The sequence below is a fragment of the Carex rostrata genome, chromosome 11 (assembly GCF_964058835.1).
Source record: "Carex rostrata chromosome 11, lpCarRost1.2, whole genome shotgun sequence".
Classification (NCBI taxonomy): domain Eukaryota; kingdom Viridiplantae; phylum Streptophyta; class Magnoliopsida; order Poales; family Cyperaceae; genus Carex; species Carex rostrata.
Genome location: NC_135928.1, coordinates 11,723,057 through 11,866,791, shown reverse-complemented (window position 1 = coordinate 11,866,791; position 143,735 = coordinate 11,723,057). Strand labels below are relative to the sequence as shown.

Genomic DNA, 143,735 nt, shown 5'->3' with positions numbered 1-143,735 from the left:
TGAATCTTATTTAATTAAAGTTATATGTGTACCAATTTATTTGTCAAAAATGTGTTAGGTTGATGAACAAAAAATTTATTATTTTGTAGTACAATTTAAAAAATATTTTATTTAATTATTTTCTAAATTGCATATTTTGTTGATTTAGAAAGTTATGCCATTTAAAAAAATATTGATTGAATAATTGATAAAGTTATAAGTTTTCTTATAAATAAATAATAAAAAATTGCTTATTTTATATTCCTTAAAAAGTGATTAAAAATAATAAAAATAATGAAAAGTTAGGCCTCATACTCAATTAAAATTAAACCACCTAAAGAGGTGGGTTAGTTTAGACCAATTTAGTCCGGCCTAAAGATCGACTTATTTTGTTTTAATTCGGCTCAATTAAACCACGTTTGGTGGAATAAGTGAGACCTAAAGCCCTTATACCACTGTTTAGTCCATAATCAAACATGACTTAAGAGAATAGGGATTCTCTACCTACAACTATCCAAAATGAATAAATCAGAATCGTTCTTCACTTATCGAATGGCATAAAAGCTTGATATTTACTAACACATGTTGTAGGGGCAAATTATTATAAAATTTTACAAAATTAATAATTATAAATATGATTTGGTCACGAAAATTATAAAAAAATGAAAATCCTTTTTTCAATTTTCTTCATATGATTTGTTGTACATTTAATTTTATTTCGACTTTACAAATTTGACAACTTAACTTATTTTATCAAGTATCAAGAATTGTCTACTTTAATGTTAAAGATATCTAGATATCTATGATTTATATTTTAGTCTCTCCTAATAATAACTTGCATTTAGATTTAGAGCATCTACATCCCTGAAACTATTAGAGTTTCTAATCTGATGTGGCAGTTTCTAATCCAGTTTCAGTGATGTGAGAGAGTTTCTTATTTAAAAACTATGCATGAAAGTTTCTTATTAAGAAATTGTTTATAAACTCTATGTTGGTCAAATGATTGGCTCAAATTGTTTCTCCTTTTTTAATTTGTTGCTCACGTGGCTTAATAGAAACTCTAAAATGAGTTTCAGGGATGTGAGAGTTAGAAACTTTAAAGACCATAATTTCTAAAAAATAGTTAACAGTTATTTAGAAATCCTTTTGAGTTTTAGGGATGTAGATGCTCTAAGAAATATGCATCCATGTTCAATATAAAGAACCATAATTTTACTACTGTTTTAAAGAGAGAGAGAAAGATCCGGACAGGACCGTGTGAAATTGGATCGTGATTCTAATACAGATTTGGACTAACTTCTCCAACTTGGATCCACTGAACTCGGACCGTGCGAACCTGTTAGTGTTTGGTAAAAACTCCCACGGGCTCAACTCGGACCGGTCCGCCCGTGCCCGTGCCCGGACCGGACCGTGCCCGTGCCACGGGTACACGGGCACAGGTATTAAATGGGCTGGATCCGATTTTTTGGAAAAAAAACCCGTGCTTACCCGAACCCCCGTACCCGTGAGTCCGTGCCTGTGAACCTGTGCCCCTGCCCGTGAACCCGTGACAGTTTTTTTTTTTTTTTTTTTACCTTTGATTTAAAATTCAAATTTTAAACCAAAATTCCCCCCATTTCCCCCATCCCCTACCCCATTTATTGGTTTTCAAAGAGAAAAAAAAGAAAAGAAAAACAAACATAAAAAATAGGAAAAAAAAAAATCGGATCCGGACCGGACCGCCCGGCCCCCCCTACTCGGATTGTTCTGCTCCCGAACCCGTGACGGGCACGGGTATTAAACGAGCAGGGCAGGATTTTTGAAAAAAAAAACCAGTCATGCCCGACCCATTGTACCCATGTGCCCGTGACGCCCATAACCGTGTCTACCCGTGCCCGTGCTCGGGTTTTGCCCGGACTGCCCGGTCCGGACCGTTTACCAAACACTAGAACCTATAAACCCGTTGGAACATGGACCGGACCGGCCCGATTGCAATTCACTATTCCAACCTATTGTCTGTTTGCAGGACCGTACGAGGAGAAAATAAGTATACTAAAAATGGCAAAATGGCAAAGCCGTTTAATAATTAATTACATATAATAAATAAAAGGGACTGAATCTACTAATAGGTAGGGTGCAACTGCTTCGCGATAGGAGCAGTTGAAAACTTGAAATGCGCAAGAATCAAGTTATATCAGTACTCCTGCCACAAAAAATAAAGATATAAAAGCATGGTTAGATGATTTGGACAAGACACGACACCATAAAAGGACGAGGAGGTAGTTCACCAGTGCACGTGGAGTAGTTGTAGACTTGTAGTCTTACTCTTAGAACACCAATCAAGGACACGATAATGCACTGATTGGAAATTTGGAATAGTCGGATTATGCTCACGTCTTGGATTCAGTTCAAACTTACCGGGTTACCAATTCTCAACCTTATTTACCAATATATATATATATATATAGAGTTAGGCTGGGGTGCTATGAATAACATAGTGGCCTCCCGTGCTACGGCTCAATATTCAAGTTTTCAAAATCCAAATGGTCGATCCGAACCGTTCATCTTATTCTCCATATTAATATCTGCTTGGAGACCAAATTTTATAATTTTCTGAATTTTTTTACTATTTATTAAGCCACTTTGAAAATCGCTAATCCAACGGTTTTACTGTTTTGTGCAGCCACCGTTGGATCAACAATTTTGTAAAATACTTAATAAATAGTAAAAAAATTCAGAAAAATGTAAAATTTGGTCTCCAAGCAGATATTAATATGGAGAATAAGATGAACGGTTCGGATCGACCGTTTGGATTTTGAAAACTCGAATATTGAGCCGTAGCATATAGGCTTCTATGCTATCCATAGCACCCCAGCCTAACTCTATATATATATATATATATGGATTTGGCTAATATGCTATGGGTAGCTAAGAGGCCTCCCATGCTACGGCTCAATATTCGACTTTTCAAAATCCTAACGGTCGATCCGAACCGTTCATCTTGTTCTCCATATTAATATGTGCTTGGAGACCAAATTTTACATTTTTTGCAAATTTTTTACTATTTTTTTAGATTTATTGAATATCGCTGTTTTTTATGGTTCAGATTTGTCTGAAAAACAACGATTTTCAATAAATCTAAAAAAATAGTAAAAACTTTCCAAAAAATATAAAATTTGGTCTCCAAACACATATTAATATGGAGAACAAGATGAACGGTTCGAATCGACTGTTAGGATTTTGAAAAGTCGAATATTGAGCCGTAGCACGGGATGCCTCTTAGCTACCCATAGCACCGTAGCCAAGTCCTATATATATATATATATATATATATATATATATATATATATAGAGTGGCTAAGCTCAAATCGTTTTCGGTTCTCTGATTTCCAAAGTTCAAACGGCCAATCCAAACCGTTAGATGTTTAATCTATATTAAAATGTGCTTGGAGACAAAATTTTATATTTTTTGGAATTTTTTTACTATTTATTAAGATGGTTTGAAAGTTGCTGTTTTTTTATGGTGCAGAATTTTAATAAAAACAGCAATTTTCAAACTATCTTAATAAATAGTAAAAAAATTCCAAAAAATATAAAATTTTGTCTCCAAGCACATTTTAATATAGATTAAACATCTAACGGTTTGAATCGGCCGTTTGAACTTCAAAAATAGGAGAACCGAATCGTTTGTTCCTGAGCCCAGGAACAAACGATTTGAGCTTAGCCATTCTCTATATATATATAGGAATATGCTAGCATGCTATGCATAGCATAGAGCCCCTCCGTGCAACGGCTCGGATTTTGAGTTTTCAAAATTCTAACAGTCGATCCGAACCGTTCATCTTGTTGTCTATATTAATATGTGTTTGGAGACCAAATTTTACATTTTTTAGAATTTTTTTACTATTTCTTTAGATTTATTGAAAATCGCTGTTTTTTTATGGTCCAGATTTGCTGAAAACAGGGATTTTCAATAAATCTAAAGAAATAGTAAAAAAATTCTAAAAAATGTAAAATTTGGTTTCCAAAAACATATTAATATGAAGAACAAGATGAACGGTTCGGATCGACCGTTAGGATTTTGAAAACTCGAAATCCGAGCTGTTGCACGGAGGAGCTCTATGCTATGCATAGCATGCTAGCATATATATATATATATATATATATATATATATATAAGAGGGTTCAAATGTCTCTATTTTTTGTGCCTCCATCATGCCTCCATTTTTAAAAACTTAAACAACTCAAAGTTTAAAACTTAAACGTCGAAATAAAACCGTTAGATGTAATCTATGTTATTTTCTCTATGTGCCCATAAAAAATTATCACATTTTGATTTTGCTTTTATATGAATCAATAAGTTGAAAAATCAACGTCTAGAAATTATCCACATTTGTATACATTTTTACAAGCTCAAGATGACAATCAAAACAAAGTTGAAATGCCATAATTTTTTACATGTGCATAGATAAAATGATATAGTTCATATCCAATGATTTTATTTTGAATTTTAAGATTTAAATTTTGAGTTATTAAAGTTTTTAAAAATGGAGGCACAAAAAATGGAGGCATTTGAACCCTCCTCATATATATATATATATATATATAGAGAGAGAGAGTGACTAATGTGCATTCAAATGTATATGGGCCGAAATACATACGGTCCAAATTTGACTTTTCAAAATCCAAACGGTCGATCCGAACCGTTCATCTTGTTCTCCATATTAATATGTGCTTGGAGACCAAATTTTACATTTTTTTGAATTTTTTACTATTTATTAAGTATTTTACAAAATTGTTGATCCAACGGTGGCTTAACAAAACAGTAAAATCTGTTAGTGTTGGTGTCCTAGACCCAGATCATATCTATGATATGTTTAGTTTATTAGTGAATGATTTTATCATTTTGTACCTTGAGTATTCATATTAGTGGATCATTTGAGTTGATGACTTAAATTGTAGAACTTCACAATGAATAAATTTGTTTACTCTTAAATGTTCCTTATCTTGGCAATCAGCAAGGTACACTGGTTGACCATATAAGATAAGTGTGGTGATTAGATGATGGCCATGTTCTATAGGTTATACGATAAGGAGTTATCGATCTAATCACACATGTGCATACATGGAGATGTATGGCACTGGACAGACCCAATAATGAAATATCATATGGATTGTGTTCTGTGTCATTGATATTTCATTGTGTCTAGAATTCTTTGGTTGAGATATTTATTTTTCTTACATAAGGGATGTGTATTGTTGCTACTGTCCAACCCTCTCTTTAACCATGAGTTATAAAGGCAGTTACTGCAGTGCATATAACTTATGCGGAAGAACGATACGTATCAAGAAACCATTGTCCCTTATATGTTAATATAAGTGATGATATCTCTGGGCCCCTTGATAAAGTTTATATTATGTGCATGCAATATGATTACATGATAATCATATCATAATTAAACTTCAGGAAATCAAGAAAGAATAATTGGTAAGGATGACACATTCCTACCTTACGATTATTTGGATATCATGTGGCAAGGAATTGACACAACAACATTTTTAATGCTACAGGGATCGTGATTTTGCATTGTGCTTTTTCATCCACGTCATTTGGGTAATCAATATACCATGGCTAGTTGTATCATTGATTTATAGAATTAAAATGTTTAATTCTATTGCCATAATGATGGGATCCCATAGGGTCACACCATATGAAAGATTAAAAGAAAATATATTAATAAAGCATATGTGATATGTATATAATATGTGCTATGTTAATTATAAGAAGTTATAATTAATTTGTACAAATTATATGTTATTAATATATGAACAATTTTATGACATGGAGATGTTATAAAATAATTCTAGTAATATTTAAAGTATGTGTGACATATTTTAAATAGCTTTTGACACATGAGAGATACATATAAATTAACATGGAATATTAATTTATATGTTGGCCTCTTTTAATGTATGAGATTGTGGACTTAATTAAATATTAATATGATTAATATGTTTAAGCCCAAAGCCCAAATATATGCTGGGGAGAATTGATTAGTAATTGCATGATTTAAGGAATATTTAAATATGTCATTAAATCTAATCAATCTCATTAAAGAGCAAAGAAATTTCTGGACATATTTTTTAGGTAACTTTGAACTGGAATTTGAAAGGGAAAATACTAATCATTCTGGACGCATGACCTATGTAATCTGTAGCCCTTGGAGTCTAGAATCCAATGGTGAAGATTTCAAGTCGTTTGGAGTTACCTAGAAAAAGATATAAGGATTTTAGTACCGAAAGGTCAGAAATTCTGTGAAAAATATCTTGGCCGAAATTTGCTCTTTTCTCCTCTCTTCCAATTTTTCTCATGTGTTGAGATCTAGAAATCCTCTAATAAGTTTTTCAGAAATTAAGAAGAGGGTTAAACTATGATTAAGGTTCTACTTGTTAATCTCTTACTAGCCTTAGAGATACAAGTATTTTTTTAATCTCTCGGTGGATACCTAAGGAGGCTCGTCATTTGAGGGGCTAAAGCACAACCACCATTAAAGGAGGAAGGGAATAAGAAGTTGCTAAGCAAGACAACTCTTCTTGATTTGATTTGGAGATCAAATCCAAGGTATTATGTTATTCCATTATTGATTAGACTAATTAAGATTGTTTCTTACACTTACAATAACTAGATCGTTTGTTTTGAGTCGAATGAAATTTTTGTTTTATTCCTTGCTATCTAAGCATCAAAACTTTCAAAATCAGCAGCCACCGTTGGATCAACAATTTTGTAAACTACTTAATAAATAGTAAAAAAAATTCAGAAAATATAAAATTTGGTCTCCAAGCACATATTAATATGGAGAACAAGATGAACGGTTCGGATTGACCGTTTGGATTTTGAAAAGTCAAATTTGGACCGTATGTATTTCGGCTCATATACATTCGAATGCACATTAGTCACTCTCTCTCTCTCTCTATATATATATGCCAAATTGCCATATATAAGGCTTAGTGGCTTACCAATCGTTAAGTTAGTTTGGGCGGTGGTGGTAGGGGTGTAAATGGATCAGATATTATCCAATTTCGTTTGAATTCGAATTCGAAAAATTACTTAAATTATTCCTTTTGTATATGTGTTTTGTTTGAGATTATTTGTATCTGTATTTGTATTTAAAAAAATTATAACATATAAGGATAAAATTTAATTACTAGCTATCTGTAACTATCCGTATCTAATCTGTTTACACTCCACTCCACAACAAAAATACTTTCTCTTCTTAAATTGATTTATTGTTATTTATTATTTGAATTTTTGTTTTTTTTTATTAGTGTATTTTATTTTCATTTAAATATATTTTTTCTTAATTTTGTGTGAATGTCAAATAAAAAAGTATCTTTATATTCTATTCAATCTTCCGAAATTTTTTAAAAATACCATTTTTAAAAAAAAAACCATCATTTTTGTCCAATTCCAAATCTACCACGGCCGCATTTATGAGATGCGGCCCCCTTTTTTTCAGATGAGATTTTTTATTTGTTTGGATTTTTCTTATTTGTTATGTTTTAATTGTTTTGGTTTTTATTATGTTTCATTTGTTTTGGTTTTTGAAAATAAGAAGAAAGTGGGATTTATTTTTGTTTTAAATGTCGTTTTGTTGTAAAAAAAAAATGAAAAAGCCATAAATAAAAAAAATATCATGATAAAAGTATGTATAACGAACATAAAATAAACAATATTCTTGAAAATAACTCGTGAAAACAATCCAATACAGCTAACAAATGTAATTGGTTAAATATCATGTCAAATAACAAAAACCCAAACAAATAAATAACCTCATCTGAAAAAAAAAAGGGTCCCGCATCCCTTAGATAAGGCCCCTAGTAAAAGAGGTCGCATCCCCTATATGCGGCCATGGTAGAAATGGAATTTCTCAGGAACGATATTTTTTTGGTATATTTTTTTAGAAAATAATATATTTAAAAAAATTCGGTTCAATCTTATAATATATCTCCGTTGCTACGCACGGGTACGATACTAGTTAAACTATATATAAATATTAGTTATGTGTTACTTGTTTTTTTTTTGTTATATCAATGATTTATTACTTATATTTTTAGTATAAATATATAATTTTGTTCTATGTACTTTTAATTTGTCACGAATTTATTGTTGTTGTGGGACTAAGCATCCAGGACTTATATAGTACGCTGCTATTGTTAAGGGAGTAAGGGACTATTTGAGTTCCTGTTTTGGGCCGCTCAACTTTTATTGGGCCGATCCACAACTAGTGAAAAAGGAACATAGAACTATAGAAGTCTCATTACATCTACACCTAACTTTTAAATTTGGATGGTGCAACAAGTGTAAATCTCATACACATATTTTCTGAGCAAGGATCAGGCCCGGCCCTAGGGCTGTGCAGCCAGGGCGACCGCCCCGGGCCCCAAAATTCTAGGGGCCTCAAAAAAGAAAAATTAGTTTGTATATATATAAAAAAAATTGTATATATTAAAAATAAATAAAGTATTAGAGCTCAAATTTTGTATATATAAATGGTTCAAATTTTTCTATAAATAAATATGACTTATTGGCATATCAATAAAAAATCTGACCGGCTAATTGCTTCTAGGGGTGTTTATTGGGTCCGGTTTAGTCGGTTTTGAACCAAATCAAATTAGTTTGGACTAAACAGTTTGATTTATTCGGTTTAATGGTTTGGTTCAGTTTGCTTTTTAAAATTGAATTTATAACTTCGGTTCGGTTCGGTTTGGAAATTTTCAAAATCGAAAAAACCGAACCGGTCGAATTTTTATATATTATGAATTTGGTCCGGACTACCCCCAGTTTATTTCTTAATACCTCGTTTATTTCTTAATCAATTGCTCTAAATACTTTGGTTTATTTCTTAATATACTTCGGTTTATTATAAATCAAATGCTTTAAATAAAAAAATTAATATCTTTTGATTTGAACCGAAGAAACTGAAGAAACCGAAATAAAACTTTAGTTCGGTTCGGTTCAGTTCGGTTCTATTTTTAAAACCAAATTATAACTTTGGTTTGCCTAGTTCGGTTCAATTGAAACCGAACCGAACCGATGAACACCCCTAATTGCTTCCATAAGTACTTCAGCACCATATGTTTATAAGTAGTTTTTGCGTTTTAAAAGTCCAAATAGTTGATCCAAACCATTCAACCTAATATCCATATTAAAACGTGCTTGGAGACCTAATTTTACATTTTTTTTTATTTTTTTTTATTTTTTAAGGTAAGTAGAATTTTTTTTATTGTTCAGAATCTTCTAAATTAATAAATTTTCTACCTATCTCAAAAAAATAAAAAAGATACCAAAAAAATGTAAAATTTGGTCTCCAAGCACGTTTTAATATGGATATCATATTGAATGGTTCGGATCGACTATTTGGATTTTAAAAATACAAAAATGGCTTAAAGCATATAGTGTTGAAGTACTTATCGAAGTGTATTGGCCGGTCTCATAAATTTTTTGTATATATAAAGGGTTCCAAATTTTCTTCCGCCCCGGGCCCCAAAATCTTCAGGACCGGCCCTGGCAAGGATTCATACTGTGACAATATTTATTTGTCTGAACGGTCAATAGACTTGTATTACTGAGTTCGGTTAGTATGACATCAATGTTATAATATTGATTTTCAAAACCTATTGGATAGTCTTTAAATAATATATTTAAATTCAAACCGTTCAAACTAATCTACTTCATGTGTAATGCATTTACATGCAAAATTTATTAATTTTGGAATTATTTTATTGTTAAATCAAGCGGTCAAAAACTCATGAAAAATGAATGCATTAAAATTAACTTAAGAAACCCCATATTTGACCACTTGATTTGATATTAAATAAATTCAAAATGTTATAAATTTTGCATGTAAATATATTACTCATCAAGTAAATCGGTTTAAACGGTTTACATTCATATTTAAAGTCTATCTGATAGATTTTAAAGTTAGTGTCATATTTAATTAGCTATGCACGAAGTTTGCAACCTACTACAGTTCACACCCACAATAATGTTGTCAGAACGAAATAAGTCCCAATAAAATAATATATTCCACATAAATTATTAGGTGGTCAGACTTTTATTCATTTTCAATTTTACTTAAACTCATGAAAAATTGTTTAATTGTTGTGTTTTTAAATAACAAATGTTGCCGGTAGTTGCATATATATTTGTCCATATGTGAGTTAAAAATGGTTGAAATTGACGAATACAAAATTACAGTTTGAATTGTGTATATTATGTTGATTGTTTTTTTTTATCTAGTACTCGATTGGTTAACGGATTTAAATTTAATTAATTATTTGAACTTAATTAGTGTCATGTTCTAACGAAAATTCTGTAGGTCAATACCCACTATTAATTTCCATAGCTATGACAAGCCAACAAGATAATGCCCGGTATTATGAGTCACGACAATACCCAGTCTAGTAACAATACTAATAAAGTGTAAGTTCGCATATGCATCCGCATATTCAAATTTACATATATGTGACTGTATAAAATTTTGAATGCAGCGACAAACTGCATACGCATATACATATGTGACCGTATTTAAAAACATTATACGCACTTGCTACTAATCTAAAACCTAATCTAAAACCTAATATTGCAGGGTCGTTTTGATAAAATACGTGTAACAGTGATATGGAAATTTCCAAATTTGTAGAATATGATATATCTATACACGTGATGATTTAGTTTTATCAATTTTTAATTTTGCACGCCTCATATTGTTTTTTCCAACATACGAACGCACAATTCTTTGCATTTTTCAAAGTGTAGCATAACAAGCTAAGAAAATACAGAATGCATTTGGAACATTGGCGGGCATCTCCTAATATTTTTTAATCAATCAAATTTTATTTGAAATCGTAAATTACTAAATTTGGTAGTTAACTAATTTTGGAAATAATTTATTAATGTTAATTTTAATTTTGCAATATTTTGTAAATGAAATTATTTTGCATATAATGGCAATGGGAATTATGAGATTAATTGTAGAGTATGGCTAGTACGTCATTAGTGTTATCTTAGCTTATATAACACCAATTTCAAAACCTATCGAATTGATCCTTCATATGGTGAATCCAAACCGTTCAAACCGATCTATTTTACATGCAAAATTTATAATTTTTCAAATTTATTTAGTATCAAGTCAATAGGTCAAATGTGCGAGTTTTTAAGTTAATTTTAATGCATTCATTTTTCAATATATTTTTTACAGCTTGATTTGATAGTAAAATAACTAAAATATATAATTTCTTTTGCATGTAAACGCATCATTTATAAAATAAATCAGTTTGAACGGTTTGAATTAATCGTTTGAACTCTATCCAATCAATTTTGTAGTTGGTGTTATATGATACCAATACCATACTAGCTGGACTCTTGATTGTATCATTTACAGTTATTGTTCCAAAAGTATTGATAATATTCTATAAAAATAACTTTTAATTTTCTAAAAACATCATTACACACGTAATATATATACTGTTAATACTTATTACATTACTCCATCAAACAGTTGCAAATAGTTAATCAATCGGTTAAAATTAGCATAATTACATTACAATATTACTTGTAAGACGAAGCGACATGTTAAAAAGAATCCTGTGCTTGCAATTACTAACATTGATGAAAAATTCTGAACGGTACAGTGAAATATAAAATTCATATAATAAACTTCTGAAATCATCCAAATTGTAACATGTTGTGTACAAAGATAGCTCACGAAATAAACCGGACCATAACAACAGTAACAACTCTATCAAATTGCTAGTAAAACATTTGTAAAAAGGTTAAAAAATAACAAGCGACCAAAAGCGTGAAATATCAGAGTCAAAATGCACATGCACAATAAATTTGTATCTTCTGCATTAACTATCTGTTTTAAATTTTGTGTGAACTAGATCTGTACTAATATTAAAGGGCCCTCTATATTATAGGTAAGAATTAGATTGGCTCATTTTAAAATTAGACGGTTGAGATTCATTAACTCAAAAGATTCTCTTTTAAATTAATACAAAGGATACACATTCACATACTATGGGGGTAGATCTAATTGAACATAACTTGACACCGACACCTCGTAGACCCACAATGAGCACGGAGAAGTATGACAGCTCAACAAAAACTAAGCTGAGTGATCCGTTGAGCATCAAATCAAATTCGAGATCACATACCTCATTATTATTTTTTTTCAATTCGTTATTTGTGTGCTTTTGATTTCACACAAATCTTTAAGATGTTTGTGTGAATCTTGATGGGATTGAAGGGCTCCGACTAGTGTGTATCAGGTTGAACTGTCACGGCATGTCATGCGTATGGGTCACGTGATGTGAAGTATATGTTACATAACATGTCTTCTTTTGATGACACATGACACAAAATGACCCGGTCACGTTATATGACACGTTATGTGACTAATTTTTTCAACTTGTTTCTTTTTTTTTTAATTTATTTTGAAATAACTTTTTATTTTTCAATATTTTTTTAATTTTTTCAACGAATTATAACTTCTAAAAAAAAATGTGAAGAGTCAATCACATCATGTTAGTCATAACACATGTAATTTTGTTTTATAAAAAAAATACTTTAACATGACATGATCAAGTAATCTATTCTTATATATTAATTTTGGACAGATCGGACATTGTTCACCTATAGTGAAATCTACTGCTCATCTACAATTAGACTTACAACTTAAATTCAACTGACAACTGGGGGGTCCATTTTCCAGCCATACCCTTTTTCTCTCTTTTTGCCTCCTCCCCTTTTCTCTTCCTGACTCGAAAAACTTCTGTCTCTCCTTTTTTCGCAAATATCACCATCTTCTCCACCTTTTTTTCGCTTCCCTTGACGTATTAGTTACATCACGTCGCATTTTTTTCTTTCACTAGATCGAGTCGGAAATGGAGAGGCATACTTTTTAAACCAACCTGACATATACTTTAATGCAGTATCAAACTAATCCAACTTTTTTTGGAAATCATGGGTTGTTGGAGATTAAGCCGCTCAACACACTTTCAAACTCCTATATATATATATATATATACTATAGATGATTTTCTCACTTTATAAGTTTCGAACCCACAACCTCTCATATGAAAACCATGTGCCTTTTTTTTTTTTTTTTGGTTGTAAGCCCTTAGGCGATTTCATTTAACATCAGAGCAAATTACAAGCTTGTTCTAGCATAGGTATTCTTATTACACAAAGATAGTATCCTATACACTGAACTACTCGTAAAATCTCTCACTACTAAAAACTAAAGAGAAGAGGAAAAGTAAAACTAGTGGTTGCGAAATGTTCAGTTTGCTCCATATTAGCAAGTCAATTGGCCCGTTCATTCTCTTATCTTGATATGCAAACGTAGCAGTCGAGCGAGTGTGACTACACCATGTCAACACTGCTAGAAAAATGCGCACCTGAGAGGCGCTGAATCAGACTGGACTAGGATAGTCACCACTTCAGCCGAGGAGGCACTGGATCAAACCGGATAGGGAACTGAATCAACTAGACCAGGACAGTCACCACTCAGCCGAGGAGGCACTGAATCAAACCAGACTGGGAGTTGAGTCGACCAGACCAGAACAGTCACCTCACAGGAGGCCACCACAGTGGAAAGAGACAGAAGGAGAGGAGGAGGGAAGGAATGAGAAAGAAGAAAACACATCAGCATTATCACCATCGGTCACAACCACATCAACACGTACCTTATTCATATATAGTAATATTATATAATACGGCGGGCGGAGATAATTTACAGCACCCTCAGTCGAACCCGGAGAGTCGAATCGGATCGAAAAGCGATCACTGGATCCGTTAAACGGAAGCACCTGCTCAATTGGAGGAAGACAAGACGGACCGATGAGTGGTGGCTAGATCCGTTAGACGGAAGTATCTGCTCAAAACGTGAGACGGAGCATTGAGTCCCGACAGAATTATCCGCTCGAGTGGAGCAAGTCGAAATGAACCGGGCGGACGAGGGGAGGAGTAGAGGTGGCGGGGCGGGGCGGAGAAGCGAAGCGAAGCGGATGAATGAATCTCAAACCTTCATCTTCAAAATCTCTTTAATTATCTAATGGAGGTAGAGCGGAGTCGACAAGGTTGGAGCTGAGCTTACGAGGGCGCTACAAAATACTCGTGTAGTTACTAGGTGAGACACAATGTGCCTTTGTTACAACACCAAAGACAAAGACAGATCCACCTGAGCCACTGCTGGAAAGGCCTTTGTCTTTGTCTTTGTTGCTGCTGTGGTTCCTGTTCTTGGTACTAATCCAACTTAATGTTGCTGCTGGAAAGGCCTCTATCTCTATGATAATAATTCCCCAATACAGATCCAACATGTGCAAATCTAAAATTGAGGCCTTTACTGACTTGAGCCTAGATTGGTTCACCCTGAAATAAGCCCAAACCAGGCCTGTACCAAGGCCCCCTTCTTCATCGGAGAGATACAGCAAACTTAGCAAATCCGACCCAATCGCACCGCCCCTTTCCCTGGACAGTCAGACTAAACAACAACCAGAGACCAACCAAGACCTTTCCACCACCTCCCCTTTTTTTGTTCCCATCACAATCAATCAAAGCCTCAAAGCCCTAGCCTACTCCTTCCATTCCCTCCCCCAAAAGCACCCCAAATTCGATTCGTCGGCGGTAGATCTCGCCGCTCCGATCACTTTTTTCGATCATCCAACGCCAGTCCGTCTTCGTTCCCTCAGATGAGAACCGATCCATTGGTTTAATCTCGCTTTCAACCCCCCACCTCCGGGCGAGGGAGGCGAGCTTCCCTCTTCCTTGTATGGAAACGCGGAGCCGCAAGCGGGCGGAGGCGTCCTCTTCTCAAGAACCCACCACCCGCTCCACTAAACGCCCCCGCTCTTCTTCTTCTTCTTCCTCTGTACCTTCAGTCCAACCTAACCCTCCAATCACCCGTTCTCGCCGTGCTACCAACCCTTCCCTTCCCCCCCCTTCAGGCAACATGGATACACCGGCTGAGTCATCTGGCCGACGCCGTGGGTCGGGCTCTGGTTCTGGCTCTGGCAAGGGTAAAGAACAGGAACCACCTGAGCCACTGTCGTCCCGGGTCCGTGAACGAGAAAGAGAGGCTGAGAGATTACTTGGATTGAGTTTTGAAGCCGCTGCTGGTGGTGGCGGTGCCGGTGGGTCAGGTGATGAGGATAACGACAGTGAAGGTGGTTCTGGTTTACTGCACCAGAATTTCACCACGGCCAGCAGTGCTTTGCAAGGGCTGCTTCGTAAGCTTGGAGCTGGACTTGATGATCTCCTTCCCTCATCGGCTTTATCAGCAGGCGCAGCTTCATCATCCCAGCAGGTGTTGTGAAAAGATGATATTTATGGGAAATTGCAAACAGTGATTGTAGTAATTGTGTACCCCCAATCATAGCATAAGTATTACTTGGGTTTAGTGGATGAATCAAGTCTGTTTCAGTAAAAATTAGTGTGTTTGCATCATTTTCAAAAATTCGAGTTTGATGTACCATTTCATTTTGATGAACTCAGGCATCTTTAAAATACCTTCATGGAGACATTCTCTCTGTGTTAGAAGGGATAATTTTTTGTACAAACTACAAACATATACTTAAGTTTTCATTTTGACTTTAATTTGAATATAATTACACTACTTGGTTAATTATTTTATAATACTGAGCAGTCCAATTGGTCTTATATTTAAATCTTTCTATCTGGGCCATATCTTGTTGTTTATGAAGAACCATTCCTTACGATCATGGTGAATTGTGTCCCATCAAAACTCACATAACAGTTGAATAATAATGTTTTCTTTCTGCAGGGAGGAAGGCTGAAGAAAATATTATCAGGTCTCCGTGCTGAAGGCGAGGAAGGCAAACAAGTGGAGGCGCTGACGCAACTATGCGAGATGCTGTCAATAGGTACTGAGGATTCTCTGGGTTCGTTCTCGGTGGATTCATTTGTGCCCGTTTTGGTTGGGTTGCTCAATCACGAGAGCAATCCTGACATTATGCTGCTCGCCGCTAGGGCACTTTCACACTTGTGTGACGTACTTCCATCCTCTTGTGCTGCTGTGGTACATTATGGTGCTGTTCCTTGCTTCTGCGCCCGTCTCCTCACAATTGAATACATGGACCTTGCTGAACAGGTTCATAAATAGTTCTTTCGTTTTTCTGATATCAGATGTTGAGTTTATATGCCTGATTTTGGGAATGAAAAGTCTGCTGAAGCATGGATTGTTTATATTTTTATGAGTGAAGTTTATCGTAGTTGTTAGGATCTGCTTATCAACCTCTCTCTCTCTCTCTCAATTGTAGTCTCTGCAAGCTCTTAAGAAGATATCACAGGAGCACCCTACTGCTTGTTTGCGTGCTGGTGCTCTAATGGCTGTTCTCTCGTATCTTGATTTCTTCTCCACTGGTGTTCAGGTACCCCCACCCTTACAGTCCCCTGCATAAGCTACCTTTTTTCTTAACTAATATAGTGTCACCTAAAGTGGCTTACTTTGTTTTGCTTGTCAGAGAGTAGCATTGTCTACGGCAGCAAACATGTGCCGCAAGCTTCCTTCTGATGCAGCAGACTTTGTCATGGAAGCTGTCCCGCTGCTCACGAACCTTCTAAATTATCATGATTCGAAGGTATAGTGGTATCTTAGCTCTTTTTAATTAAGGGTGATTATATAAATAAGGTCCCTTTTCCTTATCTTTTAACCAAGTTAGTGTTTTGTAAGATGGTTGTCATCTTACCCTAAAAAAAAACCAAGTAGCGTCTTCTCTTGCTAGCTCAACACCAGATTGGATCTCTCAACATTGTAAAATGCTTTATGAATCCATTATCTCCCAAGTATATTTTCTTTGTAATGTCTTAATCATGAGAATATTACCTTTGAAGGTGCTCGAGCACGCATCGGTTTGTTTGACGCGAATAGCGGAAGCCTTTGCATCATCTCCTGAGAGATTGGACGAGCTTTGTAATCATGGATTGGTTGCACAAGCTGCTAGCCTGATTTCTGTTAGCAATTCGGGTGGACAGTCCTCTCTGAGCACTTCCACATACACAGTAAGGGAGCTATTTTCATCCACAAAATTAAATGTTCTGTTTTGCAACAATTATTATGCAACTTGAGTAGAATTCAGGAATCAGTCATTTATACAGGGATTCCATATTACTGAATTTTGGTAGCATGTTCAGAACAAGAAAGTAATCCGTGTTGAAGAGTTTGTTTTAAATGTTGGACTGGTTAGAAAAGAACAAAATGAGGCCCATATTAAATTCTATATGTAGTAATAGAAGTTAATTATAACACAAGACAATAATGCTGTCAATCAAGGTGATGATGATAGAAATGAATAATGATAGTTAATATCATAGCACTAACAGTGGTGGAGCCATGTTATAGAGTATTGGGTCCAGTGGCCCCATTCACCTTTTATTGGCCCTGTAAGTGTACATACCCAATCAATATATTCACAAAAAAAACCTTCAAAAAATACATGTATTGAGACCATTGAATATATTTTCTCCCTCGGCTACTGAGCAGTAGCTGTAACAAGAACAGAAGTAGGTTGTGGAGGAGTAGTACACAATTGTTTTCTAGTTTTTTTATCAAACTATTTTTTTTTTTATAAAGGCAGTTATATTATTCATGGCAATTGAAAGGGTTATCATACATATGCACTGTCTTTATCAAAATGTTTTTATTTTTTTTTGTACTTTAAATATCTAGAAGATGCACAAAAAAATTTTGCGTTGTTACTTTTCTGGTGCTATTGTTGGGATTTGATTGTCTAATTTTTGTATAGTAGGTGCTTAATGTTGTTCCTGCAATTTCTTTCAGGGTGTTATTCGACTTCTTTCAACCTGCGCAAGTGGATCTCCATTAGCAGCTAAAACCCTTCTTCTTCTAGGAATTAGTGGGACCTTAAAGGACATCCTCTCAGGCTCTGGCCTAGTTGCTGGTACAACTGTCTCACCTGCTCTAACGAGGCCACCAGAACAGGTACATTGACCACTTGACATTTGTAGTTACTTCAAGTGTGGTTACATATATGATGATACAGTCCAATACCTGTACAGATATCAGGTTGTCTGGTACTGTCCTGGTTAAGCATGTGGGTTGTGGCTAGAAAGAATGAGGCACAGATGATTTGATGTATTTTAAATGACCAGATGCAGATAACTTAAGTAATCCAAACAAATGTAGCACACATGGTGATAAAACTGTATTCCTTATTTTAAACTCTGGTTGTAAAAAAATAGTAATGTAATGGAAACTTGGTGGGTCATCTGATTTTTTGTGGTGGTCAGATGATGCTGCTATATATCTATTCATTCCTATATCAGAGCAAAATTTAATGCTTGCTTTCCTTACTCTGTTATGGTTTGCAAGTTTGGCTTTTTTGATACATTTGTTTCTTTTTTTATTTGTTAGGCAGTAGACATCTGATTTCTTTTCTAGTCTTAGTTTCTCATTATTATTTAGGAATAATTGTTCATCATTTAATGGGAATTTTGAAACATGCTAGAAAAACTGATGAAATATTTTATTTAATATAAATTTAAGTAGATCCAAATTATATTTTGTATCCAAGACATGTAGTGGTGGAACTTGTGTCTTTGGGAGTATAATATAATTAGCCGTCATCCTACATAAGTCCCCCCTACCCTACCCTCTACCCAGTAGGCTATTGACTTCCTTCTTTCCTCTGTAAACTAAAATACATAGGACTTTCTTGTTTGATAGAAAGTAGTAAGCTAATTTAATGCAAAGCCCAGATTTAGCCATATCTAATAATGTTACCATTTGTGTCCTCACAGATATTTGAGATTGTTAACCTTGCTGATGAGCTTCTCCCCTCACTACCTCAAGGGACCATCTCTCTCCCTGTTAGCTATAATGTTCTCATCAGGGGCATCTCCAGGAAACCTTCTGCTGCATCTTCTAGCAAGCAGGATGAGTCCAGTGTTACTAATGAAGCCTCTCCCCGTGAGAAGCTACTGGAGGAGCAGCCTGAGCTTCTTAAACAGTTTGGCATGGACCTTCTGCCTATTTTAACGCAGGTATGTGATTTTCTTAACTTCGGTGTGGGGTAGATGGCGAATTAAAGATGCAAAAAATATAAGGCTTAGCAAGAAGCTATTATAATAAGTAACCCAAATAGAAAGCTAAAGTGGCTGAGATGTTTTTTTGCACTATGACAAGAACATCCAATGGCTGGCTCCTGGCCAGCCATCAAGAAGAATGCATCTGTGGAAATATGTTGTGTAAAATGCTATGAAACACTGGCAATTCTGACTCTCTCTCTCTCTCTCTCTTATTTATTTATTTATTTTTTTGCTCAATAGGTGTACGGATCCAGCATAAATGGTCCCATTCGTCACAAATGTCTCTCAGTTATTGCGAAGTTAATGTACTACAGCCCTGCAGACATGATACAGACTTTGCTTGGCACAACAAACATATCCAGGTATGGAACTGTTTTTTGCATCCTAAGTCTTGTCTTTGTAATTTGCATTGTCAGTTTCAGTACTTGGACTTTTGCGAGGTGTGATTATAACCTTATCTATGCTCATTCTTACTTTTACAGCTTTTTAGCTGGTATTTTGGCCTGGAAAGACCCACAAGTGCTCATTCCTGCTCTTCAGATAGCTGAAACCTTAATGGAAAAGCTACCGGGGATATTTTCAAAAATGTTTGTAAGAGAAGGTGTGGTTCATGCCATTGAGAGTCTCATTTGCCCGGAGTCCTCTAGTGCAACTCCTAATCAAGTTCCAGCCACTGATAAAGATAGTGATGCCCTTACTGGCACATCGTCGTCACGCTCCCGGCGATATCGCAGGCGGACTAGTGGGCCCAGTATGGACACCACCAATTTGGACGAAGTTAAAACCCCAGCACCTGCTAGTGGTTCTACTGACACTCCAGGGTCGAGCTCATCCTTGCGTGTTGTAGTCAGTGGGTGTGCCAAATCCTTTAAGGAGAAATACTTTCCTGGTGACTCTGATTCAAGTGATGTTGGTGTCACTGATGATCTCCGCCTTCTCAGGACACTCTGTACAAAACTTAATGCCTGTGCTGAGAATTCCAGAGCTAAAGGGAAAGGTAAGTTGAAGGTTTCGGCTGTCAGTTCTTTTGACATATCGGCTGGTGTCGAAGAACAGCTGAATGAGGTTGTTGCTGAAATGCTCACTGAGCTCAGCAAGGGTGACGGTGTGTCCACATTCGAGTTCATTGGGAGCGGTGCTGTTATTGCTCTGCTGAACTACTTATCATGTGGGACTTTTGGCAAAGAGAAGATTCCTGATAATACCTATCACAAACTGCGTCAACAAGCGATCAGGCGGTACAAGTCATTCATCTCAATTGCTCTTTGTTTTGACAAGGATGGAAGTGGAACACCCATGACGACTCTTGTGCAGAAGCTTCAGAATGCCTTATCATCTCTGGAGCGATTTCCAGTGGTGCTCAGTCATTCAGGCAGGTCATCTAGCAGTGGCGGAGCCAGGCTTTCATCTGGCCTGAGTGCACTTTCCCAGCCATTCAAGTTACGCCTCTGTCGAGCCCAGGGCGAGAAGTCGTTGCGTGATTATTCATCAAATGTTGTGTTGATAGATCCCCTGGCAAGCCTAGCAGCCGTGGAGGATTTTCTCTGGCCGAGAATTCAGCGCACCGAATCATCATCTACACAGAAGCCCTCAACGAATTCAGAGTCTGGATCTGCCAGTGCAGGTCCTGCGGCGACAGCATCATCTGGTTCTGGCCCAGTAGCCCGCCGCTCCACAAGATACACTAGGTCGTCAGTAAAGATTGGTGGTGGCACATCAGGCAAGGATTCACAAGAGGCAAGTGGGAGTGCGAACACTAGTTCTTCGAAGGGGAAGGGGAAGGCAGTCTTGAAACCCTCTTCAGAGGAGCCAAAGGGACTGCAGACTAAAAATGCTGCACGCAGGAAGGCCGCCTCTGAGAAGGATACAGAAATGAAGCCTGCTCATGACAATTCTAGCTCTGAGGTTTGCTTTTGTTCTGCTTAGCATTCTTTATCATTGTCTTTTGCAAAACCTTGATCTGGGGTTTTAAATACTCCTTGAGGGGATTCTACTGAATCTATTCTTTTAGAAGTGAAAGTTTTTTTTTTTAACATTTCTTTTTGTTGATTATTCATTATTGTTGATGCTATTTTTTAGGAGGACGATGAGCTTGATGCTTCTCCAGTTGAGATAGATGATGCTCTAATGATTGACGAGGATGATATTTCAGAAGATGAAGATGATGACCATGATGATGTAATTCATTTTATTTAGTTACAAGTTTACTCTCCCCCTTCACTGGACTTTGTTACCAATGCATTACTGCCTATTGTTTTCTTTTATTTGATTTTAATTAATACTGTTCCAATGCATTACTGCCTATTGGTCTTTATGCTGACTCTTCTTTGATTGAAAACAATCATAACTCATCCTGACCATTGCTGAGCACATATGCTGAAATTTATTGCACATTGATACCCATTGTTGTCATCATCATCATTATTGTTATTACTTGTTTATTCATTATTTTCTTTATTTTCTTTCTCAGGTTCTGAGAGACAGTTCTCTTCCTATATGTGTCCCAGAGATGGTGCATGATGTGGAACTTGGCGACCCAGCTGAGGATTCCAATCCTGCATCTTCTTTAAATAACAGCCAGTCACAACCACCCCCTTCAGGCACTAGTGCCAGAAATACCAGCTCAAGGCCTGATCCTGCAGATTTACGTGCAATGAGCAGTGTGTTTGGCTCACGTGGAATGTCATTTGCCGCTGCTGCAATGGCTGGCCTGGCATCTGTTAGCGGACGTGGAATTCGTGGTAGCAGCCGGGACCGCCGTGGTCTGGGACTGGGTGGAAGCAGCAGTGAACATAACAACAGGCTTACATTCACTGCTGGGGGGCGACAACTCAGCAAGAACTTGACTATATACCAGGCAATCCAACGGCAATTGGTGCATGACGAAGAGGACGATGAGAGGTTCGGTGGTTCTGATTTGCCAAATGATGGAAGCAGGTTTTGGAGTGACATATTTACTATAACTTATCAGAAAGCAGATGGAAGTGCTGCTCAGGGTGGGTCTGGTTCTGCTTCATCAGCAATGAAGTCAAAATCTGGTTCTTTCAGAACTGGGACTGATGGAAGAGGCCAGCAGGTTTCCCTTCTTGACAGCTTACTGTTAGGGGAGTTGCCTTGTGACATGGAGAGATCAAACCCAACTTACAACATCCTGGCCTTGTTACGTGTGCTTGAGGGTCTGAACCAGCTTGCACCACGTCTAAGAGTTCAGGCTGTGTCTGATGACTTTGCTGAGGGGCGGATTGTTACTCTTGATGAACTTTACAATACTGGTGGGAGAGTTTCACATGAGGATTTTGTTAATAATAAGCTGACGCCTAAGCTCTCAAGGCAGATTCAAGACGTGCTTGCATTGTGTAGCGGAAGCCTCCCCTCATGGTGTTACCAATTGACCAAGTCATGCCCCTTCTTGTTCCCCTTTGAAACCAGGCGTCAGTATTTCTATTCGACAGCCTTCGGTTTGTCTCGTGCATTGCACCGCCTTCAGCAGCAGCAGGGTGCTGATAATACTAACTCTTCTAGTGTGAGAGAGGTTCGGGTCGGCCGGCTGCAGAGACAAAAGGTGCGTGTGTCGAGAAATAGGATATTAGATTCGGCTGCCAAGGTAATGGAGATGTTTTCTAGTCAGAAGGCAGTCCTTGAGGTAGAGTACTTTGGCGAGGTTGGTACTGGGTTGGGCCCCACACTAGAGTTCTACACCCTTCTGAGCCATGACTTGCAGAAGGCGAGTCTCGGTTTGTGGCGATCCTCTTCAAATTTTGAAGATAGCTCTGTGTTGGAAGCTGATCTTGGTTCAGATGGGAAGAAACCGGGTGTTGATTTGACTGGCAGGAGGAATGATCTGGTGCGTGCCCCGCTTGGATTGTTCCCATGCCCCTGGTCAGTAAATGCTGACATGTCAGAAGGGAGCCAGTTTTACAAGGTGATGGAGTATTTCCGATTGACTGGTCGGGTAATGGCAAAAGCCCTGCAGGATGGTCGGCTCTTGGATTTGCCCTTGTCTAATGCATTTTACAAGCTTGTGCTGGGTCAGGTTAGTGTAGTACTGCTTCTTGGTCTGTTTGCTTTTTGTTAAATAGTGAAAATTGAAATGACAGAAACCTTTGTTGTTTATAGCACATGGTTCTGTTTGCCTCAAAAATGTTGGACCTTTATTGTGTTGCAGCCATTCTTGTCTTGAAAATTATAATTGTTATACTGAACATGATTTGTGTGAGGGATTGAAACATTTTGAGATTTTTTAAGTTTGCACATTATTTCTTGAGCACGCTGGTTAGATAGAAGCTCACTTTAGAAAACTATCCAAGATTAGCATGAAGCAAGCAAAAAGTATGCCCCGTTTGTTTACTTTTAAGGGTAATCTTGTCCTAGAATAAAACTATAATTGAATTAGAACTCTCTAGGACTCTAGGTGGGACGAGTTGTCCCACCATTTCTATACTTATCTATGTATGCAGCATAAGTAGTGGGGAATAAGATACTATTCCACACTTGCGCCTCAACCAAACCTGGGCTAACTTCGAAATGTAGCAATGTTTTGGTACAATTATGCAAGTGGGCAAAACTTATACCATATCAATAAGTAAATTTGGTGGCTCTTGAGTGGGGAGGTTTCATACAGTGACTTGTGGTGTGAAATTTGTATGACTTGTTTTTGCAGGAACTGGACTTGCATGATATCCTCTCATTCGATTCTGAATTTGGAAAGATTTTGCAAGAGTTGCAGATCCTTGTGCATCGCAAGAAGTACCTGGAGTCATCTGGTGACAGTACCCAAGCCATTGATGATTTACGCTTCCGTGGGGCCCCAATTGAAGACCTGTGCCTCGATTTCACCCTTCCTGGCTATCCTGATTACGTGCTTAAAGAAGGTGAAGAGAGCACAACTGTAAGTGTTAAATTGCCTTGATTCTTGTACAATTGCATATGAAAACTCCATTGCTTTTGGTTTAATGAATGACCTTCTGTGAAAGAGGGGATCTTCATTGTGGCTAAGGTGTGCCACAGCCATTCTCTTAATTTTGCAATCTGTTATGCATGAATAAGGGTCTGAGGATTTGTACAATTATTTGGTTCAAAATCTACTGTTGGCCCCCCACAAAATTATTTTGTTTGATATTTAAGTTGTATTCTGCAAAGTGAATATTGATTGTACTTGATTTGGTAGCTTCTATAATATTCTGTGTTTGGATCATGTTGAGCGTCTAACTTCTGTTTTTAGGTCAATATTGACAACTTGGAGGAGTACATCTCCTTGGTAGTTGATGCAACAGTTAAGACGGGAATATCACGGCAAATGGAGGCATTTAGGGCTGGGTTTAACCAGGTAATCTTGCTTAACTGGATTTGATGGAACATTTCATTGTAAATTCTTCTTTTGTATTCTAAGGGGTCATGGGATAGGTTTGATGAAATGATAGTTGAGATGTGACTTTTTGTTGGAAGAGTGTCTGGTGCATTAATTGCATGTTAATCTGAACCAATTATTCCTATAAAGTGAAGACACGGGACCCTTTTTTGACCAAATCACCTGACTGGGACCAAAATAAAATAGGAGAAACTATTCAATTTATGCAATTTGTGGGCGATGTTTGCCTGGCTGGAATCTGGGTTTTGGAGTCAGATTTGCAAAGATTCTGTCATATTACCATTTTATACTTCTATTGCCTCCTTTTATATGGTGGAGTAAACAGTGAGACTGTCAGGGTCTAGATAGGATATATTAAAAGAAAGTAAGATAGTGAAAATGGAGAAAGTAACTGACGGGCTTGGCGGATAGAGGTGGTGAGAAAAGCAACGGAGATTGAGCTGGTAGTGAAGAGGTGGAGTGGGGAAAAGAATGTCATTCTATTTATAGATTTGCCCATCTATTTCATTTCACCTGGAAATGATTCCTGTGGAATCCTTTTTCTATTGTAATAAATGTAGTCTCAATCTAGCCTTAACATAGTTTTATGTTTTCTTAAATACTGTCTTGACTTTTTTTCTTTGAAGTTAAATTTTTAGTTTTCTGTTTCTACAGGTCTTTGATGTCACTTCGCTTCAAATATTCTCGCCTCATGAGCTTGACTACTTAATTTGTGGCCGCAGAGAGTTGTGGGAGGTAATATACATTTGAATTTAGTGTTCTCTACTTGCACTAACAGAGATTTAATATTATTTATCTGACAATGAAAATGCTATATTTTTCAGGCTGAGACCCTCGTTGATCATATTAAATTTGATCATGGCTATACTGCTAAGAGCCCTGTTATTGTCAATGTAAGAATGTTTTATTCTTTTCCTGATTGCAAACAACTTTGCAAATGCATTCAAACATTCTGAAAAAAAACTCAGTACTACAGTTAATAGCAATTACGTTAAGATATTCTAGAACATAATTTATGGCAAATATTGGACTTCAATAAGAGTAAAGCATCTGAATTGTTCCTTCAGAAATAATTAACCAAGTGACATATCCAAAATAAACAATCTTTGATCACTTTGGCTGGTAATGCACAGAAACCATATGATCTTTTATAAGACCTTTGAAGATTTATTATATTGTTTTACCTTTCTTTCAGCTCCTAGAGATCATGGTGGAATTTTCACCAGAGCAGCAGCATGCATTCTGCCAATTTGTCACTGGTGCACCCCGGCTTCCACCTGGTGGCCTTGCTGCTCTCAGCCCAAAGTTGACTATAGTCAGAAAGGTATTACATTTTTTGAATCATATAGCAATTCTGATTCACTGTCCTTTTTGCCCGTTCGTTAACTGAATGTCAATTCTGATGTGTCAGCATCCTTCTCATGTGACAAGTACACCTACTGGAACTGGAGCTACTGAATCTGCGGATGAGGACTTGCCCAGTGTCATGACGTGTGCCAATTACCTCAAGCTTCCTCCGTACTCAACCAAGGTCTCTCTCTCTCTCAGTGTGTGTGTGTGTGTTGAGGGGGTTGGGTAGTTGCTGATGGGAGCATTTTTATACATTCGCAGGAAGTGATGTACAAGAAATTGCTCTACGCCATCAATGAAGGGCAGGGGTCATTTGATCTTTCTTAGCTTTGCCGAGCTCAGACAATATGTAATTTTCCAAGACCCCGGTCTTTCATTATGTAGCTCTGCAACCATTGATCAGGTCTGTTCTTATAATCTCTTTTTTATCTTTATTTTGATCTTAAGGATTGTTTTAATTGATCGAGTTTGTTGTGCAGTTGGAATCTGTCTTTAATAAGGCATTCAGGCAGGAAGCGAGAACCTTTGGACTTGTCTGTATATAAGAAAGCTTTTGATTTTTGTTATGATATTTATATGAATTTTCATAGCCTATGAAATTGGTATTTTATTAAAAACAAAACTAGATAAACAGTGGCAATGAGTAGGGTCGAATGTGGATGTCTTCATCAATGTTTGTTAAAGCTATAATATACTTTCAATAATTTTTAGTGGTTTGACACCCATTAGATAGTGAAATTGTTTCTCCAGAATTGAAATTCTTGAATGAACAAGCTGGGTGGTTGACTTGTATGGTAAGTACCTTTCTTGTGTATAATTCAAGGCTTGCTATTTTATTAACAAGCTTCAAAGCATATTTGATTGAGGAACCAAGACCCCAAACAGGAAAGTATTCTGCATTATTAGCCCATGACTTAGCCACTAACCTTGAAAAAAAAAAAAAAAATCTATCCCATGACTCAAGTAATGTTTTAAGTTAGATAACATGATGAAATAGGCTCAAATACTGGTTTGTGCTTTGGATGAGGGATTTTGACACGTTGGTTTCTAAAATTTCTCCCCCACTTGTATATAGAATTAGTGATTACGTGAGATTAAGATTGACATACACTATGCTCCTGCGTAGAAGGTCAGTTGATGGTGGTTAATTGACCCTCAATTTTCTTATCAGAAAACAATGGGTTGTTACTTTTAGATTGTAGTATTAAAAGGACATTCATTTGATCTCTATACTTGTAATTTCTGAAGGTCGACTTCCGTATCTTTTCAAAAAGTAGGAATCAGCAACTTGTGTATGCAGTGACTCTAATAATAAAATCATGTCGTCCTGCTTGATGAAATTGTAAAATTGTCGTCATGCTGTTCTCTTTTTACTATATGTGAACTCGCCATCCATCGGTCCACCTCGTGGGAGGCCCCACCGCGCAGCGTATTAACGAATTTTTTTGGATAAAAGGCTATTTGTCAATTTCATTAGAGAAACTTGGTAACTGGTTACATCAAAAGGGAGTTTGTGTTATTATCACAATCCTTCAGAGTTTACAAAAGTTCACTGATGAGAATAACAACCTACTATTGTCTGGCAGCAAAAGGAAACAGTTTACTAAAACTATTAACTATTACAAAGCATAATCAGTACATCAATCATAAATTTCTTTTAGAGAAATGTTATGGTCTCCCAAGCCATCATACCCGAATGCGTCTCCCAATTAGTTTAACAGAAAAAGTATTTTAATTTTGTCTAACTTCCATTTTCAGCGCCCATATTTAAAATTTTAAAGTTTTATTTATAACATTTTAAAATGTTACTCGCAAGTATTTAAACCTCTATCTACAAGTAACTAATTTCTCAATCTGTGTAATTTTAACTCCTAACTATTTTTGTCTTTAGCCAAAAAAAAAAAAAGATTCTTTTTACCCACTTTTTTTTTTAATTTTTCTCTGGTCATTCTCGTATATTTTTTCTGACGATTTGTGATGAATTTTACAAATATAAAAATACGAGCGTTTTCTCGTACATTTTGAAATTTTTTTTTTTAAAGTAAATCTCATGAGAACTTTAAATTTTCCAACTTTTAAATCTAAGTTTAGCTACAACTATTTAAATCTCTGATTTCATCATTTAAACTACTACGTTCAAGTGTTTAAACCTCTGATTTCGATCATATAGTATCACACATTTAAACCTTTGTATACAAATCGTCAAAAGTAGTTGTGTCAAACATTTAAATAGTGCTCATTGACTTTACTTTACAAAAAAAATAAAAACAACGACTTGAAAAAAATCTCAAAAGTATTCTTTATGGATCTCATTTGAAAGAGAAAATAAAATAATAAACGTTTATATTTTTTAGATTTACTAAATTCATCACGGATCATCAGAAAAAATAGACAATAATGATCAAAGGAAAAAAAATATTAGGTGAAAGAAATGTTTTTTGTTTTTGTTTTTTTTGTCTCTAGAAGCATTTCAACATGAAGAACATGTTGAGAAGTTCAGATTGACTATTTGAACTATAAAACTAAAGATATGAGTGCAAATTAAAACACACTTTAATTTACAAAGCATGGTAGCCTATCTCGTAGTTATATTACAAACTACATTACAATTACATAGTTAAATAAATTATTAAATAATAAGTTGGTAACCATATCAGAAATTATTAATTAATATCAAAAGGCTCAATAAATTTTATTAATATCATACAAAAATATAATTAAAATTTGAGAATGGCTATAAAGAGAAAAGAGATCCATGATATTTTGTTGTTGTTTAAGTTGCCACAATTATCAAAGACAAAGGCGACAGCAAGAAACATGAGATAAGTTAAACCAATTTAAAGACTAATATTAAACATACTTTTAGCAATGGCCGACAGCAGAAATAAAAATATAACTGGGACCTCTATACAAATATAACAATAGGAATTACAATTAGAATAATAGTTTTATATACATAACGAGCAATGAGCTTTTATCCAAAAATCATTGAATCAATATGCAAAGACAAACGACTTAAGATAAATTATAGTGAAAAGCAATCCATTAAGAATCTCCTAACAAACTTATAAATATAATTGATGAAAAAAAATTATTCCATTACCCCTAAAGGCACTAACCACTGGTCTAATTGTATTATGAAATTAATGATTTGTTAATTTTACAAAATTGTTTTGAGCAAAAATCCGAAAGCTAGATACTTAATTTTTTTATTAGAATATTAAATTCATCTGTTTGAATATGTGATTCTTTGAAATCATTATGCAGGAAAAATTCAACCTTTTGTCATTCTCTGTCTGGGTTTGAGAATTTTTTATTTTTATTTTGTCGATGAGATCGGACTTTGGACCAAATTAATTCAGATTTTGATTGAACAGTCTGAATTCAAATTCAATTCAAAATTGAAAGAGCGTTTGAGACCAAAATATTTGCAATTTTCCAAAAAGAAATAAAAAAATATTTACAATATAAGCATTATCAATTTATCATCCTCGAATGGTGACCACACATTATCATAATTACATAAATAAAATCTAAAAAGTTAATTTGACAATATAAAAACACTAAAACGCCGAATCATTTGAGTGCAACTTTTTTTCCAACATTCTTTTTTATTAAAAAACAAATATTGTCAAGAGAAAAAAAGTTTGTTTTTATGTTAACCTAGTTTGGCTGAATTAGATTGATCTGATCTGTAAGGGACCAGCACAATGATTAGATAGGTCAGATTACATATCTAGATTTTATGCTCTATGACAGGTGGGGTCATATTTATCTGATTTGGATTGTCTAATCTTAAATATATGGGCTGAATCAATCTATTTTTGATGCAAATATAATTCATGTCTTTTAGATCAGACGATAAAAATAGTAAAAAAAAAAAAAAAAAACTTTTCTGAAGCATAATAGTAGCGGAAAGGAATCTCAATGCTAGATATTGCTCATCATAAATTCATAATAGTAACTGATTGATTGGCTCTACTAAAATCAGTTCGAATCGCTACATTCTTAAAGTTTTGAGTTCAAATTTTACCTGGTTCGACTTAACTCGGCTCGTTTGCGTCTCTATGCCACTAATTTTAATCGACAAAAGAGAATGGATTTTAAAATCGCACCTGACCTGAATGGCGCTAAAACATACATAACAAAATAACAAAACGAGGACTTAATCGGTACAGATTCGGTACGAGTTTGGTACGGCTCCTGCCAAAATAAATATCTAAGCTAATGGAAAATCCAAAAAAGCAGATTACCCAGCAGATTTTTACTTTATTGACTGGAACTAAATTCATGGCTGTCGCCTGTCATACACAAAATGTGAATCAATGAAATTATGACTTTATCAACTTTGATATGAGCACCCCCAACGATAAAAGCAAAAGAGCAGGGACGGAAGGTATTAGTAACCAAAGTTAAGCTGAGTAAATCTCAAGATTTTTATTTTTTTCTAAAAGGTACTTAGAAAATTTATTAAAATATTTATTTTATATATCTCAGCCTCATGTAATAATGCAAAAAAATTAGAGTGTATATGTATAAGAGTAACGTCAACTTCACTTGTTTTGGTAGTTTGGTTCCCCAACTTACTAGATCACGTGATCGAGTAAATTAAAACATCTCACTTGAAAACGTACGTTTGGATCGAGCAAGGATTAGTGCAAGAATCAAGATTTTTGGGTTAGTGGTTGAGAATAGTGCTAATCCGAATGGTTTGAGAATAGCACTAACTTTGGACTATTCAGGTTAGTAAAAATGTTGTTTGAATTGTATGTTTGGAATAGCGATGGAGAGAATAAATAAAATAGTGATTAATCTAATCTAATATTTAAACTAATATTATATTACATTTAATATCTAAACTAATATTTTATTTCATTTAATATTTAGACTAATATTATATTACATTTAAACTAATATTTTTTAATACTAATCGAATATTTTATTTAATACTAATCTATTTAAATATTATATTATATTTATTTATTGCTAATTTAATATTTTATTTAATACTAATCTAATATTTGAACTAATATAATATTACATTTATCATTTAAATTGATATTATATTATATTTAATATAATATTTTATTTAATAATAAACTAAAATTTAAAGTAATATTATATTACATTTAATATTTAAATTAATATTATATTAAATTAAAATTTAAAGTAATATGTTATTTTATATTTTATTTATATTAATATTTAAAGTAAAATTATATTACATTTAATATTTAAACTAATATTATATTATATTTTATAATATTTTATTTAATAATAATCTAATCTTGTAAGATATTATATTTATTTAATACTAATCTAATATTTAAACTAATATTATATTACATTAAATATTTAAATTAATATTATATTATATTTAATATAATATTTTATTTAATATTAATCTAATTTTATATTATATTTATTTAATACTATATTTATTTAATATTTAAATTAATATTATATTACATTTAACATTTAAACTAATATTATATTACATTTAATCTAACATTTTATTTAATATTATATTTATTTAATACTAATCTATATTTTAAAATAATATTACATTTAATTTAATATTTAAACTAATAGTTTATTTAATACTAATCTAATATAATATTATATTATATTTAATGCTAATCAGATGTTTTATTTAATACTAATTTAATATTTAAACTAATTCTAATTGAGATGAATCAAATATTTTATTAATATCACTAACCCCACAAGCTCTATTCTTGCTAACCCAACATTTTTATGGGTTAGTAGAATAGAGCTATTCTTAAGCTAACCCAAATTGCTAATTTATGTTTGGATCAACAAGAATTGAGAATAGTGGAGCTAACCCAAGATTAGTGAAGGGTGTGTGTTTTGAAAGTTATCTTTTAATAATAATTTATGTGTTGTTCATGATTTTATTACGAATATTATTATTCTTGTCCCTTGAGATTTATATGTTATATCTTTGAAAGTATTCAAGAAGATGCTTTTGGTCTTGAATCATAGAACTCCTAAGATGAGAAACATTTAATCACTAAATAAGTTCACAATCGTGGTAATTAAAGAGAAACCTTAATTACCGAGAAAGATTGTCATGTAGATTAAAGTACATTGAAGTTCTATAAATGTTGATAAAGGATTATCATTTAATTACATGAATATATAAAATGTGTATTTTATATATTGAACATGACCTAAATGAATGGAACATTATATGGATTGTGTTTTGTGTCATTAATGTTTCCATTGTGTCTTTAGAATCTTAGATATGAGATGTGTAGGTTTTTCACATGAGAAACATAAAATGTGATTGCTATTTAAATACTATCTTATGATAGGAATAAAATAGCAGTTCGTTGTGTACAACTTGTGCGGGAGAAATCTATATGTTAATATTATCATTGTCCCTCAATTTGAGTTATGATATTACTGGGCCCCTTGGTAAAGTGAAATTATATTGCATGCAATATAACTGATGTAGTTATAATTATAATTCACTTGAGAGACCAAGAAAACGAATATAATGCAAAAATGACACGATTCTATTTTGCATATTATTCATAATATCATGTGACAATGATAGACACAAAATTAGTGGATTGAGTAAATGATTACTATGTCGTTTGGATAACTATAATGTAATGATAGAACATCTTATAGTCAATAATATAAAGTTTTATATTATTGCCAAGATGACATAAATCATCTATATGGTCACATCAACTAAAGAGAAACAACGAGTATTTTACATTTCATAATGATGTATAAGATAAAATATATGAGATGAAATGCTAAAATAAATGTCATAATATGACATGCTTAGATCATAAATAAATTTGTGAAATTGTGCAAATATTATTTGGTATAATGTTTGAATACATTATAAGAATAATATAAATATTGTATAATAGAATAATATGAATAATATTATTCGTTCATAAATTAATTTATTCAATCAACCATAAGATGAGATTAAAGAGAACATGAGATGGCTAAACAAGGCTAGTGGCATTTGTATAATTGATTCAAACCTTACACAAAAGGTTGCCCTAACCCTTTTCTATTTAAGGGGGCTCATTTGAGAGAAAAATAAGCTAATTTTCTGTCTATAACACTTGCCAAAATCAGCCCCTTTGAGCAGCCACGTTTTTTCTTTCCTTTTGGCCGAAACTTTGAAGGGAGGCTCTCAGCTCTCATCTTTTCTTGCTAGGTGGTTGGATCTAAGCTCTAAACTTCACATCCATCTATCTAAGAGGTGTGCTAATTTGTTGTTTAGGTTCAAGGTGAACCAAGAGGTGGAGAGGCGCTTCAATCGAAGAGATTGTTTCCAAGAGATCTAGAAGGGAAATCGACTTCCCTCTAATCAAGAGATTTGACAATCCCTTTAGGTATAAATTATTATCTCCTCTTGTATAAGAAATGAATAAATTTATTTATTTTTATTCAGTACATATTAGGTGCTTAATGAAACTATTAAGAAGTTTCTTGTTTGCTATTGTCATATAAATAACGTCCTTTGTGTATTGAGCCAAGTGGTGATATAAAAAATTTTAAATTCTCACCACATAGTCATACACATGAAATCCTTACAATTAGCTCTATTCTTGGTTGATCCAAACACAACCTTAGAAAGTTGTTTAATACAGTATTGTAAAAAACATCTGTTTAGGCCAATTATCGTCTGATTAATCGTTGGCGGTGATCAAACCATTAAGGAATTTTCCAATTAATCGGCCGATTTTTTCCTATTATGATCGATTATTCCCGATTAATCGCTTAGCGATATCATGTCCGTCTGACGAGCGCATACTGTTATTTACAACATTGGTTTAATATAGAGAGGTACAAACTAAAATAGGAAAAGGACAACATGCACAAAACAGTTACCGGAAAAAAAAATTATTGTAATTTTATAAGAACTAAAAAAGAAGTTATAAGAATAGAAAGCGAAGGAAAAGACAATGACGGATTAAAAAGTCAAAAATTCAAAATAAGAAAGATAAAATTTACTGCTACTCTTTCCGTTTCAACTACTACTATAGAACAAGTTTTTTTTATATCGAGATTACATGCTTGTTTATATTCAAAATGAAATAACTAATAAGATTAACTTAGATGAGATTATTATATTCAAAATGAAATAACTAATAAGATTAACTTAGATGAGATTATTGCAGAATTTGATCTTTTAAGAAAGTACAAGTCTAAATTTAAATAATATAAAAAAATATATAATTGATGAATATGCTATGTTTTATTTTATTAAACATTTTATTTATTGGCATTAATTTATTAATTATTGTAACTTTTATAAAATTAAATAGTGAAAAATCATATTATTTATAGATTTTAATTTTGATTTTGATATATATTTTTTAAGTATATAATATTTAGTAAGTTGGCCCTTCTATACTAATTGAGTTCCGCCCCTACAAAAGAGGGGTCCTATTTGTGAACAGCAACCGAAGTTCAAAATATCTCGCACAACAATACCACACCAAAAGAATAAAAGTGGGCTTTCAATTTCATAGCTACTTATGGAATCATCATGACTGTTGCGTATATCGCAACCGCACCTTCACAGAATATTAGAACACGTACAAAAAGAAAGGAATAATCAAACATCATTGTTGCATGTAAAGTTTTCCCAAGTTAAATAATTAAATGGGCTATTATGATTATCATCTAAACAAGTACTAAATAAAGTTGGTCTCATAATTCCATCGGATCGGGTAAATATTCAGCACTCAATTAATTTTTTTAGTAATGTTTCTAAGAAATCTTATAGAGACTCGTCATATATAAGGTAAAAATAAGATCCATCAATTCAAAAGAAGCAAAAAAGAATTTAAAAAGAATTTAGAACAGGCTTCTGAACTGAACTCCAAAATCCCAAACCCTAATTCTCCTCCTTAGCTTAGACCCACCATTACCAATACCAACCGGTATTCCAACATTCCCCACACCGGTACAGTAGTAAGTACATTGTAATCACTAATCATCATTATGTATACCAACTTCTCTTCACTTGTTTATTTAACCCCTGAGATATAACCATCTCTAACCCAGTAAAATCACATGGTTTACAGTATCTGAGGCCTACTTATGAGGCCTAATAGATCCACCACCAGCTGTTCATGATTCCTGCATCACCACTTAATTACCGATCTAATGCATTTGGTCCAGAACAATAATTCAGGTACGGATTCCAGATCCACTGTACCAGAAATTTCCTCCCGCCTACGCCATTTAGATTGTAAGCAGCGCCGCTTTGCCCGTCAACCAACAACTGCCCGGTGTACGCGCCTCCACCACCAGTTCCGTAAATTCCTTCGCAGAGATCGGCAATTTCCGTTGGGAAAGACGGATCACCACCCGCATACCATGCATTTACCAACGGGTTCGATGCCATTTCAGCTAGTTCGTGCGCCACCACGCTCACCATTCCATCAACCCCTATATCCCCGTTTGGTGGCATCTCGGCCTTTGCACTGGGGATGTAGCTGGGTACCGCAAACGGGTACGCACACACCTCCGGGCACCTACCATGTGAGTTACCTACCCATGCATAAGGGAGAGTGTAACCGACAATGGAAGGATATGTGAAGTAATGGAAACCACACACTTGGCCACAGAAGTTCTCCACAGCCACCTCAGGTGAGGTGAGAACAAGGTAGAGGCCACCTCTGGTGTTTATAGGAAGCGGCTTAGTTGACGCAGTAATGGCATCTTTTATTACTGACTGGATCGAGAGGCGAGTCAGGGAGGTGCCATGGGAGAAACCCCTGTCATTTTTCTCTTCGCCGAGGATCACATTGGCTGAGATATTGGACCCGGTCTGGTCGGTGTAGAGCCGAACCGTTTTCCACCACGAAGCAACGGATGGGGGCCGAACAGAGGAATCGGAGATGGATCGGAGAAAGGTGCGCAAGATGCGCTTTTGCTCCGGGGGCCATTGGCCATACCAGATCGGGTGCACGGTTATGTTAGAGGTGAGAACTGGGCCCATATGGTATAGCAACTTGACAAACTCCGAAGAGCCTTCGAATTTCTTCGACGCTCCGAGCTCAGCCGGTGATAACCCGGAGATTCCGGTAGTGTTCAAGGCGGTGCTAGGCCATGGTCTCCATGCTTCAGCGATTGGCCCATTGAAGAGAAAAATGGATAAAGAGAGGAAGAGAACAAGAGTGGCCATGAGGTCAGGGAAAAGAGAGAGAGAGGGTCTGGAGAGAATGGGGGAGAAGAAGGGTTTTGGGTTTTTAAAGGCAGTGGAGTAACTGAGAGTAAAAATTTATTTCACATGGGAAAGGGACAATGGGGTGGTAAACGGGAGTGGGAAAGGGAAGGGAGGTAATGGTAATGGATGACAGAGAGGCGCGTTAATTTGAGCTGTCAGTAAGGGGCCCACATGCCATAAGAGCATGTCTCTCCGGAGCGCTTTTCAACGACAGCCCTCAAAAGCGGCGGAGAGCGGGGGAGGGAGGAACACTAGGCCCCACTCCCCAGGGTACGCTTAGATCTAAAACGACCATTAGATTGGAATCAGATCCTGTGGTTTTCCCTTCATTTTCTTGGGTTAACTTAAGTTCAATGAACCACTGTTGTAAAAAATGTCTGTTTAAACTGAGTAATTGTTGACAGTAATCAGACTGTCAAGGATTTTTTTTGATTAATCAGTAGATTATTTTCAATTATTTTTGATGAATTACTTGGCAGTATCTTGTCCGTCCAATAACCGCAAACCGTTATTTACAACACTGATTCAGTCATTAGTTGTTCAATTCATATTTTATATTATATGTATTAACACACTGTTTGGATTTAAATCCGAGTCGTTCGTTGCATATTAGCACAAATTGTAAAGAGACTCTGTGGTGCATTACAAGTGTGGACCGAATTTGTTGGGTTTTGTTACTACCCTTGTACTGGCTTGAGTGCGGAAAAAGACCGAAAAACAAAAATGTTTACGTCTAAATTAAGCCAAGGATCTATCTCCATGATTGATTTCTAAAACTAAATTTATTTAAAAATTAAATAAATTAATATAAAATTATACTTTGGTTCCAAATTCGAATTGGAATTGCCGTTGCGCTTGCCTCGCTGCTGCTGCTACTCCTCGGACAACAGCACCAGATATTTAGTACCTCTATTAGTAGTACACCAGGAATGATCAGAGAGCAAGTATTTCTCTTGCCAGAAATACTATACTCGCACCACTCAGTTAAACAAGTTGTCTTGCAGATATCCTGATTCATAACTTATGTGTAAAAGCAGAGTTACTGCTGACTACGCAAGATTACAAATGCTTACCACTCAAATATTTACGTCTATACGTATATATTTATAACCTCACACAATCACTATTTGAGAGGGATTCCGAGAATGTGAGGAACCTGGCTTTTGCAGACGTTCAGTCAGGTTTCCACTCAAACTTGAAAATGGAAATGGTATGCCTTCTTCTCACCCCTCCATCCCTTTATATAGCCTTGTATGGCGGCTAACAAAGCCGGTTTTGGGATAGGTGAAATGACCAAAATGCCCCTGGCCCAATAAGCTAATTATAAAGGTCCAAAATGAATAGTTCTGAGCCCAGAAAGGCCCAGAATAAATTGTTATTGGGCTTGGATATTTTGGGCTTTGATTTGGGCCCAATATGAATGGTACAAGGGCCCATAATGACCCAGACTGAATAGTATAAGGCCCAAAAAAATCCCATAATGAATAGTATCAGACCTGGGCTTTCTTAATTATATTCTAAATATAATTAAGGCCCAAATATTTTATTATATATATATATAATTGTTTTGAACAATTATATTTCATTTGCGGTTGTAACAATAATTACACAACATGTTATACACGCTTGTAATTTTAATCTGTTTAAGCCTATCATCTTTATGATATTTCTATATTAATTATAACATTTATAATTAATGTTTTGCAATCTTATTTATTAATTATAACTATTTATAATTAATAATAAGATTCTCTGATCTGGTTCCTATATGATGTGACCTGATAGAATCTGTGTTATGCTGGCAATAGAATTAAAAGTTGTTTTAATTTCTACATATCATAGTTGGCACCTGGCAGTGCACTGTGACCCCCAATTACACAGATGATGTTGTCCAGTACAATATCACGATCCTGCAGTAAACTTATTAATTTACTTGTGTTAATTCTTTCGTCTCATAGCAACAGATCAGGTTCACGGTAGGTATGTGTCATCCCTGCAAACCTAATCTTTTCTTGATCTTTGAGTAGATTTTTTTATATGATTAATCTCTATTAATCATACCGTATACGTATAATCCTACTCCTATCAAGGGGCCTAGTGTTACTATTACTCGTATAATAATACGAGGGACGATAGTACTTTTGGTGAGCATCTCTTCCTCCGCACAAGTCATGTGTACTGAAATGTCACCTTTATAACTACCTTTTACAGACAACGTTTGATAACACTTACGAATACACATTTCTCATGTAGGAAAGACCACACCTCATACTATAAAACTTAACACTGAAATGAAACCGTTAATGACAGAAACACATTACCATTTAACGTCTCATTTAAGGTCAGTCAAATACCATGTTCTTAACATGTATCTATGTGATTAAATAACAACTCTTTGTCTATGGTCTGTGAAACTTAACCATCATTTAATTCACATACTAACATTATAATGGCTAATTAGTGTTCTTGTTAATTACCACGGTTAGTGACTATTTAGAGTATTTATTATCTATATTATGAAGTTTCACAATTTCAATCATGAACTTAAAATGATTCGCAAAGGCAATAAAACTCATGGAACAAAATGATATATATTAATCATCCAATTCATGAACAAAGTACAATTATGATTGACTGCTAGATTACTACCTAACAAGATTAATCTGGATCTGATCAAATAGTTTGAAATTAAACTCAAATGATGTTTTTATGCATAGGATGTCAACTCTTAATCATTAGATTATACATAATTTGAGAAAGGAGAGGTAGCACAGTTGGCCGAGAAAAAAAAATCATATGACTGTTAGTTATCCAAGATTGAGAGTTTGATTTTCCCTTATAATTTCGCAACCTCTTCAAATATTTACAAAAAAAATAATTTTAAGAAATTCACAGGTGACCTAAGCTACCGGATAATTCATAATAATATTATTTAATTAAATTTAATATTTCATTTAATAATACAGTATGTCGTTGCTGAATCGATTATTATTATTATTATTATTATTATTATTATTATTATTATTATTATTTATTTTTTGCAAATATAACAACATATTTAACATATACTTGAAAGAACTTTTTGTGTGTAATTTACCATTTAAATTCATATGATCTTTCTATTTTTAAAACAATTGGTAAAATACTCAATATTTCATATAACCAGAATAAAATATTTTCATTATCAGGCAAATATAAAAGCGCACACATTTGTAACTAAACGAAATATATTTGTTCTGCATATGACTTACATTAAACATGCTTTTGTTTAAAATAAATCACGAGAATGAAAAATCTAATAAAAAATATTTGCATAAATTTTGTATTGTTATGTTCCTATTGAAGTAATATGACTTGAAAAGTGAAAAAAAATAATTGATTCAATTGAAATCAAAAGTGCACAAAAACAAGAACAAATATTTATTCACTCAGTATTAAGTATTAACAAATAACAAATGCCTTAATAATTGGAATGTGACACGGTAGACTTTATAGTAATCTGCCGCATAAGATCACTGAGCTGCTGATGGTCCTTTAGGTGGGCTCCACTGTGAAGACTCCAGCGTACGTGGCAGCCGATCCTTTTCTGATATCGTGGATGCTTCCGGATTGGATCCTCTCTCACTCTCTCAGGAAATTTGATCTGGACCGTCTAGTCTGAAATTAACGGTTAATATCTTCCTCAGAGGTTCAATGAGATATGTAAAGTTGGAGAGGACGAGAACGGAATAGACGCACAAGGTCACAAACAGTCAAGGACAAGATATTTTCTCTGCCACGTCAGTCACGCAGGACTGATCTCAACCGTCCGTGCACTCCTGGTTCTAACGGCTCTGATTTATTTGATTAGTGACCCTGTGATACCGCCTTCTGCTTTTAGTGACCACCAGATTCACTAATAAAACGTTTTTTTTATTTATTTATTTAAGTTTTCGAACTGAACAACGAATAAAATGTGAAAAAATGTATTGTATGAATTATTCGTGAATAAAACGTGAATAAAACGTTTTTATGAATTATTCACGAATAAAATACAAAAAAATATTTAAAACTTTTCTTTATTTTTCTAAATTACTTTTTTATTTTCTTTTCTTATGAAATCGAATTATTATTTAATTTTTAATCAATTACAAACTTTTAACCCGTCAAACCGAACTCAAATAATTCATTTATCGGCTCAGCTGCAACTGCAGGCCACTTGCTTCTCTTTGATTGGATGGTTCGAATTTCAGCGTCTAATTAAAAAAGCAACGCGTGTGTATTAAAGGGCTTGCGGGCCTTAATAAAACAAAAATTATTTAAAAATCAAACGAAACCTATGATTGATTCGATGATTCTATATGCGAGAATACAATTACGATAATGAGGTCCTGGTGGGTGTGTTACTATTCACGTGGGGGAGAGAGAATTTACTTAAACTAATTTTTTTTCTTAAGTGAACAGTAATTTTCAGTTCCTATTTCTATTTTTATTTTCAACAGGAACGCCGAACAGACCCTTATTGATTGGATGTAATCATGTAAATATGAGTTATTCATGAAAATAAACTGAGGTAAAAACCTAATGACTCACTTATCGAGTAGAACTAGGATGTTTCTAAATTCAAATAAGAAATCTAAACCGTTAAATTTTTTTACCTTACGATGCATCTACATGTATATTTTTCTAAATTTTAAATTAATTTTGTATAGAATCAAGTGGTCAAAAGACGTCTAAAAATTGAATGCATTAAAATTAATTTATAATTTTTTTTTTATTTTGACCACTTAACTTTATGCTAAATTAATTCGAAATTATAAATTTTTCACACATAGATACATCACTCGTAAAGTAGAAAGATTTCAACAGTTTGAATTTGTCGTTTGAAGTCAATTTGATAGATTTTAGAGTTTGTAAATGAGTTCAGTTTACAAAGAAATTGATAAACTTAGGAGTTCTACCCCTCTCCAAAAGAATTTATTCCGAAAAGAATATATTATTAACTAAATATTAAATATTTCAACTTGAATTTATTGAGCTAATAAACTCAAAGTCTCAAACTATTCAGGGTAGACAGCACCGGTTCCTAGTGGCACATATGAGCAATGACAAATTAAAGCACAACTTTGAATAATTTTCTGAATAAATTTTTCATATTTTATTTTTCTGTACAAATTTATACGCGAACGCATTCTACTGGCGCATCTTTTTAAAATTTTCAATTTCAAACTCAGATTTATACGAGTTGACATACAAAATTAGTCATTATTATTTATGATTCAGACTATGTATTTTTAATTAGAGGAGGGATCAAGTTACAACAATTTTTGAGTTACAACAAGTTACAACAATTTTTGAGTTACAACAAGTTACAACAAGCATTATCTACATTTTTGAAGTCTAAATCGTCGATCCAAATCGTTAGATGTTATCTCTACAATAAAATGTGCTTGGAGACCAAATTTTACAGTTTTTTAGAATTCTTTTACTATTTATTAAGATGGGTACAAAAACTAGTCAAATTCAGACCATTGAATTTTGTACCCATCTTAATAAATAGTAAAAAAATTCCAAAAAATATAAAATTTGGTCTCCAAGCACATTTTATTGTAGAGATCACATTTAACGGTTTGAATCGACGATTTGGACTTTGAAAATGTAGAAAATCCTTGTTGTAACTTGATCCCTCCTCTTTTAATTATTATGCAATATTTGTTTAATCAAAAGTCGATTATTTGAAAAATATTAATAACTTATTATATAAAACCCCTTCCCCGTAAAGTACATGTAACGATATGATACAGCCTCAAAATCTAACTGTTGAACTGATGCAATTTAAAAGAACGAACGGTCCAGATTAATTCTATTCAAATCAAATTTAATTCGGTAGCTGCTGTGACTGTAGGGGCTGCTTTAAGATTCGTGTCAAGTGAAATGAACGGACTGGATTTTCATCTTGCACCTCAGGTACCTGGGGTGATACGGATTCATTATTCAGTGGATACGGAGGGCGTGATTGTGCAAAATATGACAGTTTTGGTGTAAGTACATTTACTTGCTTTCACCATCATGTCAAATACAAAAAAAATTTAAGTAAAAGATGGAAATCAATATTCATAAACAGGGGCGGATCCAGGATTTTCGCCAGGGAGGGGCAAAAAAATATCGAATCGGATTTAAATAACTTATCGGATTTAAACCCATTAACTAATTGAGTACTCGATAAAAAAATAATGTTTTGACTTATTTTTTCAATACCTTGACTTATAATTTCTAATCATATAACTTATAATTAATATTACCAATCATAATTCAAGAAATTTATTTTGATTTTAACGCTAAATTTAACCCGAATTACAACTCAAACACCCAAAAGGGGGCAAAAAAATTTCCAAGGAGGGGTAGAGTCGATCGGTACCAATAAATCACCACTAAAACTCGAAATCCAGGAGGGGGCGACTGACCCCCCCCCCTGTGCTACAGTAGATCCGCCCCTGTTCATAAAACAATTGACTGAGATACTTTTACAAAAAATAGCATGTCTTGCATGGTCAATTCCTTCATTTTACTTTAGATAATACTCTGGAGAACAATTTTTTTTTTTATAGAGATGGTTTTATAAACAAGTCTTTAGTCTTCACTCACAAATAGCTTGAATGTGGATGAATTCTTAATAAAGAATATACCACTATTTGGCAGTCCAAATAATAAAATATTTATTTCATTAGTTAGGAAAAATAAGATTTTAACTAGAGTTAACTTGACAAAAAAGATTGGCAGGGGACCACTGATTGTCTGTTTTGTGGTTAACCACTGATTGTCTATTTGGTAGTTAAAAATAAGATTTTAATTAGAGTTAACTTGGCAAAAAAAAAGTTGGCAGGAGACACTTGTTTATTGAATGCCCCTATATTAAGGTTTCTTTGGGATTTGATAGCTTCTTTCAATGAGTTTTCTTTTAATTTCATTCCATTAATAATCTTTGGATATTCAACAACAGATTATTAGTTGAATTATTAAGAGGGGTTGTTAGTTAGAATATTTAGTTTGACGTAATAAAGTTTGCTTTAATGAGATTAATCCTACTACAGCACAATCTTTGGGTCTACAAATTATTTCTTTAATTACTTTTTGTGTTTATCTCGAGATGATGATTCCTTTTTTATACTTGAGTCTCATTCTTCCCTCTAATGTCAAGGACATACCAGATCACCTACAGGAAGCGAAACAAACGGCCGTGGAGATTATGGTGTCTATAGTGAAGGAGGCTCCAGTTCAAGAGTTGTCTTTGACTCCTACCAGGGAGGTTTATAGGCTTGGCAGCCAGCCAAATCCAATGTCTGGTGCCGCCTTGAATAAGGATGACGTAGATTGGGATTTGCTTGATTATTGATGTTTATTTTGAGTTTATGTTTTCCTATGATTTTTGCATATTTTGGTGAATTGTTGTGTAGCTATCTGTTAAGTTGTTTATGGCTTTTGTCTTTCTGATCATCATGTTTTGTAACTATTGGACATGATGATCAAGTTATAGGTTCCTACTTTAGGATCTTATACTTGGTTGATATGTTGATATGGTTTCTATTGAAATCGAGGATTTAATTCCACTATTTAAAAAAAAATATATTCACAAGGAATTTTTTCATTCGGATTTTGAACCTGCGACATTTTACATGAAAAGAATTACATTTACTACTAGTCTACTATATCAAATACTAGTTCAGGTCAAATACAATCCACCTCATTATTCACATATCTAGTTCCTTTTAAGTGCAATACGTGACATTATGAGATGTTTGCTAGGGTAGTAATCTAGAAGTCAATCATATTTGTTCATGAATTGGATGATTAATATATCATTTGTTCCATGAGTTTTATTGTATTTATGAATCATTTTAAGTTCATGACTGAAATTATGAAACTTAATAATATGGATGATAAATACTCTAAATAGTCACTAACCATGGTAATTAGCAGGAATACTAATTAGCCATTATAAGGTTAGTATGTGGTTTAAATGATGGTTAAGTTTCACAGATTATAGACAAAGAGTTGTCATTTAATCACATAGATACACGTTAAGAACATGGTATTTGACTGACCCTGAATCAGACGTTATATGGTAATGTGTTTGTATCATTAACAATTTCATTCATGTTAAGTTCTACAATATGAGGTGTGGTCTTTCCTACATGAGAAATGTGTATTCGCAAGTGTTATCAAACGCTATCTGTAAAATGTAGTTATAAAGGTGACATTTCAGTACACATGACTTGTGAGGAGGAAGAGATGCTCACCAAAAGTACTATTGTCCCTCGTATTATTATACGAGTGATAGTAACACTGGGCCCCTTGATAGGAGTAGGGTTATACGTATACAATATGATTAATAGAGATTAATCATATAAAACAATCTACTCAAAGATCAATAAAAGATTAGGATTGCAGGGATGACACATACCTACCATGAACCTGATCTGTTGCTATGAGACGAAATAATTAACACAAGTAAATTAATAAGTTTACTACAGGATCGTGATATTGTATTGGACAACATCATCTGTGTAATTGGGGGTCACAGTGCACTGCCAGGTGCCAACTATGATCTATAGAAATTAAAACAACTTTTAATTCTATTGCCAACATAACACATATCCTATCGGGTCACACCATATAGGAACCGAATCAAAGAATCTTATTATTAATTATAAATAGTTATAATTAATAAATAAGATGGCAAAATATTAATTATAAATGTTATAATTAATATAGAAATATCATAACGATGATAGGCTTAAACAGATTAAAATTACAAGCATGTATGACACGTTGTGTAATTATTGTTATGTTGGTTGTAGCAATAATCTTTTTCGTCTATTTGACTAATTTTCAAAATATACAATTATTTGAATTATACAATTTCTTTTATTTTAAGAACAATGCAGGTTCAAGTCAATTGGAATTGCAAAGTAGATGGCTTGAACTGATGAAATCATGAAGACATTTATCAAGAATTTAATTTGTAATATTTTAAACTTGGTAAAGTGTGTTTGATGTTATTTCAACATGATACAAATGTTGGTAACGTTTGTAAAACGTTATAACAATTTAGCCTGTAAAGAAACACTAAGGAACGACTTGATCATACTCAGAAAATATAGTAAAACGTTGTAACGTTTTAATTAAATTCCAAGTATCAAAAATCATGTTTTTGAGCAAGTTTTTATAGGACCAAATCATTGGTAACGTTTTGATCGATCTCATAGGAAAAGCAAATCTAAATTCAAATTGAGCTAAAACATTGTAACATTTTAGGTCAGAAAGCTCTTTTTGGAGCTGTCTCTACAAATAGGACTTGGGGCTTCTTTCCCAAGACATCACAGCCGACCCTAACTTTCTAAAAAGTAATTTTCTGTGAGCTAAAGTTCCTTCATTGTTGATTAAGCTTTTGTTACATTCCGAAATTTTAAAACATGATTAAATTGATAAATCGATCATTTGGCTTAAATAAAAATTTTAATTAACTTAACGATCGTTCAGAAATTTTCTGACCGACTAAAATGAAACTAAAATTTCGAAATATAAATAATGTATGAAATTATGTATAATAAAATTTAGGGATTTAGAAATAAAATAAAATATAGCACTAGGAATAAAATTATAATTATTCGGTGAATTAGAAACTTAGAAAATCCGTTACAATCCCTTTTAATTTTCAGGAAAGAAGAAATTGATTTAATTAGATTCGTGTAAATAAATCAATAAATTGAATTCCAAATAAGAGCATAAATATACGAATTTATTCGTACAATTGGATTTTAGAATTTATAAAACTAGTTCATTTAGGAATTTTAGAGATTTAATGGAATATATAAAAATTATATAAATTGAGAACGAATTATTTGAATCTTAAATTGAGAAATAAATACACAAATTATATGTACAAATATAGTTACAAAATTTTATGAACTTTCGATTTGAATTTATGAAAGAAACAGGAATTTAAACCAATTAAAATGAGACCATAATGAAATGTTGAATTATTGGGACCATCCGATTAAATCTAACACAGATCTTAAATGTTGTAATTTAAAGTTTGGAATTATATCAACCACTCATCACAACCCAGCACGAATCTTGAAGCAACCCTTTTTAAACCCCTCTCCCTTCTCTCTTTCTCTCCTCTCCCTCTACCCGTGACAGACCCCATCCCCACCCGTCCCCCCTTTCCTCTCTTCTACGCCAAAGAAAAAAAAACAGAGGGGCTCCGCCCCCTCTTCCCTCCTCCGTCGGCAGCGAGCTGCGCCGCGCCCCAGCCCCATCTATCTCTTCTTTCCTTCTCGGTCCGACCCACCAGACCCGCCAGAACCCGCCCCCTCTTTCTCTTTTCCCGCCTCCCCTCCCATCCCATGAAACCCTAGAAATTAGGGTTCGGCTTGGTGTTGTCCCGGTGCTCGCTTGGTGCTGTGCTGGTGTTGGTTTGGTGCTGTCTTGGTGTTGGCGTGGTGCTGCCTTGGTGCTTGCTTGGTGCCGTGCTGGTGTTGGCGTGGTGCTACCTCGGTGTTTGCTTGGTGCTGTGCTGGTGATGGCTTGGTGCTGCCTCGGTGCTTGATTGGTGCTGTTCTGGTGCTTGGTTGGTGCTGAGCCGTGTTAATTGCGGGTTGTTGTTGCTCCGGTGTCGATTTTCCCTTTCTCTCTTTATATCTCTCCATACCGGGCTATCTCTAATTGGGTAAATTATCGAGCCTCTTGTTCGATTAGTTGGATTTTGTAAAGAGAATTGTAGTTAATTTCACCTTTGCTCGGGTTGTTGATTTTCCCGGTAAATGGTGCTGACTTGAGGCTTGGGCCGTGTTATTGATTTCTGGTGTGCCTATTCTGATCTGACCTGTGGCTGGTTTCTGTTTTGCTGGTTCTGTTGTTGCTTGGCCTGGTCTGTTCTGTTTTGCTGGTTTGTGTTGAGAATGTGGTACTTGTGGTGCTTGTTGTTGTGTATGTGCTGCTGGTACCAGTCGGTACTAGCCCAGTGATACCACTGGTATTGTGCTGAATTTTTGTGTGTATACCAGTCTTTGAACTGGCAGGGACCATATTGCAAATTAATTATATTTAGGGGTCTGAATTGTAAAATATAAGGCCTTATGTAGAGTAGTATAAATTAAGAGCCTAGATGTGAAAATGTGAGGTTTTGAATTAATGGCCGGCCTATGCATTAGAAATGTTATAAATGGACTTGGAGTAAATTGTGAATTGTTAATTAGAGGCTTAAACCTTTGCTAAATTATGAGCCTTTAATTAAATTGAATTGGAATAAAATAATTGATACGTCAAATGGGACAAAGTGTAAATTGGTGAAATTTATATACATGGTCGGCCATATGTGAATTGAAATAATTGTAAAGAGGTCTTAAATTGAAATGTTGGTAGATAGGCTTTGAAATAGCTTGTTATGACCATATGTATGAATTTATGTGAGATTGTATAAATGTTAAGTAATAAAGAGGAATAAAAAGGATTGACACCAAAAATATATGAATTTCGTTGAGGAAAGTATAAAAAAAATAATATCACTCAAGGAAGCAGATAAATCGTCGAACAATGATTTAAATTAAGTATACATGTAATATAGGCGTAGACTTGGTCGAACAAGACCTTGCGGGACACTTCGAGACGTCTGATCCTTAATTAAGCGATACGCTCGTCATAACCAGGTGCGGGATTCTTGGACTTGTTTGATACTTTACTTTCAGGAATTAAACTGTGTTTTCGTTTGTCATGTTGAATATCATTGATTGCATCATTGAATTGTGTAAAACATTTGCATAGCCCAATCAAATTAAACTCGAATTGATATGACTTGAGTGATTTGCATGCTGTATGGTTGTAGGTTGTGTCGATCGATTATGATCTGATTTGATTGAAAGTCACCACGGTTTGATTTGGATATGTATGTGAATGGATTTACGAAGTTAAGCACTTGGATCCAATGAATTTGCAAAGTCGGGCAGTATGCTGGCTTTATTCCCAGGATCCTAAATGGCCTTAGGTGAACGGCCCTCGATGTTTCCCAGTACCGGTTGGGACGAGGGAGGGTGATTATGTTATGATGTGTGATTTGGAATCGTGGGTGACTAGTGTGTAACGTCTGTGGCTCGGTGGCATTCTCCTACATGTTAATGCATTTGGACGGTCAATTGACTATTACGAACATTGGAATGATTCCAAAGAGGATTTTCTTTATATGATTTGAACCAGACCTTAATAAACGGTTAAGCCAAGCGATTACAGATGGGTGTCAGATAAAGGGTCCAGCTCAGTTGGCCATCTGTAGGTGTCAGTAACCCTACAGATGTGGGTTTGATAAAGGGTCCAGCTCGAAAGAACATCTGTAATTGCTACAAGCCCTAATGAATTGAGTTAAGCCAAAATATCTGTTGTGTTTGAAATTCATCTTGGAAATTCCGTGAACTGTGATTCATTTGATTAATTGTTGTCGAGCATTGGCATACTGTTATTTATGATTATATATATCTGTTTGGGTTTCATTTTTGAATATGGAGTTTGATTGCAAGTCCAATAATCTAAACTGTGGCAAATTTCGCATTGAGAATTTATTCTCACCCCCACCCTTTGGGTTATTTTCAGGTGTATTACACGGATGCAACAAATGAGGATATTGGTAATGCATATAAAAGATCCACTGCCTTGCGTGTATATGTGACACTTAATAAATATACGCGGCAGGCTGTCAGACCCGGGATTTGGGGTGTGACAGCTTTAAACTTCAATATCTCTCAAACAACCTCAAACCCACTTCACGAATCTTAAGTTAGATTAGATTAGAGTGAGATTTAAAGTGTTTCTCTTGAGGATCTAAACTTTGAGACTTCGTTCTCTACTCTAGTCGGTCGTGTGACTTTTCGTTGCTTTGTAAGGGCTCACCGGTTCACAAGTTGTAATCCTTTCTCGTTGGGTATAGAAAGGCACACCTAGAAGAGGTTGCCACGCCCCGGAGACTTAGGCCTTTGTTTTGTCGAACTCCGTTATCACCTCGCGTATCAAATTTCTCTAAACTCATCCATTTACTTTTAATCGCATTTATTTTCAGTTTTTTGAGTTATTAACGTTGCATTTAGTATAACAATTATTACAACCGCAAATGAAATATAATTATTCATAACAATTAAATATATGGAATAGTATATTTGGGCCTTAATTATATTTAGAATATAATTAAGAAAGCCCAAGAGTTAAAGCCCAAAAGCCTAGGTCTAATACTATTCAGTCCGGGCCTTATACTATTCAGTCTGGGCCATTCTAGGCCCTTATACTATTCATATTGGGCCCAAATCAAAGCCCAATAACCATTTATTCTGGGCCTTTCTGGGCCCAGCACTATTCATTTTGGACCTTTGTAATTAGTTTATTGGGCCAGGGGCATTTTGGTCATTTCACCCATGCCAAAACTGACTTTACCCCTTCAAAACCGACCTACTACACCTATATAAAGGGGTGGAGGGTTGGAGAGAAGGCATACCATTTCCATTTCCAAGTTTGAGTGGAAACCTGACTGAACGTCTGAGGAAGCCAGGTTCCTCACATTCTCGGAATGCCTCTCAAATAGTGATTGTGTAAGGTTATAAATATATATGTATAGACGTATATATTTGAGTGGTAAGTGGTTGTAATCTTACGTAGTCAGCGGTAACTCTGCTTTTACACATAAGTTGTGAATCAGGGTATCTGCAAAGCGCGAGACAACTTGTTTAGCTGAGTGTTGCGAGTATAGTATTTCTGGCAGAAGAAATACTTTCTATCTGATCATTCCTAGTGTACTACTGATAGAGGCACTAGACATCTGGTGCTATTGTCCGAGGAGCAGCAGCAGCAGCGAGGCAAGACCAACGGCAGTTCCAATTTGAATTTGGAACCAAGGTATAATGTTATATTAATTTATTTAATTGTTAAATAAATTTAGTTTTATAAATCAATCATGAAGATAGATCCTCGGCTTAAGTTAGACGTAAAAATTTTTGTTTTACGGTCTTTTTTCGCACTTAAGCCAATACAAGGGTAGCACCAAAACCCAACAATGTTAACATGTTAATGTGACTAGAGGCAGATGTAGAATTTCTATCAGGGTAGAGCACTAATTGGGTTCAAACCCATTAACTTATGGGATACACAATTGCAACTCAATTCCTGTAATTATGTTTATTAAAAAATATGTTATAATCATAAAATTGATTGATACAGTATTGTAATATTTTTCCTAAGCTAATTAAAAGTTCACTTGGCATAGTTGAAAGTGTGACTGTTCTTAGCAAATTAGCAAATTGAAGTCAAAGTTCAGATAAAAATTTAATCGAAATATATGTATTGAATAATAAAAGGTCCAAAAAGTTCGGCCGGACCATTTTTTTAGAATTGTAATGTTAGATCCTACTGTCAGATCTTTCTTGTTATCTTTTTCTTCTTCATTTTATTTACGAAATAGAGCATTATAGATCCCAAAAAAAAAAAAAATGCAAAATCGACCAAAACTCGAAATTAGATCAGCCCTAAAGTAAGCACTACATCAGATCAGAACTAGGTACACTAAACAATTAGTACTGAGTCAAAAATAAAAATTCAAATCTAAACACTTGTCTACTCCAATTTTTTTTCTTGGATCCGCCATTAAATGTGACATTCTCCGTCTACATTAAAAGATTGTATATTTTATGCAAAATTAGACAAAATATTGACAAAGTTAATTTGACTTCATATAGTACACATATATATTTTTTTGTCTCTACGATCTGTCTACCGTATAAAAATCAAATTATTTTTGTCATATCTTTATCCACAAAATCATTATCATTTCCGGATTAGCTCAGTTATGAAAGTATGTAGGTATGTAGGTATTGCATAATTGAGCATTGAATCGGAGACAGTTGGATGCTCAAAGAGCATAGTGCAATGATTTGAGTCGCTTTGGTCTTATACATGGTCATAATTACAAAACTATATAACGCTCAAATAAAGAAAAAGAAAATTATAATCGAGACAAAAGTTGCCATGCTCAAGAAACCTACATTAATGTTTCTGATTAATGGCGCGAAGCCTCCAAGTCGAAGTGGTAAACATACCGCGAGGGATTACACCGCTAAACGCGAACAAAACGTGGTCCTTACTCTCGGAGTTTTAGGGTTGCTAATTCTGCAATCCAACTTCAATTGCACAAGTTTGGAATTCTCAGCATCAAACTTCGTCCCAAGGAAAGTGCAACTCTAAGAAATTCTAATAAAATTTATTTTATAAATATATAATCAGGAGCGGAGCCAGAAATTTATCGTTAGGGGTCAATATTAGCAAACTTTTAAATTAGAGAAAAAAAAATAGAATATGGGAGTCAACAGTGAATACAATTAGTAAATTATATGGGTCCAATCATAGTTGAAACTTGAAACTATGATATTTTTTTAAAAGTTTATAAAATAGCATGTTAAAACACAACTATTTGAAATATAAATGAGGTCAATTGACCTCCATTCATCTCAACTAAATCCGCCTCTGTATATAATAACATTAATTTTAAATTGCAGCTGTTTTGTAGTCAGAAAGTTTCATCTAATGAGGTGAATCCAGTTTGAAATTTCTCTGCATTTGATTGAGAGAACTAGGGTTGCAAACGAATCGAACCGAATCAAATTTATCTCAGTTTGAGTTTGATTTGAATTAATTTTGAATCGAATTTTTTACAAACTTAATTTTGAATCTTTTACAAACTTTTTTACGATAAGAAAGAGTGATCAAAGTCACCGAAAGCGAGAGATGAAAGTCGTCTAGGGTTTTAGAACTGAGAGCGAGAGTTACGACTTACAAGTTATGACTTATGGCTAGGCGGCCTTATGTTTTAACTTATAAGTCATCAGCAAAAATCAATAGTTCACGTTACTTTGAGATTCGAACTAGAGTAGTTTGCTAACCTATTTCGAACGAACCATGTCCAGTTTGAATTTGATTTGAATTAATTTCAAACTATTTCGAATTGAATTTTTTACGAACTTTTTCGAATCAAACTCGAATCGAATCACGAACTACGAATTTTTTGTGCAGCCCTAGAGAGAACCATCACGTTTATCAAGATATAAATCGTTAAAATGTGATAAGTATTATATTTGATGTAATATGTTACTTGTCTTTTCATCATCTTAAATTCTTAATTCAATCGAAAATGTCATTATTATAAATCTAGCTGTCTTTTAACACCCTCGAAGAAAATCTAGCTGAAAATTTCAACAAAATCTTAAAAGAAAAGAAAAGATGTATACGAACAAAACAACATATAGTGAGACATAATAAAATTATGCAGTATGAAAATTAGAGAAACAAATAATAATGTACTGAGACACATGTAATGCTTCTATAACATTATTTTAAAATTTTGAATCGTGATAATTAATAATAACAAAATATATTTTTGATAATTAACTCTCGACAATTTACTTTTGTTGAGCTTTAGGAAGCGACTACATAATTATCAGCAAATAACGTTGACTTATTGCTGATGTGGCAAACTAAATGACGCATCGTCGTTGATTAGAAAGAACTGCTTGATCAATTTTCTTGATTCTTGTTAGTGGCTTTTAAGTGCCAACTAATAATTTTATTGATAAAAAAAAAAACAAACTTACAACGAGTCAAATGACTCTAAACTTAAATTCACTTTAAATATAATTTGTGTGTTTTTACCCATCAGTTTGGGCTTTCACTATTTTCTAACATCTTCTTCAATTTATTTGAAATTGATTTGATTTTTCCATTTGTTGTTCAATTATCGTACTTTTGAACTTTGTCAGGTTAGAAATCCATTTAAATTTGAGTTATTTTGGATGTGCTCTAGAAACAACTTGTGTAATAGAAAGAGATGATATACAAATTCACCTCCTCTACATCCCGATTTGAAGGTATACAAATTCATCACTTTTCTATATACCATCGTTCCCCTTCATTCCTTCTCATATTAACCTCTTTTCTGAAGCAAGTAATCGACTCTGATCAAATTTTTATCTAATAATATTTTCATGCTGTTATATCTAAAAAAAAATATTTTCATGTTATCGGTACCAACAAAAAATAATCTTTTATTTTTCTTTCGGCTATAAGCTTATAACTGACAACATATATTAATTTACCAAAAAGATAAAAAGTAAATATTTTTCTCTTAAAAAAAAAGATTGGAAATGATATCCATCTCCAACGTACGCCTTGTCGCGTAAAATTTATTAGTATAGAATTGTTACCTCACAATGCGAATCCTTTACAAAAAAAAAAATACATATTCCTTTATATATAATTTATCGACGAATTTGAAAGAACAAGAATGGAATACCAGAACAGATGAGTTTATAGTTTATTCTCGGTTGATAGTGGGACCAGAGAATAGTAGAAGTCTCAATCACGGAGCTAATTGATGAGTGCACGGGGCTGGCTGCATGTACACAAACTGGGTAGCACTTAGCAGAGCAGGTAGAGACGATGACAAACCCAGAGCTGTGCTGTGCAACGCTTTATCCCCTCAACATAATTCAATTCTACCACCGCACTGTTACCGAACATTTTTTGCTTTGGCTAAAAGTTCCATTTCACGTGTTAGTGTATCCCTCCTAAATCCTGTCAACCCTACAGTAATAGTAATAGTAATAGTAATAGTTAATAGTAATAGTTATATATATACATCGTTCCCTGCGAAATAGAATATGTGTGCACTGTTGTATGGTATAAAAATATTCGGTTTGGGTGGCTACATGTCTGCTGTTGAAAGAAAGAAATAAATAAATAGCCGAATATATCAGAAACAATGAAACATACATTTTGTCTCTGACTACTCGACAATTTTTTTATTCTTAGAAATTCAATTATCGAAATAGGATTGATTTTTTTTTCTTTTTTTCTGGATAAATGGATGAGATAAAATCAATGATTCGGTTGGGAATGGTTCCCCAATTCACATTATAGCGTGTGGGAAACTAATGAGACCAACCAATAGGGATTTAGGAAAGAGAGAAAAATAATAAATAGAGGACTCGCGAATTTCACAGTTTTTACTGGAATTAAATCAAATATAATTTTCGAACTTTTTGTGATAAAAACACGCATAATCGAACTATTGATTCGGTATGTAGATAATAGGACCGAATTATGACGTTTGGATGAAATAAGGAGTAGAGCAAGAATAAAGCTAATTCCAATATTGAGAATAATAGCTAATCGAAACACACAAACAAAGAATTGTAGCTCAGAATAGTGTTAACTCGAGTTAATGACTATTCTTTATATAATATGAGAACAAAAAAAAAATCAACATGTTTTCGATAATTTTTATTTTTAATTTCTAAAATATAATAATTGTGCCTGGATGTATCATGTATGTAGCCTGTAACAATACCAGTAACTTTAGGTTTCACCCAAAGCTAAATTTGAATGCAGTAACCAGGGTTGGATAGCATAGGTCACTAGGTCAGCATTCAGCATTAACATTTATTTCGGTGACATTTAATGCGAACAGCAGAGAATAGACAAAAGATATGAAAAAGGTTCCTTCGATCTTAGTAAAGAAAACTCTCATGTGCATGCATTCTCCACAATCTTAAACTACTCAATTATGCGCCGTATGGTCATGTTTGGTTGTAGGGTACTCCGCTTTTAATGAGTCAAACGAGGAATAAATATAAATTTAAAAGAATAAAATGGAATAATATCTGAGTTACTTGAGAATAAGTTATTTTACATCTTACACCTGTGAAATTCACGATTAAAGTAATATTATGTTATAATTTTATTTTTCTTTATAAGTTTACTTTATCAAATTTTAACCAAACATTATTATTTTAAACTACCTTGGTTCGGAGTAAGAAATTTAATTCATACTAACTTGACTCTACAACCAAACATAACCTGTAGGCGTATACTGCAACAGTAAAGATATATAGTAACACCTTTGCTTAGTTTTATAAAAACTAGTATTTATTTATTTTTTCGATACTCGTCACTCTTTTTTTAGTTGAAAACTCACGGACAATATATGCATTAATAAAAAAAATTATAAAATAGCTATTACATAATATTAGACGAGTGTCTGATAGAACTAAAAATACACCGGGGTATGTGTATTATGTGGACGAAATTTAATCATTTTTGCTTGATTGGAATGATAGAAGTCTAGTGATGGTTTCCTCTGTATGCATATCATAACTGAGAAGACACTGAATCCAATCAGATCGGAAACCAAATTGACCGGACCATGACAGTCATTCATTAGCTGAGAAGGCACTTAATAATGTTAAAAAAATATATATAAGATCAAAGTTTTAATCTGCTGCAATAGTTACGATGTCACGGTAACTACGCTGCAATTTTTTTGAAAGTTTTAAATATATGAGATGAGACAACTTGGAATGGAATGAAGTGCCATAGCTATAACACCGATGCAACTGCAACAACGATTGTGAAACTCCAAAAGATTCAATATTCAAGAAATCACACTTTCTTAGAAAAAAATAAACTAAGTTGCTAGATAGCTAGCGTTCTTTGTTATCCCCAAAATATGCTCCTTGATATCAACTAGAAAATGCACGAAAACCAATTTGATTTTGCTGATACACGTACTGGTAGATCTCTGTACAACTACAAAATCAACCACAATATATATATATATATATATACTCTTTTAAGTCTTCTACTACGCATGCATGCATGACTAACTATTTTGCTGTTGCAACTGCAGTAATTGAGAATAAGCACTACCTTGCCTCCTAATCAACACCTCATGCCTCCCAGCCTCTTGCACTCTTCCTTCACTAATCACCGCAATCATATCAGCTTCACGAATCGTTGATAACCTATGCGCTACCATGATAGTTGTTCTTCCTTCCATCAGTACATTCAAACTTTCTTGCACAAGCTTCTCAGAGGCCGTGTCAAGTGCACTTGTTGCCTCATCCAAAAGGAGAATGGCAGGGTCTTTCAAAATTGCACGTGCAATTGCCACTCGTTGTTTCTGACCACCTGAAAGCTGGGCCCCACAGTCACCTACATGCGCATTGTATCCATCGGCTAACCGGCTTATGAAGCCATGTGCATTGGCAGCCTTGGCTGCTTTCATGACCTCTATTTCTGACACGCCTTCCTTACCATATGCAATGTTTTCATAAATGGTGTTAGAAAATAATGCTGGTTCTTGCTGAACTAGTCCAATCCTTTGCCTTAACGATTTCAACCTCAGGTACTTTATATCCATGCCATCAATTAATATGTCTCCTGAGGTTCGATCATAGAATCTCATTATAAGAGCTATTACAGAGCTCTTTCCTGACCCGCTTTTCCCGACTAAAGCAAAGCTGCTTCCAGCCGGGACCCAAAAGCTCAGGCCCTGCAGAACAAAAGCATCTGGCCTTGTAGGGTATCTAAAACTCACATCTCGGAACTCTATATCTCCTTCGATGGCTTCTACATGCATCGTTCCTGGTTCATCTGGGTCTAGTTCAGTTTTTCTTTCCAGGATAGAAAAAACCGAGCTAAGTGCTTCTGACCCCTTTGCAATGTCAGGAGCTACTGCAATTGTCTCAGCCACACTGATTGCGGTAATTATCAATACCATAAAAGATTTCATGATGCTACCAAAATCTGACTGTTTGTGTGTTATCAAGCTAGAAGCGTACCACAGGCCGAGTGCGTAAGAACAGTATGCAAAAAACTGGGAGAACCCGTAGCCCATGCCAGCTATGTGTCCCCTGAGAAATGCTGCCTTATTTGCCTTGTCTAATGTTTCACAGAAATGTGATGTTATCTGTTCTTGAGCATTTAATGCTTGCACTGTTCTTATGCTGTTTATGGCTTCTCTTGCTATTGCAGTTGCCTGAGCATAACTGGATGTGTAATTCCCTCCAAAACCTTTGAGAAATAAGTGCTGCATATAAAAAAGAAAAATAGTTATACAATTAATTTCCTTGGTTATGTGCTCTTGGAAATAAATTTATCATCAGGTAAGTTCATGCGCATTGACAAAAGAAGAAAAAAAGAAGAAGGAAACATGCACGTTTCTCAGGTCATGCACGTGTTTTGAAGATAGAGGTAGAAAGAATTTTTGTCAACTTGAATTTAACTTCTACAGTTTTACCTCAGCTATAGAAGCACCAATGAGTACAGGGAAGGTTGATATAACAACTAATGCCAGACGCCAACTAAAGAAGAAAGATATCACAAATGCCGTCACAGCTAGTGCCATGTTTTGAATAACTGTTGATATTCTCTCAGCAAATATGCTCCGCACTAATGTTGCATCTACTGCAAGATTTGTTGTAAGTGACCCGGGGTTGTTCTGGTCTTGATCAAACCATCCAATCTCGTTCCTCAACATAGCTAAGGGGACAGAGATTTTTATCAGAAATTTTAAGATAAAGGCAGTTAAAGAATCACAGGTTTGCTATTTTTGCATTGCTACAACTACTGGTTTGCATTTCTGGTCTTCTTTGCAGAAGCATACCAAATGCTGTTTCTGCATTTGCTGATAGTACCCAATTACCAACATTCATGTATTTGCAACAGTGCACAAAGAATTTTTTAGTTTTCACAAATTGGAACCCACAAATTAGAGTGGCGTTGACAGAAAAGGTATATCTTGCATAAACCAGTCATGGAGTAATTCTTTTTGAAGGTTATTTGGCGAAGAGTCATGAATTACATTGAGCTAATTAGAAGAGGGACAATTTAGTAATTTTTGCTCGATGCACAAATATTAAGAATCTTCAAATAAATTGGGTCTTAGTACTAACATCAGAAATGCAAGGTATCATTAGCAATTATGTAAAGTATTAAATGCTATTGCAAAAAATAGCCTTCTATTAAGATAGATGCAAAAACTGAGGCTGTAAATGAATTCTATGGTAAAAGTCTGCACTGAAGTAAAGTAGGCTAGTGACCTGAAAACATCAGCAGTCTGACCCTGTTGGTGAGTTTCTCTCCCATCAAGGTGTAGTAATAATGTTGCAACACATAAACTGGTACTGTAATTAAAGCGGCTCCAATAAAAATAAGAGAAATTGTTCTTAACTCAATCTTGATATGATGTGCATTGTGAGTATAAAATACTGAGAGGACACGTGTTATTCCTAGAGCAAATAAAGGGCCTTCTGCTCCAGCTATTATTGCACCAATTGAACCCAACACAGCACATGGCCATTCTGGTCTGTTTAGTTGGATCAGTTTTTGAATTGTAGTTAGTGACTCTTTTCGGGGAGCATGGTTTTCTTGCTTGATCTTTCTTGATCCCACAGGTACAATCTCTTCAATTTTCTCTTGTCTTGCATGTGGGAGAGGTGATATTGTGGAAATGCCCCTGAAAAAAAGGAAAATATCATAATATCAAAGGTATAATACCAGCATTGTGTAAACATGTCTACAGATGACCAAATACTGACACACATTAATTACAAGAATTACTGGCCACATTTTCTTGTATTGGGATCTCTATTTCTTCGATAGTTGTATTTATTAACTAATCTTTCATTTTACCATTGTAACTTGAAGGGTAATCCACATGTCAAACACTTAGAGGAGTCACAGACTTCTCTTTTGGTGGACACATCTATTGCAATTCACTGGCAATAGTATTTCAGTGCAAGTTAACTTGAAACTTCAAATGCAACCTCACTTACAGGATTTTCTTGATACAACTGGAGCTTTTGTTGCTGTTTCTCACAGACACCTGGAGGTGCACCAGCATTGCATATTCTCCCTCTTCTCCCTTTGATATCAACTCACTATGAGTGCCACTTTCTACAACTTTACCATTCTTCAAGACCACTATTTTCTCAGCCTTGCTGATGGTTGATAACCTATGTGCAACTATAATAGTGGTCCTGTTTGCCATAACATGCTCTAAAGCATGCTGAATTAGGAATTCAGATTCTGCATCTAAGGCACTTGTGGCTTCATCTAGAAGGAGAATTGCTGGGTTTCTAAGTATTGCTCTGGCAATGGCAATTCTTTGTTTCTGGCCTCCTGAAAGTTGTTTACCTCCATCTCCAACCTTCCATTAGATGAAGCAACCAATGATTGTTTATAGAAAAATTTTAAATAGCATGTACACTCTGAAAAATGATAACATCTCACAGAATCTATCAAATTCAGAACAGACAGATTATACTTGCTCATTGGGTTAGAAAAGAAAACAAGAACAAACTAACAGCTACTAAGGTGCTCTTACTTCTGTATTGCAGAGGTTTATGAGGAGCGTATAACTTTGGCATCTCTTGAATAAGATTAGAAACATCGGGAGTAGTGGATATTGCTTGGTTTTTTTTCTTTTTTTCTTTTTGGGACATCCATGACATTCCTAGTTTTGTTGAGTACGCTGGTCCCTCTTTTGGGTGAATTTTCCTAAAGACCCCCATGTTACACAGATTCTGGAAAGCCCTTCCTATCCAGTATTTGAAAAAAAAAATATTTTGAATTCTCCCCTTAATTATGTTGGATTTCTTGCAATTTCATCTAAAAGCAATTTATACACCAAGCAAATGAATCAACCATGCTGCTTACCTCAGTCAAGTAACCATCTGGTAACTCTTCAATAAAAGAATGAGCATTTGCAACTCTGCAAGCTTCCATTACATCTCCCATACTAGCATCTTCTCTTCCATACATGATATTTTTGGCAATAGATGTAGAGAATAGAACCGGTTCTTGACTGACCAGTCCCATTTGGTTTCTCAACCACTTCAATTGGAGGTTCCTTATATCATGCCCATCCAAGAGAATTCTACCTATTTACGTAGACATTACAAAATTAATGGCAATACTTATATCAGCAGAAGAGAACAAAATAAAATGAATAAGAGCATTCTCTTGATATAGTTTTTGTTATGACCGACAAGCTGGGATTCCTGAACCAAGAATTGCAATTTGGATTGATACATCTTTGTACTGGACAATAGGAGACAGAGTGCCCCAAATGTGGCATTTGAGACTAAATTAACACAAGTTCATGTCAATTGAGCTGCAATTATTTTTCTTTACCATTGCAGAGCTTTGTAATTACCTGATTTTGGTTCATAAAGCCTTTCAATCAATGAAATAATGGTGCTTTTTCCACATCCACTTTGACCGACAATTGCAGTTGTTATCCCAGCACCTATTGTGAAATCTAAGTCCTCAAAAAGGATGCTTTTCCTTGATTCATATGCAAAATAGACATTACAAAATTTAATTTCTCCAATTAATTTTGTCCTGACAATTTCTTCTCCTTCTGTCAGCGAAGAGCTCTTATCCTTTTCTATCACAGTGACAATGTTTCTTGCAGCAGCGCATGCTTTTACCAAAGAACTTAAATTAGGTGCTGCTTGCCCAAGAGCACTGCACAGAAAATTATTAATATTACAAATATTTTTAATTAGGACTAAAAACAGTAATTATAGAAATACAGAGAATTACTAAAAGCATTTGTAAATAAAGAAACTTCATGAAGTAATAATAATTAATTATAAACTTTTTGGTACAATTAGTCTGAAAGGGGCATTTAGGAAGTTCTGGAAATACATGATTAAGCCACCACGAACAAAATTTAGCCAGTAAATATGTACCAAATCAGTAGCAAAACCTTCTGGAAAGCAGCCATGGAATAAAAGCATATAAAAACAAAAAGATGATACAAAATAATAAAAAAAGGGGTCCGAGATCAGAAAAGTAAACTGTATTTGGATAAAAGGTATACTGTTGCAGATGGATCAGCTAAAAGTTATCAAAAAGAAACTATCCTAAATTGAAAAACATCACTAACTAGCAATTTTACGAAAATGTTGCCCAAGTGATGCCTTTACTCTTTTCTTTGTTAATTAGAGTGAATGAAAACTCACAATCCACTGAAGATGACATTTAATATGGTGCTAAATGCCTTTCCACCATTGGTAACTCTGCCTGTGACAAGAACTCCAGCATACCATAGAAGTAGGGCCCACACACAGAATAGTAGTCCATACGTGGAACCCACACCCAGACCTTTCACAAGACCACCCTTCTTCCCTAGTTTTAAAGCCTTTTTCAGTGATCTAGAGTATGCTTCAATGGCCTTGCTTTCTCCCACATTTGAATAAACTGTCCGTACCTGTGATATTACCTGACATATGGAGGAGGAGGAACAATTAGAATAACTATCAGCAAAGTGTTCTTTAAAGTAAACTTTATGATTATGACATAGCACTTGTATTCAGATGATTACGGTTGGTCAGAGCTCCATGCTGGTGATCCTGACTAGTATAATAGTATTATACACGGTGGAAGTTTTCATGGTTACATGAGTGAGGAAAAATTTACCACTCAATCCTGCAATTAACCCTATATTTGACCATCAACTGTGAAATTAATTCGGGTTGTCTTCTTTATTGTTATCCACATTATGCTAAATTTACCATCAACGAAGTGAACTGTTTTACCAGTGCAATTAATAATGGTCAAGGTGCATCACTATGATAATTTTCACCTAAATGTAGACCTAATAAACTGAAATAGACCCCATTGTTATATACTCAACTTAAAATTTCACTGCACCAATTCATTTATAATTCTGAATTATGTCTGTAAACTGTTTCTACTATGATAGGGGCTCATATGCAGGAGGAATGAGGGAACCGATTTGGATAACTATCACAATTATTATGATCAAGGTGTAGAACTTTCATTTCATTTTTTCTTCTGGCAAATATGGAAATGTAGCCCCCGTCAAACCAAATGGGCACCAATTACAAATTAAGACTTGATTAAACCGTCCATAGTCCATATCCTCAACGCAAAACAAAAAAAAAGCATCAATTTAACCGTTAACTACAAAAATATGCCTCATCCACCCACAATTTGGCTTAACTTGTACTAATTAACGACCAAAGAACTTGTATAGTATACAAAAAATCACGAAGGTAACATACTGATACTAGTACTAATTGAAACAAATGTTCAGAAAAACTTAGTAAAAAGTTCAGAAAACCTCTTCTGCAATTTTTCCAGCTTCGGCATATGCAGCTTCTCCTTTTCTTGACAAATTTGAAATTACAACAGCATAGGTTCCTCCAGCAATTGCCATTAACGGAACAACCGCCAAGGTAACAAGTGTAAGCTGCCACACTGATAAAAATCCAACAATAAAACCAACCAAGAACTGGGAGATGTATCTGAAGCAGTGACCTATCTGCATGAGTTTTACAACTAGTTATCAGATTTGCACACAAGGTGTTCGAGATAATGTGTCTAAACAAGTAACAATTTCTTTACCCAACAATCAATGCATAATTATAATTTCTGTACCTTGTCACCGATCACATCTTGCACAAGTATGGCATCGTTTGAAAGGTGTTGAAGTACATTCTGTTTTGTTGAATCTGTATCGAAAAAGCTCATATGTTGGTTTAGAACAGATTGAATGTACTTGATCCTGAGTCGAGCTGTTTGTCTCTCTCCAGTGTGCATCCAAAAAGCTACTCCTGTAAAATCATGAATAAGTAGCTAGGTGTCATATATAAAGGAAAATTGCTCATTTTAGAGATAGAACTAGCTAGTACTGCAATAGAAAACAAGGAAAACCAGAAAATAGTTGAGTACATACCGATCCATGCCGAAATTAGAACGAGTAATCCTAGATAGACCAAATGCAGCGCGTTCTGCACCAAAAAGAAAAGGAAAGAGCTTTTAAAGCTATGAAATGAGAGAGATTTCGGTTTTAGCACCATTTGGGATCCGAAAGTCGGAGTAATGTAACGTTAGAGTTTCTAGGACTGTCGGATTAGAATTCGGATCGATCCGACTCTATTGCACGACCTCTTTGAGATTCGTGCTTATATATAACGAACGGACCGGATAATTCTGAAAGCCGTGAAGAGACTACGACGGCTTAGCTTAGACCATTGCGACAGAAAAAAAAAATTCTTAAACGAAATTGAAGTAGGGTTAAGGATTTGGCTAATATGCTATGGGTTGCATAGAGGCCTTCCGTGTTACGGCTCAATATTCGAGTTTTTAAAATTTTAATGGTTGATCCGAACTGTTCATCTTGTTTTCCATATTAATATGTGCTTGGAGACCAAATTTTACATTTTTTGGAAATTTTTTATTATTATTTTAGATTTATTGAATATCGCTGTTTTTTATGATCCAGATTTGTCTGAAAAATTTAAAAATTAGAAAGTTAATAAATTAATTTTAGTGGATTCATTTTTTGAACGTTTTTGACCGCTTGTCTTTATAATAAATTAATTCGAATGTTTAAAAATTTCACATGTAGATGTATCACATGTAAGGTAGACGGGTTTCAACGGTTCGAATTCGCCATTTGAAATCGATTTGATGAGTTTTAGAGTTAAGCTCACCAAAATTTTGGTGAGCTTAAGAGCACCCTAGTTCTACTCCTCTAGTTGTACCCAAAGTAGTTATAAAATACATCTGATTTTTAATGTACATTCAGTTTAAATATAAAAAAATATTTTTAAATTAAAATTAAAATTATAGCTGCATGTTATTTGTTTCTAAATAGAACATGTATCAAATTCGCGAATGAAATGTATTATATGTTTTATTCGGAATTTGGTTCGAAAACATAAAAAAAAAAAACGAATAAAACGCAAATTCTAACCAAATTTATTGTGTATATTGTTACTATGCTCTGCTCATGCATAACAGTTTTTAGTAACTAAATTTGCAGAAATGAATAGAATTACCTCTGATACATCTGATGCAAGCCTGTGTGGATGTTTAGAGAGCGAACCTAACGAGTCGATAAGTCGACCAAACAGCAACAAGAATATTGGAAGAGAAGCACCATGAATGCAAGAACCAATGGCACCAAACAACATCAATACATAATCCAATCTATCAGCAAAGAAGAAGAGGCCATGTCTACATAACGCTTCTCTCTCATTGCCAGAGACATTGCTCTCTTCTTTGCTAGAATTTGAGGTAGAGATATGGTCAGTGTCTTCTTCCATGAAAAAAAGAAAAAAAGTGATGAGAAATGGAAATTGATTTGATTCAATTGAAATTGTGAAAGGTAGAGAGTAGAGACAAAGGTGGCAGAGATACAGGTATACCGTGAGACATTATGAGGCAATTAATAAATAAATATAGGAAAAGGGCTAAAATGGGAAAATCCCGTGAAAGACCGAAAAGGTTATTTTCCATTCATTGCCCTGGCTTCACCGCTAGTGTTCTATCAGTAAATGCTCCAGGCTATTCTCTTATACATTTTTGGCTGAAATTTTTATTTATACCCTTTAAAAAAAAAAATCAAAACACCTCAAAATATGAGGAATTCCATATCTACTTGGGCTGCTAAGCTAATCTGCGGGGGAGGGGAGTGGCATATTGGCTTGTAGGCTCCTCAAAAACTAAATATGTTTAATATAACAGTGCAATTTTAGGCTTTTTGGGGGGCCGCCAAGCCAATCTGTGGCTCCAAAAATGGAGCTGCAGATTGACTTAGCGGTCCATATAAATATGGAATTCTTTCAAAATGAGAGTGTTTTGTTTTTTTTGAAAGTGTATAAATAAAAATTTCGATATTTTTGGGACTTGGGAAACATTTTTAAGACAATAGAAATTGTACAGCAATTAATTTCAAAAATCAAAACGCAATGAAACAAGAAAACAAGGCTAATTATGTGCACATCTAAGTGAAGAATTTTAGTCAAGGTTAATTATCATTAAAATTAAATTATTATTATTATTATTATTATTATTATTATTATTATTATTATTATTATTATTATTATTATTATTATTATTATTATTATTATTATTATTATTATCATCACCATCATCTTTTTTACCTATCTAAAAACATGGTAAAATAGTAAAAAAATATATATATTTTTTTTAATCTTCAAATATATATTAATATGAAGATCATATTAATTGGTTCAGATCAACTATTTAAACTTACAAAGTTAGAAATAAAAAATGTGAGACAAAATAAAACGTGAAAAACATAAGACATTTCAACCCTCTTCTATAAAAATATTGAAGTGCATGCGCGCTCTTTGAAAGTAGTTAGTCCAAACACTTTTACATGGTTTAGAAATTTAAATTTGAGCAATGTCTAGTTAGGAAAATGTCAAATGGCTGGGACCGTTCACTTAAATGTACACAACTAAAAGCTTTGTCAGGGGATTCAAGTAATAAAGGCCACCATCGACTCAATCTATTGAGTAGTTGTTCTTTCTGTATTTGTATAACTGTCGGTTGGTGCCATTAACACAAATTACTTGTGATCAATTTTTTGTAGTTGGAGAGCTAATGACAATATTAGAGAATTTGCTGATTTTGATTCTGGACCGTCTGATCAAAATCTGTAGAGGCTCTGTAAATTCTAATTTGGACCAAGTTGGTTCGAATTCTTATCGGACTATCCTGATTTAAACTCAAATTTTGAGTTGCCTAGATGATTCGAATCGGGTATGTATGGGTCCAAATTTGCTCATTTTTTTCTGAGAAAATGAGCACTTTTTTTTTCTTTTCTTTAGATGCTTATATAGATGAACCATGTGCTTATATATCGATCAACCAGGTACTTATATAGAAGACTTAAGCTGTTGCTTATCAATGATTCTAGTAGACTCCACTTTTTAGTATAGCGGATCTCATTCTCTGTTGTTTTTGAAGAGAGAGAGAGAGAGAAAAGAGAAAGAGGAAGATCTATTATCTTATTCTTGAAAATAGAAGCAGATTTGAATCTGGTAAGATAATAATTCTTTCAATTTTTAAAAGTTAAAAGTTAACGAAGGTCAAACAAGTAGATTTACCATCTAATATATTATAAATTCTTAAAATGAGGAAAGGAGCTGCATATGTAAACTCTGTATAAAAAATTTAGATAAATAAAAACTCTTTATCTAAATACTCTTCACACCAATATCAAACTTTTTAAACATAATTTGTTAGTTTTATTTTATTATATGGCCTATGTTATTACTGTGCACCAATTCATTTAAATAAATTAACGAAAAGGCATCTGAATTTTTGATAGAAAAATTCAGATTGCTATTAATAATTATACTAGTCCCAAAGGTTGTCTCAGAATATATAAAAAGATCAATTCTCTATTTGGACGGATGCCATTCCAAAAAAAAAAACGTTTTTCTGCTCATTTATTTTAAGGGATCATTTTTGGAAACGTCTCTCTCTATTGATTTTGAGAGATATTATTCTGAAAAACTTATCATCCATTTTGAAAGAGAGAAGTAAAGAAAACGCTGAAGGTCTCCAACATCAGATCTGAGGAAAACCATCGAAGATCAATATTAACGCTTCCGTCTAAAGATATTTTCAATTCAGAACTGTAAAATTTAAATTCTTTTGCCATTTTATTTTGAATTTACGAATTCTGGACTACGTGTTTTTAATTGCAAAACACTTCATGATTTTATTATGTCTATCATAATTCACACATTGTATCATGTTAATGATGGGATGAAACTACTGGCGATTGTTAACAAGCTCTATATACTACAAAATGGGGAGGAGATAAGAAGAAGCCATGGAGGTCAAATTGTTCCCATTTATTTATTTTTTGTTTTTTTTGTGTGATCTTCTATATAATTTAGTGTAAAATATTATATTATTGTTAAATTGACTTTCATTGTCTGTAAGAAATTTTTATATGATTGACCTCTATTTGTGTTTGACCCTTATAATTTGAAAGTTTGACTCTGCCCTTGACGACAAAAATATGGTTAAGGATAAAATTATTTAATAGTGTCAGTATTCTCAGTAATATTTCCGTTAGTTAAGGTTCTAAATAGCGATTATCATGTCATTGTGGAAATGCTAAAAAAAAAAAGCTATCGCGAATAACATAGCTATAGCGGAAGCTATCGTACATAGCTACTATTGAAGATATTAACTAATGTGTTGAACAAGTAAAAAAATTGTAATCCCCTAGCTGTACCAGTCTACTTTGTGCCAACCCTGATTTTGTACAAAACTAGCGTAGCTTTCTGTTGGCATTTCTAGCAAGTAAAAGTCTTATCCTACTATTGAAGGGATTGTTAGAGATAAGTGATGTTCATATCTTGGATAAATACTTGCTTGTAGATTTTTAGAAGAACAGAAAATGAAAAACACTGATGACAATCTATGTTGCATAGATACGATACGGATACGGCAATACAGCAATTTTCAAAAATGAAGGATACGATACGGCTATTAATATATATATATATATATTTATTATTTTATATATTATATTTATATAATTTTAATTTTAATCAAATTTGTAGAGAAAACTAGTTAAATACTATATTTATCTAAATGATAACACATGTGAACTCTAGTGTAGTGGCAAGAATTTTGGCACCAACAAAACCCAACTGGGTTCGAATCCCGCCTTCAGCAGAAAAAAAAGTGCGCGGTCCACGGGGGCGGCGCGCGGTCTACAGGCACTGGGATCATGTGCAGCCGTATCTGCGAGTGTCTAGCCGTATCTGGAAGTGTCAACGGAGTATCAACTGAGTAAAGATACGCCAGCTGGCGTATCGGAGCCGTATCGGGTGCGTATCCATATCCGATACACGTGTGAGACACCATCAATAAGAATGGTTCGTTGAAGAAGGGGGAGGGTCATATTACTATTACGTGATTGATTATATTTTATAAAATATTTAACATAATTAATCTAAGTTTTTGCTTAATTGGATAAATATGTGAGTGGTTGTAATTTAGAGAGTAAATACATTATTATAAAATTTTGAAGGAAAAATAAACAATCTTACAGTTTTTGAAGGATATACATGAAATTCCTTCTAAAAAATTAAGACGCATTTTTCAAAATATAGATAAACGTGTAAAATATAGCATAATTATTAAACCAATTGATAAAATATTTGAAAAATGAAAATTAATAATTTAGTTATCTTAATATCAATAAGTGATCAAATTATTACCGATGTAATATACAGTCCAACAAAAATATAACATTTTCGTTCTGATAAATTTTGAATCAGTATTGCGAGAAAGTAAAAAGTTGGTTGTCAAATATATCCTTTGTTTCAATTTATTCAGTTGACATATTCTCTCTGGGAAGAATCGAGTTATGTTTGTGGTGATTGATTGTAGAGTATTTGGAGCCAAATTGCAGCTCCAATGCCTGATTCCATTCTACTGAACGAAGTGGTTCGCATGGTTTGAACAGACAATATGTAATACACAAATGCTTGATTAATAACATAACTTACCGAATTGGACATTCTTAGCCTTCACTATATATTATTTACATGAAACATGGATATAAAGCGTTGTGATATCTAAAGCAATAGAAGCCCTCTTCACCTGAGCACAGAATTTATGCAAAAAAATGGTCAAGCAGTATACCAACTCATATATTATTTTCCCTAATAGACCTTGTAAGAAGTTGAACGAGTGACATGCTTCCCTCTGATCTAGTCTTTTCCTCACCAGTTGTCTTTCCTCTGCCCTCCTGGTTTTGGTAAACAATTTGCATGTTAGCAATCTAGGAAATGAGGTATTGATAATCATAACTCATTTTGCAATTAAATGAACAAACCAACTCTCATGGAAATTAAAAAAAAAAAAATTACAATTGGCTGTCACTGCCAAGTTTTTGAAAAACAAGGGTTTCCAAAAAATAGACAGAGAGAGGAAGAAGACCTTGGGTATATCAGGGTCCATATCAGTGCCAGTGAATTCTTTAAGTAGCATAGAAGAGGCTGGTCGCAATCTCCTGGTTACAATTCTTAGGAAATTCAATTAGTAACATAAAAAATTTACATAAAAGGTACATATTGCATTAACAAAGAAGCTACATAATTGAAAGCATTTAAAATGTACTCATACACTAACCTCCTGGGTTTTCTTGCAATGAAGGGCTTAGAAGGGGAAGCACGGTTCTCCTTTCCAATAACTTCAATTAAGCTTTTAATTGGTTGGTTCTCCTAAGAAAAAAATGGTAAGTGATTTAGGATAATTTGTTTAAGCAAAATGTATTCTCATTAGATGGCACAGAAATGAAATTGATCATAAGCACTTCAAAGACAAACCTTGCGCCGCTCAACACTTGACTTCCCGTCATGGTCTGAAGAAGTTAAAACAAGTTCCTCCAGATCTAATGAATTAGAAATAGCTGTGAGAAAAGAATTTGGTCTTGTCTGCTCAGAATAAGTTTTGGCAGTATTGCCACTGTATTAGGGAAGGTACTTGCCAGTACCAGAGATGACATGCATGGTACCTCTACAATACTGTGCATCTAAAAGGTGGATCCTTGACCATTACATATTTACATACCAATAATGGCCTCAGTCAGTCTATATCCTCAAACATCAAATAGTAAACCGGGACTATAATTTTTGGCAATACAAAGTAAAAATTCCAAGCATGCCAGATTAAATATCAAATCATACCACTGCCAAATACGAAGCACCTCATACAGACCTCTAGAACACGAAAAATATCAAAGTAACTCTCGTTTCTTTATATCTTATGTTTTATATATTTTCTTCGTTCTTTTTTTCTTTTCAAGGTTTTGCAAGGGTATCAATGAAATTGTCCAAGAGCATTATACAAGGACGTGCTGTAGGAGTAACCCATTACCTTCTGGGTGGAATTGCCACAACATGGGCATTCTTCTTAGCAAGAATTATTGCAGTAGGATAATGGCTAGGAGGATTTGAAAAGCATTATGGCATTAAGATTTCCGAGGTTTAGCCAAGGTTTAGCTCAGGACCCCACTACTCGTCGTATTTGGTTTGGTATATTTAACAGATGAAAAAATAAAAAAAAGTGATGCCAGCCAATAATTCACCTTTCTTAGGTTCAACATTTACTGGCAGGCCATGAGTTCCTCCAACAGGATCATGCCTTGTTTCCTCTCTTGATTCCTCAGAGTTTGGACTCTGTTTATTTTCTAATTCCAGATTCAATTCTTCAGAGCTACTGCTGCTGTCCTGCTTCAATTGTTGAAGACTTCCAAGCGTCTGATCCAACTGCTTAAATATTGTATTAGTCTATAAAAAGAAAAAAGTTAGTGATGAATCACTAGTACTAAATATTTTGTTTAATGGTGTTCCAGTTCCCCATATATTCAAATAATCCAAAAGTTACCTGAGATTCTTGGAAGATCTCTTCTGGCCTAGAAGAGGCTGTGCTGCTTGCAGCATCTTCTCCAACACCTGTTAGCTCCAAGGTCTTGTCACTTCCTTCATCTGTTAAGAGAATTTCAATCAAAGTATTTCCACAAAGCAACAAGTAATACCAAAATTGAGAAGCATCCTTAAATTACCTGTCGAACCCTCAAAGCTTAAAATTTTTGTTGTTTCAGATCCATAGGCAAAATGACTTCCAGAAGAACTGTTTCTTTGCCTAACAAACTGTAAAATGTATTTTTCTATTAAGTTTATCCAGATAGGTATTGCAGAAGAAGCAAAGATCAATGGAGACAGGAGTTAATTACCTCACTGCTTTGCCTTTTAGCTTCAGCTGCTAAGGGACTAAAGTCGGCAATGTCAGAATCTTTTGCCTGACAAATGAAAGAAGAATATATATTTGCTCCCTTTACATATCCAAAACCAGAAAATTTAATAAATTAAATTTCAAACTCAAAAGAAAGATTGGCTAAACATCTGAACCATTTATGTGAAGTTTCATTTAAAACATAAAGTTACCTCAATATGTTGAACATAGAACTGAGTTGTCTTCTCTGTACAGAGCATTTCTTCTTCATCAGCATCTCCATCTGGACATACCTTTTGCAGCAGATCATCTTTGGAAAAATGCTTTTCTATTCAAAACAACATCCAGTAACAAAAGGTACTTACATACCAGAAAATAATAGACCATAATGAATATCCTAACTTGATATCATAGAAACTCCTAGGATTTACCATACATTTTAAGAGGTAATAGGATAATAAGCACATATTAGAATACCTTGCGAACATGATAAACAGCAATTCATATTGACAAGTTTGCAATAGATATCTTAGGATCCATTTATTTGCACAAAATTTAGCAGCGGAAAGTTGTTTTCATAGAAATCAATTTCTTGTCTGTTTGTTTGATTGGAAAAATAAATATGAGAAAATGATATCCAAATATTACGGAAAATTAGCATTTTCGTTTTCTGCATTTTTTGGGAGAATGCAAAAATTGTTTGAACATCTCTTTTTGTTTCTGTAGATCTTCAGTGTCTATAATAAAATACCAAAAGCTTTACTTCTTTGTAACCTCCATTGATCCCACGATAGTCAATTTCAGTTGTTTCTTGCTTGCCTCACAAAATTGTTTCTGCTCTTTCTCAATTTTAACATCAAAGTCCTACCTTTCTCTCTTTTTGAATTGTTGTCAACCAGTGTTAGGTGAGGTTATTTTGCAAAGTTCATCATCCAAGCACAGTAACAGAGGTATCTAGCTCTGACTGTTAAAAAATTGGTATGCGCCATTCACAAAGGTTCTCTTTGTGTGGATTGAGTCTTAATTTTGATCTAAATTTCATTTTATTCCTTTCAATATCAGCAACAAAAATGAGACTATAATGTACTAGTTGAAGGCCCACTCGAATTTTGTCAATTTCTTTTACTATTGGTTTGCTGAATTGATTTCTGAATATGGGTGCATTTCTTTTGTACAATATACCCACTCAGAATTGGTACAAGAAGGATTATTTTGAAGGTAAGTTTCTTACATTCAAAAAGTTATTGTTGTTCTGATGAGAAGAACATAAAAAGATGCTCATATCAGATGTCCCTGATTTGATTTAATTTTCCATCAAAATGAACGAGCAGAAAAGAAAATTTGCTTTCTTTTCCTTACAAATGAACATGATAAATTATTTTTTATTTTCCTTCATATAATCATTTTCCACGGAAATTACTTTTCTAGAACTATCACTTGCAAATGAACAGAACCTAAAATAATTAGCAATAGCAAGTTCACCTCTTAAAATCTGATCAGGCAAGAACTCATGAAGCTCAAGGTTTGATGATTTATCCTCATCATAAATCTCATTGTTCTTCAGCACAACAACCTACAAGAAGAGAGAAATTACTCCAAATCATAGTTTTTATGTCTCATATATTTCTTGGCTGAAACTGCAGAGGAGATGCTAATAACAATGCCTGGAAATCTGACTAGCTTCAGAGTTACTATCTAGTTCCTGTATGCATCTCAATTTGTACTATTTACTCTTAACCATCATATTTCAGTTAATGCTGGGTAGAAACTCCAGTTATTGTTACTCATTGAATAAAAGACATCCTCACCATATGTGCTGTTTCAAGTCGGTACCAAATAGGGTTCTTTTTCCAACTTTGGCCTAGAAACCAAAATGCGTACTCTGATAATTTAGCATTCAGTGAGGAACAGTACATAGGACAATTTGTATATTATACTCTGTAGGGAAAAACCTAAACAATTACCTCAGCTTTTTGTATGGTCTGACACAAGTTCAAAGAGCTACTGCTGTTTGCAGGTGCAGCTTCAGATACTGCTTGCTCCAGGATATCATTTATTGGTTCTCCTGTGAAAATAACCTCAACAAGGGACTTCTCAACATGTGAACTAAATTTCTATACAAAAATGTTGAATGTTAAATAGGTACAAATGCTACATACCTATTGGACACTCAGAGCTTAAATCTCCTTCTGCACCAGATTCTTTTGCAAAATCTTCCCCAGAATAACATGCCGATATGAACTGTAAGAATCATTTTGTATTAAATTGCATAAAATAAGCAAGGACAAGTGAGTAATCCATCAAAGGAGATTACAATACCTCAATGCCTTTTCTTCTAGCTTCAGTTGTCGAGGATGGACTATGATCTGCAATCTCCAAACTTGTCTGATAATAAAATAGAACTTTGCTTTGTCAATAATGTACAAAATCAGTACGATATATCTCAATAATCCAAAAAAAAAAAAAATGAGAACTCCGCAACTTATGTGCATGTGCATGTATTAAATGCGCAAAAGTTAACAACCAACCTCAATATTGGTGCAGGGTTTAGTTTCATTTTCTCGACCTAGCATCTCATCATCATCAATATCACTGTCTGGACATACCATTAGCAGAGGATCGACATAACCAAAGTGCTCCTCTGTCCAAAACAATAAATTCAGTCAGAAAATAGATCGAATACTAGATTGTCGAAGGAGCTCCTGACACTTCAAAATTTCAATCAATTACACTATGATCAGAAACAGTCATGTTCTAGGAAAAATATGAGAAGGGGCTTTCTCAGAAATTACGTGATTGGAAGAACAAAAGAGCCAGAAATAATTTTAGTTTTCAAAAGGTAGAACTTCTCCTAGTTGAGAATTTTGGTGAATTTTAGTCAATTTGGTGAAAAATAAAAGGATTACAGTTAAGGATCTATCTGTCAAGAACAATCTTGTGGCCTTTGAACACGTGAAACAAAAGAGGCTCATCCAATGTACTTGTAACTATAGTGCAACCCATCCAGTAATAAAAGTAATTTTCTATTGCAGTTGTGGTTTTTCCACCACAGTGGGAAACCCACATAAAAACTTGACTTTTCTCTGGTTAATTGGTTTCTTGTTATTCTGTGGTGATCATACAGGCCATTTTCCTTTACAGCAAGATATTTACAACAACAACCACCACCACGCCTTTAGTCCAACAAGTTGGGGTAGCGAAATGTTTAATACAAAATAAATTAACAGTTAAAGATTACCTGTTGAACCCTGAACGCTTATAACCTTCTCTCCAGATACTTCAGCAAAACCACCTCCAGAAAGACCAGCACCTTGACAAGTGAACTGTAATACGTACTTTAAGTTAGGGAAAAGTAACATTGGTAATATAGAGATAAATGATAAGCATGTTGATTACGTCAATGATTTGCCTTCTAACCTCAGTTACTATTGAAGGGCTTGGATCTGCATCTTTGAAGATTTTTGCCTTAAGATGGAATATAAGTTGCTCCTCAATATATGTAAATATTGAAACCCATGGTATTGTTGTTATGATTGTTATGTCTAGCCACTTTCAAAAATTATATACTGTTGAGATTTATATATGTTTATTGCATTAATAGTAACTATAGGGTTATATTGGTAAGAAAGCAATTATAAAGAACCGTAGGGTTACGAATATAATTTGTGATGCCTATATAGGCCCAAAAGAACAAAGGAATGAATACAATTCACTTTTCAACCATTTTCTATTTATACCAGATAGATTAAAAGTTAGAAATGGTGATTGTTATGTGCAACTAGAAATGAACCTAGTATTCTTGGATCAGAAGGTTAGAAATGAACTCTTACATGAGCAAAAGGCTGTTCATTATGTGCAACTAGAGAACTTACTTTGATGAGTTGAACAGAGGACTCTTTCTCATTTTCTGTCGATGGCATATGTCCTTCATCAGTATTGCTGTCCGGACATACCATCTCCAGAGGATCACCTTCAGCATAATGCTTCTCTGTTCAAAACAATATCGAATCCAAAAGGAATTTTGTTTAATAGACATGTAAAGCACCTGCCTGTTTGCTGAAGCAAGAATAGAAATAAATATACATCCAGCTAAATAGCAAAAACATCAAACTACAGGAGAATCTAACCTGTTGAGTTTCCATTGAGAAAGTTCTCTGGCTCTGTAGAGTCAAATGAGAGACAATCTTTCTCTGATACCTCATCTATTAGGTTTTCAGTATGTTTATCCCCATTTTCTTCCTTGATCATAACAGTTGCCTATAAGAAGTGGTGATTGTTAAACTCTAGGATTATCTCTACTATTTCCATTGACAAAAAAAAGGAAACAAGTGCTGATGGGCTGTACTAACCTGCTCACAATCTGACAGCAGACTGTTTTCCAGTAGATGAATAGACGAGGAAGCAGTTGCTGAGTTGCTGGAACTTGGAGTTCCTGTTTATGAATATTTGCCACAGTTGCAGTCCTCAGTGGGTAATATGTGCCAGCTTAAGCAGTAACAAGAGAATATACTCTAACCTCTTTTCCTTGAGCCAGCAGAAGAATTTTTACAATCCGAGCTCTTGAAATGCTTGAAATCATCTGTGGATTCAGTCAGCTGCAGGACCTAGAAAAGCATGCATCATATGTTAGCTAGAATAAATTTGCACGAAATTAGATAATCGATCACATAAATATGCTATCTGATATACTGACCTCAGAAACAGAATCAGTGTTTGCCACTTCATTTTCATCAAGAAAAGAGACTGCTTGCTCAGATTGCTTTTGGCATGATTTTAGTTTAGCTAGCTCCTCTTCTAGCTCCATAATTTGTCTGTCTTTCTCTATAATGATTCCTCTCATACTAAGAACCTCATTTTCAAATTTCTGTTGTGTATCAAGACAAACAAAAGAAGAGGTTTAAAAATACTTAATATTAGATTGAAAATCCAAAATGAAAATTATCAAATTATCATATTTTATACTACAGATATGTCAACCGAAGCCTGATAATGAATATACCGAATGCTTATCCTTGTAAAGCTTCAGTGTTTTCCAAAAGGCTCTTGCAAACTGGGTCATAATAACTTCATTCCGTTTTGCTTTGTCCAACTCAGCATGAAAGCTACCATTGCAGGCACTTGTATCAACTGTTGCAGCAGTATTTGGAATGATTGAATCTCCTGTTGCTTGAACCACTTCAGGCTTCTCTGAGTTGACTAGAGGAATATGACATACTATCAGTAAAGCACAGCATATAAATCAAGTGGCAAATTAAGTATAGAGCATTCATCTATTTACAACTAGCAAACCTTTTTCAGATATTACAACAGCTTCAGGCAAATCAACATGGGTCTCTCCAACAACCTAGAGAATGGAAAAGTAAAAGCGGAAAGATACATCCAAGCTATCCATGAGCTTAATTATTAAAATTAAAGTTCATAATAAACCCAAATGAAAACTAGTATTCAATTGAAGCTCGCAAGCACAGCTGTAATTTGCTTCTTATTTGCCCATTTGTTAAAACATTTCTTAAAGATCAAAAACAGTAAAACTTGTCTGATCACCAAAAGCTTGAGATAGTTCCCAAGGAAGAACAGGTGGAGTTTACCTTTCTTCTTTTCCTGTTTCCTTGCTGGACCACAGCTATGACATCTCTTTTTCGCACAGGCGGAGCTTTAACCTCCTCAATATTAGTATATCTGGTGAAGAATGGCCAAAATCACACCAACAAAATATAAGCATCTCCACGAGTTAAAACAAAGATAACAGGTATAAAGATGCTACCAGTGGGATGAAAGACAGAAGTCTAAAAAATAGCATTAATATCGAATGTGTATCGTACTTAATTTTCATGTAAGGGGCTGCTTGTCTCAGCACAAATGATGTGTCAACATAATCATCTTCCCCTGGTTTTACAGTTATAATCTGCAGAAAATGCACCAATAGTAGATTCCTTCTGAGTTAAAAGCCAACCCTAAGTATAGCAGATACAGATGTAAATAGTATTGTACCAGAGTCATTCTCTTCTTGCCTTCAAGATATTCCTTCAAGTATCTAGTCAACTGAGAGAGAAGATAAAAATAAGCAAAATGAAACTCATTACATGAAATATATTGCAGATTAAAGCATTCTTATTATACAATGATAGTAATTACCAGAGAATTCTTATAATGCATTTCCAAAGGTCTTTTGGGGTTCCTCTGATGCTCAAGTAAGGACTGCAACATCAAGAGAAATAAAAATTTAACCATATAAATCACGAAACATATAATTATAATAATCAATAAGTGTTTCAAAAACACAGCTAAAATTTCTTACTCTCAAGCAAAGGCCAAAAACCATTGAGGTGTTATTTATGAAATGGCTCTCCCCTAGTCGTGAACCCTGCATTTGGAAAATTTTAATTAGAAGCATAAATTAGTTTAAGAAAATTATCAGAATCAAAGCTGGATAAAAAGGAAAAAAATAAACAAGAATTGTGTATGTAAAGGATCAATTTGGGAGACAAATTCACCATGTTGCCGGTCTTTTTATCCCTTTCTGCTCCAGCAAGATCAGCTATCACAAGTACACCATTACCAAATGGCATGTCGTTGCTAGTGTCAATAACATCATTGGCTCTCCGGATTGTAATTATACATTGAGAACGACTGTAAAAAAAAAATTTTAAACGATGAAAATTAATCTATTTACTTAACAAATTTAGAAATCAACAACAGGAGGTGCAAATGGCTAAATTGATCGGGGTCAAGTCAGATTCATTATATTGGGTTATATCAGATTGAGGTTGTCCAAATTTCAAGCAGCTTCATTGGATTTTGGGACTTGACCTTTTAAATCTTGAGATTAGCTTCAGATTGCTTTGAGTATTGGGTTGATTGGATTTTTGCTAGCTCAGGTCCTCCAGGTCAGTTTACAATTAGCTTGCTTGAGCTTTTCAAAGACTTTTAGTAGGGTTGAATTCAGATTGGATGAACAGCGCAACTTCTTAGATCAAATTTTCAATTAAGCACCTAATACCAAGAACCAAATACCAACTATTACATCACTTGATAGATATTATAAATTGTTGCTACATATAAGTAAGACTTGCCTTGATTGGCTGTTTGCATCAGTAGCTGCAGTGCTACGTTTCAACATGCCACGTGCAATCAGACGTTCAGCCCCTTCTAGATCTGAGACAGGCACCTAAAAGACCACTTAATGAAATAAGGTATTCTTGATAGTGATAAAAACAGTCATATATTGATCAGTTCTGCCCCACCTACTCATAAACAGTATATTCAGAACAAATATCTGAATGGTACCTCTTCAAGCCCTTTAATAGTTGACTGCACCAAAGTCAATTCTGTGCCATCAGACAAGAGATCGATCATTTTCTCTCCTCTTCCACTGACAGAGTATATTTCAAGCATTGCCAAGTAAAATGATCTGCAAACACCAAATAGTAAGTTTCACTATTTTAAGATTTACTAAATATTGAAGAGGCTTTACAGAACAAACTACCACAGAATACTAACATACCATACTAAAGAATTGTATTGATTCCTTTGTTCTCTTGGGCCTATATAGACATCACAAATTACATTCGTAACCCTACGATTCTCTATAACCCTATAGTTACTCTTAATGCAATAAACATACATAAATCTCAACAATACTAATATAGGCACAGTGTGATGGGACAGTTAATCAGCACCAGCTGCAGAAGCTAGAAGTAAAAGATTATGAACAAGCATTTTACCTGTGCTGGCTAGACTTTTTTTCTCCGCTGGAGAAGATCTTCTTCAAAGCTAGAGGTACCAAACCTGGCTCTCTATTGCTTCCAAACATGGTGTATGTTTTGCCAGATCCAGTAGGACCCATTGCTACAAGCAGAGCACTTTTTCCTCCCATGAAGTCTTTTACTAATGGATTCATTACCTTATCATACACATCAGTCTACAAAGCAGGTAAAAGAGGATAAGTAAATATTAGCAGCTTCCATAGAGTGACAAAGGATATTAGTAAATAAGAGAACGGTATACCTCAGTAAATACAAAAAAGCGAAGTTTTAAATATAATTTAAGATAATCAGGTAGATGTTAAAAACCACAAATTACACAAGTATTCCTTATAAGTAGTTCCAAATTTTGCTTTCGTTACTAGACAGAGTACATTAAGAAACTCTTATTAGATTTGGTTCCAAAGGCAAGCTCCTTCCATTTTTCTATCGCCAACCAACATTTGCCCACCAGTTCAAGCTTATATGAAATAGCAACTTAGTCTAAATGGAATTCTGACCTCAACCAAACTAACAATATTCATTGAACTGTTTACCTAGCAAATATTGAGTATCATGAGATCATTCTTAATACTTGCAAAGAATGAGTGATCACCAAGAACAACAAAAATTAGTAAATTACAACTAGTGTATGGACACAAAATAAAACCTGAAGAGACTCGGGAGGAAATACAAATGAGAACCCATCATAGACTTCATTCTTGCTGCCTCTTTTTGTATCCACCAATTTCGATTTGGGAATTGTTAGAGTGACCGATTCAGGACCATTCACAGCCAAGCACACCTCAGTTTTCTTATTTTTCTTCGTCTTCGGAGGAGATTCCTTGGCTCTAGCTCGAAGGTTAGGGTTTTTTGCTCTGGAGTGGAGCCGCGGATGGGGTTTGATTTCTGCAGGGCGAATCCGAAGAAACACCTTTAAATTGGTAGAAGTGGTGGATTCAGACGGTTTGGCTGGAGTAAACGAGGGAGAGGGAAGAGGAGGTAGGGTTTCGGGGGCCTCATCGAGGGAGAAAGGCTGGAGAGTAGTGGCTACGGCCGCTGCATCGAAACGGGAAAGAGACGAAGGTACGAAGGGGGTGTTACGCGCTCTCCGGTGAGGGTTCCGGCGAATGGTGGTCGGAGGCGGCGGAGGTGAGCTCTCGTCCATTGAGAAGTGCAGAAGTCACTGACTCACTGTCGACTGTTGAGTAGTACCATAGAGGATTCGATCAGCGACACAAAAAGCAGATAGATCATAGATGAATTCAGATCCTCTACAGTACCCTAATAGGTAATCTTTTAGAATTATTGGATCTGGACCGTTCTTTTTAACTTGGCACGATCACAAAGCACCATAATACTGCCCCCGGCTCTAGCACGAATCTCAAAGCCAATGATAGTTAATCTCAAACCGTATAGTAAAAGAAATCTTTTAAAATATTGGAGAGAGGATACTTCTCCGGTCATAGATCTGCTTATGTAGGGATTCGGATCATTTGTCGTTTTGTGATTTGAGCGGGAGATGGTTTCGAGTTTAAGAGACTTCGACTGTTCTCGAATAACTCAGCATGATTTAAATTGGGCCTTCTACGGCCCACATATTTAGCCCATGGGTTCACAATGGCTAAAAGGATTGATTTATAGTTGAGTAATGCTTAGGTCATATAAATAGCACAAGGCTTTCCGTGCTACGGTCTTAAAAATATATTATATAAATTTCAAATTTTGATTTAAGTAGTTTATTAAATTAGTTATATAATGAATTTATAGAAATATCAATATTTACTATTTTTTATAATTTATAAAAGATGACAAAAAATAACCTAAAACATTAGCAATTTTATTTTATTTTTAAGTCATTTTTTGTCATTTTCGTAAATCATACAAAAAATAGTAAAATTTAGTATTCTAGTTCATTATGGAACCAATGTACTGACCTACTTATATCGAAGTTTGAAATTTATACGATAGATTTTTTAGACTGTAGCACAAAAACCTTATGTTATCTATAACACCTAAGCCTTACACTTTATAGTTTGTTTGTTTATTTTATAATTTTTTTCCCAAGAACTAGTTGCTACGAAACGAAGTACAATTAGTACCGATTTTTAAATCATATCATAATAGTTTTTCCAAATTAGAACCGACAGGAACAGGATTACGTACTCCTTGTAATTCAGTTAACATGAAAAAAGTACCAAATTCCGTACACAGTAGACCACAGTTTAGCAATGTGGCCTTCACATAGTACCCTTATAGCTAAATAGTTATATATTTAACTTCTAAGTAGCAGTGACTTTGAAGGGTTTATAACTTTTAAGATCCAACACCATCTCTGCAACCGATCCAAATGCAGCAGCTACGGAAACCACAAGGCACATAAAACTGAGCAACTGCATGGCTATCCATCGGGTTGACCACTTCTTTATCTTCTTATGCACAATGTACATTTCAACAGGGAAGTAAACTGTCAGAGGCCAAAAACCAAAGGCACCGAGGATGCCCACCACATCGCTGAAAAATGGCATCAGCATGGAAATGACGGTGGTTGTGATGACAAAAACAGTGCGCCAGATCATGCGAAAGAAGTTTAACTTGATGCTGCCTAGTAGAGGGATGCGAACCTCGTACTCATGGGTCAGGAACTCGCTATTTGGCCATTTATCGGTTGTCCATTTCTCCACAAAGGCAAACAAAGGCTGGCAGTATACCTGGTTTTTATGACAAATTAAATTAGTTAAAAAAGTTGTAGACTATGCAATACCTGAAATGGCTGAATTGTTTGGTTGCTTCAACCCTCAATACATAATCACATATAACTTGCATTTACACTAGTACCGAGGATGTTCATTCCTAATTATATTTTCAACATTAGTTTGTTTCGATGATTGGCTTGGGGAAAAAGGAGGAGGGTTCATAATAGGCTTGACAAGCCAGCGGTAAAAAATAAAGCCTCTTTATGGAAATGAAACCCTCATGAATTGAGCAGGATTTAGTACTAGAATGAGTGACCTCCTGGGAAGTCCCTGTGTTGCTGATTCCGGTTGGGTTTCATTTCTAGTCTACCTCAACTTGTTTAGAAATAAAGGCTTTGAAGAAGAAGAAGTTTGTTTCGATGGCAATACATTTTAGTACCAAAGCAAATGTGTTCAATGAGAAGGAAGTGAATGAGCGTTGGTGACAGAACATGGAGCATACAACATTTTAATAATAAAGAAAAGGTAACAATTGATTGGATTACCTGGTAGGCACCAACTAGATGCACAACTATAGCAAGATTGGCTATGTCGAGGAGCCAATACGGGTTATAGAATCCAAAACCAGTAAGCAGATTACCAGGCACATTATCACCGAATGCTGCATAGCCCATGCAGCCACAGAGGAGGTAGAATACAGTTGTCACTATAATGCTCAATAATGTCGCCTTCTTCATGGTTTTATTTTCAGCAGGTGGGGATTTCAGTGTGTCCTGAGACATTGACAAAAAAATTGCCTGAATGTCAGAAAAAAAAACATAGAAGCCAGAATGCTGAGTTCTGCTTGGAATAGGTTTCTTTGATAATTTTTTTTTTTTTTTTTATCTTTTAATTTTGATGTCACTTAGTGCCTCCTATATAGATCTATAGATCGGTTCATATATAAACAATACTAACTTAAATCAGAATTAGTCGTCCCAACTGAAAGCCAAAATACTGATACTAATTGGTACAGTACCTGGATTTCAATGAGGATGATTGAGTAGGAATAGGCAAAGGCAATGTCACCGAGAGCTGAAAGGTTTCTCCAAATTTTTTGTGTGGGGGTCACAATTCCTGATTTGGTCATTGCTCCTATGCTTATACCCATAAGACTACCACCGAATTTCTTGTTCTCTGCAATATACACATTGTACTGTAACTGATAACTAGAACTTGTTTGTTGTTTACCACGTTAGTACGAATAGGAAAAGATTGGCAAAACATACACAGCATATGCTCAATTAGACAATTACGGTCAACTGTTGCTACCCTCTTTTCCTCACTATTTTTTTTGTAAAAAAAATTAAGATTTTAATTTTTTTTCAAATAATATTCTTTTTGCATCACTTTTGATGCCCTAATATATTAATAATGACAATAATAATAATAATAATATTATTAACGTACGTTGCTGTTGATTATTTTCAATTATGATAACTTGCAGCCAATACGGCGAGACCTTTTTTGTTTATTTTTTTATTGCGGCGTAATAGCCGAAACTGATAATATTATTTTTAATTAATCAAATGTATGCATGCACTGTGGTGATAGGTCTTATCCCAAATTGTACTTCGTAGATTATTTGCGCTTCTAGAGTAAACACGTATTACTCTATAAATTTTCAGTTAAGGATGCATTATCCAGTTATAGCATTATTTTGAATTTGAGAATACCTGCAGTCTTTGCTACACCCAAACCAAGGCCCACGGAAGAGTAGGTGAACGACATCACAGCCGCAACAATAGAGAGCCATGATACCTGACTGAAATCTGGTATCTGAGAAAATAGAATCTGTGCAACACCAAACATGATCATATAAATATTGCCTTGCACAGGACACAGCCCCTCGTCATTATTGGCACGGAAGCAATTCGACCTCTGTATTGCCCTGAAAAATAAGAAAAAGCTTTTATATGGTTGCATTTTGAATCAGTATAGGCTCCTAGAATTGAAATCATGCTTTATTTTGGGTGACAAGATGCATTGTTTCATGCAGTCTTCTGTTGTACCCAATTTGATGCGTATTATAGCGAACTCACATCATGCTGGTGGAAGCTGCAATCGTGTATCCAATGGCCACCCCAAAGAGGTTTATGTACTGAATTGTTCCGCAAATTTTTACCTTTGCACCTCCTGCAATAAAAGTTTTTTTTTTTTCTTGTAAAGAAAGTTGATTTTGTTGCAAACAGAATAGTGCCAGTATAAAGTTTTTGTGACCAATTATAGTTGGCGTCAACATATTATAGCTAGTGCATTTCTTATGGTGATGTATATTACTTTACTGTTGGTTAATTCTTATATCATATACAATGAATGAGTTGACGCGTAATTCCGAACCAATATCTCACCAAGATTTGACCTAACAGCATCCATGTAAGTGTAGTTTCTCCTGCCAGTTACTGAATCGCCAGTCCGGTAGCACTCGGAAAGAAGGCATGAGGTATAAAAAATCACAAAAGCAAAGAGAATCATGACAGTGGGACCAGCAATCCAGCCAAGCTGCCCAATAGCCCATGAAAGCGACAGCACGCCCGAGCCTATTACAGCTGTGATTATATGTGAACTAGCAGTCCACATAGTTCCTGTAAAAAATTTCAAATATAAACTTAGACTCACCTTTATGTATGAGTACACAAATCACTATGTGTTGTATCCTCTCATTAACACTATGACTAATTAAATGGAACCACCATATTCGAAACCGAATTTTGAAGAAATAAATGCATCTAGTCTTTAATATATACTGACAACTCTTAACAGAATAGGTTGTTCAACGAAGGTGTTTATACTTTATGTTTCTATCTAATTAAGTACCTGTTCGTTTAAGACGTCCATCGTCATCGAAGCACTTGGAGTATCCTGGCGGAATGCCCGCCTCTATCTCTTCTTGGGATTTTGGTCGGGTTTCTACTTGCAAATATTTCCTCATGTCTCGGTTCTCATCTGTCTACATATGTGTCAAATCCAAATCAAGTTTACATTACTTGGTATAACTAAGAGCATGTACAAGCCGTTAATAGCAAAAGTAGTAAGTCTAGTGACAGATGCAAACAATCTTTTATGCATGTGTTAATATTATTTGGTAACAAATAAATAGCTTTTTTTGTCTTCTTTAATTAATGACAAAACTTACCACACTTTCATGTATCCTAGGTGGAAGAGTACGGCTTCTGGGTAACATGTTTGATATTTCTCTTTTGATACCTGGCAGGTTTTTCCAACAAAAGCAAATATGTTGTATGGAAAAGCTTAATTTGTGTTTGTAAAATGAGAATGAGACCTTCGCTTTATAAAGAGTTGGAGGGAATGATGGATTGATTGTGTGGGCCTCAAACGCCTTAAAATGGTGGGGGTACAATTGGATAGTGGTAAGCGTGTTTTCTTCTGCTTCCTTAGCAACTTCACTAGTGAACAGATAGAAAGCAATTTTAATGGGCTTCCTTTAAGCTGCCCAATAGCTTTATTTTCATTTTGCAATTATAACATGGTTCCTAAAACATATCTGTTAGCTGTTTACTCACAATGTTTTTTATGTAGTTGGTCAATTGTCATGTACTTGATTTTTTCAGAACGCGAGCTGTTTTCCTTTGGATTTTGAGTTTTAGTAGAGATCAAGACATTTCGATCGACTTTGTCTTCCTTGAAAATCTTTTTGCTTCTCTTTGAATGTTTGATTTGTAATTCGGGTTAAATTTAGAATTAAAATTAAAATATATTTTTTTAATTATGATTGATAATTACATTATAATTTAGAGAATCAGAAATTACAAGTCAGAGTATTGGAAAGTATAAGTTAAAGCATTGTTTTTTATCAAGTACCTAATTAGCTATTTAATCGGTTTAAATCCAATTAGCTATTTAAATCCGATTCAATATTTTTTTAACCCCTAACAAAAATCCTAGATCTGCTCCGGATAGTTCAGCATCCATGCATCCCAATTCTTAATCCAACTTTTAAAGAACCTATATGCATTGCTTGTGAAAAATAAAAGGGTAAGGCTAAGGTGCTACGGGTTGCATAGAGATCTACGGTGCTATGACTCAATATTTGAGTTTTCAAAATTCAAACGGTCGATCCGAACCGTTCATCTTGTTCTCCATATTAATATGTGTATGGAGACCAAATTTTACATTTTTTGAAAAAAATTTACTATTTTTTTAGATAGGTAGAAAATCAGTTGATCTAAAAAATTATGCACCATTCATATATTTAATTTTCTACCTATCTAAAAAAATAGTAAATAGTTTCCAAAAAATGTAAAATTTGGTCTCCAAACACATATTAATATGGAAAACAAGATAAACAGTTCGAATAGACCGTTTGAATTTTAAAAACTCGAATATTAAGCCGTATAGGTCTCTATGCAACCCATAGCACCTTAGCCATACCCAAAATAAAATACTCCTGTAAAAAGTCTTTAGATGTCCATCAATGTTACTACTTCAGGGAAGAACCATGCATATAAAATTATAAACAACTTTGGTACTGAGAATAGATAATTGAATTGCTAATTATTCTGCTTGACACGTGGTAAAGTGTAATGGTGTCTTTTCTAGGCACAAGGGTGGGCACTTTTGTCTTTTTAGGCAAAAACGTGTGACGCCTAAAGGCATATAACATAGCGATGGTAACGTCTCTATCTTGTACCTCCCCACTAATCCGAATGCATATCCTCTGCATTAACTTAAAAAGGGAATATTTTCCGAATGCATATCCTCTGCGTTAACTTAAAAAGGAAATATTTTGAGTTAATGAATATCAACCGTCTGATTTTAAACAAAGTGAATCCAGCACCAACTTACAATATAGGGGATTTTTTAATATTAATGCATATTTAATCCGCATGAATCTTAAAACAAATCGAATGGTTGAAATTCATCAACTCAAAAGATTCCCTTTTGAGTTAATGCAGAGGTACGAATTCCACTAATCCACTATCGTATGATATTTTCTCATGCCAGTTGCGATCAGTCTCAATCTTATAATAAACCTCACTTGAAATATAAAGTTCTCCTAATTTAACCAAATTATTTTGATGAACAAATGTTTCCATTACCTAAAATAGTACTGTCACAATTTGCACAGCATATCTTACCTAAAATGATTTCTCCCTCGTTCTTCTGAACTGTGTTCTACCATATTTGCCAATGAAATTTCATTTCTTTCAGTTTATCAGACAATTTTAGTTCTGAAAATCATTGAACCCAATGAGATAACAAGTGATTGTTGAAATAAACATAGATTGACAAAATTGTGGACAGAATGTTACATTTCTTTAATACATCATAACTTAAATTTCAAAGAAAAGATTGAACATTGTTTGAGCTAAAAAATACAATACTTAGAAAATAAAGGCAATCTTCTATTTCCTGCGCTTGTATCTGAGAAAAAGAAACACGAGAACAAAAATAAGCATAAATTTCACTATATTACCTACTGTGTAAGAATTATGATACTTAACAATCATCCTTCCAAAAAAGTGAAAATGGCTATCTTAGCCAAGTAAGTTCGCTTTGTGTTTCAAAAGATAAGTATTACTTTTGTAATAACTTCAAGCTCTAAATTTTCTTTTCTTTTAGACATTTCTACTTTTCAAACTCTTGTATGATTTCTAGGGGATCATTACAGAAGCAGTCCCTGAAAATATTAACCCATTTACTGTTATGTTATCGGAAAATTCTCAGTTTGATCTGTGAACATATCAAGTTGACATCATTTTGGCCCAACAACACCTTTCAGTCTGAAAATGGATGCAGACCCCAATAGGAGTTGATGCGCAATAAAATGAATTCTTTTAGTGGCTATATCTTAATCAGTCAAAAAGAGGACCCATTTATGTCGCTGTGACTAGAATGAATATCTATTTTCTTGACAAAAGAAATATACTACACAGCAAACTACAATGTACTGTTTAGCCGATGAGTTGGAAACTTCAATACTATTAAAAAAAAAAATGGGGATTGAATGACGCTTCAAGGACCATCTGAGTAATTTACTCTATCTATTAGGTCGCAATATAGCAGTACTTAATTCATTCATAAAACTCAACTCAACAAAAGAAGGATCAATATCCAAGGGAAAAGATACAAAAACTACAGTTTGATCTGTGAACATATCAAGTTCACATCATTTTGGCCCAACAACACCTTTCAGTCTGAAAATGGATGCAGACCCCAGTAGTTGACACGGAATAAAATGATTTCTTTTAGTGGCTATATCTTAATCAGTCAAAAAGAGGACCCATTTATGTCACTGTGACTAGAATGAATATCTATTTTCTTGACAAAAAGAAAAATACTATATAGTAAACTACAATGTACTGTTTAGCCGATGAGTTGGAAACTTCAATACTATAAAAAAAAAATTGGGATTGAATGAAGCTTCAAGGACCATTTGTGTAATTTACTCTATCTATTAGGTCGTAATATAGCGGTACTTAATTCATTCATAAAATTCAACTTAACAAAAGAAGGATCAGTACCCAAGGGAAAAGATACAAAAACTACAGCATACCTCGATTGGCTCTTAAAAGAACTCTTGTGCTTCTTTTTCAGAGAATTGCCAGTGCCCTTTGTAAAGCCTCGTGCTTGTTTTCTGTCGCTCATGTCACTCTGAAAAAGTTCATGCATCTCCTCTCTCCTTGAAGACTGCTTGACAGGTTTCTTTAAAGACTTCTTCAGATTTCCAGCTCCACCCCCCTTCTTCATGGCTTTTACTGATTTTGCGCGTCTATAAGCGACATCAACAACTGATTGTCCCATCTTCTTTCCTCTCTCCTTCTAATTCAACAGAAAGACATAAAAGACAGCTCATTAAGAAGATTAATTTTGTATTTTGAAGAGAATTTTTTGAAGTTTAAACAACTTCCATACATCCTTGAATTAGACATAAAACTAAACAAGAGAAACAAAAGTTCAATAATTACAGTCAGCATTGCACACATTTGCAAATAACACCCGGCATATCTCACTATGCAGCAACCAACCAGCATTTTCAGCTCATTCACCGGCAAGTACCAAAACAAATGGTATAATGACGATGTTGGCCTGACTATAGTGACATCTTTATTCATAGACAGTAGTGAAATCAAATCAAGTCTAACTTTATTAGATTTCAATTCTGAAATTCTGCTCATTTAGATTTTAGCCTTCATCAATAGGTTATGGCATGATTCAATCAGGTTGAATGAAAAGGTCTCATCTAGATTTTAGACTTGCATGAACAGGTTATGTCGTGATTCAGTCAAGTTAAATGAAAAATGTCCAGGGTAATTTAGTCATTGTTGCTTGCCAAGCTACCCAAATCATGGCATACTCAGTTATGTTGACGATGCTAACATTCCTCTAATGGTATCTTTATTCAAAATCAGTAGTGAAATAAAATCAAGACAACGTTATTAGAAACTAGTCCTGAAATTTTACTCATTCAGATTTAGCCTTCCATTAATAGGTTATGGAATGTTTTAATCAAGTAACCGAAAAAGGTCCAGGGTAATTAAGTCAGTGCAGCTTGACATAATTTTAAATATTGTTATTTCCAGTTCATAAGAACCATGATGGGAAGATTGCAGATTTCAGAAACTTCTGGTGTTATTTGCACCACACGAGGTGTTATTGCAATTTGCAAAATACCACTAAATGCATGTTTGTATGGATATGGAAGGGAAAAACCCAGCAAACAAAAATTATCACTGTAAAAAAATTTAAAGAATTTAGAATATTTATGGAAACCTGATTATCATCATCTTCTCTCTCATTATCCACCATTTCTCTTCGTGCCTCCAATTTTCGGCGCATTTTGCGAGGAAGATTTTTCTGCACAAATATAAAATGTGCAAGGCGATATATATGTATCAAGCACTAAAATAAAGGTACACTAACAATTAGCAAAAGAGAAATTCAACAAATAAAAACCACATACTTCCCGCTCCCTTTTCCTCTTCTCTTTATGTCGCAACTCCTCTGCTTGCTCTGCACTCATCACCTTGTTTGGAGTACCTTCATTCAGTGATACCTACACCGATATAAAAAATAATAATAAGGGAAATAATAGAATAAACTGCCATTAGAATTTTGGCACAGCTAAATTTTACATAACAGTAATACATGATTTATATAACAAATATTGACATATAAAAACAACACATTTATTCTGTAGAAGGAAAAAGAAAGAGTTCAAATGTTTCCATATCCATGCGTTCGCTTTTTTATATCCATAATAACAAAATTTTCTGAAATAAAAAAAAAAAAACACTAGATGAAACTAGATTACTCTGCATTTCAACTTTGTTTTAATGGGAACCAAAAACTTGGAAAATCAACATCCATAAAGTGCCCATCGGTTGAAATTTTTTACAAGCCCTTGATGCCAATCAAAACAAGGTCAAAATATGGCTATTTCCCATCAGTTGAAGTGACATCACATCTAATGGTTTTATTTTGAAAGTTCAGTTTTAGATTCTCAGTTATTGAGAAGGCACAAAACAAAACAACAACAAAGGTAGTCAAGAGAGTGAACAAATAAACTACATCTGGTGCTTTTGTTGCATTTGCCAAAGCCTTCTTTTCCTTTTCAGTTGCAAACCAGGTTCTCTTAGGTCGCGAGTATATTTCGTCCTTATGAGCGATCAGATTTTCTGCCTATCATATCAATTCAAATTAGAATAAGAAAATCTTACAAATAACTTCCTGCCTGAACTTGATGTCAGGGCACACACATGCAAGAGTAAGGAATCTAAATTTGAAATTAACCTACCAGTTCACACTAAAAACAGAAATAGCATAACATTTATACCAAGGATCTAGTTCTTCAGATGAAAATTATTCTTTTCTGAATAGTATATAGGATAGCAAATGCTGTTTTGAAATTTATGATCAGAAATCGTCCATAAAGTTTCCTATGAGTAAAAGTAATCACCTTTGCAGCTTCCATTTCAGCTTTCCGAAAAATCATTTCTTCCCTGGAATCAAAAGAAATAAAAAATATATTAGGCAATAACTACATATTATCATTTATTAATACTCTGGAGAATTAAAAATATGGACCTCTCTTCTTGAAAGATATTGGAAATCTGATCCTCCATTTCGTCAATTAATTTACACCATTCAGATACTGGTTTCTCAGCAACAAGTCGATTTTTCAGTTGAGATCCAGCCTTTTTTGCCTACACCAGAGTATGTGTCATGTAAGCCCATAACAAGATTAAAAAACAGGGAAGTACATAAAAGTCCCTCTTATGATGTTTCATAAACTCAGCCTACTTGTGTGTTGCCTCACATAACATGAGAAGAAAATAATATTCATGGCAATGAACCAGGTTTGTTTAGGCCAGCAACATGAGAATATTATAAAAGTCTCAAATCTAACTTAACCCACCCGCAGGTACAAAGCACCAAAATCAACTATTATACTAGTGCATCCATGAAATCTGGAATTAGCCCATAATAAGCAAAATTATAAGTTTGTAAAATTATGAGCAAAAAAATTAATTATTTATTTTTTCATATATTTTGAATGCAAAGATAGGAAAAAAATGAGCCCAAGCCTTCACTTTAAGAAAGTACCAATTATAATTCTTCACAAATCAAGTAATATAACAACTGCTATCTTAACTCAATTAGACCTGCCAGCAGATAAATATCCTAACCAAAATCCCAGCCATTCATTTTTAATTAAAAAAGAAAAGAGAAGGAAAAATAATAAAATTAAATGCTATTTGGGTCAAGCCTGGATCAGTATTAGCCAGGTCAAGAACTTACAATGGCCCTCAAGAGAGATCGATCATCATCTGTGACAAATGTAACAGCGTATCCTTCCCTACCAGCTCGAGCCGTCCTTCCAACACGATGCAGATACCTGCACAGATCAACAGAAGAATAGCATAATATAGCTAGATATGCACAGGGATACTAGTGTCATACCATATTGCATGGTCAACAATTCATAATATAGCTAGATATGCACAGGGATACTAATGTCATACCATATTGCATGGTCAACAATTCTTTATTCTCTCTCTCTCTCTCTCTCTCTTTTTAATTTTCTTTTGTTCAGTTTTGATTTTTGAGTGTATTCAGGCTTGTAGTGTTGTCTATACATCTTTCGCAGTTAACAAAGACAATTAGGAAGCATCCAAGTTTTATAATAGAATATAAAAAATTCTCTCTTACTAACATTTTGACATCTCGAGGGCAGGAGAAATTGATGACTGTTTGAACTCCAACTATATCAAGCCCCTATAAACACATTGTTTGAGTATAATTAAAGGCTAGAAAATAAATAGAAGTTATATTTTTAAATCAAGGTACCTGGTATAATTTCTACAGTGCAAGGTCAAAACCTCCGATAAGAAATGTAGAAAAACAGCAAGAAGTTCTAACTTACGCGGGCTGCAACATCAGTAGCAATTAGGAAATCCGCTTCTTGCCTTCTAAAAAGCTCCAATGCCTACATTGGAAATACAATAAAGAAATTAAAAATGACCTTGGTAAATTCTTAAATTATTATACACAGTCCAGTATTTTCAATATTACAAAACCGCTAGAAACGAGTAAACATAGGTATATAATAGCCAAATTATACTTACTTCAAGGCGCTGTGTCTGTGTAAGATTGCCGTGGAGCTCAGCAGCCTTCATCCCCGCTAAGCCGAATAATATTTTCAGCCTATGTGCAGCTTTCTTTGTTCCACTGTACAAGTATTCAACAAATAAATGAATAAACAGAAACAAAGTGGAATACCAAAGTTTGGTCAATCCCTCGATGCGAAGCAGAACCAAAAGGGTGAAACTTGAACACAGTGCATAGAAAGCATATGGATGCACGGTAAAATAAATAACAAAAAGGGAATCACAACCTGAAGATAATCACTTTTTGCTTAAAGGTCTTGGAACATAGCGCAAGTAGAACAGCCTCTCGATTTACTTCACGTGCCCTTCTTATTCTAACAACCCTATTTAGGACAAAAACAAGACATCAAATCAAACAACTTTACACTGATTCAATGTATGACACTGCTTACAACAGTAGTTATTTTAGAAACATTCTGGTGGCGCTGAACTTTTCTAAAAAGTGGAATCAAAGACAATCTGAGTAGCCATTGTACAGATTACAAACCAACTTGGAAACCAAGAGTATCATAAAAGATGGTAGATTGAAAACGTGCCGAGCTTACTCTTCAGTCAAAGATTTTGGACGTCTCAGGGATGGATCAGCCTCAAGCCGCACCGGTTTATTCAAAGAGAGCTGGACGAGTGAATCCACTTCTTCAGTCATGGTGGCAGAGAAAAGCATAGTCTGTCTCCTTTTTGGACAAAACTTAATCTACATATTAAGAATATTAATGCAAGATCCAAATCACCAAAAGCTAATAAATGACAAGGTAAATAGACAGATATTGGTCCAATAAATACAAAAATAGATATCACATATAAAACCAGATAGAAAGTCATACCAATTCTTGAATTTCAGCACTGAAACCCAACTCGAGAAGCCGATCTGCCTCATCAAGAATCAAAATGGCAAGATCTTCCAGCCCAACTGACAATGAATTTCGCAAATGATCGATTATTCGACCTGGGGTGGCTACTACAATATCTGGCATCGATCTCAAGGCAGCCTCTTGCATCTGGAAAAGGACAATAAAACTTAAACAAGGGTAGGATGGGCTTCTACTTTTTAATTTTAGTATCTAGTTGAGCCTGTATTCGAACAGCATATATAACAACTGCTTCTGGATTTAAAAAATAAGACCCCATACCAGAAATCCACAAACAAGGCCCTTTCAGTTTATCACATTTGAAACCTATGTCAGTGATATGTTCTACAATTAAAAAAACCTAGCAAATGAATAATCAACTAACATATACCAAAGAAAGATCACAATCAATTGGAGACGAAAAAGTTAAATGATATAAAGACATCAACTGCATACCTTCGTTGAAAGCCCGCCAACAACAAGGCAACATCTAATATCAGTAAATTGTGCAAGTTTCTCTATCATGCTATGGATCCTACACAATGGTGGTTAAAAAAAAAGATGAGAACCACAAAAATTCAAGGACAGAGAAAAAGAGAGAGAGAGAGTGTCTGTTAGGAACAAAACGCACTGTACAGCTAACTCCCTTGCTGGAGTAAGGATAAGAACTCTTATTGCAGGCATGCGCTTTGGACGATAAAGAAGGCGCTCCAATGCTGGCAGACTGAAAGCTGCTGTCTGAACCAAACATATTAAGAAGTCAAAAAAATAATTCTATATTGACTTGGATATAAAACTAATTTCAGTTAAGGTTTTTGGGGCTTCTGCAGGTCAGGACTTGTAGCATAGCCATGCTGCCACCAGTAGGAATATATTCACAGTTATGCTTCTGTAGGTCAACCTGATCTGGCTGGGTCCAAACCAACCTGTTTAAGCTTCATTTCACTTTTTTCCCAAATAAATAGATAGACCAAACCCAAATTGGCACATATGAAAGATTAATAAAAGAAAGATCAAAACCTAATGTGAACCATAACCAGTGAAATTTTGCTTGCATTTCTGAGCTAACTTTCTTTGAAAAATATTTTTGAAGGCATGGAACCTCGTCAATGTGCTTTTCTTTATTAAAGGGCACATATATAGAAAAAAAAAAAACCCATTGGCACCCACAGGTCCAGTCAGGTCTACTTATGGAAAATGTACTCCTACTTTTACAAACAGAAGGAAAAAGCAGGGAGAAAGGAAGTTGTGTATGAGTTCACCTTTCCTGAGCCAGTTATCGCGCTGCCACATATATCTCGACCAGATAATGCTAAAGGTATGCAAGCAGCCTGCATACATTGATAAAACAGCAATACCAATAAGAAAGACTATCAGTAGAGTTTCTCTCATATTAAAATATTCTGTCAGATCCTTTTGTTATTTTCGCTGCAGTTTGAGTTTCTACACAAGAGATGCATAAAAAAACTATGACATCAACATCTCTAATTCATTTATCAAAAATAGGATAAACAAATAGTAACCTTTAGGGTTGTATCTACAAACCTATTAAATTGATACAAAACATGACAATCTTAATCAATCCTAGCACATAAACAAAATAACCTGAATTGGAGTTGGTTTCTGGTATCCAAGTGATTCACAAGCTCGAAGCAAGGGACGAGACAGGTTCAGATCAAGAAAAGAATTTGCGTGAAAGGATGCTCCTTCCGAAGATGCAAAGAAAGTCGATGGGTCCAGTGCTTCAGCTTTCTGAGATCCCTGCATAGAATTGACACAAGAAAGCCTTCCTAATGGTACGGAACGGTAAAAAGCAACAATAATATAATTGATGAAGACATAACCTTAGCGTCTCACAAGAAAACCATCTAACTCACAGTGTTTGAATAATAAAAGTTAGAATCAATCAGGCTCAACAGAATATTAGCACATTGAAGTGGAATCACAAGATTAAAGGATGCACCAACTGGGATAATTACTTTTACCTTGGGACACTTATAAAGTGAATTGTTTTTCAAGAACTTAGAAACGGTCAAATCATTAACAATTAACGTTTAGATAAAAGGAAATGAGGATCTCATACCAGACCTTATTTCGACTCACATTTGCACATAGTGTGATGTTTGTGATTGCTTTCAATCTAATTCATGTATAGATATAGTATAAGTCCAAATAATCCAACTTAGTCTGACTCAGCATGTCTTATCATTTTCTGGGGTGTGCTTGATCTAAATACACCAACAAAAGACCTGACTGATTGTTTGGACAAAAAGGGAATACAGAGGATCAGTAAATCCCTATTGACTGGAACAGTTTATAACACTCTCAAGTCCAACTGCCAATTAGGAGGGAGCCTCAAAATTTCTGAAGATATTTAAGCCAATATTGAAGAAATCCAGTACATATATACTGGATTAAACTGAGAATCTTACCTTTTTAACAGATTCATCATCAGACGTGGTAACATCTCCATCCTCGTTTTCAGTGTCATCTTCTTCTTTCTCTCCCTCCTCCATCTCCTTTTCTCTATCTACTTCTTTTTCCTCTACCTCATCTTCTTCCTCTTCTTCTTCCTGCCCCTCCTCCTCCTCCTCTGCCTCACTACTGTCATCTTCATCTTCGTCATCGTCTTCCTCTTCCTCTTCATGCTCGCCAATTTCCTCGTGGTCGGGATGAGAGACAGGGGGACGCTCCTGGAGGGCACGAGAGATCTTGGAATCAACCGAGGTGGTTATTTCTTGCATGGGATCATCCACAGCCGAGCCCAAGTAAGCTGAGAACTCCCAAGGTGACTGCGGAAGCGGCCTTCCTACAGCTATCTCCTCCTCATCGGAGGAGCTGTCCGGGTCGAACCGGAAGTTGGGATCCATTTTCGGCGGTTCAGAAATTGCTTTCTGCTGAGACGGGAGGTAAGAGCGCAGAGAGAGAGAGAGAGAGGCCGAGGGTTTTTCGCTAGGGTTTTAGCGCCGGCGATTGAAAAAAATGGACGCCTCAGATTAATTCCATCCAGGCCAATCTCAATCCGGTGGCTGTTGAGGTTGTAGGAGGTATGCGTTGAGATTCGTGCAAGTGAAATGAACGGTATAGATTCACCACTTGCAACTCAGGTACTGGGGTGATACGGATTCCGACTTAAGTGTCGATTTGGGCTTCTAACAGATATGGTGATGGGCTTCATAACCTCTCTGCTTTTCGTGGGCCTCCATTTGAATACCATTCCAGGACGAAGTTGGGCTCTCTCAACCAATGTTAACATAATTCATTCCACTATAATATATCAGTTTAGATCCACACCATTCGAGATTTATACAGATTAGATATGCACGAATCTTGATACATAATAAAGGTTCCAATCAAACATCAGATCAAACTAATCGCTTAATTTATTTTCGAGTAAAGTGAGAACTAATCCCACTTCTCTCACATTTATTAGTGCTAACTCTATATCTTTAATAAAAAAAAAAAGATAGTTGTGTGGCTTTGCCTAGCATATTGAAAATGGTAGATGTGAGTCAATTGACCTTCATTTTTTTTATTTTTTATATAATTTTATTTATAATTTAGAATAAAATAATTGACCACTCCCATTTTTCACAAATTTTTTTTATATAATTGACTCCTATATAATTTTTTTGAAACGATTGACATAAGTATGATTTGCCTCTATATATGTTTGATTCTTATAGTTAGAAAGTTTGACTCCATCCTTACTTAGTATGTTCTTAATTCATCTCTTTTCTTTTTAGCAAGAAAATAATAGGAGAGAAAAGTTGTATGAATTTTCACGAAGCAGTCATTTTACTATATATAATACATTCAACAAAATTATTTTAAAATATTCTAATTAAAATGTAACATTTGAATACAAAATAGTCTATGCAAAAAAAAAAAAAAAACATACTTACACACAACATGGATGCAATTTAAAAAAAATTAAACATGATAATTAGTGTAGTGTTTTTGCTACCATTAATTGATTCGGCAATTTTAAATTACGAAGAAGCTTCTTTGCCTTATGGAACTAGGCCATTATTTTTTTGGCTTAGATAATTTATTCATAAATTGAACCAAATTCTTTGTTTGTAGTTTGATTTTGTTATAATATTGAAACAGTGGTGAAGTCCTTGTTATATATGGATAGCAATAAATAATTATGGAAATATATCGATGCTTACGTAGTTATTATAATTATGGACAGCAAACAAATATTAGATCAGTTGTTCCAAATTTATGATAAAGGCGGTGCAAACATAATTCAGTTGTTCCAAATTTAGAGCCGTTGGATATATCTTTTTATAAGCTTTGATCTCTGTGTATATATATATACACGTGGAAAGAATCAAGAACCCGCGCCTCATTCCAACGGCATTCTATTTTGATTTGGAAGCTCGAGAGTTTTCTTTCCCACAACTCCTGAAACGATCGAGGGAAAGAAAGAAACACTTGTCGAGTGCTCCATCAATTAGGCGAGAAATTAATGTCCGTATTATTCCTGTAAAATATGCATCTCATTTCATGGACTATAATGCGAGTACTAATGTACAATATGCATCTCATCTCATCTCATTCCTGTAAGGTTACATGAGTTTTGTAACAAATATAAAAACAAATGCAAAAGCTCAACCATCTGAGCATACGAAAGCAGCAAAAAGAAAGCCAAAATTGATAAAAAAAAATAAAATTAAATGGTTTCTGGATAGCTAACACCTGGTTCATTTTCCTTTTTCTGACAGCATCTTGCCTTATCAGAACTGCACATCTACCAGTCTGGTACTAAGTCGCATGTACCAATACCGAGATGCTTGTACCAGCACTAGTCTGGTACTGAATTGGTTGTACCAGTACCACAGTTTTTGTTGAGTTTATTGTCTGTGCTGCATCTCCTCCCTTGTCAATTGAAACCAATAACGTACCAAAGTAACCCGGTATTCCTTGACTTCGTACCAGTGCCTCTAAAGGTTTTAGGGTTTTGGTGATGGAATCCGCATCCTTTAGACCTGATCGCCATCTGACAATTCCTAACCATTCTTCGGGCTTGTGATCCTTGGATCTCCTTGCTGACAAATGACGATTGTCAGATGGTGATAAGGTACATGAGAGGACATGGAATCAGAAGGGCTTTTAGGGTGCAAATTTAACAACTGGTAGGAATCGGTGATGAATACTCTTGCTTGGCTTTATCTTTGAATTTGTCTCCTGTTTCCTGATAAAATTATTTAATTCTTGCAAAAGTAAAGATTATTGACTTCACTTTTGGTTGCAGAAAAAGGGGGAAAAGAAGATAAAAGATGGCACCTTTATGTCCAACTAATCACTCGAGTCCTCTGATGAAATCAAAAAATGAAATGGAAGCTGCTTTTCGTACCTCTTCTGATCTTGATGCCAAATACAGGAAGGAAAATAAATTACCGGTATCATATATGCATCTAGCAGTCTGTAAAGAAAACACAAGGCATCACCTTACAAAACACAGGTGTGTTTTTGTTTAAGCAATTTACTTTATTCTCTGAAATAACTTCTATTTTTAAGATTTAACTGGTATTTCACACCAAAGTATATGAAAATTTGGGCTTCTTTTAGCATGAAAACAGGGTCGATGTAGACCTAGAGGTGTTTTTTCTTTTGGTTTGTTTTATTTTTTGTTGAATTGGGGATGGGTGCTGAGTTTTAGGGTGTCACAAAGCTCTAAACAGTTTGCATGACAGAATATTTTTTTCCTTTTAATATATGAATAATACGGCAATAAGCAGATCTGAAAAGAGAAAGTTTGCTGATGCGATCAATGGGGAGGAAAGCAAATCACCAAAGAGGATATGCAGGGACTATACTGGTAATTTTTCGTAATTATGTTTTCTTTCAATCCATTTATGATTTTAGGTCCATTTGGAAAAGTATAAGCCTATTCCGTTTAGTCGAGTATTAGTACTTTTCTATCTTGTTTCCCCTGTGGAATATATAGTCCATTCCATTTTGCTTGGAACAGTCAAGGGCTAGTGATGTGATATGGGTACTGTACCAAGGGTTATTAACAAAGAACCGATCCAGATTGTTCATGGTTTCGGCGCCGAAGGGTACTTAGCCATTTTTTTATTTTCATATCCCATCTCCTCCATTTACAAACCGTGACCTACTCTCTCCCCCTCTCCTCCTCCAAAACCCTTTCCTTCTCCAAAACCCTAAACTGACAGGACTCTCTTTCTCCCTATCTTTTTCGTTGCCATCAAGCTGATGGCGGCTCTAACTCTCTCCCAACGGAACCCTTGTGCCGTGGCTCCCTCTCCTCCGTGGCCGACCTATCTCTCCCACCAAAACCCTAGCCATGGCTCTCTCTCCCAATAGGTTTGTTTTCTAATTTTTTATAGCAAATGTGAATTCGGAAAGGAAATGTCAATTGAAAATGCAAATGTGAATTCAGAATGAAAATGTGAATTTGAAATGTGCATTTGAAATGCAAATGTGAATTTGGAATGGAAATGTAAATTTGAAATGTGCATATTATGTCATGTTGCTCATGCAAGACATAATAAACGAACACATCGATGTTTTTCCGAACTTAAGGGTATATATGCATTTATATATTTTTCAAAAGTAATTAAACATTGTTGCTTCAAATATAATAAAATACACAATTAATTGTGCATGCTCTTCTATCTTTTAAAAAATGCAGAATATTCCCGCTAAACATACTGTACAACGCTTGGGCGACTTTCAGAAAATGTGGGTTCAAATTTTCCTAAATGAAGTAAAGCCGAGAAGAAGTACAACAATTTAGGATGTGATGTGTAAACTTAATTTGCATGAACATGAATTTTTTGTAATAATTTAGGATTTGTATATGATATTTAATTTAGGATGTGTATATCTATGATATACAATTTATGATGTGTAGTGATTTGTATGCATATATATTTCAATATTTGTATGTGATTTGTATTTGTAGCATATTGGGTCAGCATATTTATATGGAAGCTGGCCAAATAAATAAAATTTTATTTTTTAGATTCAACCAAACATCAGGATCGGTTATATTTTAAAAACCGATCTAGAAAACTATTTTTAATAAAAAAAAATTTCCAAAAATCTATCAAGATCGATTGTACAAGAAAACTGATCCAGATGCTAAACTATCAGGATCGGTTGTACATAACAACCGATCCTGATAGTTTAGCATCTCGATCGGTTGTTATGTACAACCGATCTTGATAGTGTAGCATATGGATCAGATTTGGTTTTTTAATTAAAACCGATACTAATAAAGAAGAATCTGGATCGGGTTTAATTAAAACCGATACTAATTATTTTTTTAATGGGTATTAAAAAACGGAGAAAAATACTATTAGGATCGGTTCTTAGGTATAACCGATCAAGATAAGTGCCTATTAAGATCAGTTGGTTAAAAAATAAAAAACCGATCCTGATAGTAATATACGTATATAACCGATTCTGATTCCTTATTTTCCACTAGTGTACGTACTTCCATGGAACTTTTCGTTTAGAACATATGAATGGAATTAGTTTGGATATTCCCCGTAAATTAAGTATGCTATGACCAAAATACAGATGTTTAAAAAATATATATGTAGGATGACTCAGTCGTAAATTGAATTCAGAAAATTTCTCCATATTACCCGAGATATAGAGTGCGTGACATAATTTACAAACTATTAGCAGATCGAACTGTGCAAGTGCCAAGCTACATTCTTTAATTTAATTACAGAAAATTCAATAGCAACTCAGTTGTCTTTCCATGCCAAATTCGATCGCTAGCTGTTAACTTGACTGCTTTGAAATGATCTGAGAATAGGGGTATATTCCATCCAATTACACATGTTAAGATTTTGCTATAAATATAGCAACTCAGAATCAGAGTTCTGCATATATAGAGAGCTAGAGGAACATAATATAAATTAATTGAAACCGATTATTATTTCTAACTCGAAGATGAGCTCTCCTTGTCGACCAAGGCCAACAAAACCACCAGTTAAGATACATTTTTCTTCTCCTTTTATCATTTTGTAAATATATATATGTGCAACAAGTTTTTAACATTTTATATATAGTTATCATCATCGATCATAAGTCATAATTACACAGACACACACACATCCTGGCCAATTTTGCTAATGACTTAATTTATTGCCGTTATATATATATTAACAGGTGAGGCACCCTGCATGCCCTGGGAAAGAGCGTTGCAAAATAAAATCATGCTATCACAATGCAGGGACTTAAAATTTCAGGATGCATGTCTCACACTTACAATGGGGAAAGATGCAATACTAAAAAGGGTGTGGTGTATACGTAACTCATTTGTTTATATGTTTATATGTATATATGTATATATGTATGTGTGTTGTAATTAAATAGTTAAATTGTTTTATCTACTGTAGCGCGCTGCATGTTCGATCTTCTTTGTATATATAGCTACATATTTGTATGTCTGCCAACATGATATGTGCATAAATATATGTAGTTCTAATTAGTTTACCTTTGTTTTTTGTTTTTTTATATGATAAATATATAGCTGTGGCTTTGTAGTTGATTCTAAGGACAATATGTAATGTTTTATATTGTATAAAAGGAAAAATGTCTATTTATTTCACTTAATTAATTTCTTGATATGTACATGTATTGTTGTCATGTGGCATATATATGTAGGTTAATTAAAATATTTAAATCACATATATTTGGTTAATAGCTAGCTAGCTTCCTACTTTATCATTGTCTGTTTTTACCTCAAGACCGCCCCCAAAAGGCCCAAACAAAGAATTGATTGTGAGTTGTTAATTACATAGCAAAATCCTAATATATATGCTTAAATTGTATGGAATATACGGTAAATTTCTTGTTTTTTAAAAAGCACTATTAAACTATTGAATTACTATCAAAAGTGCAGGTAATTTACAATATTTTTGTTGGTAATTTACACAAGTGAATGTGTTGATTTAATCGTTCATTTCTATTCAAATTAAGTACGACTGCATGTGTTTCAACAACTGAAGTTACTTGCGTAAGGTTAGTAAAACGATTAAATGGAAAATCCACACGCTTTAAGGTTATTAAAACAATATATATAAACTATAACATGAAGTTTATATATATATATTGACTCGAACCAGTCATTAATTTTATACATTGCATCTTAATGGGTCCTGAAGATCATTAATTTATGCGCGCACATGGAATTAAGTTGAACTATATATTTAAATAAAAGGCAATATAATATCTAATGTCAATATCTACGAGAATTTCCTTGGTCAAACATACAGAATTTCAAACTTAATTCTTGCTAACTTCTTTTGGGGGACCTTCTAATTATATATTTTCTTAACACTCAAGTCAGATAATTTAGAAACGAATCCGCGGGTATATATATATATAAGAAATTCAAGATTTACATAAAGTCAGAAGCAAATTCTTGGAAAATAAAGTCCCTATCAAACCAAATTAATATGTATATCCATGAATATTTATAACCTCGTCCTCGTCTTTTGAGTGGGCCAAGCATGATTAATTAATACTCGCGAGAATAGCAATCTTTATGTCTCAAACTATTGTAGAAGATTAAAACAAATTCATGCAGCACTGCAGCTGGAAACAAATTAAACATAAGTGGATATATGGATATTATCATAATCAGAAACGGAGTCAGACATTCAAATTATGGGAGTCAAACATGAATAGGATCTGTCATATAAAATTTTCACGATATAAATGAGGGTCAAAATTATCGTATCTATAACATTTTATTTTATACTATATAGAAAATTATGTATAAGTACAAAAAAAAAATCAAAATAAATGGAGGTCAATTGACCCCTATTTCTTGAATTTAGCTCTGTCTCTGATCATAACAAAACAAAACAAACTTGAAAATGATAAATGAATTAAAATGGAAAGATATGATTGTTTCCATTAGCACAAGATCTGCTATTCATATATTCACAAAGATACAGTACCCCTAAACAAAATTTGGAAAGATATGATTGTTTTCATTTTCATTGTCAAACTATAGAGGAAAAGGAGAAATGAAACGGAGGAAATGAAAAAATAAGGAAATAATTTAATTGTAAGAATCAGAGATAATTGTAAGAAGAAATAAGAAAACGGATTGCAAGGGATTCATTCAATTTTAATTGTGACAAATCATGTAGTTGTTTGTGTGGTGAGTATGTTTTCAACTAAATTTAGACTTTTACACATAAAATAGATGTATTTAATCAAAAGAAGACATATTATGTGATTGGAGGGCTAATATTTAATTTGAAAATTTATCTTTCAATCTCAACCGTTAACGTATCAGGACAACTACGTGCATAATATAAGAATGAAGACATACTAGTTCACAACATCCAAAGCCTTGAAACATATCTTCATGGGTCGATTATAACGATTATGTGTGGAGAACTACAGCTTGTTGGTTTTCTCCCATATCTTGACAAATGAGAAACCAATTGATCTGTTATATCTACTTGTATTGTATTTACCTTCAAAATTTGATAGCAAATGGACCAAACAGCTGCTTTAATACATTTTTCTTATGGCATATAATTTGTTTCTTCGGATCTTTTTTATACCGCCCGCATTATTTTCATTTCGTTACCTAACTAATTAGAACATTCAGTTCTCACGAGTAAACTAATTTACATGGAAAAAGCTGTTAATGCATGCTTACCTCATTTAGGTCATGCTAATTTCATATATTCCAATTTCAATCCGAACCGGTCATGAACAGGAATTTTGTTCATTAGCAGATCTTGCCAAGAGGTGAGAGTGGAGTTTTTAAGTGATCAAGTGGAGAGCAAAGGCGGTTTCGGGTTACACAGTTTCGGATTTGCAATTTTAATTGGGCTGAGATAACTATTTTTAGTTTGGGCCCATTAAGGGAAGCTACTGGTGGGCTATGAGGGCTAAGAATGGGCCTATATTATCTGAAAGTAGTTTTTCCTTTTTAAAGAAATATATATATATATATATATATATATCCATCACTACTTCATAATTTAAACATTTGCCCAATAAAAAATTTAAATTTATTTATTTTCCCATGTAAACGCACGACTTACTTTATTAATATCCCAGTTTTTTATCTCATCAATTCAAAATACATATTAATATTAATTAAAAAATTGACCACTATGCCCTTATCTTGAAAAATGCCTTAAAAACATAGTTCGGTTTCCCAAATTAAAATGTATGGTGTTGTTTAGTACCTGATCGAGCTCTAAAAATTTTCATTGAGTTTTTAGTGAATATCTCCTGAATTGTGTCTGGTCAATGGCTACTCGAAAAGATGAACAAAGGCAACGACAGCCTTGAGAGTCTCATTGCAATTATCTCCAAGGATCAATTGTAAATGGTCTCGTCAGAACCCTCAGCTCAATTTTCACCTTTCAAAATTTAAAAGAAATGTGCACAAAATTAAAATCTTGTTCAAGAAGCTAGTTTTAATGACAATAATGATGGACCATTTTGCCGTTTAATTCGCATAAAAAAATTGAACAAGAACTTTTAAATAAATTGGTTCGATCAGATTGTACAATGGCAAAGCAAGGTCACTTATTATTTCTAATGTCAGGCTGGATTTGGTTCCTTGATATATAAGAATTATTGCCAAAAAGATAAATTATAAGCAACAGTTTTCAACTACTTGTAATTAGATCCAATTTGACACTTGTACTTGTAATTAGATCCGTTAGTAAGATACAGAACAACATTACGAGCTTGATTAAGGAAATAAGTTACCCTTTTTAAGGGTTTATTCACTACGTCGACTTTACCGAGACCAATTCCCCTTGGTACGATTGAAGACAATGGTGCGATAACCACCATTAACGTCGGCAAATTGGAAATAAATCTGCTACGATCTTAAGGGATGGTAGGTTCCTACAATTCTAAATCCAACATTTCATTTTTTGAGTTGTACGAATCTCTATAGATGTTCTTTTTTATACACGAATCTCAAAACAAATAAAAGATTGGATTTAGAATTGTAGGGACCCTACAATCCTTAGGATCGTAGTAGAATTATTTCTCGGCAAATTAGATATTTTAGGGTTTTTAAAGTTCATCCTCACTGAGAAAAGATGTTTTCTTTGACAAAATTCCACTGGTCCCAACTGGACCATGGGACCAGTTTGTACTTTGTACTTTGTTAAAGAATAATCTATAAGAAAAAAAAACGTGGAAGGGTTTGTACTATGTACTTTGTACTTCCTACCACTTCCTCCATTAAAGAATAATCTAGAATAGATGAAAAATGTTAATTCAGAACAAAATTTTACTAAAGAATTTAAATTGTTGTCGCAAATTTGACGCCAAATACGCGAAATGCCTACTTTATTAATTATGTGTGTTCTCTTTCTCTCCTTTATTTTTTTTTGGTCTATATACTAAATGGAAAGGCTTATGATTGATAAATTGCCGCATATTGTTTATATATTAGTCACATATCCTCTCACCTTCCTTAATTGCTCAATCTTATCCCTTCTTCAATTGACAACGTAAGACCAGCTATATATTAGAAAATAATTAAGCTAAGTTCTTGAGTTCAGTCATTCTCTTTTGTTGTTTTTTGATGGTTTGCGTATTGTTGGGTTGATTTTTAGTAGTACAATTTGTACTTGTGCCTTTCTTTTTCTGAATATGGTCTACTTTATTCAATGTTATTCAAAAAGTCTCTCGTTGATACTGTCATGCTTTACTGCTAGCTAGCTGATTTTGGTTTGTTTTTTTCATGAATTAATTAGCTCATCTTATCTTAAAATATTACTTATTTCTTCTCGTAGAAAAGTTCACATTTTTTCTTAATTCTTCAATTTTTTTTTGTTTGTGACAAATTTATGCTCTCAAACTTCTAATCTAGACAAATAAAACTCCAACCGCTGATTTATCATAACTATGTGACGTGAAATTACCATATATAGCACCATTAATAAATTTATTCTTAACCCAATATTATCTTATAAATTTTAACATTCAACAAGTAATTAATATTAATTGTGATTAATTGTGATTTGTTACATCATGTGGTTTACTAGTTTTTATAAATAAATTAAATAATAATATCAATTATAATTATTTATAGAACTAGCTTTTACAATAGAAAATTAAGTACAAGGTATAATTAACTGGAACTGAAATTAAGTATGATAAAAAAAAACCCCAAGAAATTTGCCATACATAACTTTCCTTATTTGATATTGTATTAATTTAGAAAATAACTATTTTAGAAAAAACTAAAATTAATCTTCCAAAAATCTGATTCTTATTATTGGAAAGTGTTTCTCGGTGCTCTTAAAGGATGTTGATAATTGATAAGTCATCAAAGCCCACTTCTCTTATTCGCTACTAAATCCAAATAAACTAAATTTTATATATCTCCAACAGAAAACAAATCCAAGACTCCATAGAATCTGTTTTGCGCACTAGCACCAGCACGACGGAGGTTGAGGTGTGATCTTTCTGGCCATCCAACCTCGACCGGGAGTTTTGCCTGATTGATGAGGCAATAAAAGGGAAGTATCACCTGGTGGCATTTGACACTTAATTTAAGCTAGCTCCAGACAAGAAAAATATGGTTAATTAAGATTCGCATCTCCTAACAAGAGATATTGCGCTATTAAGCCAAGCATCGATAAAGGCGATTTAAGGCAGCTAGGTCTAACACTCTCGGCCAATGATTGTTAAATTGCCTTGTACTAAGGAGTGCGGCGGGTTGTGGTCCCTATTGTCAGACAAGAACTACAACTTGTTGATTTTCTCCCATATCTTGACAAATGAGAAACCAATTGATCTGTTATATCTACTTGTATTGTATTTACCTTCAAAATTTGATAGCAAATGGTCCAAACAGCTGCTTTAATACATTTTTCTTATGGCATACAAATTAATGCATGACATAATTTGTATCTTCGGATCATTTTTTATACCGCCCTCATTATTTTCGTTCGTTACCTAACTATAATTAGAACGTTCAGTTCTCATGAGTAAACTAATTAATTTACATGGAAAGAGCTGTTAATGCATGCTTACCGCATTATTTCCAAGGGACAAAAAGCTGGTGGCAATATAATATTCACAACTATAAACACATCTTTGTTTCTTTATTTTTTTTAGATAAAATGGGGTTCAAGTTTTTCAACTTGAAAATGGTCATAAGGGATCTTTAGTCAGATTTCAAATCTATGACATTCCACACAAAAAAATAAAAATATAATTGAAGTGGAGCTCTAGGATCGGTGGATTTCGTCAAATCTGTTATCTTTCGTCTTTTGTCAGATTTTAAAAGGCAGTTATGTCAATCTCTAGAATCGGTGAAGCTTTTTTTTTCTAAAAAACAAACTAATGATACTTGTTTTCTTAAAATAATTAAAATTGATTATATTTAAAAAAAAATCATAAGTTGCAACGGGGTGGGGTTTCATGATGCATAACCGCATTACAAGGCCTTTCCTTTTTTATTTACAGTTTTTTTTTCCTTTAGGTTTTTGAAATGGAAATTAATCTAACGGACCGAGCAAGTAATTATAAATAAATATAATCAAATAAATAATTTAGAAAATCAAACTAAAAATGGCAAGTTTAGTATTTATTTTTATTTCTGTTATATTAATTGGTTCAGAAAACTCTTTTTTCCTATTAAGTATATAATGATTCAAAATTATACAAAAACAATCTTTAAGTATAAATAATAGTAACTTAATTATTCGAGATGTTATATTCTTTCCTTCTTCAAAATGAATTTTGTCCACAAAATTCCTTAATTTAGTATTTAAAATACGTAGTATTACATCTTTCCCCTCTTTAAAAAAAAATTGTCCTTAAAATTCAAATATTAAATTGTAATTACTTTTATACAATAAAAATAAAACTAATTGATAATTGTTAAATCCAAACATTAAAATGTAATTTCTTTTATACCTTACAAATATAAGTAATAGATGATGTGTTACATTCTCCCCTGAAAGGAATTTTGTCCTCAAAATTCTAACGTTAAATTGTATTTACTTTTATATATTAAATATAACCAACCAATGAAGTGTTACATTCTTCCTTCCCTTTAAAACGAATTTTGTCCTAATTAAAATTCCAACTTAAATTGAAAATACTTTCACGACGCTTCCGCTACGCCACTATGGTTAAATTATAAAACTATTACATAAATTATAAATACTTCCACTACGCTTTTGTTGTGCTACTCTGATTAAATTATAAAATTATTACATAAATATAAATACTTCCACTATGTTTTTGTTGCGCCACTATGATTAAATTATCAGTTGTATATTCAAAAATAAATTACATGAAATATTGACAACAAATTTAATGAAACCAATTTTAAAGAAGGATTTAACCAAAGTCAGATAGGATCATATATATTAATTAGATATAGATTAATATGGCCGATAATTAACCATTTCAAAGAAATTGACAATCTAACAAAAGTTCTACGTACTAGGTCGTAAAGAATTTTCAAGACAAGATGATTTAATCAGAGGCCTAGTTAGAAAACGATAGTTGATAATAACTTAAACATATCAACGAAATTAATTTGAATTGATATAGGAGGTTTAGTTCAATCAACGAAATTAATTTGAATTGATATAGGGACAAAGATGGTTGTCTTTTGAGTCATTTGCCATCACTACCAGATAAGTTTTTAGGACAACCCTGGTCATGAGGGAATTAAATATGAATTTTCTTTCTAATTGTTGTGAAGGCAGAGAGAGAGTGTTCAGACAGATGGGTGGAGGAAAAAATGATATTTGATTTTTTAGAAAAAACAGCTCGACTTATCTCTAAGATTGGTGGAGGAAAAAATAAAAAGAAATGATTAATATTGTTGATTGCACAGAATAAAATTTAAATTCTCCCTCCACCGATCCTTAGAATCGGTAGAGCTTTTTTTTTTTTTCTAAAAAACAAACTAATAATGCTTGTTTTCTTTAAATAATAAAAATTGATCCTATTTTTTTTTTTAAATCCTGAGTTATAACGGGTGGGGTTTCATGCATAACCGCCTTACAAAGGTGTCCTTTCCTTTTTATTTACAGTTTTTTTTTTTTTCCTTTAGGTTTTTGAAATGAAAATTAATCTAACGGACCGAGCAAGTAATTGAAAATAAATATAATCAAATAATGATTTAGAAAATAAAAATAAAAATGGCAAGTTTAGTATTTATTTTTATTTTTATTTATGTTATATTAATTGGTTCAGAAACTCATTTTTCCTATTTAGTATATAGTGATTCAAAATTATGTAAAAACAATCTTTAAGTATAAATAATAATTACTCAAATATTTGAGATGTTACAGCCACTCAGGCACCCATTATCTTATCTTATATTATTTTGTATTAATTTTTACAAATAAAAAGAAATATGGATTTTAAAGGACCGATCCATGACAAATAGTGATTAGATCGATTCAAAATGGACATGTCCAGTTTAACGGTCAAATATTTTTTATAATTGATATTGAAACCTGAAAATAATGTGCACACACATCACAATTATAAAAGAAATTAAGCTTCTCATCAAATTGACCACAAGAAAAATTAAACAAACTAACAAAAGATTTCAAGACACGTTATATTGACTAACTTTATTGTTACGCCTAAAACAAGTCGCGAGCAGTCCAGTCACCACGTCCACTTCATAGTGGACCCATTCAAAGTTTTTTTCCTTTTTAGCATTCAGAGTTTGTTTTAAAAAAATCATCGTATTATGTTAAAATGTCTATATCGTACGATATCATCACTCATAACCATTAATTTACTTTTCGCGATCATACATTTACTTGATGAAATTATGACTATTTGCAAACGATTGCTCTTCATAATATTTTTGAAGACGACTATGCTTGAGTTGAGGACACAGGAATAGATATGTTATACTACTATGCAAACACTGCCCCGATTTTTTTATTTATATCCAAAAAATAAATCAAATTACAAAAAATAACTACTTCGGCATTGAATTTCGAAAACTACCCAATCCGGTTACCCAGTAACCAGATTTTTATTTTTTTTCTGGTTACCCAATTCCCGGATTAGTGAAATGGGTCCGGTTATTGGTTAACCGGAAATGAGCAAAAAGTTTGGTATGGTATATGTCCGGTTAATGGTGCACCAGTTTTGTGTGTGTGTGTGTGTGTGTTTTTTTTTTTTTTAAAACAGAAATTTTTTTTTTGTATTAAAATATTAGAAATGTTGAATATATTTCTTTGAAAATAGATGGAATACAATATAATTTGATTTATTAGAAAGACTGCAACAAATAACCCGGATCAATATTTTTCAGGTCGGATTTTTCGCGGCTGTAAGAAAAATTAATATATTTCTTTATGTGTTATTGGAAAAAAATAAAAATGCTTAGATTCCGAGTTATTGATCCCGGTTCAAAATCACTTCTAGGTAATCTAGAAAATATTATGATCTTTCTAGTACATTTAATTTATTAAAAGTTGTATCTATTTTGAAAAAAAAAACAAAAACTTTAATTTATTAAATGATTATTATTCAAAAATAATTCTCAAAATAGATACAACTTTTAATAAATTAAATGTACTAGAAAGATCATAATATTTTCTAGATTACCTATAAGTGACTTTTGAACCGGGATCAATAACTCGGAATCTAAGCATTTTTATTTTTTTTCCAATAACACATAAAGAAATATATTAATTTTTCTTACAGCCGCGAAAAATCCGACCTAAAAAATATGAATAATTATAACAATCCCCTCAACCCTGTCCCCCCATTTAACCCCGCACTCTCTCTCTCCAAATTAACTCCCTTAATTGCCTTTTATCCCCGCATTAATTCCTCTAAGAATTTCCATTTATCCCCGCATTAATTACTGGCCTTTAATAACAATCCCCGCATTAATTAACAATCCCCACATTAATTATACTATCCTTTAATAATAATTCCCGCTAATAAATATTAATCTGTTTATTGATGTTCAAGAAAGTATTTATCATTGTCCTGACAAGTATTTATCCTTATGTCTGAGAAGTATTTATCATTGTCCCTGACATGATAATACTTTGATTTGATTAAACATTACTTATTGACAAGTTCAAGAACAAAGTTCAAGAACAAAGTTCAAGAAAGTATTTATCGTTGTTCTGACAAGTATTTACGATTATATATGGGAAGTATTTATCATTGTCACAGATGTTTTACTGTAAGTTGCAATTATATCTAAGAAATATTTATCCATGTAACATATAGAATTTATCCATATATCATAAAGTATTTATCCTTATGTCTGAGAAGTATTTATCATTGATATTGTACTAAAAGTTGCAATTATGTCTGATAAGTATTTATCCATGTAACATATAGTATTTATCAATGTATCATAAAATATTTATCATTATGTCTGAGAAGTATTTATCATTGGGTGAGGGGATTGTTTATTTAATGGTCCCCAGTTTTGCGGGGACAATCCAGAAAAAAAAGGAAAATTTGTGCGGGGATAAATGACAAGTATTTATGAGGGGATTGCTTATTTAATGGTCCCCAGTTGTGCGGGGACGATTCAAAAAAAAAGAAAATTTTGTGCGGGGACAACTCATGGGTTGATTTATTCTTTCCTAAATAGAGATCATTGCATAGGGATTAATACTTTGCGAATTAAAGATAAATACTTTGATGCTTCAAGTTAAATACTAACAGTTTCTGCGGAGCATTAATGACTGGGCGGTCCCCCCCCATGATATTTTTGGCAGTTTGTGCGGGGTTTTTTGCGGGGATTGTTATCAGGGTCCAAAAAATATTGATCCGGATTATTTGTTGCAGTCTTTCTAATAAATCAAATTATATTGTATTCCATCTATTTTCAAAGAAATATATTCAACATTTCTAATATTTTAATACAAAAAATAAAAAAATAATAATTTATGTTTTTTTTTTACAAAAAAAAAAAACACACACACACACACAAAACCGGTGTACCATTAACCGGACATATACCATACCAAACTTTTTGCTTATTTCCAGTTAACCATTAACCGGACCCATTTCACTAAGCCGGGAATTGGGTAATCGGAAAAAAAATAAAAATCTGGTTACTGGATAACCGGATTGGATATTTTTTGAAATTCAACGCCGAAGTGGTTATTTTTTGTAATTTGATTTATTTTTTAGATATAAATAAAAAAATCAGAACACTGCCCCTGCCCTGCCCGTGATCCAAACACTGCTATGCATGTCACATGCATATAATGCAGGATTTTGAACATAATTTTTTGTTTATAGAAATTAATATAAAAGAATATAGGATATTACAATAAGTATGTGAAATTATAGATGGCATAGACAGATCTAAAAAATCGGATTCAATTTTTGGAGCCGAAAAAAATTCCTGGATACAATTCCTTTATCGAACACCATACACCTCATTATAAATTGGTCACAGAAGATCCAAACTGCAGCTCCACTCTTAGAACCCAAGATTTTTCTCCGGCACCATACCCTTTGTATTTCCCACCCTCTCTCTCATCTTTTATCGGATCCAACAGCACCGAATTTATGTGGTCTGTTGTGTTTTGAGTGATATTTCTTGAATTCTAAGATATTTTTAAGTTTTAAATAATGGATCCGATTTTTTTTAAAATCTTTATTATATGCTTATAAAAACTCAGCCACTCATTATAATATCCTATATTATTTTAGGTTAATTTTTTATAAATAAAAAATATGGATTTCGAAGGACCGATCCGTGACAAATAGTGATCATATTTTTTCTCAACCAGTGATTACTCGGGATGACGTAGGGGCAGTATTATTTGTGCTTTGAGATTCATGCTAATTAAAAATCTGAACTGAAAGTAAATCTGGACCGTCTGTTTCAGTCAGGTTCAGTCAGGTACCAGGGAGGATGTGAATTCTACCTATGGTGGTTGGATACATTGAATTCAATATACTTTTAAGCTTCAAATATTGGATCCGAATTTTTTTTTTTTTCTGATCTGTATATTCTTATAAAAACTCAGCCACTCAGACACTCATTATATTATCTTATATTATTTTATATTAATTTTTACAGATAATAATATATGGATTTTGAAGGACCGATCCATGGAAAATAGTAATCAGATCAATTCAAAATGGACATGTCTAGTATGACTAGTCAAATACTTTTGACTGTTGATGTTGAAACCTGAAAATAATTCTCACACACGTCATAATTATAAAAGAAATTAATTTTCTCATCAAATTGACCACAAGAAGAATAAGACAAACTAACAAAATATGTCAAGTCACGTTATATTGACTAACTTTGCTGTTACGCCTAAAACGAGTTGCGAGCAGTCCAGTCACGACGTCCACTTCATAGTGGACCCCACGCGGCCTTAGAGGCATTTATACTCTTAATTACGCAAGATGACAAATTAAGCACCATTCAAAGTTTTTTTTTTTCTTTTTTAGCATTCAGATCGAGTTTGTTTTAAAAAAATCATTGTATTATGTTAAAAGAGGAGGGATCAAGTTATAACAATTTTTGAGTTACAACAAGTTACAACAAGCATTTTCTATATTTTTAAAGTCCAAATCGTCGATCCAAACCGTTAGATGTGATCTCTACAATAAAATGTGCTTGGAGACCAAATTTTACATTTTTTGAAATTTTTTTACTATTTATTAAGATGGGTACAAAATTTAATGGTTTAAATTTGACTAGTTTTTGTACCCATCTTAATAAATAGTAAAACAATTCCAAAAAATATAAAATTTGGTCTCCAAGCACATTTTATTGTAAAGATCACATCTAACGGTTTGGATCGATGATTTGAACTTTGAAAATATAGAAAATGCTTGTTGTAACTTGTTGTAACTCAAAAATTGTTGTAACTTGATCCCTCCTCATGTTAAAATGTCTATAGCGTATGATATCATCACTCATAACCATTAATTTACTTTTTGGCAAGGTTCTAAATAGCGTTTATCGCGTCATAGCGGGAAGCTGAAAAAAAAAGCTATAGCGAATAGCGTCACTATAGCGAAAGTTATGCCACATAGCATTTTTTTATTTTTATAAAAATTATATCATATATTTGTACTAAATATCAATATTATCTAAGTCTCATATAACAATAAATAATATCAAATTGATTAAAAATTATAATATTCATATTGAACCAATACAGAGTCCAAATTGCGACTCAAAATATCCATAGTAATACTAATATCATAAACTATCGATCTTTTTCTATTCAAAATATATTCAGCATTATGACATAATCTATCTTTTTTCTATTTAAATTTCAAAATAACCTAGACATCATGGCATAATTAATTATCTTAATTTTTTCAAAATATTAAAACTATTATATAGTAAGTATCATTTTGTTACTTCAAGAAATATCTTAATATATTCAATTTGAACCTTTATTTAAAGCCCATATAAATTGAAAAGAAAAAAAAAAGCTCATGTTGCATAGCGCGCTGTAGCTTCCTTATTTGATTTCGTTTGATGGATCTCTCATTTAATAATTAATAGTTTACTATAAAACTTAGTACGTCTATTGCAAAAAAAAAAAATCACGATTAAAATCCAATTTGAGCATTTATTTAAAACCCATATAAATTGAAAAAAAAAGAAAAGAAGCTCATATTGCATAGCAAGCGCTATTTGCGCTACACGCTATGCGCTATAGCGGACTGCTATTACCGCTATAGCACCCGTAGCTCAAATAGCGCGTTTTGATACTATAGCGTAGCATTTAGGGTCCAAAAACGCTATAACGCTGCTATAGCGCGCTATTTAGAACACTTTTTTGGGATCATACATTTACTTGATAAAATTATGACTATTTGCAAACGATTGCTCTTCTTGATATTTTTGAAGACAAGTATGCTTGAGTTGAGGACACAAGAATAGATATGTTATACTATGCATGTCACATGAATGTGATGTAGGATTTTGAACATAATTTTTTGTTTATAGAAATTAATATAAAAGAATATAGGATATTACAACAAGTATGTGAAATTATAGATGGCATAGACGGATCTAAAAAATTGGATTCAATTTTTGGAGCCGAAAAAAATTCCTGGATCCAATTCCTTTATCGAACACCATACACGTCGTTATAAATTGGCCACAGAAGATCCAAACTACAGCTCCATTACGTGGTCTATTGTGTTTCGTTGATATTTCTTGTGTTCATGTAGTGGGCTGATGGCTCGATCCATTGAAATCTAAGATATTTTTAATCTTTAAATAATGGATCTGATTTTTTTTTTTTTTTTATCTTTTTATGCTTATAAAAACTCAGCCACTCATTATAATATCCTATATTATTTTAGATTAATTTTTATAAATAAAAAATTATGGATTTTGAAGGACCGATCCATGACAAATAGTGATCAGATCGATTCAAAATGGACATGTCCAGTTTCACTGGTCAAATACTTTTAATAGTTGATGTTGAAGCTCAGAAATAATACACACGTCACAATTACAAAAGAAATTAAGCTTTACTTGCGATACTTTTGGTACTTTTTATAGTTAATTTTTGTATGTAGTTTATTTATAAATGAGGAGGGTTCAAATGCACTCAAATTTTTGTGCACCCAAATGCATCCTATCATTCAAATCTTTTTTCTCTGTTTTCAAAGTCCGAATAGTCAATCCGAACCATTAGATGCAATCTATATATTAAGATGTGCTTGGAGACCAAATTTTACATTTTTTTGGAATTTTTTTACTATTTATTAAGCCGCTTTGGAAATCGCTGATTTTACATTTTCTGGACCATTGGATCAGCGATTTTTCAAAGTGGCTTAATAAATAGTAAAAAAATTCCAAAAAATGTAAAATTTGGTCTCCAAGCACATCTTAATATATAGATCGCATCTAACGGTTCGGATTGACTATTCGGATTTTGAAAACAGAGAAAAAAGATAGGATGCATTTGGGTGCACAAAAATTTGGGTGCATTTGAACCCTCGTATTTATAAATTTGATGTGTAATACACCATCAAATATGTATGCTCAAATATTATGTATCATGATCCATTTTTTACACAATCTTCAAATCTCATAAGCATATATATATATAGAGAGAGAATGGCTAAGCTCAAATCGTTTGTTTCTGGGCTCAGGAACAAACGATTGGGTTCTCCAATTTCTGAAGTTCAAACGGCCGATCCAAACCGTTAGATGTTTAATCTATATTAAAATGTGCTTGGAGACAAAATTTCATATTTTTTGGAATTTTTTTACTATTTATTAAGAGAGTTTGAAAGTTGCTGTTTTTATTAAAATTCTGCACCATAAAAAAACAGCGACTTTCAAACCCTCTTAATAAATAGTAAAAAAATTCCAAAAAATATGAAATTTTGTCTCCAAGCACATTTTAATATAGATTAAACATCTAACGGTTTGGATCGGCCGTTTGAACTTCGGAAATTGGAGAACCCAATCGTTTGTTCCTGAGCCCAGGAACAAACGATTTGAGCTTAGCCACTCTATATATATATATATATATATATATATATATTTATTTAAAAACTCAGCAGTTGAACCATCACTAGCTCCGACCAATAAACCATTAATTAATACAAAGTTTTAACGGATTGATATCTGGTCCAATTATGATAACATTGTTTGAATATCTTGTAGTACTTTATACTGTGCATTGGTTTCCTTTACAATTTTTTGTTCTTTATTTTTAGATATTGAAGCCATAAATTCGCCTCGTTTGATTGATGTCCAGTCTAGATCTGATTATGATAATATTGCTTCATTTATGTTCTTCATTGGTTTCCTTTACATTATCTAATTTGTTCATAAAATATGGTGTTTTTATTAGTAATATGTTTTCTCTCATATATTATTATATGATTTGTTTTTCTTAAGTTAGATTTATAAAATTAATATTCTTGCAGTATTCGCTATTTGTATTTTGTTACATCTTTAAGATTTTAAACAATATGTATATTGATTTATTTTATCCAGTTCCACAAATTTTATTGATAATCTACTTCTAAAAAAAATATTTTCACAATTAACACTTTATATTTATTTTTACAAAAATCACTAAAGATAAATGAAATTATTACTTATATAAATTAAACGTGAATTGATCATAAAAAAAATATACTGAATGCCAATTATGATGAATAATTCTGCTAGTTAAAGAAGGTATGATCCTACTATATGCCAATTAATAATCTCATGCATATATAGCCATATAGGAGGTATGATCCTACTATATGGATCCTCAAAGAAGGCAAACCGAAAGAAACATGACATAACCCTTTGACAAAGAATAAAACAAATTATTCATATATGAAAATTGTAACTGAAATTTAAATTAATAACTCCAACACATTTAATGAGATACAAAATAGATTTCATCCAAGCAGGGCTCTCAACATAGTTCTTGCAGACTGAAGCGGACTCAGACTTGTGAACATGGAGATCAAACACACATTGGAAGTCAATTATATAAAATTTTCATGCTAAAAATGAAGATCAATTTACAATATTTATGACATTTTACTCTAAATTATAAATCATACGCATAAATACAAAATTAAAAAAAAATAATGGGGTTCAATTGAACCCCATTCGTTATACTTAACTCCAAACCTGCTTGCAAATAGATAGTTACATCCGAGACAAATTATGCCGACCTATCGCAGAAATTGATCTATTATAAACCCAATAATCAAGAAGCCGAAGAACAACAACCCTAGTGCAATCCACCATCCTTGAGAAGACCCATGATTTGTTGATGATTGCTGAGGCACATCCTCCTTCGACATGGACGATTCATTACAAGGCGGCAATGGTAACCCACAGAGACCTGAATTATTCTCAAAAGATTCTTTGGGGAATGTGATCAAAGAACCCATTTGGGGTATGGGCCCCACTTAGCTGGTTATTTGACAGATCTAATGTTGACAAGGATAACGCCGAAAAGGAAGAGGGTATGCTGCCTTCAAAAGTATTATGTGACAAATCAAGCTCAAATAAGCGGAACATGCTACCCAATTCTTGTGGCAAAGGTCCTGATAAGCGATTGTGCTTGAGATTCAAGACTGTTAAATATTGCATTGCAGAAATCTCAGTTGGTATTGGGCCCTCGAGCTGGTTGTATGACAAATCAATATTAAGTATTGATATGTTATGGTATTGACTATTAATGCCAGTCACACTTGTATAAACTCTCGTGAAATTACAATATTGTGTACTTGGTAAGCGCATTAAGTCATCCATTAGGATCCCATCAAACTCCAAAGTGTTTCCTGAACCATGACATTGACTATTTTTGGGGTTTGCCAAGAAAACATATGGGCGATGTGCTTGTGATAACCTAATCTTACCGGATTGATTTGCTAAACTTGGTGGAATAGACCCGTTAAGTTGGTTGCTATTCAAATTTAAATTTAACAGGTCCTTACAATTGCCAAGCTCGGATGGTATTGACCCAGTAAAGGAATTATTTCCGAGTGATAAAATAACAAGCTTTTCTAGCTTACCAATCCAAATTGGTATCGACCCCGTAAGTTGGTTACTTGTGAGAGAAATCCAGTTAAGACTAGTGCAGTTAACTAACCCATTAGGTATTGCACCGGTTAGGTTATTGTAGTCCAAAAGTAGGTTTTCGAGTGACTTGAGGGATGACAGCTCAGCTGGTATCTCACCATGCAAATTATTCTGCCACATTATAAGATCCTTTAAGTTGGAGAGGGACCCTAGAGAATTAGGTATGGACCCGGAAAGCAAGTTCAAGCTCAGATCAAGTGAGACCAAGTTGGTACAATTGCAAAGTGAATTGGGTATATTCCCAGTAAAATAGTTATCCTGTAAGTATAACACTTTCAAGCGCGATATGGCGTAAGTGCACAATGGACGCAGTAATGGGCCTGAGAACTTATTCGCACTAAGATCCAATAGCTCAAGACTTGTAAGCTTTGAAATAGATTTGGATAAATTACCATTAAAGTTATTAAATGCCAACTCTACAATCTGAAGTCTGGATATGGCAACTAGGGACCACATAGGGAATTCACCAGAAAAATTATTCTTGGAGAGGCTCAGAGTGACGAGATTTGTGCATGCCTCTATGTCGGGCGGGGCCATACCAGTAAAATGGTTAGATGAGATATTTAGATAAGTTAAATTTAGACAACTTGAGAACGTATCAGCCGGTATGGTACCAATGAGTTGATTGGAAGATAGGTCAAGATATTGCAAAGAGGTGCAATTAGTAATTTGTGGTATGGTGCCTTTAATGGTGTTATTGGAGAGGTCTAGATGGGTGAGTAACCAGAGTTTAGAGAATAACCACTGGATATCTTCATTATTTGTGATCTTGTTGTTGGACAGATCAAGCACCTTCAAGAGGGAGAAAACTGGAGAGGAATGATTAAAGGTCTCACCAATGTAGTTATTGGAGAGGTTGAGCGACTGAAGAGAATGACAAGAGGCTGCCAGAGAAGCTGTATCATAGACAGATCCTCGAAGGTCGTTACTGGATAGGTCCAATTTTTTGAGTTGCATGGTGCAGTTTGCAAGGGACGAGATGGATCCCCTGATATTGGTAGAACTGAGAGAGAGGGTTTCTAGGTTTCCAAGAGAGAGGATGTGAGCTGAAACAGAATTGAAGTCTGCTTCGAGTGGTAGCCCTTGAATGGTCAGGGAGGACACGTGGTTTCCTTTACATGTTATGCCTTGAAATTGGCACACTCCATGCATCCGGTTCCAGTTGGATAACAAATTAGGATTTGGGAGAGAATTCTTGAAAGAAATTAGAAGATCAACATCTCCGGCCATTGCTGATAATACAAAGAAGAAGAGAAGATGTGAAAGAAACCAGCACAGTGTAAGTGTAACCATCGTATACTGCACTCCTTTTGTCATCTCTCCTATGCTCGTTCTGTTTTTGTGTTCTGATTCATATCTGGTGCAACTTGTAAAGCTTCAATTTATAGTGAGAGAGAGGAGAGAGAGAGATTTTTGTGTATTTTTCCATGATGTAAACTGATTCTTACTTCGGTCTTCTTCAGTGATCCAATTCAATTGTTACCGACTTCCATCAACTTTCTATGTGGAAAAAGTGAGTTTTGACAAGTTTAATTTGCTGGTCAGTACGTAGTGGAGTCATGCGACTTTTGACTTAAGCAAGTTGTAATTGTTTCTGATTTAATACAATTCTGGCAAGCTACTGCCATAATTTTTCAAAAAAAAGACACATAAAAGAAGTTAAATACCCATTCTCTGTGGCCCAATAAACTTGGATATTATATCTTCGGCCGCATAAAAGAAGTTAGATATCCATATATCTTTGGCCCAATAAACTTTTCTCTGTAGTTTTCTTTTTGAAGTACCAGTTGCCCCTGCAGTTTTTTTGATAAAAAGAGTAGGGTCACGCCCTTACTTTCATTAACCATGAACGGTTACAGGAATAGGGTTTCTGAGAAGAAACCCTGATGCAAAAAATAAAGATGCATAAAAAGCAAAGGTAATGAAAAATAATGCTTAAATAACAGGATAAAAACTAGACTAAAAAGGATGAAGAAAAGTGGAATAATAATAAAAAAAGCTTTAGGAGCTGTTGCTTCTGTTTTTTCACTCTTGTCGCATCATGTAATTTCTATTGGGCTGTTGTGTTGTTGATGCCTTCCATTGGTCAATTGCTTCGTCTATAAGTTGTCGTGTATTCTTTTTTACCTCCCTGAATATTCTGTTACATCTCTCCCTCCAAACTGTGAAGTTTGTAATTAGTAGCAGTTCTCTATCTATCCTGGGGGTATTTTTGTCCGTCATGCTTTTGATGTTGTTTTGGCCTGTTTTATACCCTGCAGTTGACGATGAACTGCGGCTAAATCAACTCAGCATCTCTTGCATGCTGAATACCAAGGTCGGTACCGTCTTAGCCGTGATTCGCCACCCCATCGACCCCACCATTGTTGCCTGCTTGCCTCAGCTGTACTCCTAGATGACCTGTAAGTAGATGTTTTCATGCTCAACTATTTACACACAATCATAATCATGAGTACAACTAATCATCTTTAAAGTTTCGAAAGCAGAATTAAAAATCATCAAAAGCAAATCAAAGATCTTAGAAATCAAAAATCTCCACGTGTAAATCAAACAATTAGATTACATACCTTTATCCATTGTAATCTGTAAAACAACACTTGAAACGTTCTTCGCAAACCGTCAGAAGAACCGTAAAGCGATTTCTCTCCTCTTTCTCTTTCTAAGCAATAACAACTTGTTCTTTATGAATATAGATGAAGAGAGGATCAACCTTACTATTAGAATTTTCGTTACTTATGCCCGTCATAAAAGCAATCATTTATAGGGGCTGTTTTCAGGTGGATAGCGCAGGATGTCAAAGGATGGATAACAGGGGAGATGTATCTGGCCTGTACTAATTATCGCACCCTTTAATCATGCCTGTTATAAATCGCATCCTATCATGATCCCTTTAATCAAATGTGAATACATACTGGATGCGCTTTAATCAGAGATTTGTCATTATGCAATGAATTCAAAGATCTGTCAGTCAACGCACCCTTTTAACTTGCGCATCTTTTATTAAGCAGTCTGATATGTATATGCACCTGCTCAATTAACCTTGGATGCATATCTTAACAAGTCAGATGCAATAGCGCCTTTTAATAGCGCCTATTAAGTTAAGCCATTTAATTACGCCAATTAATCAGGCCTAATAAAATCAACCCATTAGTTTTATTTTGGGCCATATAATTTTCTTACATGACCACCTAGTACAATCCTTCAAATCCCTACGTGCCATTATTTTCCACAATAATTGGCATACCACAGACCCGGCAGTCTACCTTTCTCCTTTCCTAAATGTGATGCAAAGCGATGACGTGCCAGTCGCTGCTACTGGGGCTGTCAGCGGTGCTTAAGATAATCCGGTTTGGAGTGTTTGATGACCAGTCACCAGGTGCTCTTGATGCCGTGCATTTGGTTGTTTCAGACATTACCTCGTGCCGGCCCGAATGAACCAACCCTTCCACAGAGGATGCCATTTTGATGTGTGTGCTTCAAGTGCTATCCACGCCGCAAGGGACAGCATTTCAGCCAAAATAAAATGCTATCGACGATCGACATTGCTTCTCAACACAATTTAATTTTGAGTAAATGTTAATCTTGAAAGTGGGATGAAGTAAATTTATTTTGAATTGAGAAAAAATGTTCTTTGTATTTGTTAAAAAAAATCATAAAATTAAGCAAGCAATACATGACCTAAAATCCTTGCAATGCCAAAAATCACATATGAATTAATGATGACACACAAAATAACAATCCGATAACATATAAATACTCATACAGTTGCAACAGTATTGTAAATAAAATGTCTAAATGCCCAATGATAACCATCTAATCCTAAGTTGTTAAGTATCTAGTAGGCCTACTCAAAATATCCAAATTTATATTTTGAATTTTCTCTTCTTTTCCCTTCTGGGTTGCCAGAGATATCACAAATCTAAGAATATTTTCAATTGAATCCCTCTACAAGATAAAATTGCAAAAGTGCATAGGACAGACCCCTAAGTTTTATTAGAATTGTTAACAAGACCCTTAGTACGTACCAGTGGCAAGATAGGCACATAGAGTTTAGACACAGGACTGAAGCAAGGAAATAGCCTAAATGGTTTAGAGAACCTTGAGACATGCATACTAACTCTATTAATTTTGAGCATTTGATTGGAATTCAATAAATTGACAACATAATAAGCAATTAAGAATTTTGATCAGTGAATCATGTTAATGAGAGAGAATGAAAAAAGAAAGGTAGAGAAACAGGAGACAAATTCAAAGATAAAGCCAAGCAAGAGTATTCATCACCAATTCCTACCAGTTGTTAAATTTGCACCCTAAAAGCCCTTCTAACTCCATATCCTCTCATCTGCCTTATCACCAACTGACAATCATCATTTGTCAGCAAGGAGATCCAAGGATCACAAGCCCGATGAATGGTTAGGAATTGTCAGATGGCGATCAGATCTAAAGGATGTGGATTCCATCACCAAAACCCTAAAACCTTTAGAGGTGCTGGTACGAAGCCAAGGAATACCTGGTTACTTTGGTACGTTATCGGTATCAACTGACAAGGGAGGAGATGCAGTACAGACAATAAACTCAACAAAAACTGTTGTACTGGTACAACCAATTCGGTACCAGACTGGTGCTGGTACAAGCATCTTGGTACTGGTACATGCGACTTAGTACCAGACTGGTACATGTGCAGTTCTGATATTGGAAGATGCAGTCAGGAAATGGAAAATGAACCAGGAGTCTCTTCGGCAAAATTCCTACTCTCATGTTAGCTATTCAAAAACCATTTAATTTTCTGTTTTTTTTTATCAATTTTGGCGTTCTTTTTGCTGCTTTCGTATGCTCAGATGTTTGAGCTTTTGCATTTGTTTTTTATATTTGTTACAAAATCCATGTTCTCGCAAACCAAGGTTTGCTTTTTGGACGAACAAATTAAATCCCAATTCCACTGAATTAGAGTATATATTAGTACTCGCTCTATGAGGTGCAAAATTTTATACGAATAATACGGAGATTAATTTCTCACCCAATTGATGGAGCACTCGACGAGCGTTTCTTTCTATTTTCTTTCCCTCGATCGTTTTAGGAGTTGTGAGAAAGCGCAGAAAGAGAACTCTTGAGCTTCCAAATCAAAATAGAATGCCGTTGGAATGAGGCGCGGATTCCTGATTCTTTCCACGTATATATATATATACACACAGAGATCAAAGCTTATAAAAAGATCCAACGGCTCTAAATTTGGAACAACTTATATGATTGACAATGGTTGTGTGGAATAGTGGAATTGTTTCTCATCTTACTCGAAAATGAATGGAGCGATTTTATGGACATCAAATTAAGTTTGGTCTGATGTTTGATTGGAACCTTTCTTATGTATCAAGATCCGTGCACATCTAATATGTATAAATCTCGAAGATGTATGCATGAATTTTGATACAAGTTAATATATGACGTCACAAGCAAAATTTGTCAAAGCTATCGAAAAAAAGTTCCACCAAGTTACATTATGTGATTGATTTTTTTTTTATTATGGCATGTGTTATTTTCTTAATTTCTTTGTTATGCCTAAAAGAGTTCCATAAGAATTAAGAAGTGATTCTAATGAACGGTTAAATTACTCAGTGTTTTAAAATGCGGTTTTGTTCATGCATGCAGAAAGCCACTGCATACCACATATGCGGTATACGGACGCATATGCGGATTTTCATGCGGATTTTAAAATAAAAATTCACGTGTATATATATATATATATATATATATATATATATAGAGTACGGCTAACGCGCTTCCTCTAGCATATGGGCCGAAATGCTTCCGGTGGAAATTTGAAATTTCAAAATCCAAAAAGTCGATCTGAACCGTTCATCTTCTTCTCCATATTAATATCTGCTTGGAGACCAAATTTTACATTTTTCTGAAATTTTTTACTATTTATTAAGCCACTTTGAAAATTGCTGATCCAACGGTGGCTTACCAAACAGTAAAAATCAGAAGCTACCGTTGGATCAGCGATTTTCAAAATGGCTTAATAAATAGTAAAAAATTTCAGAAAAATGTAAAATTTGGTCTCCAAGCAGATATTAATATGGAGAAGAAGATGAACGGTTCAGATCGACTTTTTGGATTTTGAAATTTCAAATTTCCACCGGAAGCATTTCGGCCCATATGCTAGAGGAAGCGCGTTAGCCGTACTCTATATATATATATATATATATATATATATATATATATATATATATATATATATATATATATATATATATATTCATATTCATATATTTGAATTTATTTTTACATAATAACATAACTAGCAATAATTTTTTGATTTTTTTAATATAAATTTTAATTAAAATACAATCAAATTATCAAAACCGCATGGGAAGACTGCATGGCCGCATATTCGGACCGCATGGCCACATTTTTAATCTGCATGACCGCATATGCGGCCGCATGGAAAAACCGCATGGACATTCTGAGAACGACTGCCGACCGCATACGCATATGCGGCCCATGCGGCCGCATTTTAAAACAATGAAATTACTTGATGACTTTCACATGCACACACACAAAATCAAGAGCGACCAATTAGTACAAAAAAAAACTAACCCTAGCTAGATAATATTGTTAAGCTTTGTTGATCATATCTGTGCTTATAAAATTATGAATAAGTCTTAGCCAAATGTATATTTCATGATCATCTCATCACAACTGTATCAAGAAAAAAGTACAGCAAGTCCCACAAAGGCGTCTTATTTATTAATTTCAAATTGCTGAAGCAATGCTATATAAAAAATAAATAAAATAATAAAAAAAACTCTATTAATGATGATTTGAAAATTTGAACCTTTCAAGTCTTAACATTAATTGTGACTTGCCAAGTACTATGTGGCAGTACTATTTTTTTTTTTTTTTTTTTTTGCCTTTTTTAACTTGGTCTTGTTTGGTCACAGACTCACAGTCATTTTCATAAATTAGAAGATGTTAGTTTTGACGTTGGAATTATTATGTTGCTTAATTACATGTTGTGTTTTTTTTAGCATAGACTATTTCGTATCAAATATTACCTATTAATTAGAATATTTTAAAATAATTTTGTTGAATTTATTATGGTCAAATGAATAATGATTGCTTTGTGAAAATTCATACATACGTTAATTTGTTTAATTAATTAAACCAGCTTATATTTTTCTGTTTAAATTATTAGAAACTATTACCATATACGGTATGTATACCCTATATGGCTATATATTTAATGAGATGACAAAGCATGGGCCCATTCTCTTCTCTTGTTTAACATTTTTTTTTTTTTTTTTTTTGATGAAAGACATGTAATTGATTGTGGGAAAGAGATGGAGATCATATTGATTACGTATTAGTTGTTATCAATAAATGGAATCAATAAAGACTAAAGAGGGACATATATTAGTTATCCTCCAAGGTAAGAATATTCTTGTTTAGATCTAGACCGATTAGAAAAAAAATTTCAAAATTTATAAAATTTAGTCTGCAAGTATATTTTAGTATGGATATTATGTTGAGTGGTTCAGATCAACATTTTAGACCAATATTGTGAAAAACGTCCGTTTAGACCGATTAATTGTCCAATTAGTCGTTGGCGATGACCAAACCGTCATGGATTTTCCCGACTAATCGGTCGATTATTTCCAATTATGGCCAATTATTTTCAATTATTCCCGATTAATCGCTTGGCGGTACCATGTCTATCCGACGACCGCATACCGTTATTTACAACACTGGTTTAGACTTTAAAATAAAAATATAAAAAATGAGACATGATGAGGTATGAAAAACATAATGTATTGGAACTCTCCTCACTAACTAATAGTATGTATATCTACTATTTAGATACATATAATTAATATTTAAATTCATATATGTATCTGTATCCATACAAATATTCATATATAAAATATCTATATTTAATTTTGAATACTAATTCGGATTCGAACGGATAATATATGATCTGTTTGAACGATGGGATACACGAAATTTCTTTAATATTCGTGTGAATGATCGGACAGTCCGAATCTAAATAGAAACATTTTGCTATGGATCAATGAATCAAGAGGAGGATTCAAATATCTCTATTTTTTGTGCCTCAACCATACCTTTATTTTTTAAAACTTTAATAACTCAAAATTTCAAACTTAAAAGTATAAATAAAATCGTTGAATATGATCTACATCATTTTATCTATGCACGTGTAAAAAAATATGACATTTAAATTTTGTTTTGATTGTCATTAAGAGCTTGTGAAAAGCATATTAATCTGAATAATTTATAGACGTTGATTTCTTAACTTATTGATTCAATCAATTTAAGAGATATACTTCACCTTTTGAGATTGTCTGTACACCACACCAGTGGATCCTGCATGCACTTCATTGATGGATCTTACATTCTTACTCATCCAAATACTATAAAATTCAATAACTTCATTTATTTACACGGAATCAACCCCCAAATTCATCAAAATCCTCTTTCTCTTGGTTTTCTGATTCTCTTTCGCACGCCTCAACCACGTGACACCGTCCGATGGGCAGCTCCGACGAACCTGAGCCGTCCATCTCGACGACGGAGCAACCGCTCCTCACCTCCTCTACCCCCTACACAGACCAGTACCCTGCCCCCATCGCCTACACACACTCTCCTCGCCCCATTCGCGACCTCCCTTTCCTCCTCCTCTTTCTCCTTCTCTCTCTTTCCACCTTCGCCATCGGCTTTCTTGCCCTCGCTCGTCGCAACCCTGACAAAACCCTAGTTACTAGCTTCAGATACAACCCCTTACTCTCCTCCTGTGTTCTCTCTCAGTCTCTTGCTGCTGCTTCCCCTACCTTTACCTCGCTTCCCCTCCTTGAGTACCTCATTCCCACACTCATCATCACACTCCTCCTCTTGCCTGCTATTGCCTTCTCCCTTCTTTTCCTTCTCAGGCGTTACGCTAAACATTTGATCTATTCCTTGATTCCTTTCTTTATCCTCACTCCATCCTTTCTCAATGTGTATTGGTTTGTGGCATGTGCGGTTGGTGCCGGTTGCCGCAATGCTTTCCCACTTACATACCGCATCGTGATACTTGTTTTTGTATTTCTTCTTATAGGTGTAATTCTCTGGATCATAGTTTTAAACTGGCATCGTGTTGAGCTGACAGTTCAGATCGTTCAGGTGTCGGCTGTGGCACTGGCAGAGAATATTGCCCTCCTCTCAGTACTCCCAATACTGCTGTTCTTGTATGCATTGATCTATTTTGCACCAATTGTGGTTTTTCTGGTGTTTGCCACGTGGAATGGCAAGGTGGTTCCACGTGCACACAAGGGTTTTTATGAGTGTGTGTGGAGGGAGGCTAAGTGGGTTCAGTGGTATTTCTCACTGGCTGTGATAATGTTGCTGTGGTCAGCAGCTATAATGGTAGAGGCTCAGGTATACGTGATTAGTGGTACCGTTGCACAGTGGTACTTCACAAATGATTCATCCAGGCGGAAAAAGAGCTTGAGGAGTTCCTTGAGGTTTGTTGAATCCCTATTGGATTAAAATTTATTTATATTTTTATAGTATGGTGGCTTTTTTGACAATCAGAAATTGTGGTATTAAAGCTAATTACAGAATCCAGCTATTACTGCAATAACATTTTTAAGAGTTTCCTCTAAATTAAATGGAGGAAGGGCGGGCCCGGCGCAGTGGTAGAGTATCTCCACTTGTGTCCCGGAGGCTGGGTTCGAATCGGCCTCCTTGCAAAAGGGAAGGCTGCCTAGAAATTCCCTTCCCCAGACCCCACAACGTGTGGGAGCTTTCGGCACTGCGTACACCCTCTAAATTAAATGAGGTCCAAAGTAGAACTATGGCAGATGACTGACTCGCAGAATACGTTCTTACCCTTTGTATTATATTTAATAATTTAATATATTTGTTCAATTGTTGCTGTCTCTCATAATTATTTTTCCTTTTTCAGAAATGCCTTTAGTCCTTCCTTCGGCACTGTTTGTTTCTCTGGTATGGTAATGGGAGCCGTCAGATTAGTGCGGACAGTTCTCGATGCTGCAAAACAAAATCGCGGGCTTGGAGGATGTGTCAATCTCATATTGAAGTGCTGTGCCGACTTTCTACTGTCGGCCTTTGATTTTGTCAACAAATTCACCATAAATTTTGCAGCCATAACAGGTGAAGCGTACTGCTCTTCTGCAAAGATGACATATGAGCTTCTCAAAAGGAATCTACTCTCGGCTGTATTTGTTGAGACGATCTCTACACGATTGTTAGCTGGAATAATATTTGTCATCTCCTCCTTGTATGCCATACTGGTGAGTATTTCTCTTCCTTGTAGAAAAATAATAGATTCAATCATGGACCTGTTGTTTTAGAAAAAAGTAAAAAAAAAAAAAAAAAATGGTGGACTATAAACTTTATAAAAAAAAAAATAGTGGTTGGCTGACCTTTTTCTTTAGGGGGTATTGGTTGCCATTTTAATATGCATACATTTTTTTTATAAAAAAAACATACATATGTTGGGTTGGGTGCTAGTTGCAAAAATCTCTAGAATGATGGTTGCAAAATTCTAAACACCTCAACAGCAGTTGAGTGTTAAGCTGCAAATAAAAAAAATAAAAATAAAAGTTGTGTTATTACAAATACATTAAATATGGAATTTTTTTGCAAAATAAATAAATAAATAATTGAAGAGCTTTGTAATGTTAGTTTGCTGAGTTGAGCATCAGAAAGATAAGCTCTGAGCTTAATTGTCTTGGCCTAATATGATCAAGGTACGGTACCAAACATACCTGCACAAGTCATCTGTTACCCGATTGTATCGACCTAGTTGAGCTGGTATCAGTCGGTATTAGAATCCTCAGATTCAAAACCATCCAGGAAGCCTTATATTGATTGGATAGCTTTGATTTCTTTCTACTCTCCTAATATATCTTCTCAGATCAATTCATCTTCTGTTTTGCGCCATTTGCAACTTCTTACTTATCAGTGTTGGCATCAGTATGGTGCCATACATGTCCCAAGCTTCATCATTTAATGCCTTACGTTAGTATTAGTGTTAGTATTCTTGTGTCTGTCTGTGCGTCTTTTTTCTTTCAAATTTATCAAGAACATGGAGCCTTCGTTAAATTCTACCTACTTGAATTAGCTTGATATGCTGTACTTTTATCATTGGACAGGTCTATGCAATCTTGTGGGCTGTGAGTGCTCTTGGCACAGAGCTGTATCTTATAGCATCTCTGACATGGCTTCTTCTCATGGTAGTTTTGAGCTATTTTGTTTATGTTTTAGATAATGTCGTAGATGCAGTTTATATATGCTATGCAATAGATAGGGACCGAGGGGATGTGGGCAAGGACTATATCCATCAGATTTATGCACAACTTCCAAAAAGTCGGAATCATGGATCGAGCCCTGTGTAAACTAGCATTATGAATTTAAGTAAATCTTGTGGATAAATAATCTTAATAGCTTTATAGGGTAATTTTGTTAACTTGAAGCAGAATAATGTTTGTTAGAATAATTTATGTGAATATTTCTTTTTCATAGATATAGTGTTAGACTCGTGTCATAGATATAGTTCTATAATTCTATTTACACCCATCAGGGGGGAAAATGACTTTTAGGTGTTTTTTTTTTATTTCTATTTTTATATTTATTTCATTTGCATTGATGTGTTTGTCTATGGACTATTAATAATCTTTTCCCTCTTTGAGAAGAATGTTTTTTTTATATTTATCATTATTATAAAATCTTTTTATATCATTCACTTTTTAGATAGATGTTTGGTATTTATGCACATCAGTTGTGAATTCATGACTTGAAGCTCTCAGCGCAGTATTCATGCATTGATGAATTGATATCTGCTGATGGATTGAATACGTGACAAATGATTTGATAATTCAAGCATAATAAGAGCTTGTGATGTGGTCTTTCAACCAAAATGAAAAAAAATAATAATAATAATAGCTGTGGAAAGAAAACTAAAAAGTCGAAGGAGCAAATCGAAACACGAATTGAACTTCAGTGACCTTGAAACTAACACAATATTTACTGTAGCATATTGCGTAATTTCCAAACTATGTTACCGCAGGAAAGTAGGGGTCCAGAGAAACCTAACCAAGTCCAACAACAGTTTTCCTGATATAAATTAATTATATAATTGAAGCAGTCCTAATAATAACAAAACAAAAAAAATAAAAAACAAAAAAGCAGGTCCCGCCTTGTAGAAATTGACTAAAGAATTGGAAAAAAAAAAAAAAAACTTGCAAAAGGCTAAGGAAATTAAAGTAATATTCACATCACAACTCCTCAACAAGTAAAAAGGCAGTAGCTTGTAACATGCAAACTAATTGGCTTAGAATGACTACTCCATAAACAAGCATGGTTTCCAAATTGATTCCAACAAGAATACTCCTTTTTGAAATATTCCATAGATTGGAAGGTTACCAGATGTAAATGCAGCCCTAGTTATTCACAACAGACTAATACTTGGATGTTAGATGTAGATCTAATATGTTATGGTGAGCCAACTTCGTGCTTGCACACAGGGCAAAATGTGCCCCATTTAGTCAGCCAAGAGTCCACACACTCCAAGTGAAATTCTGCAATGAAGAAAAAAAATGCATAGTTAATACAAGAGCTTTATTTATTTTCCTTTTCTTTTCTTTTGCAAATTCCAACAGTTAAAACTACACAAACATGTGTTGCTTTTGCAATGAAAACCCTTTTCCTTTTGCTATTGCAAATAACACCATCTCCTAGATTGGGTTCATGATGTTGTGGAGGAGATAAATCCTAGTCTATCTAATTTTTCTCCAAGCCTAAATCAACGAAAATTCAAAAGAAATTGTCCTTTTGACTAAGTTACTATGTGACCAAGTCAAAGTCATGAAGCAATTTAGCCATGTTTTGGTAAATAGTTAATTAATAACTTAGCTGCATGTCTGGTTCAAGATGCCAGAAATCATAATACAAACCATATATAACTACAAATCAAAGAAAACACAAGTGCTCAGCTTTTTGGAGGTTGATACCATGCTTACAGGGAAGAACCCTTAACATCTCGCCGTCTTTATATTCTTCAAGACAAATAGCACAAGTCTCTCCTGTATGCTTCCCATTTGAGCCAGAAGATTCGTACACAAAACAAGGAAGCAGCTCCACAGCCTCTCTCTTCACACTGGTTGGTCGGCTACGGGCCCCACGTCTCAGTAGATGGCAATTGCGTGCAAACAAAAAAGTCGCCACAACTGATATAATAACCACCAGGGAGACAAAGGATATGACCAAAACTGTCCCTGCAGTTTCTTCGTAGGATGAGTTTATACAACACTCACCATCTACACCTCTTGCAAGTTTCTTCAGGGAATGCCCAGACATCTTTGAGACAAACACAGCATGTATATTTATGCCAGATGAACTGCCAACCACTAAAAAAAACAATAAAGACATGCTTTAGGAAAGAAATGTCAGATGGAGATGGGGGAAGCAAAAAAAAAACTCGAGTCATGTAGAACTAAAAGTTGGATTTGAATAAGGCAAAGCTTTCAAAGAGGACATTCAAAAAAATCGCCGAGCAAGTACAAAATTAAGCATTTCGAAATATTAATCTGTTAAAATTGCACGTCTGAAGAAACTAAACAGTTTATCTTATGACAACCTTACGTAAGAAAGAGACCAATTATCCTCGAAAACAGCTTATAACATACTGAGCATCCCAGGAGCCAGGGGCGGACCCACACACAGCCAGAGGAAATTATTTTGAAATTCAGTGAAAAATACGAGTTTGGTACCACTTTGCCCCTCCCTGGAATTGAAAAGCCCACCAAGCCAATCCAAAAGCACTTTTAATGAGAAACTTTGTTTTTTTTATAGAAATTTTACAGAAATTTACGGGTTCGGACCAACTTTGTTGTTTTTTAATATGTAAAATGATATTATTTTGTTTTTTTTATTGTAAGAGTATACTATTTTTATTGTTTATTATTAAGTTAATTGTTTTTATCTAGTACCCGATTAGTTAATGGATTTAAACCCGATTCCTGCCCCTCCCTCACAGGAATCCTGCATCCGCCCCTGCCAGGAGCGAACAAAACCATTCCAAGTAACACGATATAGCCACTTACTTGAGTATAGATTACCCTTGTCTTGATCATCATAAATAATTGCAGCCTGAAACCCTGCATCCTGTGCATTTCTGACTTTCTCCTCAAAACTGCATGTGCCCCTTGAGATTAACACAAATCTAACTCCTGTTGCCAAATCACCATCAGTTCCATTACTGGTACTGTGAAGCGGAGAGCACGCCAGGATAGGGTTGGCTATGTGCAACGATCCGCAAATCCCAGATGCGCTTATCGGGACAGCTGAGGGAAAAAAAAAACATATTCATTGAAGAAAATCAGTGTGATTATCTAACAATTTTAGTAATAACTTTTTTCTACTGGCTTATCAGCTGCAATTTTTGGATCCAAGAACAACTTCACCTACCGAAGAAAATGGTAAAAAACTGTAAAAAGAAGCCAACTAATTAGTAAATTGAAGGAAAAAGGGGGTGGCACGTACCGAAGCGCGCAGGAGCGTCGAGGAAGGTGTAAGAGAAAGGCTTGGAGTAGAGGTGGATAAGAGCCGAGGAGGGGCGGAGGAGGAAGAGCAGTAGAGCCGCGAGAAGAGAGGAGCTGAGAATCGGTGCGATTGCTGTCATTCCTTTGGCATCTTATTTCTCGCACGAGCCAGGGAATTGAAGGGAAGGAGAACCCCGCCTCCTTCGCCTTGTAAAGGAAAGTGGGGAGACAAGACGATATCAACGTCTGACGATCCAGGGAAGGTTCATTGATTTCTCGACTGGTAACTAAGCAACTGTGTCTGTTCTAACAAAACTACACAGAAAAGGAAAAACCTGATGACTGCGCTAACAAGGAGTGCCTTCTATCAGATTTATAAGAGGATGGATTTAATAATACATTATTTGATGATTTTAACAATAGTCAAAACCAATTTATAATTTTAAAATTCAACCTTTAAGGTTTTTTATGAAATTTAATAGAGTAGAACTAGGGTATTTAAGTTCACCAAGTCTCTTTTAACTCTAAAATCTATCAGATTAACTTCACATGATGAATCTGAATCATTGAAATCCATCCACCTTAATCAAAACTTTAAATTTTCAAATTAATTTAATACAAAGTTAAACAGTCAAAATTAAAAAGTTTATAAATTAATTTTAATGCATTCAATTTTAAATATTTTTTTGACCACTTGACTATACAAAATTAATTTTAAAATTTAAAATTTTTGCATGTAGACACATCACTCGTTTGAAACCAATCCGATATATTTTAGAATTGACTTCACAAAGAAAATTGGTAAACTTAAGAACACCCCAATTCTACTCTTTAATGCACAATTAATTCACAAGTCTAACAATATATCTAAAAATATATTACTTAGATTGTCGAAATATCCATTATCAACAATTTTCAACCCTTTACAAAGTACTGCGTTCATCTTGTCTAGTCATTGAATGAAATTATAATATGCACATTGGGTGCAAAGAGTACGGCTAACGCGCTTCCTCTAGCATATGGGCCGAAATGCTTCCGGTGGAAATTTGAAATTTCAAAATCCAAAAAGTCGATCTGAACCGTTCATCTTCTTCTCCATATTAATATTTGCTTGGAGACCAAATTTTACATTTTTCTGAATTTTTTTACTATTTATTAAGCCACTTTGAAAATTGCTGATCCAACGGTGGCTTACCAAACAGTAAAAATCAGAAGCTACCGTTGGATCAGCGATTTTCAAAATGGCTTAATAAATAGTAAAAAATTTCAGAAAAATGTAAAATTTGGTCTCCAAGCAGATATTAATATGGAGAATAAGATGAACGGTTCAGATCGATTTTTTGGATTTTGAAATTTCAAATTTTCACCGGAAGCATTTCGGCCCATATGCTAGAGGAAGCGCGTTAGCCGTACTCTGGGTGCAAAAGCAAATTAAGGTTAACATAAAAGCAGAGAGAATAGTTTTAAATTCCACAGTGTAAAGGTGCAAACAATTGCCTACGAGATGGACAGTGAAGAACATAAAACTGAACAGAGTAAAACTGGCATACTAGCCGAATATTACACAAACGTTACAGTAAATACAGAATGACCAACTACACACTCAACAGAGGAAAAAAAATCAATCAGCATATCTCTGCACCTAAAGCACCTGTACACAGCACACTAATCCTATTGCAACTGACAACCAAAAAAAATATGGCTAAGCATAAAGCACCTATGTCACTACTACAGTCAAATTGCATCAGTAAACCTAATCTGAAGAGCTTGACCCAGCAGTCTGAGCTCTAGAAGCATCATCACTAGAGTTGCCATCATTCTTACCCTCGTTGTCAGAACTTGAATCTGACGAGTCAGAAGGGTCATCAGAGACTATATTTCTGTGTTTGTTTTTCTTCCTTCGAGCATCTTTCACGCTTCTTCCTTGTAGCTCCAACCGTCTGCGCTTCCTAGCTGTCCTCTTTCCCAGTGCAGAATCCTCACTGTTTGATTCTGATTCTTCGGTTCTCTCTTCTTCCAACTCACTCTTATTCTTCGATTTCTCTTTTTCAGATCCAGTCATGCCCTTTCCTCCTTCAGCAATCAAACTCTTTCTCTTCTTGTTTGAATTTGTCTGAAAAATAAGAGCACATTAAAATTTGATACAAATGCTGCCGAGGCACTCTATCATAATTTCCTCCATTCAGTACAAGTCTTGCTCGATATGTTTGTCAGGCTTTACACTCGAAATAGGGCAAAACAAATATCATCTTCAAAACCATATTGACCTATGTTACCTTTCCTAGAATAGTAAATATATAGAAATAATGGCTGTATAAAGGTAACAAAATCAGGTCGATGGCAAAAGCCAGTTACAGTATTTTACCTTCGAGGCCTGATCAATTAGATGAGCCCATTCCTTCCTATTCCTCAAAATATCATGAACAGCATGGACTGGGGTAGTATATGCGTACTTCTCTCCATTTGGTTTTCTCAAATTACTCCAGTGCTGAAAAAAAAGAGAAAAGAAAGGGGCAGCTCAGTATAGACAAAGTGACCGGATAGTAAAAGGAGATTCAATTTTGGCACCTCTAATCCTAACCCATAAGCATTTGGTCAATTGATCCACAAATTTAATACATACAATAGTGGCACATGAATTACCAATCCTTTTATGCTACGAGTTTAGCACCTTTCAGTCACTTTGGCCCACAAGTTCAGTGCCCAGAATCCTGATCTATACATTATTGACCACTTTTGTCCGACAAAATTAGTACCTAGAACTTTAATCTTCAAATTGTGGTAACTCTCTTCAATAATGGTTTAAATGTGCATGCACTCAGTGATAGACTAAAAAGTGCAGTTCAGGGATCATGTCAGCGAAAAGGAAATAAAAGTCTGATACTATTTGAGAGCAATTTTTACTCTGTAGTGCGCAAACCTGAGTATCATTGTGGTAGTAATATCATACAAGTATACAAGTAGCTCTGCTCAGTACAAAAGTTGTCTCACAATATGATCAACCCAAAAAAGAAAATATTCACGAATGAGTACATTGAAGAACCTTGAACAAAAATTAATGATAATCATACCAGCGAAACATTATGGCACAGATCATCGTAGGTAATGTGTGGGTTGGCATTAAAGATCTCGTCAATTAATCCTGAAAAATGGAAAAAAGGATAGCAGTCAATAGTGGGTTGGGACTAGTCGCTAAATTTAGTAGTAGTTTCATTCATATTTAATTGGTCCATAGTTGGGCTTTCAAATAACATAACAAATACTCGGTAACCATAATCAATTAACAACTTGATAAAAAAGATGCACGCGTGTCATTTTTGTATAGCAGGCTAACATAACTACTCCTTAGGTTGAGACACTCTTTAAGTAATACATTAAAAGGAAAACTTTCAGGTTTTCTCCTGCAAGACACCAGAAGTGTCACGTATACCTACTTCGTAATAGATATCTAGCATGCTCTAAAACATGATAAATTCAACCTATACCCAAATACAGTCAAAACTAACCAAGATACTTTTTGGTTAACTCCTTTTAAGTGTAAAGATAAACAGTGAAGAGCAAGTTGTGTGCTGGACATCTATAGAAAATGGGATAGGAAGAGTAAATAATGATCCTTTATGTTTTTGTGGGGTATACCGTATACATGATATTTTCTCTGTTTCATAGGTGCATATTTTATAAGGATATATATGTAAAACAACAATACGATAATTAATCCCAAAAACTTACCTGGTAGAGTACAACATTTGCTGCTAATGCCATCACTTGGGCCACAGCTGGCTTCTGCAGGTGCTTTACTACTAGTCGCGCCTTCAGTTGAGGAAGCTGTGGGGCTCTGATGTGCCGGCATATCAGGCAACCTTTTGTCAGAATCTTTGCTAGCAGAAGTAGATTGGCTGGTTCCAGACTTGCTTCCTTTCCAATCATTCATCCCCGAAGATTCACGAGAACGCTCTTTCTTGGTCTCCTCCCTATGCTTCTTTTTTGGTGCCTACATGATCAATAATAGTCCAATTGCAAAAATTCAGACAGGTACACCTATGCTTAAGGTCTTTCTGTTTATGAAAATATATATCAAATAAAATAAAGGCAGAATTTTGTGTCCTTCTCAAATCACAAAGTAACATGCAGATATCATGAATACAGTACAGAATCATCAAGATATCTCCATCAAAATCTCTCCATAAAGATGTAAACTACAGAAGTACCATCAGAAATTATACCATTACTTGACCATCAAGCTCCCCCCCAATCTATTCCATAGCAATTATACTTTACCTCGGTTGAATAATGATAGAAAGGCCATCTAAAGCATTTTTTTTGTAGAAAAAATAAAAAGTTCTCGTCCTTTCAATTAGTTATCACTCCAGCGGTAGAATAATGATAGAAAGGTCATCTATAATATTGGGGTGGCTTCAGGGCATTGCAGGGGTAGGTCATATTTAAAGATTTTGCAGGGGTATGTGATATTTAAAGATTTTGTCGCGGTACAGATAATATTAGTATAAATATATTATTAGAACATTTTTAAGGCAATAGGCTTACTGTAATAATATCCCTTCCTGCAGAGGCTGAGGAACGCTTTGAAAGCATAGACGTTGCAGCTGGGAGGGTCGTCTGCATGCCTGGAGTCTGACGCAAGCGTGGGACCCTTGGAACTCTGGGAGAACTATTCAGTTGTTGATGTAGTAGTAGTGCAAGCTGTTAATAAAAGAAAAGCTTAGAAGAAAGAAAATAAAAGCACAGATAAAATTCCTGTAAAAAATGCTAGATCCATCTCAGTATCAACCTACTTAGACCACAAGAACTCCACAAATGTTGTAGTTTCTTACTATTCCCTTTTTTCTGGGCCCAAAAAAGTTATTCTGCTCGTAACCCAAATTAACAATAGAAAAAAGGAAAATAAATAATTCACAAGAAATAGTAATTCAATCTTTGATTTCCTACTGGTTGACTAATTTGCAAACAAACACATGTTCAAATTACATACCTGTTCATCGCTCAGGTTAGCAGAAGTATCAGACATCTGCAGAGTCCCAAGTGCTGAGCTGTTGCATGCATCTGGAGCTTGCTTGTGGTTCCTTTCACCCTTTTGGCATGTGTTTACAGGCCCCAGCTTGCTTCGAGAACTTGATGAAGTTGACTCATCCACATTGGAAGCAGGTCTGGCTACATGTTCCTTCATATCAGCTGATTTCTGCTTTGATGAGGAAGGAATTTTAATTGGCTGAGAACATTTCTGCAAAGATGAAGCTGAGCCTTTTGCATGGTATATTATGGGGTGTTTTGAAGAATGGTCTTGGGACTGACTCTTGGAATCTGCAATGGCAGTCTTTATCTTAACTTGTGGATCCTTCAATCCATCCAAGGATCCCAATCTAGCTGGCCTTGATAAACCAGAAGAGCATGATTTATGGGTGAAGGGATCAGACGAAGTAGAACAAGCTTTCGGGATGCCTTCTGTAGGTTCTTCAGTGCCAGGTGTGTGCTTACTTGGTCCTGCACTTCTAAATGCAAATCCTTCTTCAGCTGTAATGTCTCCAATTTCATCTTTTATATTATCAGTCTTTTCATTATCTTGCGGCACCTTTGCATTAGGTGGCAAATTTTCATGATAAGGCTGATCTAATGCTTCCCTTGTATAATGTGGAACATCATTCTCTGATTTCACATCTATTTTATCTAGATCTGACCCAAGCGAAGCAGGTTCTGAGCAAGCAGCAGTAGTTCTGGGTACAGCACCTTCATTTTCATTATCCTTCAGCCTGGTCTCATCCTTCAACAGTTCCATCGCATGCAATGCCTCCGCAAAATCCTGATGTAATTATTATAAATCAAATTTACATAAATCTCAGTGCAAGCAGTACAAGGGAAGCAAGATGGTTCTTCTGAAAAGAAGTGTAACATTACAGATTGTCATATTTTGAGAAAAAAAACGCACCTCAGCTTCAACTGATTCATCAGCTCCTCGAGCCTTCGAGAAAACCTCAATCTTCACCTTCAGAGTTTCAGATTTCTCAATTGCACTTGGCTCTTTGCTTAGTTCTGGCAATTTCTCCATAGAGCCCTTCTCTATATCCATCTCTTCTCTCGTATCACCAAATCCTTCACCAACCTGATCATTTGAGGTTGATTTTTCTGAAGCGTCTCCAATTTTGGTTTCGCTCTTTTCCTCTGGAACAGGTGACTCCCTCACGTGGAGACTCTTGTCATCATGGATGTCAGATATGGTTTTGTCAACTATAGAGTGGGGACCTGTTGAATCATGCAGAATTAAAAATAACACATTAACACCATAAAATGGTTCCAGAATCTACAATGTCTGGACGGTGTATAGTTTTACGACAGGGAAGCAATGAGGTAATTAGATCTCGGTATCCTATCTTACTAGTGTGAAACATCAGTTCTTTTGGCAACAATATAGAGTTAGAACTCCTGGAACAGTCTATATATAACCTAACAATATTTGAATAAAAAACAATATAGACAAACACCTCTCCTCTTGTTATCCCAAGAGGATTTCTTCTTGGCACTATAGTTTTTTGTTTCTCCGCATCCATCCTTCCTCTTCTTACTGGAATGATCCCCAGTAGGACGAATTCTTTGTGTGTCCTTCTTTTCTGTACCCACAGCCGCATTTCCTAGCTTAAATATTTTTCTGACAGTGCCTTGGGGAAGTGCAACAGCTGCCTCAGCCTCCTTGGAGAGTGCAAAGAGTGCATCGGCTCCCTGGCTCACATTAGGTTGGCTATCACCACCCTTGACTTCCTCCCAGCAAGGGAACTCCCTGTACTGAAAGCCAAACTTCTTCGGCACATAGCCTGTGCAACGCCATAGGTTGGCATTGAAGACTGAGGATATGCCACCCTGTATGATGCAACAATGGATTTTAGGATTGTCCTTACAGTGGTTGTCAACATTCCTAAATGGTTGCTTGCGTAAGAAAATTCTTATGCCAATTGTAATTGTCACTAATTTATAGGGTAGGAAAAATGCAAGGTATATAACTTGATCAAATGAAACATACAGTGGATCTCTATCTCTCTCTCTCTCTCCCCCTCCCTCTCCCTCCCTCCCTAATCATATTTTCAATAGCTTGTCCAATTGAAACTTTTACTTGCCTATCCCACCTTTTTATAATAAAGAGCCTATCGTATTTAATTTTGCTTTACAATAAATTAAAAGAATGGAGTGGTCTTCTTTGGGATAATCCATGTGCTCCTTTTCTATCTCTTCTCTCTTTGTTATCTCTCTCCCTACCCATCCCTGTCTATTGCAAAACCCTTAAATAACCAAACTCCAAAACCCTGTTTGAATGAATTGTGGTTGGAGCTTAGCTTCCCGCTTTACTTAAAGGTGAATGATTTATTGCAAAATTATTTTCCTTTTCTTTTCCATCTCCTGTTCTTTCCTCCACTAAATAGAAAAGGGAAAATAAATCATGTTTTGTCACCACATTTTCTTTATCCAGTCTGTTTCCACCACCACTTAAAAGGGCAAACAATTCATTGCAGAAAACTGTTCATCTTCACCACCTCCATTCGTCGTCTTTCCTCCAATACAAAAAGTAAAAAGGAAATGGAAAAAGGTCCCTCTAGCACCTTCATATCCTCTTCTCCGTTGTATTACCATATCTTTATATCCACTTATCCACTAAATGATTCTTTAAATGAAAAGAAAAAAAAAACGCTTCCTAATTGTTTAGTTCAATATTATTTGTGAAGGAGAAGTTGGATCATTTACAAGAATTGTGTGTTTCTTTAAGGAAACCTCTAGCACCTTCATATCTTCTTCTCTCCATATTATATCTCTCCCTAATTATATATGTCTCTTGCTAAACCCTAAACCTAGCCTACATTAAAACTCATTTGCTTCACTATGCCTGATGCTGAGGACAGAACTATACCTAAATATGAATGTCAAGCCTGTTTTTAGTCACGGAGACCAAAACGTGACAGTTTATGATCAGACAACAGTTGTGGCTTTGTCCGATCAAAATCCGGGCATAAATTTATTAAACATTTCATACTATAAATATTTCAGGTGTATTATTTAAAAAAAAAGAGAGAGACAATTAAAAATTATGTGTGGTTCCTCGACTGCTTTGCTTATTTCTATCAATATGGTTGTCTTGTTCTACCTTAATCTTTCTAATCTTCCATAATCACCGAAATTAGTGTACACAGCTAAGAAACCTGAACAGTGCCTCAGATAACTAACTATCACATGAATACTTTCTATGGGTTTTAAACAATACAAGGCTATGAGGATGATAATACAAGAATTACCCTAATTCCTTCTGATACGCTACCAATACAATCCTGATTCATCCATACAGTGATAAGAAATCTCTACCTTAAAAAGAGATGGATCTCCACCAGGGACACCTTGCACGTGTACACGGTCCTGCAATGGAACCTCTGCCCATTTGCGAAATGGTGGGAGGGAAGTGGGGCCCGTTTTCATAGGCAGCTCAGCCAGCAGTTGAGCCACCTCAGTCTCTTCGTTATCAGAGGGGAAACCAGTTGGACCAGATCGGTCACCGCCTGACGTGGCAGCAGCCGCTTTGCACTTGTGACAAGCGAAGGAGGGCTCCCCTTTGACGAAGCGCGCACACCGAGTGTGCACCCAGACACCGCACTCGTCACAACTCACCATCTCCTCGCCGTCGTCGAAGTTCACGCCGCACGAGCAGTCTACCGTCCATGAGCCATCGCCCCAGTCTTCGGCCGCGGCCGCCGCCGTCGGTAGGTCAGGCCTGTAGGAGCATCGCGCCTTCATCTAAACCCTAATTTGTTTTTGACTTCTTCTAAAGAATTGATCTTGGAAAGGTGATTTCGGAATTGGGAATGGGGAAGAGAGAAGTCTCTTCTCTCTCTCTCCGCCACCGTGCTGCCTCTGTTAGCTTTCGGATTTGTTGCCGCTGTCTGAATCGAATTGAAGAAAGAGAAGTCCATTCCGCAGTTCCGCTGAGGCGGTCCAATCCAACACTCAAACCTACCTACGGGCATGATCGAGTCCGGATCCTCTGAATCCTCTGAAGTAGTTCAAATTTAGATCTAAACCGTCCGATTAGAATCCGGATCAATCCGATTCTACGAAAACAGATCTCACGGTCTGGATCTAACCTCAAAATTTGAGTTACTTCATGTGGTGTGAACTCGGCTTAGCCATCGTCAACCAAACAGGCTTGGTCCCGCAGAACCCAAAACTATGGACACATCAGTCATCGATTTCGCCACGTTAACCGTTAACGGTGCGTTTTTACTTGGGATTGTAAGACTATGCGTCGTGTCATCACAAATTATAAGAATATTTTCTTTTATAGTCTGTGTTGAACATAGAAATAAAATAATTATTAGTTCATATTCAACTTCAAATTTAATATATATTTTTATTTGTGTTGTAAATAGTTTTTTTTTTTTTTGAAAGAATTGGTGTTATAAATAGTTCTGAAAAAATAAAAACAAAAATTGTGTATGCATTGACATGCACAAAAAATTGTTGAATTAAAGTAGTTATTAGTTATTTTTTTACTGTTATTTATTATGTCTTTTTGTTCAATTTTAATATTCAATCTTATAATATATTGTCGTTATAATGCACGAACATGATGCTAGTATTTAAATATTTAAATTGAGACAATTAGTTCAATATTAATATTTACTGTTGTTTTTTTGTTCAAAAACACCAAAGTTTGTAAAAACTTATCTTAAAAATCCGACATTTTTATTTTTACTCAATTTTTAAAATATTTTAATAAAAATAACCAGGGTTTTGAAAATTTTTTAAAAATACCCAAAGTAAGGAAAAATTCTGAAGCCCGGAATTAAAATTCGGAAGTGCGGAAAAATTTCGCACCCCCGAATAAAAATTCGGAAGTGCGGAATAATTCCACGGCCCGGCATTTTGTTTTTGTTTTTGCATTATAAATAGGCATTTTTTTTCATTATAAAAATTGACCGACATGCAGTCTTCAATTATTTATTTACGGGGACATAAAAAATGATTCATATCTTTGGAAAATTCATAATAAGAATTGTTTGACAAATTAGCTTCTTGAGAAAAAAAATCTAAGGTAACATTTTTCAACATTTTATTTAATTATTTACATAATTTTTTCTTATTTTTAATAGGTTAGAAATTTAAATAAAAATATATTTTTTTAAATATATCAAAATTTTCCACGACTAATTTTACGGTACAACCAAACACTTATTTAAACACATTTCCGTCAAATTTCATCCCGTGTAATTCCATAACAAACGAACAAACCCTAATAAATGCTGGTAGCAGCCAAAATTACGACATCAGTACGGAATCATCGCATGTGAGAAAAATCTAATATATATATGCCTTCAATATAGTAGTGCCGGTTTGTAATGGTTAATCATAAGAAAAAATATTGTTCAACAATTACAAGTTCCATTTTAAATCAATTTATTTGTTTGTTGGATTTTGATTTTGACGAATTTAGTAGTACCGGTTTGAATTATTTGTTTGTCGTATTATTGTTCTTAATTTTATTTTGTTGTTTATAACATAGCTCAACCCAAAGCATAATAAAATATAACGAAACTAAACTACACTAAAACTATAAAACATAATAACACATAACGAAACTAAACTACACTAAAACAAAAACTATAAAACTAAACTCAAACATAATAAAACATAACGAAACTAAACTACACTAAAACAAAAACTATAAAACTAAACTCAAACATAATAAAACATAACATAGTTAAACTGAACTAAAACTATAAAAAAAACTCTCTATTCGGGTATGCGGAATTTTTTCACACTACCGAATTTTAATTCCGGCCGCGGATTTTTTCTGCACTTTGGGTATTTTTAATTTTTTTTTAAACTCTGGTTATTTTTATTAATTTTTTTTTTAAATTTGGGTAAAAATAAAAATGTCAGCTTAAAAGTTGTTGGTAAAACAACTAAAATCTTCAGACGTAGAAATAATTCGTGTAATCATCCATACAGTAGCAATTAGAGCTGCTAAACTAAAAAATCAGTTATAACTATTTACATCAAGAAAATCAGAACGTAAACATATGATTCATAACACAGATTAAAGTTAATGGTTAAAATCAGTGTTTAAAATTTATCTCTTAAAATCAGAGTTCCAAA

The 143,735-nt window shown here is 34.4% G+C and overlaps 10 protein-coding genes across 24 annotated transcripts; 2 read left to right on the top strand and 8 right to left on the bottom strand.

The window, feature by feature from the left end:
- The first annotated feature begins 14,443 nt into the window (after positions 1-14,443).
- KAK (HECT ubiquitin protein ligase family protein KAK) lies at positions 14,444-26,546 on the top strand. 2 transcript variants are annotated; one of them, XR_013513896.1, is made up of 19 exons: positions 14,444-15,329; positions 15,807-16,133; positions 16,303-16,413; positions 16,507-16,623; positions 16,877-17,044; positions 17,823-17,984; positions 18,803-19,045; positions 19,331-19,452; positions 19,573-20,995; positions 21,170-21,268; positions 21,561-23,123; positions 23,751-23,978; positions 24,312-24,416; positions 25,113-25,193; positions 25,283-25,351; positions 25,654-25,782; positions 25,870-25,989; positions 26,070-26,211; positions 26,288-26,546. XR_013513896.1 is itself a non-coding variant. In XM_078310614.1 (19 exons), exons 1-18 carry the CDS (start codon positions 14,796-14,798, stop codon positions 26,133-26,135), a joined length of 5,667 nt encoding a protein of 1,888 aa, XP_078166740.1. In that variant the 5' UTR covers positions 14,476-14,795; the 3' UTR covers positions 26,136-26,157; positions 26,256-26,441. The 2 variants fall into 2 exon arrangements, 1 of the variants encoding a protein (XP_078166740.1); XM_078310614.1 differs by having other exon boundaries at positions 14,476-15,329; positions 26,070-26,157; positions 26,256-26,441.
- Positions 26,547-34,634: 8,088 nt separating this feature from the next.
- On the bottom strand, positions 34,635-36,078 carry EXL3 (EXORDIUM like 3). The gene has a single exon (XM_078311624.1). It carries the CDS (start codon positions 36,001-36,003, stop codon positions 34,969-34,971), a length of 1,035 nt encoding a protein of 344 aa, XP_078167750.1. The 5' UTR covers positions 36,004-36,078; the 3' UTR covers positions 34,635-34,968.
- Positions 36,079-55,635: 19,557 nt separating this feature from the next.
- LOC144561601 (ABC transporter B family member 13-like) lies at positions 55,636-62,765 on the bottom strand. The gene is made up of 10 exons (XM_078310613.1): positions 62,660-62,765; positions 62,362-62,537; positions 62,045-62,245; positions 60,921-61,180; positions 60,107-60,420; positions 59,608-59,831; positions 58,725-59,098; positions 57,990-58,405; positions 57,188-57,429; positions 55,636-56,977 (listed from the first exon to the last, which is right to left on the bottom strand). The coding sequence occupies exons 2-10, from the start codon at positions 62,521-62,523 to the stop codon at positions 55,769-55,771; spliced, it is 3,402 nt and encodes a 1,133-aa protein (XP_078166739.1). The 5' UTR covers positions 62,524-62,537; positions 62,660-62,765; the 3' UTR covers positions 55,636-55,768.
- A 5,474-nt stretch (positions 62,766-68,239) lies between these two features.
- Positions 68,240-79,503, bottom strand: LOC144561573 (ATP binding microtubule motor family protein). 12 transcript variants are annotated; one of them, XM_078310562.1, is made up of 33 exons: positions 78,919-79,503; positions 78,231-78,427; positions 77,794-77,917; positions 77,580-77,674; positions 77,001-77,136; positions 76,805-76,870; positions 76,642-76,704; positions 76,498-76,548; positions 76,329-76,411; positions 76,095-76,185; positions 75,796-75,850; positions 75,506-75,702; positions 75,200-75,370; positions 75,023-75,110; positions 74,856-74,938; positions 74,634-74,763; positions 74,379-74,494; positions 73,924-73,971; positions 73,745-73,829; positions 73,035-73,147; positions 72,826-72,891; positions 72,666-72,747; positions 72,471-72,571; positions 71,989-72,079; positions 70,719-70,834; positions 70,508-70,606; positions 70,337-70,424; positions 70,159-70,259; positions 69,860-70,061; positions 69,099-69,181; positions 68,902-68,993; positions 68,710-68,782; positions 68,240-68,518 (listed from the first exon to the last, which is right to left on the bottom strand). In XM_078310562.1, exons 1-33 carry the CDS (start codon positions 79,414-79,416, stop codon positions 68,417-68,419), a joined length of 3,786 nt encoding a protein of 1,261 aa, XP_078166688.1. In that variant the 5' UTR covers positions 79,417-79,503; the 3' UTR covers positions 68,240-68,416. The 12 variants fall into 12 exon arrangements, with proteins under 12 accessions (XP_078166688.1, XP_078166689.1, XP_078166690.1 ...); XM_078310563.1 differs by having other exon boundaries at positions 68,710-68,794; positions 69,099-69,163; XM_078310564.1 differs by having other exon boundaries at positions 69,099-69,163; positions 69,860-70,040.
- Positions 79,504-80,326: 823 nt separating this feature from the next.
- LOC144562186 (amino acid permease 4-like) lies at positions 80,327-84,259 on the bottom strand. The gene is made up of 8 exons (XM_078311358.1): positions 84,120-84,259; positions 83,801-83,933; positions 83,335-83,568; positions 83,026-83,119; positions 82,660-82,874; positions 81,963-82,120; positions 81,490-81,717; positions 80,327-80,959 (listed from the first exon to the last, which is right to left on the bottom strand). Exons 1-8 carry the CDS (start codon positions 84,165-84,167, stop codon positions 80,531-80,533), a joined length of 1,539 nt encoding a protein of 512 aa, XP_078167484.1. The 5' UTR covers positions 84,168-84,259; the 3' UTR covers positions 80,327-80,530.
- A 1,895-nt stretch (positions 84,260-86,154) lies between these two features.
- On the bottom strand, positions 86,155-95,443 carry LOC144561564 (DEA(D/H)-box RNA helicase family protein). 2 transcript variants are annotated; one of them, XM_078310542.1, is made up of 19 exons: positions 94,895-95,443; positions 94,068-94,223; positions 93,725-93,793; positions 93,094-93,200; positions 92,919-92,997; positions 92,439-92,612; positions 92,160-92,308; positions 91,842-91,937; positions 91,573-91,675; positions 91,371-91,433; positions 91,161-91,222; positions 90,746-90,842; positions 90,032-90,150; positions 89,904-89,946; positions 89,516-89,626; positions 88,908-89,000; positions 88,718-88,801; positions 87,501-87,766; positions 86,155-86,368 (listed from the first exon to the last, which is right to left on the bottom strand). In XM_078310542.1, the coding sequence occupies exons 1-19, from the start codon at positions 95,330-95,332 to the stop codon at positions 86,350-86,352; spliced, it is 2,328 nt and encodes a 775-aa protein (XP_078166668.1). In that variant the 5' UTR covers positions 95,333-95,443; the 3' UTR covers positions 86,155-86,349. The 2 variants fall into 2 exon arrangements, with proteins under 2 accessions (XP_078166668.1, XP_078166669.1); XM_078310543.1 differs by having other exon boundaries at positions 87,501-87,763.
- A 21,996-nt stretch (positions 95,444-117,439) lies between these two features.
- LOC144562486 (brassinosteroid LRR receptor kinase BRI1-like) lies at positions 117,440-119,396 on the bottom strand. The gene is made up of 2 exons (XM_078311729.1): positions 117,966-119,396; positions 117,440-117,573 (listed from the first exon to the last, which is right to left on the bottom strand). Exons 1-2 carry the CDS (start codon positions 119,347-119,349, stop codon positions 117,551-117,553), a joined length of 1,407 nt encoding a protein of 468 aa, XP_078167855.1. The 5' UTR covers positions 119,350-119,396; the 3' UTR covers positions 117,440-117,550.
- A 7,095-nt stretch (positions 119,397-126,491) lies between these two features.
- LOC144562019 (Plasma-membrane choline transporter family protein) lies at positions 126,492-129,600 on the top strand. The gene is made up of 3 exons (XM_078311144.1): positions 126,492-127,550; positions 127,994-128,342; positions 129,207-129,600. The coding sequence occupies exons 1-3, from the start codon at positions 126,580-126,582 to the stop codon at positions 129,447-129,449; spliced, it is 1,563 nt and encodes a 520-aa protein (XP_078167270.1). The 5' UTR covers positions 126,492-126,579; the 3' UTR covers positions 129,450-129,600.
- A 549-nt stretch (positions 129,601-130,149) lies between these two features.
- Positions 130,150-132,930, bottom strand: LOC144562021 (receptor homology region, transmembrane domain- and RING domain-containing protein 1-like). The gene is made up of 4 exons (XM_078311145.1): positions 132,595-132,930; positions 132,156-132,395; positions 131,064-131,459; positions 130,150-130,631 (listed from the first exon to the last, which is right to left on the bottom strand). The coding sequence occupies exons 1-4, from the start codon at positions 132,731-132,733 to the stop codon at positions 130,546-130,548; spliced, it is 861 nt and encodes a 286-aa protein (XP_078167271.1). The 5' UTR covers positions 132,734-132,930; the 3' UTR covers positions 130,150-130,545.
- A 1,190-nt stretch (positions 132,931-134,120) lies between these two features.
- LOC144561597 (RING/FYVE/PHD zinc finger superfamily protein) lies at positions 134,121-141,531 on the bottom strand. 2 transcript variants are annotated; one of them, XM_078310603.1, is made up of 9 exons: positions 140,949-141,531; positions 139,088-139,460; positions 138,535-138,848; positions 137,584-138,408; positions 137,139-137,294; positions 136,323-136,584; positions 135,665-135,735; positions 134,959-135,081; positions 134,121-134,706 (listed from the first exon to the last, which is right to left on the bottom strand). In XM_078310603.1, exons 1-9 carry the CDS (start codon positions 141,372-141,374, stop codon positions 134,347-134,349), a joined length of 2,910 nt encoding a protein of 969 aa, XP_078166729.1. In that variant the 5' UTR covers positions 141,375-141,531; the 3' UTR covers positions 134,121-134,346. The 2 variants fall into 2 exon arrangements, with proteins under 2 accessions (XP_078166729.1, XP_078166730.1); XM_078310604.1 differs by lacking the exon at positions 134,121-134,706 and adding an exon at positions 134,739-134,815 and having other exon boundaries at positions 140,949-141,525.
- Between the last annotated feature and the right edge of the window lie 2,204 nt (positions 141,532-143,735).

What these genes read in the sequence shown, in the direction of transcription:
- LOC144561573 (XM_078310561.1), bottom strand. Translation starts at nt 79,416, where the DNA reads ATGGACGAGAGCTCACCTCCGCCGCCTCCGACCACCATTCGCCGGAAC. An exon ending in TGCTGGCTCAAGGAAAAGAG is followed by an intron (nt 74,939 to 75,022) that starts GTTAGAGTATAT and finishes ATTCATAAACAG; the next exon opens with GAACTCCAAGTTCCAGCAAC. An exon ending in TCTATGTTCAACATATTGAG is followed by an intron (nt 70,607 to 70,718) that starts GTAACTTTATGT and finishes GGATATGTAAAG; the next exon opens with GGAGCAAATATATATTCTTC.
- LOC144561564 (XM_078310542.1), bottom strand. Translation starts at nt 95,332, where the DNA reads ATGGATCCCAACTTCCGGTTCGACCCGGACAGCTCCTCCGATGAGGAG. An exon ending in CACAGACACAGCGCCTTGAA is followed by an intron (nt 91,434 to 91,572) that starts GTAAGTATAATT and finishes TTTCCAATGTAG; the next exon opens with GCATTGGAGCTTTTTAGAAG. An exon ending in ATGCAACAAAAGCACCAGAT is followed by an intron (nt 89,001 to 89,515) that starts GTAGTTTATTTG and finishes ATATCGGTGTAG; the next exon opens with GTATCACTGAATGAAGGTAC.
- LOC144562486 (XM_078311729.1), bottom strand. Translation starts at nt 119,349, where the DNA reads ATGACAAAAGGAGTGCAGTATACGATGGTTACACTTACACTGTGCTGG. An exon ending in GTCGATACCAATTTGGATTG is followed by an intron (nt 117,574 to 117,965) that starts GTAAGCTAGAAA and finishes TCATACAACCAG; the next exon opens with CTCGAGGGCCCAATACCAAC.
- LOC144562186 (XM_078311358.1), bottom strand. Translation starts at nt 84,167, where the DNA reads ATGTTACCCAGAAGCCGTACTCTTCCACCTAGGATACATGAAAGTGTG. An exon ending in TGGACGTCTTAAACGAACAG is followed by an intron (nt 83,569 to 83,800) that starts GTACTTAATTAG and finishes AATTTTTTACAG; the next exon opens with GAACTATGTGGACTGCTAGT. An exon ending in ATCTAGTTGGTGCCTACCAG is followed by an intron (nt 80,960 to 81,489) that starts GTAATCCAATCA and finishes CATAAAAACCAG; the next exon opens with GTATACTGCCAGCCTTTGTT.
- LOC144561601 (XM_078310613.1), bottom strand. Translation starts at nt 62,523, where the DNA reads ATGCACACTGGAGAGAGACAAACAGCTCGACTCAGGATCAAGTACATT. An exon ending in GCTTTATGAACCAAAATCAG is followed by an intron (nt 59,832 to 60,106) that starts GTAATTACAAAG and finishes CTACGTAAATAG; the next exon opens with GTAGAATTCTCTTGGATGGG. An exon ending in TTGGTGCTTCTATAGCTGAG is followed by an intron (nt 56,978 to 57,187) that starts GTAAAACTGTAG and finishes TTTTATATGCAG; the next exon opens with CACTTATTTCTCAAAGGTTT.
- EXL3 (XM_078311624.1), bottom strand. Translation starts at nt 36,003, where the DNA reads ATGGCCACTCTTGTTCTCTTCCTCTCTTTATCCATTTTTCTCTTCAAT.
- LOC144561597 (XM_078310603.1), bottom strand. Translation starts at nt 141,374, where the DNA reads ATGAAGGCGCGATGCTCCTACAGGCCTGACCTACCGACGGCGGCGGCC. An exon ending in CAGGAAGGGATATTATTACA is followed by an intron (nt 136,585 to 137,138) that starts GTAAGCCTATTG and finishes TTGATCATGTAG; the next exon opens with GCACCAAAAAAGAAGCATAG. An exon ending in TGTGCCATAATGTTTCGCTG is followed by an intron (nt 135,082 to 135,664) that starts GTATGATTATCA and finishes CTTTTTTTTCAG; the next exon opens with CACTGGAGTAATTTGAGAAA.
- LOC144562021 (XM_078311145.1), bottom strand. Translation starts at nt 132,733, where the DNA reads ATGACAGCAATCGCACCGATTCTCAGCTCCTCTCTTCTCGCGGCTCTA. An exon ending in CGACGCTCCTGCGCGCTTCG is followed by an intron (nt 132,396 to 132,594) that starts GTACGTGCCACC and finishes TTTTTCCCTCAG; the next exon opens with CTGTCCCGATAAGCGCATCT. An exon ending in GGTTCTTCCCTGTAAGCATG is followed by an intron (nt 130,632 to 131,063) that starts GTATCAACCTCC and finishes TCTTCATTGCAG; the next exon opens with AATTTCACTTGGAGTGTGTG.
- LOC144562019 (XM_078311144.1), top strand. Translation starts at nt 126,580, where the DNA reads ATGGGCAGCTCCGACGAACCTGAGCCGTCCATCTCGACGACGGAGCAA. An exon ending in AGCTTGAGGAGTTCCTTGAG is followed by an intron (nt 127,551 to 127,993) that starts GTTTGTTGAATC and finishes TTCCTTTTTCAG; the next exon opens with AAATGCCTTTAGTCCTTCCT. An exon ending in CCTCCTTGTATGCCATACTG is followed by an intron (nt 128,343 to 129,206) that starts GTGAGTATTTCT and finishes ATCATTGGACAG; the next exon opens with GTCTATGCAATCTTGTGGGC.
- KAK (XM_078310614.1), top strand. Translation starts at nt 14,796, where the DNA reads ATGGAAACGCGGAGCCGCAAGCGGGCGGAGGCGTCCTCTTCTCAAGAA. An exon ending in ACAAGCTTGTGCTGGGTCAG is followed by an intron (nt 23,124 to 23,750) that starts GTTAGTGTAGTA and finishes TTGTTTTTGCAG; the next exon opens with GAACTGGACTTGCATGATAT. An exon ending in AAGGTGAAGAGAGCACAACT is followed by an intron (nt 23,979 to 24,311) that starts GTAAGTGTTAAA and finishes TTCTGTTTTTAG; the next exon opens with GTCAATATTGACAACTTGGA.